The 144,179-nt window shown below is 39.5% G+C and overlaps 2 protein-coding genes and 1 pseudogene across 4 annotated transcripts; all 3 read right to left on the bottom strand.

The window, feature by feature from the left end:
- Nucleotides 1–11,571: 11,571 nt before the first annotated feature.
- LOC121396607 (sialoadhesin-like) lies at nt 11,572–50,128 on the bottom strand. 2 transcript variants are annotated; one of them, XM_041571712.1, is made up of 11 exons: nt 50,044–50,128; nt 40,587–40,663; nt 32,395–32,760; nt 29,226–29,522; nt 24,440–24,715; nt 22,994–23,275; nt 20,719–20,821; nt 20,458–20,512; nt 17,491–17,558; nt 13,230–13,293; nt 11,572–12,323 (listed from the first exon to the last, which is right to left on the bottom strand). In XM_041571712.1, exons 2-11 carry the CDS (start codon nt 40,639–40,641, stop codon nt 12,216–12,218), a joined length of 1,674 nt encoding a protein of 557 aa, XP_041427646.1. In that variant the 5' UTR covers nt 40,642–40,663; nt 50,044–50,128; the 3' UTR covers nt 11,572–12,215. The 2 variants fall into 2 exon arrangements, with proteins under 2 accessions (XP_041427646.1, XP_041427647.1); XM_041571713.1 differs by lacking the exon at nt 50,044–50,128 and adding an exon at nt 45,548–45,723.
- Nucleotides 50,129–70,642: 20,514 nt separating this feature from the next.
- LOC121396606 (sialoadhesin-like) lies at nt 70,643–108,277 on the bottom strand. Of its 2 annotated transcripts, XM_041571710.1 has the most exons (11): nt 107,855–108,277; nt 87,544–87,624; nt 84,859–85,197; nt 82,057–82,353; nt 78,986–79,255; nt 76,505–76,780; nt 75,314–75,416; nt 75,022–75,076; nt 73,479–73,546; nt 71,493–71,556; nt 70,643–71,062 (listed from the first exon to the last, which is right to left on the bottom strand). In XM_041571710.1, the coding sequence occupies exons 2-11, from the start codon at nt 87,596–87,598 to the stop codon at nt 70,955–70,957; spliced, it is 1,635 nt and encodes a 544-aa protein (XP_041427644.1). In that variant the 5' UTR covers nt 87,599–87,624; nt 107,855–108,277; the 3' UTR covers nt 70,643–70,954. The 2 variants fall into 2 exon arrangements, with proteins under 2 accessions (XP_041427644.1, XP_041427645.1); XM_041571711.1 differs by lacking the exon at nt 107,855–108,277 and having other exon boundaries at nt 87,544–87,752.
- Nucleotides 108,278–109,575: 1,298 nt separating this feature from the next.
- On the bottom strand, nt 109,576–135,630 carry LOC121396605 (annotated as a pseudogene).
- Nucleotides 135,631–144,179: the final 8,549 nt, after the last annotated feature.

The raw sequence follows: 144,179 nt of genomic DNA, 5'->3' as shown, positions 1-144,179 counted from the left end.
AAAAATCTGTTTGCTCTTTTGAGAAATGGATTTCAGTGCAGAATTCTGCTGGAGCAGCACTATTAACTATTTCATTTTGAAAAAACATTTTTTTTCCCATGACAGTATCCCTTTAAGTCTACTAGAAAATCATATAAACATTAAATAAACCCAACAGGCTGGTTTTGCTTCAATGAGGATTAATTATATCTCAAGTACAAGCTACTGTTTTATTATTACAGAAAAAAAGGAAATCATTTTTAAATATCAGAAATATTTGCTTCTAATGGGTTCTGCGGCATTCCCATAATTCTGAGCTTTCTGGATAATGTATCCCGTACCCGTACTTAGTTATTAGCCCTTATAAACAGCAGTGAGTTAAAGGAAGTGCCAGTGAATGTGCAGAGGAATTGCATTGCCTTGTCTGAGTGCAACTTTAAACAGGAATTGTCATTATTATATGTACAATACCGGCCAACTCAAAAGAGCATATTTATGAATGAGAAGTCAACATCAACTGTGTAAGTCTGTATGTCTTTTAAATGGGTTTTCAAAAGTCAGTCCATGTAGGCCAAGGGTCCCCAACATTTTTTACCCATGAGCCAAATTCGGGTCTAAAAAGAGTTGAGGAGCAACTCAAGCATGAAAAATATTCCTTGATGGTGCAAAATGTGTGATGGGCCATTTGGTAGCCTCTATATTAACTGGTAGCCTACAGGAGACTGTTTGGCAGTATACCTGGTTTTTGAGCAACCAAAATTTGTCCAGGCCAGAAATTCAAAAATAAGCCCCTGCTTTGAGGCCACTGGGAGCAACATCCAAGGGGCTAGAGAGTAACATGTTACTCATGAGCTACTGGTTGGGGATCACTGATGTAGGCAGTCAATATAAAAGAGCTGTAAAACTGCTGTGGCTTTATTGCAAACAGACTAAAAATTACAATACATGTTTTTGTTCTGTAGATTTTTATGATCTTGTCTTTCTTTTCCGAAGCTGTTGGATGACATTGTACCTACTGCATGACATTTCATAATGTAATTAATCCCAAAGCAGTTAGATGATTACTAGTGGCCAAGTTTGCTCTAACCAAATTAAATAGATTAGGTGGGATAGAACGATTTGTATATAAGATATAGTAAAAGAAACCTATTTATACTTAAATAACTTCATAATACAAGAGTTCTTCAATCACCAAATTTTTAAACAACTTTTCTCACATGCACCTTAGTGACTGGTGTTGCAGATTTACAGCATGAAGCAAACGGGAGGCAGGAATTGTCAGGAATTAAAAAGAATTTCCTGAAAAAGCATTCTTTCACTAATAACTTCCCTTTAGGAAGTATTGCTTTGATCTGTACGATGCTGAGTGGATATGTATGTCCCCTTGTGGCCAATCACCCACACAATAAAAGGAAGTGAAAAGCCTTGTTTTAGACGTGACAATTTCTCTGTTATTTAAGACACAATTTCAATACTCAGATCTTACTTCCTTTATAAAACTGCCATAATATAAGTTCGACAGAAGCAATTCCTTCTACTGAAGATCTGACGTGCTGTTCTGCATTAATGAGCAGTGGCATCAGCTTGGTCTTTCCTGGCCCAGTCCAACAGAACACGGGTTTTACAGAACTCTTTCTCCTCAGTCCAAGTCCTGACAGTAGACATTATACAAAATACAGAGCTGAATTCTGAATATCGCACACACAAATGGGTGGTAGTGATACCCAGTTAAAATCTTTTATTAATCTATTCTGTATACCAGTACAATACAATAGTGATGGGCGAATTTATTCGCCAGGAGCGAATTCGCGGCGTATTTGCACGATTCGCCGCCAGCGAATAAATTTCAAAACGCCCGCAAAAATTCACCCGAAAAATTCGCCGGCATCAAAAAAAAATTTCACCGCGTCGAAAAAAAAACGGACACTGGCGTCAAAAACGGGCGCCAGCGTAAAAAAAACGAGCCGGCCTCATTTCGCGAATATTTTTCCGTTTCGTGAAATTCGCAAATTTTCAAATTCGCCCATCACTACAATACAATGCTAGGTGACATTCTAGCCGCGGCGTTTCAAACTCACCATTATAAGCAGAAGAGCATGTTTAGGCCTTACATCATTTTTTTTACTCAATTTGGTGATATTTAAATCAGAGCCGGACTGGGATGCCGTGCGCCCACCAGAAAACTTTATGCTGAAGCCCCAATTTCATTTTCACTATTATTACTCCTCTACTCCCTTAACCTCTTTATTCTTCTAGTCTTTTCTCTAAATACTATACTGTGTTCTTCTTTTAAGCCTCTTTGTTTCCATAAAGAAATAGACAACGACCATGAAATAGACTAAATTGTGAGAAGCAAGAGGCCCACTGGGAGTTTTACAGGTATCCCGACACTGATTTGAGTATATTTATTGACTAGCTACAAACAGCAGAGGCTGAATAGGCAACATGATGGATAATTTGGCATTTAAATCAGCTTTGCACTAATTCAGATAGAGAGAAGTGCTCACACATCTTTACCCTCCCACAAGGGAGGTGTAGCCTGGTGCTCAATGATGGATCGGCACCCTCAACACAAACCACAAGAATTTCACTGGCCACAAGACAAAACTGCACAGTAAACCCTTGCGAGATTTATTTCAGACTGCAATGTTTCAGGCCACAAATTGACTTGAGAAAGGTGTTGCGCCAAAAAAAGTTGCGCTCTGCAAATAAATCTCCTGCAGTTTTTTTATTGTGTTCCAGAGAAATTCTTGTAGTTGCACTAATCCAGAACACTTTAGGAAACAAACCCTCAGAATTGTTAAGGCTAAGCGCATTATTTCACAAGTAGATTGAAGCTCTCTTAAAACTGTTTATCCTTTCCACTGTGAGGCCATGTTCTTCTGCAACTGCCCTCTTGCCCTCTGCAACCAAGTGCAAAACATGACGAACACATAATTGTGCTGCACCAGATTTCACTCATTCTTATATCTATCACCTAATGTGCTAATATGATGTTCTACACACTCCTTTAAAGGTAAGTGAGACTGAGGTAAAGTTGTTGGGAGGTGCAAAACCCAGCAATGGGGTCTGGTCCATTTGCTTTCACCTATAGCTCCTGCTCTTCCTTTTTAGTTGAGCTCCAGTACTCTGCAGCCTCCAGGACTTAAGCATGGTGTCAGGCATTTTCCTTAGGAACAAGCCTCAAAGTATAGAGAGACCCCATTGTCCCATTGTGGAAAATCTCCATATGACTTTATTTAATGGAGAGAGAGAAAATGTCTTGTATGACTTGACTTGTGCATTAAGGTGGCCATAGACAAAACTAAAGATCTTTCCAAGATAGATTGTTCGTTCAAATACACGTGTAATTGTAAGATATACAGAGAAAAACAATAGAATTCTACCTATATCTGATGATTCAGCTCTAACAATGTCCTATTTTCCGGCCAGCTCCATCGACGAGCTGTCTGATATCCAAGTCTTCTGCCTATAACGGTCAGCTTGTTTTTCACTATACACAAGCACCGAATATCTTACGAAAACATTGTTGGGTTCTGCCCTTTTTCTTTCTCTTGACTATAGAAGTACACAAGGGTTGTTGAGGGGCATTGAACCTTTTTAACCTGAACAGGCTTAAGAATGTCCATGTGTCTTTATAAAAAAGAGAGAGGAGGCAAGTATGAAGTGAATACTAAGGGAAAAGGACAAATGATTGGGGAAGGAAGTGGTCAAATAAATACGGATAACAGGCTCTGGTCAAAGGCAAACAGGCATCAGATATTGTCCAAAGTTGGAAACCAAAATATCCAGAAGAGAGATGAAAAGCACAAAGCAACACTGAATAGAGACCTTCAAATAAACAAGGAGCCAAGAGATAAGCAGTTAGTATGTGCCATAATATACTGTAGCCTTAAAAGCTCACCTGGCATTAAATAAACTTAAATTGTTTATGTTGTAGCCCAATTAGATACAAAGGCACACTCACTTCAAGGCTTGTGCATAAATTCAAAGTGTTTTCTTTTTATTTCTGGTGAGATCTCAGCAAACGTTTCGGGGTCAAGCCCCTTCATCAAGTGCTACTGGAAGGGGTTTGACCAGATCTCACCAGAAATAAAAAGAAAACTCTGAATTTACGCAAACCCTTGAAGTGAGTGTGCTTTTGTTTCTATTTTTGTGGATACTTTATGAAAGCTCTTATTTGCAGCAGAGCTAACTTTGAGCACCTCCTATCGATATATACAAAATACTTTTTGTAAAATTATAGCGGAAAAAAGTTTTGACTTTGTATAGCCCAATTAGTCAGTGTTTCTCCATCCAGTAAACTCCTAGACATGAACCGCTCCACTTGAAACACCTCCACCCTTGAAGATCCATGATTCATAATTCCCTAAGATAAGATATTTGGGAGATATATAGCAAAGCTGTCCGACCTGCACCTCTTGGCTTTGCCAAACCATGAATCCCAACCATGCATTTGGTTACTGCAAAAAACTTATGGTAAAAACAACTAAGGGTAATTAAACATCCTTCTTCTAGATTAGAAAAACAGACCTTTCCACTATGAACATTACTTGCTGATATTGATGGAATTTCTCAGCATCTTTCATCAGCCAAAGGTTCAGAAAACAGCAAGAAACCCAGAAGACAAAGGTCCCAATTCTAGTTTATGTTTCCTTTGATGCAAAATCTATTCACTTCATCCTCTGAAGCCATTCGACATATTGTCTAGTAGTTGGGACTATCAGTTGGGATCTTCAGTCGACAGGCGTTCTCTGGATCGAGACAAAATAACAAGTGACTATAAAATATTTACTGGGAAGGAAGGAAAACAAGGAAGGGGAAATGACTGAAGTTTGCACAAGGAAGCTGTTTGACTTATGATAATATGGTACCAGCCCAAACTGAAATAATTTCATTGGAATTAAGACGACAGCATTAAAAGAACAACTGATTGATTTTGATTTTGGTTTGACAATGTACATGACAATGTACGCTCTCCTCTATGTTCTTTACAATCAAGATGCACATCATTAAGTTAATTGATTCTCATAAAAATACTTCTGGCACGTGAGCCATGTGCAACGGGGACTTGGAATTCTTAGCCATTCACTAAAACAGGGGATGCCTTGATGCAGAAACCCATGGTAAACAATCAGCTGTTAGTTTCAATGGTAGCTATTTTCTAATTGGTCGCTATGGATTACATCAATTTTTATTTAAATGAGTATTTGCTGAAGCTGAAATCTTGTTTTATTGGGTTCTAGGCCTACTGTTCATCTTTTTTCCCCATTAATGTGGCACTGATTTAATGATTGACACCAGTGTTACCAGCCGACTGGCAGCTAAGGACCAGCTGTCAATATGCAGTCAATATTACTGTACATTCTATTTATATGGGTGCAGAATTATGTTGAAATTGTTTGAGGGGACCATGAAAATGTACAGTATATAAGACTCAATAGCAACTCTATTGTGGTATCAAGTAAAGCATACATTATTCAGTGAGTGTAACATAGTAAGTAAGGTTGAAAAAAGACACATGTCCATCGAGTTCAACCTTTTTTTTTTTTTTTTAACTACCTATCTGCCAGTTGATCCAGAGGAAGGCAAAAACCCCATCTGAAGCCTCTCCAATTTGCCTTAGAGGGGAAAAAATTCCTTCCTGACTCCAAAATGGCAATAGGCCTAGTCCCTGGATCAACTTGGATTATGAGCTATCTCCCATATCCTTGTATTCCATTACTTGCTAAAAAGCTATCTAACCCCTTCTTATACCTATCTAATGTATCAGCCTGTACCACTGATTCACTTCCCAGCTCTCCCTGTAACACCCCTTTCCCTCCTCTAATCTCATTGGCTCCCTCCTGTCTGCTGGGAGGAGCTACTGGTGAATAAAGCATCCGACCACTTCTTATACCTGTCTAATGTATCAGCCTGTACCACTGATTCAGGGAGACAATTCCACATCTTCACAGCTCTCACTGTAACAAACCCCTTCCCAATATTTAGGCGGAACCTCTTTTCTTCTAATCGGAATGGGTGACCTTGTGTCAGCTGGAAAGACCTACTGGTAAATAAAGCATTAGAGAGATTATTATATGATCCCCTTATATATTTATACATAGTTATCATATCACCCCTTAAGCGCCTCTTCTCCAGAGTGAACATCCCCAATTTGGCCAGTCTTTCCTCATAGCTAAGATTTTCCCTTTACCAGCTTAGTTGCCCTTCTCTGTCCCCTCTCTAATACAATAATGTCCTGTTTGAGTGATGGAGACAAAACTGTAGGGCATATTCTAGATGGGGCCTTACCAGTGCTCTATACAGTGGGACCCCCTCCTCCCGTGACTCTCTGCCCCATTTAATACAGCTCAAGAGTGTGAGTGTGCTATGTTTAGCATAATAACTTCAGTACATACCAGTCTTAATCTCATGTCCAGCCTTGAACAGTGACAAAGCATTTAACAGTTACTTTATCTACCACACAATGTTCTTTTAAGGGAAGTGGTTTTTCAGAAGTTTCTTCCTTCCTCTCACAAGTGGTTAGTGAATAGAATGCCCTGTATTCTAACATATCTGGATATACAAAACACTTTTTATTATAGATAGTATTTTATTATAGATAATTAAAAATATAAATGCATCTCCATAGGCCCTACACGTATCTCCAAGGTACTTGACCATGATTTAGTACCTTGGAGGTACAAAACGCGTAGGGCCTATGGCGATGCATTCATACTTTTAATTATGACTGATAAAGACTTTTTTTAACTTATACGTTTGGCCCTGTGGATTCCTCTGAGTAGCCCTTACTCTTTTTTGCACATATCTGAGAAATTCTGAATCTGCTCATGTCTGAGAATGAGAGAGAATGGCCTATACCAGCAACTTTTTCATTATTTATTTTATAAAAGATTTTGAATTATTTGCCTTCCTCTTCTGCCTCTTTTCAGATTTCAAACGGGGGTCACTGACCCAGCAACCAAAAACGATTTCTTTGTGAGCTACTGTAAATAACAAAAAAAAACATAAAAAAATAAACAATGGAGATAAATTGGCAATTGTTTTTAGAATATCCATGTCTATATCATATTGTTCTAAGTTAATTAAAAGGTGAACAAACCATTAAATTTAAATTATTTATTTATAAGTAATCTAGAGGAGTTTAACTGGGAAAGCTCTAGGAATATGTGTGCCTGCTTCAAGAATACATGGAGAAATTAACTTCTTATAAGATGTGTATCTATATATATATATATATATATATATATATATATATATATATATATATATATATATATATATATATGTATATTTTCTTATTGGTACTTTGGTGTTTACTGTATTTAATATTATACTCACAGTTTTACTCCAGACTAACTAACTAGCTAACTCTATCATTTTGAAATACATGTAATGGTATCACGTTTTCAACCATTGGGCCAGATTCAATTCAGTGAGAAAACGGTTTCTCATGGTTTATCACGTGAAAACTCACGGACGAGATTCTATTCAAGAAGAAACGTTTCTCCTAATTCGATTCAAGTTTTTTTCCCATAATCTTCAATAGCGTTTAAACGTGAAAAACCATGAGATAAGTTTTTCTGAATTCAATTGCTTTTTAAAATTGAATCCCGTCCATGGGGCAAATTTACGAAAATTCGCCAGCGTGACGTCATTTCGGTACTTCGCCGATTTACTAACGGTCGCTGGTGTAATTTCACTAGTGAAGGAGATAGACTTTAGCGGTACTTTGCTCCCTAATGCCAGGTGAATTTGTGCTCTGGCGAATGGACGTAACTACGCAAATTCACTAAGATGCGGATTTTACTGAACGTTACCTCTTGCGCCAGACCTGCCTTCGCCACTTCAGACCAGGCAAAGTGCAATAGAGTAGATAGGACTGCCTCAAAATTTAGTTGGCGTATTTTCCTTTTTTCAGGGTGATAGGCTGCAAAAGAGCGTAATTTTTTGGGGGGTAACCAACTCCCCCCCTACATTTCCTAACATATGGCACATAAACTATACACTGGGCTCATGTGTAGGGCAATATAACAACTTTATTTTATTTTATTAAGATTCCCTTTCCTTTTGTAGTGTAATGTATTTGCTGCAACATAAACATCCATTCAACTTTAACTTACCGCCATATGCAAATTAGCCAACGCTAATGCAACTTTGCTTTGCTTGGCGCAGTAACGCTAGCGCAAACAGTTACCAGAGACATCTTAATATGAAATACATCCAGTTATATCGTCTTCTTATTTTATGTATGTCATATGCTGCTTTTCTTCCTTAACATGGAACTGACCTCATGGACACTGTCTAAAGGGGAACTAAATATCATCTACTCATTTTCATTGCAAAACTCATTCATGTACAAGTTTTCTAACCCAGTAAGCCTTTGTAAGGATACTTACCTGCCCACTTGATGTTTGTTTCTTCCCCATTTCCGTTCCTCCCTACGTGTGGTTCAGTTCATGCACATGTGGTCTCCAGTACTAAGGGACATCATGTGTATCATGACATGGACTGTTATACTGAGGGTGTTGAGATGTTCCATACATCATGGCACTAGGCATTCACTCCTATTTTGAGGTCCCTGAATTCTTGTTTGGTTATCCGTTTGCTTTCCCTTTTATCCTGATTATCTCCTTTTTGCTTCTACCTTCTTCTGACTTTACTATTTGACGCTCCATCTTGTTGTCTATCTCAACCTCAGCTTGACTACTGACTCTGAACCTGTTCTACTTGCCCGTGGCCTCTCCCTGTCTAACCTCCACTTTTGTCTATTCCCTGGCACCTCATTTAGTCTCATCAGCCTCTTTCCACTCCTCCAGCCTCCTGTTCTTATCCTGGGTATGCTTGTTGATAGTGTGGCCTGTCTATAGGTCACTGTTTATGTCTGATCCACCTTCAATTCTGATTGGTTAATTTCTACAATGCATTATTAACGGTGCTCCTGATGGAATTGGATTGATAGGTTTGACTCCCTGGCTATATGGGTTTGTTAGAGCAACAAGGACAAAACTACATTTTCAATCAAATTTTACATTTAATTTTTTACAAAAAAGGTGAACAGTTGTAATATGTGCAAAAATATATATTGTAAAAAAGGACATACATGACATACATATAGGGGGTTATTTATCAAAATTGGAATTAGTCTCATGTTTTTAATTAAAAAAATCTGACCAAACTAGAACCCACAAATTACCCTTATTTATAATTTAAAAAAAAACAAGATTGAGAATAACATTGACTTTTTCATTTGATGGGCGATAACCAGAAAAAAAACATCGACAAAATCCAAAAACTCCGAACAACTTGTGAGGGTTAAAACAGCTTCACATGCTTCAGTCTCCCATTGACTTTTACATGAACTCTGAAGGTTTCAGATGGAGTATTTTCGGATTCAGGTTGGTCGCAGTTTTGACACTTAGGGGCAGATTTACTAAGGGTCGAATATCGAGGGTTAATTAACCCTCGATATTCGACTAGGAATTAAAATCGTTCGACTTTGAATATCGAAGTCGAACGATTTAGCGCAAATCCTGCGATCGAACGATTCGAAGGATTTTAATACAAGGATCGAAGGAATATCCTTCGATCAAAAAATCACAGGCAAGCCTATGGGGACCTTCCCATAGGCTAACATTGAGTTCGGTAGCTTTTAGCTTCCGAACTAGGGGGTCGAAATTTTTCTTAAAGAGACAGTACTTCGATTATCGAATGGTCGAATAGTCGAACGATTTTTAGTTCGAATCATTCGATTCGTAGTCGAAGTCGTAGTCGAAGGTCGAACTAGCCCATTCGATGGTCGAAGTAGCCCAAAAAACACTTCGAAATTCGAAGTTTTTTTAATTCGAATCCTTCACTCGAGCTTTGTAAATGTGCCCCATAATAAATTGGGAGAAATAGTGTTTTTTCCCAGGTCTTTTGCGGATTTTCTACGTCAAAATTTACTCTGCGAAAAAGTCACAGTTTAATTAATAACCCTTTTTTATAAATTAAAAGGGAAAAAAACCTAGGAAACCTATATGGTTCCTAGTCCTGTTGGCTAAGAGAAGATACAATGTATACACCCGGATCATAACTTTATCCCCCAATGTGGAATTTGGAAAGTTGCATCAGGTAACTGGATACTTCTACCTCTTCCCACAGAAATGCAAGGGGAGTCATTTTTAGCTTTGTGACCCCTGTATGTATATGTACTAGACCAATAATATAATGCCTATATCTACTTGAACATAGCAGAGAAATGATATAACATTTATTGGTCATGGAATTTACAGATGGTTCCCATCAATGCTGTTCAGCCTGCCCCTGCGCATATATTTATAGCTGATAAAACAATTGGGTAGTTGAGTCATGTTTGAACTCAAATATTTGGCAGCTGCTATTGCATTATTCTCGTACCCATGAGGTTATAATGTTGGTCTAACCAATAGGGATGATGGAATGAGAAATAGTTTTCAGGTTATAAGTATAAAAGGAGTGTCTTACCCCTGTAGTCTGTAACTTCCTTATTCATTTGTCTTCCAGGGCTCGACCAGATATCAAAGCATGTGACACCTTTACATAAGGGTTATTTATCAAAGTCCGGATTTATCCCATTGACCTTTTAAAGGGGTAAAACACAATTATTTCCTTGGGAAAAAAAACTAAAATTTTTCAGGATTTATTAAACCTCAAGGGTGTAAAAAGTCTGATTAAAAAAGTACTTCAACTCAGACCTGCCAAGTTCATGTAGAAATCAATAGGAGGAGTCCCGAAGATATCCTGATCTGCACTGGGTTTCATGCAATAATGTGAAGATTTTGTGGTTTTTGGGCATCAAATATGAAAAAGTCAAAGTTTTTGTCGACAATCCGGTTATATATGTATATTTGTTGTGTTCCCTTTACCAACAAAATCCCTTATGAATACCTTGAGCTGCTCAAATTAACCCTTTAAGATTACATTATGTCATAGACAGGGGATTATGGCTGAATGGGGCCTAGTTAATTGTAGGTTTAGTGTGGGGTCCTGGTAGAAATGCCAACAAATTACAAAGAAAAATGACGGGTTAGTTGGGCAAGGCTCTTACACACGGGCATTTTTTCCTGCATTTTTATGCGTTTAACACTCGTTAAAAAGCAGGTTTGAATGTGAAAAAATGCATTCGCTTAACGATTCCATTATATTCTGCCAGTCTGTAGTCATGAGCGTTCTGAGTTGCGTTTTACTCCATTTGCGTTTTAGTGCGTTTGTTTAGACATACGCATATTGCATTCTCTTGTGCTTGATCAATAGAATAGAGGGTTGCCTTTGGAACAGAAAAAAATGCGCCTAGCTGTGTCCAAAAATGCAATATATTCGTTTTTCGCACTCAGGACGCAGGAAAAAACGCCTGTGTGCAAGAGCCCTTAAACACCTTGGTCTACCTACCACACCTGGGCAGTAACCTATAACCCTGGGCAATAACCCATAGCAACCAGTAGTAATGGGAGAATCCGTCCAGTTTTTTTCCCAAAAAACGGCGAAAAAATTTGCAAACTGAGAAAAAATTGTGAAATGCATTGAAGTCAATGGGCGTCAAAATAATTATGAGGCGAGCGACAATTTTTATAGACTATTTCGTCCAAATGCTTTAAAGTCAATGGTCGCCTGAATAATTTTGACGCAAGACAATTCTTTTTGTCGTTGCAAATTTCTCATTGCCAAATTTTCGCTGCACATTTGCGGGTGGTGAAACACTGAAATTCGCAGGGAATCCATGCCTGGTGAATAAATTCGCCCATCACTAGCATCTAGTAAATGATTAGCCTTTTGCCGCCAGCTGCAAGAAGAACAATGGGAACTAAAATGTTGGTTTCCAGGTGCAAATCTGCCCAGTGTTGATAAATGAGGAACAAGACCCTTGTCTTGAATTAGTAAGCGAAAAACCCCTGTGTATTTAGTTAGAGCCAGGCAGGCAGTAGCAATAGAGTGAGTTTGGATGAAAATATATACCCATATCCCTCTCATGATACTCCTACTTCTTCTGCACTTATTCATTACATAGCAACAGACACAGTTTTTTTTATTCCTGATAGTGAAAATAGGGCATTGGTGGAAAACAACTTGCCAATTTGCTTCTTTTTGTAAATGAAAAATGGCAGTATCAATTCCACCTTATGTCAGTGCCATTTGAACAGAATAAAAACCACTGGAATCCATCTGAGATGTTTAGATTTGGTCTTCACACGAGAAGAAGAATTTTCGCTCCCAATTCAGCAGGTCACAAGGGAATACACTGTCTCGTCTGCACAGCTCTGCATTTGAGGGGCTTTGTTGCTTGGAAAATGATCCACCAAAGTGTACTCAACCTCTTCTGGTTTCTTTATTGTGTTTATGGAAAAGAAAACACATTCAATTGTAAGCTTATTTTTACAAATGAATTCTGTCCCAAATGCACTCACCCCCTGAAGTTACTTAATCCAACAGTACTTTCTTCAAAAAGCAACAAAGATAAACAGGAATAGAGTAATTTGTTTTATCTTGGAAGATGGGCAGCAGGAAGTATGTGTGTTGGTCATGGAGACATTTCTATTTGGGGAGGCTACTAACAGAATACTTTTCATTGGAGAACTTATATTCTATATGAAGGCAATAAAGCAGTTGGTGTCTATTTGCAGAACTCAATGCTCTAGAAATCCTCATTAATTTCCACAGTGACTCGTCTTTCATTATCTCATTATCACAGGTCATTGCTGTTTCATGAAACGTTACATATTCCATCCAGTGTAAAAGCCTCCTGAAAACAGAAGATGTTTACATGCCTCACCCATAGCACTACACCCAGAACTGCTGGTATATGGCTCTGAATTATTAGGCTGTATCTGTGCTAGAAAACCAGTGGTTCTGGGTTCATAGTTGGCCAACGGGACATAAAGGAGTGATTTGCATGTCTCCACCCATAATGGCTTATGTGAGAGTTAAATTCTCATTATTGGCATCAAAGCAGTGATATGGCTCGTGGCAAGTAAATACCTAATGTTTTCAGAAGGCCTTATGCTGCATGCTTTGCACATGAACGGCTTTTTGGCTCCTTTTAGCCTGTCTCACCATAACCAGTTGGTTTCTCATATTCAGGGTCGGACTGGGCCGACTGGGCACCAGGGGAAAAAAATGGTGGCCCCGCCTTCATGGGCCTCCACTTCCCGATCAGCTGCCCCACCAAAAAAATGAAATGCGGCCAGGAAACCAGTGGGCCGCCAATGGTCCAGTCTGACTCTGCGACTTACCTTTGCCTTGGTGTAGAGATCTTCTAGCTCCATCTCACTCAACTGGGTTCCTGCTGTGCCATTCCTGTGACATAGACAATATAAGTCTGCTAGCGTGTAAGGGAAGCCAATAACATGTTCAGAAGCTTTATTTCCATCAGATCTGCTACTTCATATCTGATCTGTGTTCTGCTTCTACAGAAACGACTGTTCTAGAAAACTGTTCTGTTCTATGTAGCGATGGTTAAAACTCAGTGGAGGGAAATAAGTCTTGTAAAGTCTTAATAAATAAAGTATTGGAAACTTAAAAAAAAAAACAATAAGTTGCTCAAAACTGATATTTTAAAGGTGATTAAGTATTTGTCATTTGAGATGACTTAACTGCACATCATGGGTTTCATGCAACAGAAGAGTAACATCAATTAAGGGGCACATTTATTAAGGTTCGAATTAAAAATTTTAATTCAAATTTTCTATTTTTTTATGGTCTAAACCTTCAAATTTGACTAGTGGATTACCCAAACTCGATTCGAATGTTTTAAAAAAATTCAAATTAGATTTTCGATCAAACTCTGGCCCATTAGGAATTCGAAAGGGACTATTCGCCACCTAAAACCTGCGAAATGCATGTATAAGTCAATGGGAGAGGTCCAGTGACCAATTTGAAGATGTTACTAGACTTCCTGACATTCGAAAAAAACTCGATTCAATTTTGATTCAAGTTTTTGTGTAAGTAAAATTTGTCAGAGCTTTAGATATATGATTTTTTAATAAATAACCCCCCAATCGAATTTAGAGTAAAATCGAATTTATTAGAGTTAAAAAAAAACTCACATGAATTCGAAATTCAACCCTTTATAAATCTGCCTCTTAGGGGCCAATTCACCAACTTCGAGTGAAGGATTCGAAGTAAAAAAACTTCGAATTTCGAAGTGTTTTTTGGGCTACTTCGACCATCGAATGGGCTACTTCGACCTTCGACTACGACTTCGAATCGAAGGATTCGAACTAAAAATCGTTCGACTATTCGACCATTCGATAATCAAAGTACTGTCTCTTTAAAAAAAACTTTGACCCCCTAGTTCGCCATCTAAAACCTACCAAACTCAATGTTAGCCTATGGGGAAGGTCCCCACAGGCTTTCCTAAGTTTTTTTGATCGAAGGATATTCCTTCGATCGTTGGATTAAAATCCTTCTAATCGAACGATTCGAAGGATTGTATCGTTCAATAGAAGGAATAATCCTGCGATCGTTCGATCGTACTATCTGCGCTAAATCCTTCGACTTCGATATTCGAAGTCGAAGGATTTTAATTCCCAGTCGAATATCGAGGGTTAATTAACGCTCGATATTTGACCCTTGGTGAATCGGCCCCTTAATGTCAGGAATAAAAGCACAACTTAAAAAAGCTTAAACTGAAATCTTTAAATTACTACTGACCTCTGACTTATGACTGGTGATTTGATCACTATTGAATAAGTCAACGGCTGATGGGGACACACACTGATGACAGGTAAATTCTAAGGGGACACCCATAGATGTTTCCTAACAGATAATCCAAGGCAGGTAATTGGGAGCCTTAAAGGTACGGGTATGGGATCCGTTATCCAGAAAATTGTTATCCAGAATGCTCAGAATTACGGAAAGTCTATCTCCCATAGATTTCATTTTATCCAAATATTTTTTAAAAAATTATTTCCCATTTCTGTGCAATAATAAAACAGTCGCTTGTAGTTGATCCCAACTAAGATATAATTAATCCTTATTGGAAGCAAAACCAGCCTATTGGGTTTATTTCATGTTTATATGATTTTCTAGTAGACTTAAGGTATGAAGATCCAAATTATGGAAAAATGCATTATCCAGAAAGTCAGGTCCCAAGCATAATTAAATTAAACAATATAATAATGTTACATATAATAATACAGACACATAAACTATTCTGTGTATAACATGAAGGCATACAGAACAAAAGATGACCAGGCTCAGTTATCCTTATCTCTACTCTAGCAGGCTATGACTTAACACTGACCACATAGAACATTTTGGTTGTATTAGCTTCTTCAACCTATAGGATGCTTATAAGTAACTTTGTGCATCTTAGCCTATTGCCAAATGGGATCTAAACTGTAAAACAAGTAGCCTTTAAAAGCCGTGACTTGCAAAGCCACATTTGAAGCCTTCTCCGATACATTCTGTGTGGCTGAATTCTTCCCAAAACTCTGTATTTCTGACATACAAATAAAAGCATATATGTTTTTATATATACATATACAAATATGTTTATGCTAAAAGCCTTATCAATGAGTCCTGGTGGATGAGATAAGATTCCGATAGCTAAAACTACCGACACAGGCAATTTGGTCATGTATAGGACCACAACAGTGACCCACCATATCAGTGGCTGATCAGGGTGAGATATAAAATATGCAGAAAGGAAAGATTGTGGGAGCAATCCATGGCTAAATAAAAATGTACTAAAATACAATGGAAGTGCTACTGATCTGGCCAAATTAACTACAGACATAGAGAAAAAGAAGAGAAATTGATCAATGCACATTCCCTGGTCCCCTGTCATATCAGTAATCTATGCAGATACATGTATTTACAAAGACAGGGGTTTTTTAGTTACAAAATTATGATCATAAGATTGATAAGCCACATACCACGTCAAGGTAAAACCCATATGGCGGTCCCTAATTATTTACCTCTGGTCATAATTTCAAATGCTAAAGCCTCCCGGCAGAAGAGCCTTACCTGAAATAAAAGGTCTCCCGACCTGGGCATTGGTTTTCATCATAGGGCTTAGTCCTCCCCCGCCATTAGCTTTCAAAGGGGAGAGATAACCTAGACCCCAGCATTGGTTCCATGAGATTAATCCTTCCGGCTTGTGGCTTTTAAGAGAGAGAGAGAAACTTCCCAGACCAACACCCATTTCCAAAGGCATTGTTCCACCATTAAAAGGGACGTGTGTGTGGGGGTGCTACAACCACATGGAAGCCATATTGGTTTTACCTTGACGTGGTATTGTGGCTTATCAATCTTATGATCATAATTTTGTAACTTAAAAAACCCTGTCTTTGTAAATACATGTATCTGCATAGATTACTGATGTGACAGTTGACCAGGGAATGTGCATTGATCAATTTTTCTTCTTTTTCTCTTTGAGATATAAATTAGCAAGACTTGAAAATCCCTTTGGATGAAGACCACATTTTAATATCTGCGTTCCCCTTTTTTCTTTTGTTGCTGAGTTTTCTTGCCACGCCACAACTTTCTTATCCTCCTTACAATGGATTGTAGTGGCATCATAAACGACATAAGAACTGTTAAAATACAGGCCCTCATTATGGAATGCTTTTGGGTTTTTAAAGTTCAGTGGGGGAGGGTTTGGAGTCATTTTCAGACAGCTGGAAAGTGGCCTGTGAGCCTTAAGATGTATTAATTAAAACATACAGAAGTCTTGGCAAGTCATCATAAATTAAAATATTATTCTCCTTCTTCTGGTTAAGGCAGAGGTAGACATCTTATAGGGGTGGTATTATATAATCCATTTCAAACCATACATGCCATGTATATGTATTAAATATTTTCATCCATTTGCAAGATAATCCCTTGCAGATTACATAGCAATTCAAGGTCCAAGCATATGCTCCTCACGTAGGTGGTCACCAACCCCTTCCAACACTTTTCAGGTTGAGCATGCAGAAGTTGGAGTTAGTGCAGTAGGGGTTCATTGCTAGAATGAAGAGTTCTGTACATGCCTGTCTAGTTTGTATGATATTTATAATGAAATATGTAGTTATATCAGTGTGCGCCCAAACATTCTCCTCCCTCTGATGATTTCTTGGAGCTTCTTTGCTACAACCGGACTGAAATTATAATAAAAGTCATTTGATTGTGTTCTCTACAGAAGCATGATCATTTTGACTAGTGTTCTACAAAGATGAACCACCCCCTTTAACCATGTCCGGTTGTTTGTGTGCCCTGTTATAATGAGGCAACATTAAAGGATGCTGGGTAGTGTGTTGAGGGTGCCGGGTATCTACATGCTTTGACTTGTGGAATTAAAAGCCATGTACCTCTATTACAGAACTGCTGGAATCATTTGGACCCATTTGATTAATACCACAGCTTATTGTAGCAATAAAATAACAGCTACTTCAAGTTACTATTCTATTGCAATAAAGTGATATCTATAAAGGATAAAATATAAACAGCCTTATAGACTTTAAAAGCCAAATGCAACGTTCTGCTTCTTCTTCAGATTAGTTGAATTACCTTGAGGAACCTGCAATTGCTGAGACGTTGCAGTAATAGCTCTCTGGTCCATCGTTTGGAAGGAGATCCTGTTGGTTCGTTGCGGGATACAAAATATAATAATCATCAAGGAAAAAGTGTTTGAATTGGAAAAGGAAAATTCACTGGTTATATTGATTTAAATATGACAATTTATTATAACTCTAGGTGAAATAGCAATGCTGCAGTGTCTATAGATGTCTGTATCCATCATTTTGGGCCATACAAATGATATAGGATGATGGGCAAGCAAGTGATTTCACTCCAAGGCAGATATTACAAGTTATTTATGAAGAGACAACATACTCAGCAGCTTTGTAAATACACGCGTGATGTTTTTGTAAGAAAGTTAGCAGTTTTCCATGAAAAACATTTGACAAATATTAAATTCATATCCCAGACTTTGGCCAGTGATCCTGATACCTTGTCTAATATCTGAACCAGAGTCAACTGTCTAGAACCAAAATATTCCTTAGTTTATAGTGATTATGTATCATTCACATCACTCCCCTCTATGGTCCCTACCACAAAACACATTAGTTAGTTGTATCAATTAGCCTAATTGTAGGTTTTTGGAATGGGACAAGGGACAAGAAACAAGAGTAATTGGAGGAAACCGACTAAGGCCTGGAGAAAACATAAAACCTTGCTGCAGATAATGCCTTGGCTGGAACTGAATATATGACCCCAGCAGAGCAGGTCTAATCTTTTTAACTTTGTATTTAAGACTAGTTTGCCTCACCATGCCAAGATTTGTGGAAAGGCCACAGCTTCATCATTTTCTTTTCTATGTTTGGCTTTTAAAGGAACAGTAACACCTACAACTGAAAATGTAATTATAAAATTATAAAAGTAATTATAATATATTGTAGTGTTAACCTGCACTTGTAAAAATTGCGTGCTTGCTTCAGAAACTCTACTCTAGTTTATGTAAACAAGCTGTTGTGTAGCCATGGGGGAAGCCATTCAAGCACAGGATACACAGTAGATAATGGATAAGTACTACTATAGTTTATATAAACAAGCTGCTGTGTAGCCATGGGGGCAGCCATTCAAGCACAGGATACAAGTAGATAACAGATAAGTACTACTATAGTTTATATAAACAAGCTGCTGTGTAGCCATGGGGCAGCCATTCAAGCACAGGATACATAGTAGATAACAGATAAGTACTACTATAGTTTATATAAACAAGCTGCTGTGTAGCCATGGGGGCAGCCATTCAAGCACAGGATACACAGTAGATAACAGGATAAGTACTACTATAGTTTATATAAACAAGCTGCTGTGTAGCCATGGGGGCAGCCATTCAAGCACAGGATACATAGTAGATAACAGATAAGTACTACTATAGTTTATATAAACAAGCTGCTGTGTAGCCATGGGGGCAGCCATTCAAGCACAGGATACACAGTAGATAACAGATAAGTACTACTATAGTTTATATAAACAAGCTGTTGTGTAGCCATGGGGGGAAGCCATTCAAGCACAGGGATACACAGTAGATAACGGATAAGTACTACTATAGTTTATATAAACAAGCTGCTGTGTAGCCATGGGGGCAGCCATTCAAGCACAGGATACACAGAAGATAACAGATAAGTACTACTATAGTTTATGTAAACAAGCTGCTGTGTAGCCATGGGGGCAGCCATTCAAGCACAGGATACACAGTAGATAACAGATAAGTACTCCTATAGTTTATATAAACAAGCTGCTGTGTAGCCATGGGGGCAGCCATTCAAGCACAGGATACACAGTAGATAACAGGTAAGTACTACTATAGTTTATATAAACAAGCTACTGTGTAGCCATGGGGGCAGCCATTCAAGCACAGGATACACAGTAGATAACGGATAAGTACTACTATAGTTTATATAAACAAGCTGCTGTGTAGCCATGGGGGCAGCCATTCAAGCACAGGATACACAGTAGATAACAGATAAGTACTACTATAGTTTATGTAAACAAGCTGCTGTGTAGCCATGGGGGCAGCCATTCAAGCACAGGATACACAGTAGATAACAGATAAGTACTCCTATAGTTTATATAAACAAGCTGCTGTGTAGCCATGGGGGCAGCCATTCAAGCACAGGATACACAGTAGATAACAGGTAAGTACTACTATAGTTTATATAAACAAGCTACTGTGTAGCCATGGGGGCAGCCATTCAAGCACAGGATACACAGTAGATAACAGATAAGTACTACTATAGTTTATATAAACAAGCTGCTGTGTAGCCAGGGGGCAGCCATTCAAGCACAGGATACACAGTAGATAACAGATAAGTACTACTATAGTTTATATAAACAAGCTGCTGTGTAGCCATGGGGGCAGCTATTCAAGCACAGGATACACAGTAGATAACAGATAAGTACTACTATAGTTTATATAAACAAGCTGCTGTGTAGCCATGGGGGCAGCCATTCAAGCACAGGACACACAGTATATAACAGATAAGTACTACTATAGTTTATATAAACAAGCTGCTGTGTAGCCATGGGGGCAGCCATTCAAGCACAAGATAAATAGTAGATAACAGATAAGTACTACTATAGTTTATATAAACATCTTTAATAAATATTTGAATATTTGAATTTGGGGAGATTTATTAAAAACTTGAACGTTCAAAACTCAAATCAGAAATGTAGAGAAAAAAAACTTGAATTGATTAAGTTTAGGGTCCCAATTGGTTGAATTTTTGTCAAGGAAAAGCTCAAAATCACCTGCATACCTTGAACTTTGCCTAGAAAAACCCCCATTGACTTCTACAGGACCTCAATAGCTTTTACCTGATAAATTGTTGCGTTCGAATTTCTTAGTTTTTTGCCCATTATAAATTCCTGATATTCAAGTTTTTTTTTTCTTAAAACTCAAATTTGAAGAGTTAGTTGAAAAAAAAATTTGAATTTTAGAAAAAATTTGAATTCGAATTTTGATGGCCTTACCCGACTGTTGGTCTCCACTTTCCTGCCTCCTGATGCTTCCAGTTTCTTTGACTTTCTGGATGTAGATAGAGGGAAAAGTGTCAGTGTAATATTAAAACAATGAACGCCATAGTAAAAAATAAAAATAATTATTTAAATTTGAACAACATTTCATTTAAGTTACTATCAGATACTAGAAAAGATAAAAACTACTGTTGGCCTGCCACATCCACAAATATATATATATCTTTATTATCCTTACAAAAGAGTCTAATCACATACCTAAGAAATAAATATAGAGCCAGAGCCAATAGTATGACCAATACAACACCAGCTACACCTCCGAGTATAATCCCCATTGGAAGTTCCTCTCCTGTCTGTGCAGCTGCAATAGAAAATAAAAATGTATACAAATGTGCAGCTAATTGTTGGTAAGAAATCTACAAATGTACTAATACACAATGAAAACAAAACAGAGATAACACATTCATTGTTGTGTCCATAGGTAAGTGAAACCTTTTTTTTTTTATTTCCATTGTTCCACCATTGGAGAAGCCAGAAATTAACTCGAGGACAAAAAGCAAATTTGCCCTAAATTTGCCCTAAATTTTCCCTCTATGCCCATGAACCAATTCACAATTCCTTATGAGAGATCATGGATGATCCTCTGTATTTTCTTGCTGAGGTTTTTATTGAGAAAAGCTTTAGAGACAAAAGGCTACATTGAATTCAATGAGAAAAAGGTTTAGCATGGGTAAGGAAAAAAACTTTTCTCCAAACTTAGTTCCAGTTTTTTCAGTAGCGTTTTCACTTTATAAACCATGAGATAAGTTTTTCGGAATTGAATTGAATCTCAAATTGAATCTCATCCATGACTTCCCAATGGACCAGATTCAATTCAGTGAGAAAAAGGTGAAAACTCATGGGGGCAGATTGACTGAAGGACGAAGTGGCCAACGCTAGAGACAATTTGCCAGCGTTGCCACCCGCAGGGACAATTCGCTTATGAAAGAGACATTCGCTAGCATTAGTTTATACTCTATCGCCAGGCAACTGTTCCTTCTGTTACTCCGCAAATTCACTAAAGTGTGGATTTTACAGAACGTTACCTCTTTCACCAGAGTTGACTTCACCACCTCAGACCAAGCGAAGTGCTATAAAGAACCTAGATCTTCCTCAATCTTCTGTCTTCACTTACATCATATCCTGTGTGCCGAAAATGCATTAAAGTTCCAAAAACGCTGGCGACTTTTCCTTTTTAATCTAATTGCCTGCAAAAGTCCTAACAAACTTTTTTTGGGGACCTGGTTTTCTCCAGACATTTCATTACAAATGGAACATTAATGTTACAGTGGGCTCATGTGTAGGGCGTTATATTAACTCTCTTGTCTTTATTAAGGTTCCCTAGACATTTGTAATAAAAAGTGGTAACTTCAAGCATTTGCACCAACATTTATAATAAAGACGTCCATACAACTTTAAATTACCCTCCCTATAAAAATTGACCTAAGCGTAAGATCACTAGCAAATTTTCGATAGGCACAAATGAACGCTAGCTTTGTTATGAAATGCTCACACTGCCGAAGGAATGCTGGCGAAAAGTCAACAGCATTCGGCGCCTAGGGCGCAACTTCGCATATTCGCATATTAGTGAATAAGCATAGTGATAGAAAATTTGCACCTGGCAAAAAAGTGGTGCGAGGCGTGCGAAGCGGTCATTGGTGACAGTTAGTGATGGGCGAATTTGTGCCGTTTCGCTTCGCCGAAAAATTCGCGAATTTCGCGAAACGGCGCCGGCATCTCGTTTTTGACGCCGGCGCCCGTTTTTGACGCCGGCGCCCATTTTTTCAATGCTGGCGCCCGTTTTTGACACCGGCGAAATTTTGCGGGCGTTTTGCAAATTTATTCGCTGGCGGCGAAATGCGCAAATTCGCCGCGAATTTGCGTCTGTCGAATAAATTCGCCCATCACTAGTGACAATTTGCCCTTTAGTGAATCTGCCCTATGGACGAGATTTAATTTGAGATGCAGTTCAGTTCAGGAAAACATATCTCGCTGTTTATCATGTGAAAACTCTATTGAAGTCTATGGGCCAGATTCGATTCAGTAAGAAAAAGTTATTTCGTGGTTTATCAAGTGAAAAGTTATGGACCGGATTCAATTCCAGTAGAAAAAACTTTTCTCCTAATTCAGTTCCAGATTTTTCCATAGTGTTTTCACCTGATAAACAGGCAGATATGTTTTTCTGAATTGAATTTCATCTCAAATTGAATCCCGTCCATGACTTTTCATGGGATAAACTTTTTTCTCACTGAATTGAATCTGGCCCAATGGGAGGAAAAGTGGAAGTGAATTAGGAGAAATGTTTTCTCTCCTCAAATTGAATTTCCTCCATGAGTTTTTTCTTATTGAATTGAATCCGACCCTTTAGCTTTAATTCTAGATACACATATCCTTTTCTTATAATTTTTTATTTTATTATAAGAGATTCATTTTCCTAATTACCTTTATTTAAACCCAGAAGTTGTTAATGTAACACACACACTATAATACTTACATATCACTGCCATCACTGTGACAACAAATAATGGGGAATAGGAATGTCCGGCTCTGTTCTGCACATTGCAGCTGTAGTTGCCAGAACTGGACTTTGTAATGTTATTTATCTGTAATATTCTTCCAGTCTGTCCATTCATACAATTCCCATTTAGATACCAACTGTAGCTGTAGTGGGAGTTAGTTGTTGGTGGGTTATAGTCTAAGAAATGACATTCAAGTTCCAGAATTGCTCCTTCCTTCATTTCTTCTTTTCCTTTAATGGTGACATTTTTGGCTTTATCTGAAGAAACATTGGCAAACGCAATTATATTATATCATAAGCGTCATACTTAGCTCCTTTTAAAGATTGATGGTTTGTGAAGCGCAGCATATTATAATTTCAATATAGATGGGGAGTGAGTTTTAGCATGGTGCTTATTGAATCCAAAGAAGAGACCAATGCAGACAGTGTTTTGAAAGCATCTCTCCATAAAGCAGACCTCTGCTATACGATATTACAATATACCACAACACAAAGTAGTCTGTTGTACATTGTTTTAAGAAAATAACCTCATCGATAGTATCATTTAGGGTTTGTTTGTAGTGATGGGCGAATTTGCGCCGTTTCGCTTCGCCGAAAAATTGGCGAAACGACGCCGGCGTCTCGTTTTTGACGCCGGCGTCCGTTTTTTCTAAAAAAAAAAGAATTTTTGCCGCGAGTTTTTGTGGGCGTTTTGCGAATTTATTCGCTGGCGGTGAATCGCGCAAATTCGCCACAAATTCGCGCCTGGCGAATAAATTCTCCCATCACTATTTGTTTGTTGTGTGGGATTCACTTATATACTGGATTAACAGATCACTACATTATAGTCCTTCTGGCTGGAAGTGAAGTGGATAGAGAATAAAGAGAAGCACCCTCTAACTTTTTGCTTAGTACTGTAGTTCTCTCGTGTAGTTTTTGACAGTTCTGATTATTCACTTTTCATCTATTTGGTTTAGGTGAGACTTTAGAGATGATCTGATGTCTGATGGAAGATCCAATAGTTTGGATTTGCACCCCCCACGGGAATAGAAGTAGGCAGAGAGAAAAGATAACTTGCCTAGTGCCCCCTCCACTATTGCACCCTAGGCTTGTGTCTCTTCTGTCTTCCCCTAGTTCTGACCCTATGAGTGGCACTCCAACTGCAAGGTTATTTTTGGCTGGAAAATTATGTTTTTTTTTTATTAGACTGGCCCTTGCAGGTACAGTATATTTTCTCTGTCAGGCTGCAGCTCTTAGATGCCCTGCTCTTAGCTTTAGCTTAGCTTTTTTCCCCACAAGTGCTCCTTGCGGTAAAGGCTCCTAGTATTTGCCTCAAGACTCCACCATTCTGCAAAAGTACCATGGTTTTGGCAGAATAATGTAAAAAGCAGAATGAAGACAGTTTCATATTTTCAATGAACTTTAAGCAACACTAATACTTACACAAAACCTGCAGCTCGAAGATCTTGGAATCTCCAGTTCCCAGTGAGTTCCTTGCAGTGCAGGAGAATTTCTCTATGTCCCACCCAACAGTCACATTTATTATGTTCTGTCCATGTTCCTCTCTCAGCTCCTCAGTCTCATCTCTCTTATTGTTGTACCAGATAAAGTCATTGGCTGCCGGGTTGGCATCACTGGTACAGACTAAAGTCACATTGTCACCTTCTTTAAGTTCCTTCTTCCCATTAAATATGACAACTGTTACATTTCGAGGAAAATCTGGTAAAAGAGAAATAATATTTATCAGTAGTGATGGGCGAATTTGCGCCGTTTCGCTTCGCCGAAAAATTCGCGAAACGGCGCCGGCGTCTCGTTTTTGACGCCGGCGCCCGTTTTTGACGCCGGCGCCCGTTTTTGATGCCGGCGACTTTTTTCGAAAAAATTTTTTTTTGACGCCGGCGAATTTTCGCGGGCGTTTCGCGAATTTATTCGCTCGGCGCGAATCGCGCAAATTCGCCGCGAATTCGCGCCTGGCGAATAAATTCGCCCATCACTATTTATCAGCAGGGCAGCTATAGAGGCTGGAAGTGGTGAAACAGGGTATAAAGATATAGGACAAGCATAACACGTGTTTGAGGTAGTGATGAGCAATTTTATTTCGCCAGATATGGATCTGCAGCAAAATTCCACACTTAGTCCTCTATGAATTTTTTTCTTGAAACCGTGACAAAACTGTTGCAGATACAAAAAAATTCAGTACAAGAAAAAAAGCCCATCGACTTTAATGCATTTGGAGTGAGAAAAAAAATGTTGCATGCGTAAAAAATTGTCGCATGTAAAAAAAAAATTGTCGCCAATTGAGTTCAATGCATTTTTGGGAATTTTTTAGCAGTTTTTTAGCTGTTTGAATTTTTCGGTGAAGCAAAATGGGACAAATTCACTCATCACTAGTTTGAGGTTAGTCAGAGTATGAGTACTACACAGAGGGTAGTAAATACGTCTAGTAGTCTGCCATTGGTGATGGGGTATAATGAGTTAAATCATATTCAGGTGTTGGGAGAGTCTATAGACTATAGCATATTGCTATAATTGCATTCCTAGAGGGGATACCCACCTTAGCAAAAAAATGTGGATTGTGGATTTCCAAGTTGAAGAGTCTTAGTGGCCTAACAGTTTAAACAGAAATTACAATTTGTTTTATTATTTGTTTTATTATTTGTAGTATGGGTCTATGTTTTCATGCTTATGTATGGACCCTGAGGCGTAAGTTCCCCTTTTCATTTGGAGCCTCATGGTGGATACAGGGTCTCCTAGAGTTTCCAAGCGCAGAGCTCTTGGATTGGTGCAACATGACTGATCCCAAAAGCAGCCACAAGGTGTCGCTGTGCCCTATAAAAGGAGATTGCCATGTGCTCACAGCCATTACTGCTGGAGGATTCCTACTTTCACTTTCATGTAGGAGGTGATCAGAAAAAGAGAGGATCCAGGATGATTTCTGTTTATGACACAGGCTGTTGTTGATGCCTGCCACGAGGGAGCCAGTACCTAACCGGAGGGAAAGGTATTTTGGGCTGCTATTGTTACTTGGGACCTATTGTGCTCTTTGGGGAAAAGGGACTGAAACTCTTTGTCTGCCAAAGGAGTTGCAGGACTTTGCCTGGCATGGAGGGCCAGGAAATGGACTGCCATAGGTTCCCATGGGAGTGGGTTATATTTGATGTGATGTAAATTTGTTTTACTTCCCCTTTAAATTACAATTTCCTTATATAAAGTTAAGGTTTTTATATAATAAAGTGTGTGTTTCATGTTATTCCTAATGGGACTATTGAAGAATTAGGGCACAAATGGTATATTATGTTTTGGGGTTCTGTACCAGCTCATTGTGCCCATAGCTCTTTAGAAGGTGTAAGGGACTCATAAAATAGTTGCCCTTTATTCAGGGAATCCCCAAAAATTTAGACAGTGAGTCTTTAGCATAGGAGATGACTCTTTCCAAGGTTACAGGATAAGTAAAACTTTAAAATAAGTGAATGTCAAATTGATGAGGGGGCTATTCTAAGCACTTGTACATTAATTATTTTATTTTTTTAATCCCAAGATATTAAGGGATACATGTGCTGTTAATTTGAATGAATTTTGTTCCAACAGCGCCACCTGCTGGTCAGTTTCCCACCAGTCTGACCAGCAAGTAGTCAAGGAAGTTGTCAGGAGAAAGAAAGAGGCTGATTCTTCTGCTTAGGAAAGATGTGAGAAAGGTTTCTAATTTTATTCCTAAGCAGAAGAACATCAGCCTCTTTCTTTCTCCTGACAACTTCCTTGACTACTTGGTGGTCAGATTGGTGGGAAACTGAGCAGCAGGTGGCGCTGTTGGAACAAAATTTATTCATATTAACAGTACATGTATCCCTTAATATCTTGGAATAAAAAAATAATTAATGTAAATTACAAAAATGCTTAGAATAGCCCCCTCATCAATTTTTCATCAATCCTTAAAAGTATGTTCCTGGATATTTAAGAGGGTGTCACTGTTCTAAAGTATATAAGCTAAGTTAACTTTTAGTTTGTTATAGAATTGCAAGTTCTTAGCAACTTTTCAATTGGTCTTCATTTTTAATTTTGCATATGTTTTGAATAATTTGCCTTTTTCTTCGGACTCTTTCCAGCTTTCATTGACAGCCATAAAATGTTTGTTATTGTTACTTTTTATGACTTATCTTTCTACTGTCCTCTGCTATTTATAATTCAATGTCTTATTCAAACAACTGCCTGGTTGCTATGGTAATGTAGCCTAGCAACCAAATAGATGCTGGAATTGCACACTGAAGAGTTAAACAAGAAGCTATACAATTCAAAAAACACAAATAATAAAAATAATAAAATCAGAATTTAACTCTCTACATCATACTAAAAGTTAATTTTAAGCTGAACAACTATTTTAATATAGCCGTTATTGCTGATTGAAGCACTGTGACCATTTATTGGTTGAACCTGAAAAGTACAGTTCAGCAACAACCTGCCTCCAACTTAAGTGGAGTTTAAGAGTCACTTGCATGATTTATTGGTAAAACTGAACAATGAGTGCTTCAATTTAACTATAGCTTTACACTGAAGACCTATGCCTCTGAAGATGCCCCAGTAGTTCCCATCTTCTCTTCTGTTGATTCACTGCACATTACAGAATCATGTGTCAGGAGAGTAGTCAGGATAAAAAGGCCGGGGTCAAACCAGGTGGGAACACGGTACAAAGTCAAGATCCAGAAGAGTGGTCAAACAGGCAAGGGTCGGTTCAGGCAGCGATACAGCAAACGTTTAAGGGTAGGGCTACACAATCGTTTTCTGTGTGATCCGACAAGCGGCGGAAAAACGTGTGCTGTGTCTGCATCCAACAGTCGTGTCGGATCAATGTGTTTTTGCGCAGCGCGTCGGATCGCACAGAAAACGCTTGTGTAGTGTACCCTAAAAGGCAAAGGTCAGGACCAGAAAATGAGACACAAATCACGCCCAGGAACTAGACCTACGTTGGACAATGAGTCCAACAGGGGGTTTTATAGCCAGAATAATGGCTTACACTGATCACCTGTGGCCAGATTGGCAACAGGTGAAACTAGCCAGGCTTACTAGCAATTACCAACATAGCCATAAGAGTGAACCAGAGCCTTAGCTTGTAAGGGTATTTAGGGGTTAAACCTGAATTACCTGGACCAGTAAGGGTTAACTCTGGGGTACTTGAGCAGAATTCCCAACTCTTTCCAGGGAAATAGTCCACATCCACGATTTTCATAAAAGAAGTATTTATTAAAGCTCACTTGCAACATCCATCCAGACTTCGTACATTTAAAGGCACACTCACATTTGCACAGCTTGTCACAATTCAGCAACAGTCAGTCCTTTCCCTGCAGAGTTTCAATTTCTCCAATTTGGCAAATCCCCGCTTCCAGTGTTGCAGAACCATCCTTTTCCAGGTTCTTTCACCTCCCGGTCCTAGCAGCCCGATGTATGCGATACGCCCCCCTGCCCTACTCCGGGTAGGAATTCCCTTGCCCCTCCTTCAGGATTTCTGCCCTTACTAACACTGCTGCCCTCACTGGCAAAGCCTTGGCTACTAAGCCTCTATCTCCTTGTCGGGGTTATGGCTACCCATTTTAGCTACTTCCTAGCTAAAGTACCTAGTACTTACATTTGTAGCCCTATCACTATATCCTTCATCCAGACTGTATTCACCATTCAACAACCCATGGGGGTGTTTCCCCTTTAAATACTTTTCAGCTTTAAGTATTACGGTGACATTTCCCTTCCATGTGCTTCTCCTAATTCTGTGCATGTGCCTTCCCTCTGCTCACCTCATGGAACCTCCTCAACCCACAGATTTTTACACATTACAACTTAAACAATCATTTTAATATTTTACATTTGACATCATTCAAACTTTAATTTAACACACACACAACACCCAATCACCCTCTTACAAGCTGTCTGCTCACATAGAGCAACGGCAATGCAGACAGCACAGAAACGCCGGCTCCCTGGTTCAACTCCAAGCAGGTTATTACAGGATGGTAGATAGATGGTAATTTGGCCACTAGAAACCAGATCCAAACTGGAGAGCTGCTGAATAAAAAGCTACATAAGTCCAAAACCACAATTGATTAAAAAATTAATCACTCACTACATCATACTGAAAGTTAATTTAAAGGTGAACAACCCCTTTAATTCTAGACATAATCTAGTGGCATTATAGTTGTCAATATGGAATAATGAATATAAATTTCTTCTAATCGTCAATACTTACATCTTATGTTTAAAGTGGCCAGACATCTATTGGATTTAAGTCCATTTGGATATGTAACATCACATATAAGGTCAGTTCCATGATCCTGGTAGTTGGGGAGATATTCCATAACAGTTGTAACTTTCCATACTCCATCCTTAAGTTTCTCCTGCCTTTCAGTGAGTTTATATCCAGCTTTGTTCCACTGTAGAGTAGGGGGACTGGAGGGGCAGGTGTGTTCTACAGAGCAGGAGATGGAGACACTTTCCCCCTCAGTTAGATCTGTGGGTATCTCTATTGATGGCTCATTAGGATCATCTACAAGAATAATTTAGTTACTACTATGAATATTTATTACATTATTATTTTTAATAATTAATATGAGTTAATATAAGCTACTGTGACCTGACCGTGGCATTTCCAGCCTTCCCACATATTTTCCACTCAATCCCTTTGTCGCTTATCCCTCTAACATCACTTGCGGCTCTTTATAAAATAAAGCAGATCTGTTGAACTTGAGCCCAATAAATGGGGATTCTGTTGAATGTTTCTTTTGCTTATAATTTAAATTTTAATATGCATAAACAACGCACAAAGTGTTTTATTTGCATTTTACCCCCAACCATATTGGAGACATTATTGCTGCAGAAGATATTTATGCAGATTCTAAGTCTATAGGGAAATAGTGAATTTAGAGAAAAGTTTATTCTCCTTGAATTGAATCTGGTCCATGAGTTTTTACATGATAAACCAGGAGATAACTTTTCCTCACTGAATTGAATCCGGCCCAATGAAGCAGAAAACAGTGGGGAAAAGTTATCTCCTGGTTTATCATATGAAAACTCATGGATGAGATTTAGTGATGGGCGAATTTGGGGCGTTGCGGCAAAAAATTTGCAAAACGGCTCCGGCATCTTGTTTTTGATGCTGACGTCCGGTTTTGAAGCCGGCGTCTGTTTTTTGGATGCCGGTGAACATTTCCCGCGAAAATGTGCCAGCGTTCAAAAAAATGTAGGCCGGCGTCCATTTTTTTTGACGCTGGCTATTTTTTGCGGCGGTTTTGCAATTTATTCAATGCAAATTCACCCATCACTAATGAGATTCAATTCGAGGAGAAAAAACTTTTCTCCAAATTCACTTCCAGTTTTTGCAATAGCATGTTCACGTGATAAACACTGAAATATGTTTTTCTGAATTGAATTTAATCTCAAATTGAATTTTATCTATGACTTTTCCCAATAAGCCAGATTCAATTCATTGAGAAAAAGGCTTATCATGTGGACGAGATTCAACTTAAGATGCAATTCAATTCTGAGAAACTTATGTCAATGTTTATCATGCAAAAGCTTCCGTGAAGTCTATGGAAAAAAACAGGAACTGAATTTGGAGAAAAGTTTTCTCTCCTCGATTTGAATCCTCTTAAAAATCAGCTCTCACAATCAGCTACACCTCTACTGTTGCATCTGCACACCCTATAACCACCTTCATGGTTTCTTACATGTATTTCCTTTACTCTTTAAATTTGCATCACCCCATTCGCAAGTTTAACCATGGAAAATACAGCTCTGTGTAAAATATAACTTTCATTGTACACACTAATATAAAGTTAGGTATGACTAGTGATGGCTGGGGGAGAATCAAACCTGTTTCGCTTCATCGGAAATTCGATAAACGGCGACAAATTCGTCAAACGCATTATAGTCAATGGGTGGCAATTTTATTTTTGACACGAGACAAATTGCAAAATTATTTTTTGACGCAGGACAATTTTTTTCACCCATTGCAGTATATGGCCATCATTTTCGTAGTAAAACTCTGCAAAAAATTTTGCTCATCATCAGTGAGAACAGGGATTGCTTTTTTTGCAATTTTTTAGATAATTGAGTAGGAGTATGAAGAGAAGGCAATGGTCAGTAATGCTGATCTGTAGGAAATTTATCTTAGTTGCCAATTTCTATTGCTCCACTATAAATTGATCCCCTTCACAAACAAAAAACATTTAAAAACAACTGTAGCTAAAGTGCTTTACTGTAATAAATTCTAATATACTCAAAATGCTATTGGGAGGTTATTTAAGAAAAAATTTGAACGAATTTGGCCAAACTCAAATCGAGTTTTTTCAGAAAGGCTATTAACATCTTCTAATGGGTCACTGGACCTCTGCCATTGACTTCAACATGAACTCGGCAGGTTTTAGGTGGCAAATAGTCGAATTTGAATTGTTCCAAGGGTCAAGGTTTGATAAATCTAGTTTTTCGAATTTGAATTGAGTTTGAATTATTCCCAATTCAAATTTAAGAGTTTTGACCAAAAAAAATTTGAAAATTCGAATTCTAATTTACTATTCGACCCTTAATTAATCTGTCCCTTAGTGATAAGCAATTTTTTTCACAGGCATGGATTCAAGCCAAAATAATGCACTTCGCCCACCTGCGAATCTTTTTGCGAAACCGCAGCAAAAAATTGCTGTTAAAAATTTGCCGAGACAAAAGTCGCCAAGACAAAATTGACGCAGAGACAAAAAAAGTCACCATAAGAAAAAACGCCAATTGACGTTAATGCATTTTGACCAAAATTTGCAGAGACAGAAAAGTCCCAAAGACAACATTGTTGCAGAGACAAAAAGGTCTCCATAAGAAAAAACTCCCATTGACTACAATGTGTTTGAAGTGAGAAAAAATTGTCTTGTGCATAGAAAATTGTTGCACGTAAAAAAAAAATTAGAATTTTTTGGCAAAGTGAAACGGGACAGATTCGCTTATCACTAGGGATGTAGCGAACTGTTCGCCGGCGAACTAGTTCGCGCGAACTTCGACTGTTCGCGTCCGCCGCAAGTTCGCGAACGTCGCGCGACGTTCGCCAATAGGCGTTCGCGTCAAAATCGGTCGCCCATTCGACCATTCGATCGCTAAAATCGAACGATTTTCGTTCGATTCGAACGAAAATCGTTCGATCGAACGATTAAAATCCTTCGATCGTTCGAATCGAACGATTTTCGGATGATCGAAGTTCGCGAACAGTTCGCGAACAGTTCGCAAATTTTGCCGGTGTTCGCGAACGGCGTTCGCGAACACATCGGCGGCGGTTCGCTACATCCCTACTTATCACTAGTGACAGACTAAGTAGTTTGTCCCTTGAGCCAGCCCTGGTTGTTATTAAAGGAGCCTTATATTTCCAATAGAGACTTTACCTGAGACTTCAACCTTCACTTTCTGACACTCACTGAAGAGAGAGACACGACAGTTTCCATGTATATAGGGATAATAAGTGCCTGTTTCTTGCACATCATTAATCCTCAGGGAGCAGCTGTTTGGTTCATTGCCGACCAGGGAAGTGCGACGTCTGTAATGTTTATTCACATCAGAGGAATCCCGGTGGTTGGATATTTTATTGTCGAGTTGAAGATTGATTTCCTTGTACCAAACCAGATTGAAGTTCTTATAGTTCCTGGGGCGGGTGACAGTGCAGGGAATCTCCACACAGGATCCTCTCAATGCTCTGATGGATTCAGGGAGGGTAATTGCCCAATTCTGACTGTAGGAACCTGGGAACCAGCCTGACAAACAGACACATTAGTGCAACACTAACAGCTTATAGAGAGAAAAAAGTCTTGATCAAATAAAGAACATTTTTTGACTGCAGCTCAATCCCGATAAGTTCACCTTGCAGGACCTTCACATATAAAGTACTTGACAATAAACTCTGTGGGAAAGAAAAAAAACTTCCTGTTTAAGAATTTCCAGACAAGTAAATTATAAAAAGAAATGATAGAGCTGGATTCACAGGGTTAGCAAAAACTTTGCCCCTCACCCACCTTTTCTTGTCTTTAAATAATAAACAAATCGAGAGTTAAAAAAAATCTCCTTAATACAAAGCGATTGCTTTTTTAATATTAAAGTTTAAATTTTAATTTCTTAAGCAACTGATGGGGAGGGAGGGGGTCACTGACTCTGTAACTGATCTAAATTGATCCATTTAGTGGATCCATTTGTTATCTTTGTCCCTGCTGAGCAGAATCCCTGAGTTTCATTAAAGGCGGCTGTTATAGTCCTCAGATACTGCTGAGAAATGGATCAATGTTTCAGTGACAGGAACATTACATTTTAACTTACATTTTGGAGAAAAATCTAAAAAAGTAGAAAGCAACTGGACTGAAAAAAAATGTTTGGAAGGTGAACAACCCTTTTAAGAATAGGGGGAAATACAATCCTATTACAGGTATGGGACCTGTTATCCAGAACTTTTAGAACCTGGCATTTTCTGGTTAACGGATCCTTCTGTAATTTGGATCTTCATACCTTAAGTCTACTAGAAAATCATGTAAACATTAAATAAACCCAATAGGCTGGTTTTGCTTTCAATAAGGATTAATTATATCTTAGTTGGGATCAAGTATAGTTAAGGGACCTGTTATCCAGAACGCTCAGGACCTGGGTTTTCTGGATAACAGATCTTTACGTAAATTTGGATCTTCATACCTTAAGTCTACTAGAAAATCATTTACACATGAAATAAAGCCAATAGGCTGGTTTTGCTTCCAATAAGGATTAATTATATCTTAGTTGGGATCAAGTACAAGCGCCTGTTTTATTATTACACAGAAAAAGGAAATCATTTAAAAAAAATTGGATTATTTGGATAAAATGGAGTCTATGGGAAATGGCCTTTCTGTAATTTTGAGCATTCTGAATAATGGGTTTCTTGATAATAGATCCCATATCTGTACAATAAGAATGATGGATGAATATATTGAAACTACACAAACAGATGGAAGAAATTAGGATTTGTCATATAATATAACTAAGCCAAATTGGGCGTCGTATCCTATTAATGCAAAAAGCCACAGGCTATGAGGCACTAACATGTGGGGAATTATTTTGTTAAGTGTAAGTAGACTATGGATATACAAGGAAAGCATTAAAGGGCGAGTTAAGGTGCCGTATGTCAGCAGTAATTAATTCCTAAAAGGTGATTTAAAAACTTAGGGGGGTATTCCGAATGCCAAAAACTCAAAACATTCTAGTTCTAATTCTAGATCTGAAAAAAAATCATTATTTTTTCAAGTTTTTTCCTGCACTGGAAATTTTAGTAAAAATGTATTGATAAATAAGAGGGAAAATCTTGTGCGGATTTGGTTGGTGTCGTTTTCAGAATATACTCAGATACTTTCGGATTTTGATAAATAATTTATTAAATTAGTCCATATGCAGTTAATCACTGAGTATTGTGAGCAGGATCAGACGAACAGACAGTTCTTGAACAGGGTAAGTCCATTGATTGTTCACATATAAAGACTTTGGGAGCAAAGCAAAATAAAACAAAACAAAATCCTGGCCACACTTGGGCTCTAACTAATACACAGGGTAATTTCCCTGTCTACTAAGGGAATCCCGGTCAAACAAGAAAACAGTACAACTCCCCAGAGTCACAGAACCTTTATAAAGTCCTTTCCCTTTGGGGGAAAATAAACAGCCTCTTTCAATGGCCACACTCAGCTCCCAGCTCTCCTCAGTGTGTGTCTCCATCTTCCTCTCTGAGCCCCAACCCTCTCTAGCAGCAGCTGATCTAGCCTCCTAATTATTCCCCAGGTGAGACTTTCTAGGGGAATTAACCCACTCAGAACTGCTGTACATATGGGAGTAAGACATGAACCTAGGGGAAATATATCTCCCTTCACACTGTGCTCCAGTTACCGGTTCACATATCCCCCCCTCTGCTTCAGCCCGTAGGGCTGAGCATACTGCGCCACCTGGCAATGAACCCTTGAGAGGCATCGGCATTCCCTTGCAGTGCCCCAGATCTATGTTCCACTGTAAACTTAAAGTTTTGCAGGGCCAGGAACCATCTGGTGACTCGAGCATTCTTTTCTTTATTTTCAGACATCCACCTAAGGGGAGCATGATCTGTGACCAATCTAAACTTTTGGCCCAGCAGATAGTATTTGAGGGCCTCTAATGCCCACTTAATGGCTGGGCACTCCCTTTCTACAATAGAGTACCTACTCTCAGCCGGTGTAAGCTTTCTGCTTAAGTACACTACTGGGTGTTCCTCACCATTTACCATTTGGGAGAGGACAGCCCCCAAACCCACATCTGAGGCATCAGTTTGCACAATGAATTCTTTCTGAAAAACTGGTGTTATTAACACTGGTTGCCTATAGAGGGAATTTTTAAGTTCTATGAAAGCTTTTTCAGCCTCAGCCGACCACTTAACCATTACCAAGCTCTTCCCTTTAGTAAGATCTGTAAGGGGAGCTGCAATAGAAGCAAAGTTAGGCACAAACCTACGATAGTAGCCTACTATCCCAAGGAAGGGTGTCTTTGTGACAGGTTGGGGCCACTTTTGTATTGCCTCCACTTTATTTATTTGAGGCTGTACTGCACCTCTCCCAATTACATAACCTAAGTATTTGGCTTCTTCCATTCCAACCGCACACTTTTTAGGATTTGCAGTAAGCCCTGCCTCACGTATAGAGACTAGCACTGTCTGTACCTTTGATAAGTGAGACTCCCAATCAGAGCTGAAGATAACCACATCATCCAAATAGGCTGAGGCATAGGGATAAGTGGTTTAAGAATACGGTCCATTAGTCTTTGAAAAGTAGCTGGGGCCCCATGTAAACCAAAAGGTAGTACATTGTATTGGAAAAGACCCTCAGGAGTAGAAAAGGCTGTCTTTTCCTTAGCCCCTTCTGTTAGTGGTACCTGCCAATACCCTTTTGTGAGATCTAGAGTTGTGCGGTACCTCGCATGGCCTAGCCTTTCGATGAGTTTATCTACCCTAGGCATGGTATAGGCATCAAATTTTGAGACTTCATTCAGTTTTCGGAAGTCATTACAAAACCTTAGAGTCCCATCAGGTTTAGGGATCAAAACAATTGGGCTAGACCAATCACTGTGGGACTCCTCAATTACTCCTAGATCCAACATTTTCCTTACCTCCTCAGAGACCGCCTGTCTCCGTGCCTCAGGTATTCTATATGGCTTAACCTTGACTTTTACCCGAGGTCCCGTAACCACATCATGTTCAATTAGCTTACATCTCCAACTGTCCCAGGCCAAAAGAACCTCTGAAGAATTCTTTCTGTAGTTTTATTGACTCCCAGGTGGCTGCCAAGTACATGTCTATGTGCCATATCTAATACCACCTTTCTATATTGCTGGGGTACCACCAGCTGTTCTATAATTTCACCCCTTATTTTGCTCACATGATATAACAGATCCTGATTCAGGGCCATGTGGGGAAACACTGTTTCTGGCCCTGGACATTGAGGTTCCCCATTTATAACTTTTATATTTTCTCTAGCATGGTTCAGAGTGGGGTCCCTCATTTGGGCAGTTCCAAAGTTCTCTTTGGAGACCTCTAAATCAGGTACCATGTCACCTTCCTCTACCCCCTCTTCAAGGCCTGCCAACGCTTCTATGGGTGAGGGAACATCAGGGGTCACCCCTACTTTATCATCATTCTCAGGGTGTGTAAAGGGTTCTGGGGACAAGCATGTTTCCCTGCCTTGCATGAGGAACCCTTTTCAGAATTACTCTCCCCACCCCACAGTTGCCAGAACAAGGGAAAATCTTTTCCCAATATAACAGCATGCATTAAGGTTTTTACAACCCCCACTTGATACTTTACAGTCCCAGACTGAGTTTCAATCAGAACCAAAGCAGTTGGGTAGTCTTTAGTGTCCCCATGAATGCACACTACCCGACCCGTGGGTGGGTGGAGTCAACGATGTCCACCAAACTAGCGTGAACTAATGTTACCAAACTCCCCGAATCCAGGAGAGCTGTCACCCGGTGTCCTTCTATGACTACTGGGCAAAACTGTTTACCAGTCTCTTCTTGTAGAGAGGCCAGACATGCTGGCAGAGCATAAAGGGATTCTTGTTTCCCCCAACTACAATCCATAGGCTCTGACGTTAGGGGGCAGTTAGCAGTGAAATGGCCAAACTCTCTACACCTCCAGCATTGTAACCCCCTTTTATCTCTGTCAGAGGCCTCTTGACCCTGACTGGTGGCCACCCTATCTTTGGCTCCTGTACTCAGTCCCAAAGTCATATCAGAGGTTTTGTCCCGGTTACCTTGGGAAACCACCCCTTTAACAAATGGAACAGTCTTACCAGGATTTCCTTGCAATCTCTGAGACTTGATAGGGCGCTGGACAGAGGTTCCCTCTCCTAGGTAGCTCTCAGTAGTCATGTACCTCTCCACAAGTTCCACCATCGGGGTTATATCTTGGGGGTCTGCCTGTCCAACCCATCGCTGTATATCCCGGGGAAGACCTTTCCGGTACCGGTCTACAATGATTCTTTCTACCACTTAATCAGCTGTGTTGACATCTGGTTGCAGCCACTTTCTTGTGAGACCAAGGAGGTCATGCATTTGCGCACGTGCAGGCTTGCCTTTGCTGTAAACCCAGTCATTGAACTTTTTGGCGTGAACCGCCGAAGTGATTCCAAGGTGGGCCAGGATTTCTTCTTTTAACTTATTATAGTTATGAGAGTCCTGTTCTTTTAGGTCAAAGTACACCTTTTGGGGTTCCCCTGTTAAGTAAGGCGCTATCACTTCAGCCCAATCCTCTGGGGATAACTTTTCCCGTGTTGCCACTCTTTCAAATACTGCCAGGTATGCTTCGACAATCGTCTGCTGGAGTCATCTTTTGCAGACTTTTTTGTAATGCTTTGCGGATATTTATAGGTACTTGCCCCAGGGCCCCACTACCCTGTAATTTCTCAGCCAGTGCTTGGATCTCCTGCTGCAATTGCATGGTAACACTATGGGGCTGATTCACTAAGCTCGAGTGAAGGATTCGAATGAAAAATACTTCGAATTTCGAAGTATTTTTTGGGTACTTCGACCATCGAATTGGTTAAATTCGTTCGAATTCGAACGAAATCGAACGAATCGAACGGAAAATCGTTCGACTATTCGACCATTCGATAGTCGAAGTACTTCCCCTTAAAAAAAACTTCGACCCCCTACTTCGGCAGCTAAAAGCTACCGAAGTCAATGTTAGCCTATGGGGAAGGTCCCCATAGGCTTGCCTGTGATTTTTTGATCGAAGGATTTTCCTTCGATCGTTGGATTAAAATCCTTCGAATCGTTCGATTCGAAGGATTTAATCGTTCGATCGAACGAAAAATCCTTCGATCGATCGCAGAATTAGCGCTAAATCCTTCGACTTCGATATTCGAAGTCAAAGGATTTCAATCCGAGGGTCGAATTTCGAAGTATTTTTAACTTCGAAATTCGACTCTTAGTGAATCGGCCCCTATGTTGTTGTGCTAAGGTAACTTTACTGGCCACACTTGGGCTCTAACTAATACACAGGGTAATTTCCCTCTCTACTAAGGGATTCCCGGTCAAACAAGAAAACAGTACAACTCCCCAGAGTCACAGAACCTTTATAAAGTCCTTTCCCTTTGGGGGGAAAATAAACAGCCTCATACAATGGCCACACTCAGCTCCCAGCTCTCCTCAGTGTGTGTCTCCATCTTCCTCTCTGAGACCCAACCCTCTCTAGCAGCAGCTGATCCAGCCTCCTAATTATTCCCCAGGTGAGACTTTCTAGGGGAATTAACCCACTCAGAACTGCTGTACATATGGGAGTAAGACATGAACCTAGGGGAAATATATCTCCCTTCACACTGTGCTCCAGTTACCGGTTCACAGTATATTGATACTCATGGCTTAATAAATGAACTAACTTATTTTTTTAAGTTATTCTGAGTTCATGGATAGCAGCCAAATCACCTGATTGGTGCATTATCATTAGTACAATGCTGCTACAATTGACCCTGTTTTAGGCAGATTTATTAACAGTGTTATTTATCAAAATCCGAAAAATAATAATAATAATAATAATACGTTTCTGAAAACTACTCTGACCAAATCTGCATGTGTTTTTTGCCCTTATTTATCAATAAATTTTTTCTGAAAATCTCCTGTGCGGGAAAAAACTCGATTTTTTTTTTTTTCAGATTTTTGCCTAAAAAACCACAAATTCGGATTATTGCACAAAACCCAGCGCAGATCAGGATATTTTCAGGACTTCTCCCATTGACTTCTACATGAACAGAGCAGGTCTGAATTGGAGTACTTTTTTATTCGGACTTTTAAAACACCCCCCCTTCAATTCTGAAAAATTTGATTTTTTTTTTTTCAACTAAAAATTTGGATTTTATAGTAAAAAAAACTTTTTTAAAAAAGTTTTTGGCATTCGGACTTCAATAAATAAGCCCTAAATGTCCTATTGTCACCAGTTTAAACTGTATGCTTAGTTTATAGCTGAGACAATTATTATTGGCAGAAGCATATACAGGTATGGGACCTGTTATCTGAAATGTTGGGGACCTGGGGATATCTGGATATGGGATATTTCCGTGATTTTTATCTCCATACTTTAGGGGGCAGATTTATCAAGGGTCGAATTTTGAAGTGGAAAATACTTCGAAATTCGACCATCGAATTGAATACTACAAAATTCGAAGTCGAATTCGTAGGATTTTTTACATCGTATGATCGTATTCCGATTGTAGTTCGATTGTACAATAGTACTTCGAATTATACGATTTTCCTTTGAATACATAAAACTTAGAAATCTGCTCTGGAAGGTCCCCATAGGCTAACATAGCACTTCGGCAGGTTTAAGATGGCCAAGTATTGAAGTTGAAGTTTTTTTTAAAAAGACAGTACTTCGATTATCGAATGGTCGAATAGTCGAACGATTTTACTTCGAATTGAAGGTCGAGGTCGTAGTAGCCTATTATAATTACACCCAATAAGACAGTTCTGTACAAATAAGCATTAATTATACATTAGTTGGGATCAAGTACAAGGTTTTATTATTACAGGGAAAAATTGTTTATAAAACTTAGAATTGTCTTATTAAAATGTAGTCTATATAGTTCTGGATAACGGGTGTCTACATAATAGATCCCATACCTGTATACATCTAAATAAAGTCAGTTTGGGCCAGATATACTTGGTATTAAAATATAAGTTAATACTTCAGATTTGCACACAATGAGTGACAGTTCTTCTGCCAACAAGAACAGTAGTTTTAGGTTTAAGTTAATAAGTTAACTGTATGACATCAGGAGTCTCGTCACTGCTGACTGATTATCCCCTCAAACTAATTCATTTATCTGCCACTGTCAGTATCTGCCATTATCAGCAGATAAATTATGGAGACGTTTATCACAATGTTTGCTGATTATTTAGTATGTTTTTCTTCAAGATTTTCTGTGCCAACTGAATTATGCCAGTAAAAATGCCCTTCTGCCATCTACTAGTATATCTGTTATAGGAGATATGCAGTTCAATCACATAATGTTTTATAACACTGTATTATCTGTATTTTATGGGTAAGTGTTGGCTTTACCTTGAAGAACAACCATAAGAATAATCCTAAGGAAGTGCTTATAGTACTCCATCATGGACACAGTATTGGCCTTCTTCCTGTATTAGAATACATAAAACAAAAGCATATATTTATTGAAAAAAGCAAATACTGAATTATGCATGAATGTACTGTATGTAGTCTCCATGTATTGGATAGTGTCCCCACAATCAGTCATGCCCAGACATCTGGAAAGGGAGTGTGACTGTGGGATAGCAGGTATAGTAGGGAGAGATGGTGTCTATAGTAACAGTGGGATAATAGTCTCTGGGAAGGGAGTGTGACTGTGGGATAGCAGGTATAGTAGGGAGAGATGGTGTCTATAGTAACAGTGGATAATAGTCTCTGGGAAGGGAGTGTGACTGTGGGATAGCAGGTATAGTAGGGAGAGATGGTGTCTATAGTAACAGTGGATAATAGTCTCTGGGAAGGGAGTGTGACTGTGAGATAGCAGGTATAGTAGGGAGAGATGGTACCTATAGTAACAGTGGATAATAGTCTCTGGGAAGGGAGTGTGACTGTGGGATAGCAGGTATAGTAGGGAGAGATGGTGTCTATAGTAACAGTGGGATAATAGTCTCTGGGAAGGGAGTGTGACTGTGGGATAGCAGGTATAGTAGGGAGAGATGTGTCTATAGTAACAGTGGGATAATAGTCTCTGGGAAGGGAGTGTGACTGTGGGATAGCAGGTATAGTAGGGAGAGATGGTGTCTATAGTAACAGTGGATAATAGTCTCTGGGAAGGGAGTGTGACTGTGGGATAGCAGGTATAGTAGGGAGAGATGGTGCCTATAGTAACAGTGGATAATAGTCTCTGGGAAGGGAGTGTGACTGTGAGATAGCAGGTATAGTAGGGAGAGATGGTACCTATAGTAACAGTGGATAATAGTCTCTGGGAAGGGAGTGTGACTGTGGGATAGCAGGTATAGTAGGGAGAGATGGTGTCTATAGTAACAGTGGGATAATAGTCTCTGGGAAGGGAGTGTGACTGTGGGATAGCAGGTATAGTAGGGAGAGATGTGTCTATAGTAACAGTGGGATAATAGTCTCTGGGAAGGGAGTGTGACTGTGGGATAGCAGGTATAGTAGGGAGAGATGGTGCCTATAGTAACAGTGGATAATAGTCTCTGGGAAGGGAGTGTGACTGTGGGATAACAGGTATAGTAGGGAGAGACGGTGCCTATAGTAACAGTGGCCAACATAGAGTGTGAGATGAAAACACTGCAATTCAATTAATACAATTTAGCACTGGGACACATTCCACACACACTCACACACTATTTAAAATGTACTTATTTCAGTAACATAGCACAAAAGCAGGTATCCTAACACATACATGGTCAATTATTTGTTGACCTAAAATAGCATATGGGTGCACACAAGCCTAATATCACTATTCACAGCGCCACGTTTTGGCAGGAGCAGCATAAATATTACTATTACTTTACTCTTGAGTAGTGGTAACTCATTCTCTGGAGTTATGAAACACACTTATGCATCTGATTTTGGCAGATGAAGGAGAACACTACCTGCATGAATAAATAATGCCAATTTTGGTCTAGTGTCTGGGTCCCATCAAATCTTAACCTGAATACTAGAATACAATAGCATCGCCGTCCTCATTCCCAGTCAGGTCTTATTAATAGATAATTACCGTATATACTCGAGTATAAGCCGACCCGAGTATAAGCCGAGGTACCTAACTTTACCTAGGAAAACTGGGAAAACTTATTGACTCTAGTATAAGCCTAGACACAACTACAGCCCTGTCTCCCAGCAGCGCACATTCCGCCAAAGCGACCCCCCCCGGCGATCAACCAGACTTCTTTGCAAAGTTGATGGTGACAGAGAATTGCCAAACGGATTACTGTGTGCATTGTCCCACTGTCCCACTACCATGTGCAGAGGGAGCTGTGTGATATTGCCATCACTGTTAATCTTTCATATAACCAACAGAGGGCGCTGTGTGATATTGCCATCACTGTTATTCTTTCATATAACCAACAGAGGGCGCTGTGTGATATTGCCATCACTGTTAATCTTTCATATACCCAACAGAGGGCGCTGTGTGATATTGCAGTCACTGTTATTCTTTCATATAACCAACAGAGGGCGCTGTGTGATATTGCAGTCACTGTTAATCCTTCATATAACCAACAGAGGGCGCTGTGTGATATTGCCATCACTGTTAATCCTTCATATAACCAACAGAGGGTGCTGTGTGATATTGCCATCACTGTTAATCCTTCATATAACCAACAGAGGGTGCTGTGTGATATTGCCATCACTGTTAATCCTTCATATAACCAACAGAGGGCGCTGTGTGATATTGCAGTCACTGTTATTCTTTCATATAACCAACAGAGGGCGCTGTGTAATATTGCAGTCTCTCCCCAAGTGAACTGTTGGTATAGGAATGATTAAAAGTGACTGCAATCTCAGCTACTGCCCGCTGACCCGAGTATAAGCCGAGGTAGACTTTTCCAGCACATTTTGGATGCTGAAAAACTTGGTTTATACTCGAGTATATACGGTAAGTGCAATGCAATGATATGTTCCTTTTTAAAGGCAAGTGTTTCCTTAAACATATATTTCTGCTGTAGAAGAGGAAGTTTCATTTCCTGAGAATGCTAAAATTGCTTAATTTATTATAATTGACATATTGTAACAAACACCCTAAAGTGCTGTGTGAAAACTTCATTATTTCATTTCAATTCCCTGACACTTTTATGGGGGCAAGTGAATTTAATGCACTAAGTGGATACTTGCCTGATATTTAATTTCAAAACTGACAAACCTGCCAGTTTTCCCCATTGCTTTGATGTCCCTAAAGAAATGTTGTTGGGGTGCCTAGAAACATTTTCTCTTGTTCCTGCTTCCCTTCTATCCAAACCTTTTATGGCTCTTCATTACCAGTATCAGCTTAGTAGCAATCCAGAAAGGGCATCACGGGCTCACCAATATTAATCTCATCTAATTGTGTAAAGCTTTCCAATAGTAGGAGATGCACATCGTTTGTTCTGCTGTTGAATATATATTTGCAGCACTTTAACTATTTTTTAAGTGCAACATAATGAGACATCAGACTGTGAGTAGGATTGAAACATAAATTGAATAAGAGTTGGTGTGGTTTAGACTGACCATCAAATCTCTGTGCACATGTATAATCATTCAGCAACTCCTCATAGCCTATATTAATTCAGCACTAACAGTCCCCTAATTTTGCCTGTACAGAGAGATCCCATAAAACTATGGCAGCATAGGTATTCCCTGTACTAAGCACAATTCAGCAGGAACAGTCCCTAAGTTTGCTCATAGTCTGTACAGAGAGACCCCATAAAACTATGGCAGCATAGGTATTCCCTGTACTAAGCACAATTCAGCAGGAACAGTCCCTAAGTTTGCTCATAGTCTGTACAGAGAGACCCCATAAAACTATGGCAGCATAGGTTTTCCCTGTACTAAGCACAATTCAGCAGGAACAGTCCCTAAGTTTGCTCATAGTCTGTACAGAGAGATCCCATAAAACTATGACAGCATAGGTATTCCCCTGTACTAAGCACAATTCAGCAGGAACAGTCCCCTAAATTTGCTCATAGTCTGTACAGAGAGATCCCATAAAACTATGGCAGCATAGGTATTCCCTGTACTAAGCACAATTCAGCAGGAACAGTCCCTAAGTTTGCTCATAGTCTGTACAGAGAGACCCCATAAAACTATGGCAGCATAGGTATTCCCTGTACTAAGCACAATTCAGCAGGAACAGTCCCTAAGTTTGCTCATAGTCTGTACAGAGAGACCCCATAAAACTATGGCAGCATAGGTTTTCCCCTGTACTAAGCACAATTCAGCAGGAACAGTCCCTAAGTTTGCTCATAGTCTGTACAGAGAGATCCCATAAAACTATGACAGCATAGGTATTCCCCTGTACTAAGCACAATTCAGCAGGAACAGTCCCCTAAATTTGCTCATAGTCTGTACAGAGAGATCCCATAAAACTAAGGCAGCATAGGTATTCCCTGTACTAAGCACAATTCAGCAGGAACAGTCCCTAAGTTTGCTCATAGTCTGTACAGAGAGACCCCATAAAACTATGGCAGCATAGGTATTCCCTGTACTAAGCACAATTCAGCAGGAACAGTCCCTAAGTTTGCTCATAGTCTGTACAGAGAGATCCCATAAAACTATGACAGCATAGGTATTCCCCTGTACTAAGCACAATTCAGCAGGAACAGTCCCCTAAATTTGCTCATAGTCTGTACAGAGAGATCCCATAAAACTATGGCAGCATAGGTATTCCCTGTACTAAGCACAATTCAGCAGGAACAGTCCCTAAGTTTGCTCATAGTCTGTACAGAGAGACCCCATAAAACTATGGCAGCATAGGTATTCCCTGTACTAAGCACAATTCAGCAGGAACAGTCCCTAAGTTTGCTCATAGTCTGTACAGAGAGACCCCATAAAACTATGGCAGCATAGGTATTCCCTGTACTAAGCACAATTCAGCAGGAACAGTCCCCTAAGTTTGCTCATAGTCTGTACAGAGAGATCCCATAAAACTATGGCAGCATAGGAATTCCCTGTACTAAGCACAATTCAGCAGGAACAGTCCCCTAAATTTGCTCATAGTCTGTACAGAGAGATCCCATAAAACTATGACAGCATAGGTATTCCCCTGTACTAAGCACAATTCAGCAGGAACAGTCCCCTAAATTTGCTCATAGTCTGTACAGAGAGATCCCATAAAACTATGGCAGCATAGACCTGTAGACAAGTGAGGATATAATGATCTTTTAAGGAAAAATAATCTGTTCATTTTATAATCTCTCTGTCACAATAGAAAATACCAGAATTTAAATAAAACCCTTTGTAGTGAGTTCCGGGGTTGGTGTAAAATATGTTTTAAATCTTTCTGGAGTTAGTAAAATAACTACAGTACATACCAGTCTTCATCTCATGTCACTGCAAGATCTGTGACATAGGAAAAAACAGTTAGGGTTTCTTACTTTACTACTTTATCTACCAAATAATGATGTTTTAAGGAAGTGGTTGATTTCACGCTATTTCCTTCTTCTCACCAGGGTTTGCAGTGAATAGAATAAATTGTATTCTCACAAAATTCAGATACATAAACTGGTGATAATAGAGTTATGCTGTCGCTCTTCCTACAGTCAGACAGAGCAAAACTAAAATTGCTGACATAAAGACATTTCCCAATCAAGAGTAAATAACTGACATAAGGCACCTGTGTTTATTACTGTACCTTGTACAGGGGACTGACAGCAGCTCTTAGTTCAAACAAACCCCTAAGGTTGGGCTAGCTAATTGGGCCCTAATCTAAGGGTTAGACAGCAGAATAACTTCCCCTTCCTGAGTTAGACCTTTTTATTTTCATACTTGGCTATGCTACTGTTCTATAGTATATATGCTGGAGAACATGTGTTCTGGGTCCATTTCTGAGGTTGGACTTAGTAAATGTTAGGATAGACTCCGTCATAGATCACTCTAGTTGTGATAGTTAGGGGAAGTGTAGCTAGTAAGCAGCCTGAAACTCCACCAAGGAGATTTAGTAAAGACTAGAATCTTTGGGTGCACTGCTGCCCAGAATAGGGACCACGTGTACAGACCTAGTGACTATAGGAGTTTTCCTAATTTACACTTTAAAGGAATCCTGAAAGTGGGGGTGATACTTCTAATTTTAAACTGAAAAAACCCTCTGCTCATTGATTTACCCTGAGGGGCAAAGTGCTGAATCTTTGAAGTTGTATTTGTGAGTATATGCATAACCATTGTATTTGTTCTCCTGCACAAGTCTTCCTGTGTGGATTTAGTTAATTTTATTCTATAAATTCTATAACACTAATGCAAATTGCCTTAAGATATTTTTTTTCTACAAAATGTGTTGTTTTCAAATACTGCCCCTCATATAATCACTTAATTTGAGAAGGTCAGCAGGGACCTCGATTCTGGGATAGCAGTGGATGTGATTTACTTAGACTTTGCTAAAGCATTTGATACAGTGCCACACAGAAGGTTACTGGTTAAATTAAGGAATGTTGGCCTGGAACATAGTATTTGTACCTGGATAGAGAACTGGCTAAAAGATAGACTACAAAGAGTGGTGGTAAATGGAACATTTTCTAATTGGACCAGTGTTGTTAGTGGAGTACCGCAGGGCTCTGTACTAGGTCCCTTGCTTTTCAACTTGTTTATTAATGACCTGGAGGTGGCCATTGAAAGTACTGTTTCTATTTTTACAGATACTAAATTGTGCAGAACTATAGGTTCCATGCAGGATGCTGCCACTTTGCACAGTGATTTGTCTAAGTTGGGAAACTGGGCAGCAAACTGGAAAATTAGCTGGAGAGAGTGCAGAGACTAAGTGCAATTAAACTGGTTAGAGGGAGGGAAGAGTTAAATTATGAGGGGAGACTGACAAGGTTGGGGTTGTTTTCTCTGGAAAAAAGGCGCTTGTGAGGGGACATGATTAGACTTTACAAGTACATTAGAGGACATTATAGACAAATAGCAGGGGACCTTTTTACCCATAAAGAGAATCACGTACCAGAGGCCTCCCCTTCAGACTAGAGGAAAAGAAGTTTCATTTAAAGGAACAGAGTAGGGGGTTCATCACAGTGAGGACAGTGAGGTTGTGGAATGCACTGCCGGGTGATGTTGTGATGCTGATTCAGTTAATGACTATGGGGTCTGTTTACTAAAGTGCGTTAAAAATATTCGCACAATATATAGACAGAATTTCCGCCAAATATGTTATCGCCAGTTTACTAACCTGCGGTAAATATAAATTTGCGAATTCTCTTGCGCAAGAATAATTGTTCGCCAGTTATCGCTTTCGCTGAAAATAACGCTACGTACACATTAACGCAAGATTTACTAAACAGCGAAATGTGCTAAAGACAAAATTAACGCCAGAATATTTTCAAACTTTTACCGCCACCTATGTAGTGGTGTAAAAGTATTTTTTTTCGCCAGAAAATTCTCAAGGGGCAGGAAATATCCCATAATACTGTTTTTTTACCCATCATTCTTTGCTGACAGGAGACAGATCTGTAGCTATTGCTGATGTTTTGGCTTCTGCTTCAAACTGGTGCAACAGCAGCAGTTTCAGCTCAGAGGCGAATTATTGGCAGCGGCATCACAGTCCAAGGATTCGTCAGCCTCTACGCTTTTTTGGTTTAATTGTGATTGGCTACATTAAACTGTGCATTTCTATGAAGCAAAGAGATTGACTGGTATCATTTCTTGTTCCTATGATTCTATTGGCAGAAGGGTTTATATGATGCAGACATGTTTGATTGGTGTTACTCTGGTGATGTTGTTGGATGGTATAATCATCAGTCAATAAAGTTTATGAGTTTTGAAGGTGCATTTCTGGCCATAAATGTCACAGTAAAAATTGCCATAATAACCGCCATAAAACAAGACTATTTTATAGCATAAATATTCGCAAAAACTTAATTTTTCGCCAGAAAATTCGCAACTCGCTAAAATTACCGCTAACGTAAGCTGGTTCCTTAACGTAGTTACCGCAAGTGATCGCAATGACTTCTGAGCGTATCGCTGTTTAGTAAACTTAGTCGCTGCGAATATTCTGGCGTAAAAATATTCTCATCGATAACATGCGGAAACTTAAAGTCAGATTTACTGCACTTTAGTAAACGGACCCCTATAAGAGGGACTTGGATGATTTCTTGGACAGACATAATACAAAGGCTATTGTGATACTAAACTCTATAGTTAGTATAGATATGGGTATATATCATTTATGTGACAGTAGGGAGGGGTGTGTGTATGGGGCTGGGTTTTCATTTGGAGGGGTTGGACTTGATGGACTTTGTTTTTTCAATCTGATTTAACTATGTAACTATGTAGCTATAGTTGCTTTTTTTTCTTTTTAGATTTTTTATAAAATTATAATTTTAATTTCCCTCTGGGTCTATGCTGGTTTCACTGTTATTTGGAAGAATTAGCAGGGAAGTGTTAATATAACATGCAGTCAGTTCTTCTTCTTTCTGAAAGGCTCACGCATATCTGCATAAGCTGCTGAGCTTCCTTAATATGAAAATATTCTCATGAAGAGGAACTAAACATCTACTCATTTCCACTGCAAAACTATTTCATATACAAGTTCACTAACAAACTAGCCCTTATTCCTGGAATTTGTTATACTGGGTGCTCAGGATGGGGTTGATGGAGCTCATGGATTATCTTATATAAGACAAGTGGGTTTCTTGTGCAGAGAAGAGACAAGGACACAAAATATGCAGAAAAATATGACTTTGCTTTTACTTTAGTCAACTGAAAAACACATCAACAAGTTATTCATCTTTATACGGACACAAAACATGAGAATGTAGCCTTCCTGACTGCCCCAGGACCTCTCCCTCAATCTGGACCACAAAAAGGTTATCAACATGTTACTCCCAGTTCAGACAAAGGAAGATTATTTCATACTTACAGAAATCTTCCTTTCCTAGACGAACTCCATGTCAGTACGTTACGGGATAGCCCCTCCTCCCTGCTCCCATTAGAAGGAACCTCCCCAAGCCTTTAAAAGGCCAACCACACCCACCTACCGGCGTCTTTGTAACAAGCTCTTAAATTACCAGAAAAGAAAGGGCGGGTGTACTGACATGGAGTTCGTCTAGGAAAGGAAGATTTCTGTAAGTATGAAATAATCTTCCTTTTTCCCTAGACGTACTCCATGTCAGTACGTTACGGGACATAGCAAGTTAACATTATCCCATGGGAGGGAATATACTTTAAGAAGAAACTGTAATAAGGAAAGGAGTATCGCTGACTAGATAGTCCACCATCATGCAAATTCTTTACTTTAATATAGAGAGTCCAGGTGAAAACCCCAGAATAAGTTCACCAGGCTAAGAATAGCGCTATAGCATAGCCTATACTATAGAGAGAGATGTTAGCCCACTGAGAGTGAGGAACAACTTAACTCACTAACCACCACTTCACCCTCCAGGTACCCAAGGCCAGTACCATAAATATCTTCATATCAGAATGCATGTTAGTCAGGACTGTTCTAACAGAAAACAGATCCTAAAGATCCGAGACAAGGGTACCTGAGAAAATAATTGGGATTAGAATTCCTTACACTGTGTAAGGTCCAGTGATGAGGCACTCAATTAACTGTAAAGAGCTGAGCAACTACAGTACCTAAGAAAGAGCCCCTGTTGGTTGACCCAACCTAGTACTCTGAGAGGTATAACTGAATACCCCTAAGGTTACAGATCCCAATAACCCCCGTGCAACTAAAGGACTAATCCCAAAATTTATGGAGGCAGATTATACGCCCTGGATAAATGCTTATAGTCACCCAAAACCTGTGTTCTTTCTACCCGTAAGGGACCCATTTATATGTGGAATCAACTATACTACATATTTAATCATTGAGGCTGACCTTAGAACTGGAGGGACCCTATGGATGTTCCAGTAAGTGTCAGAAGGGCTTCTGATCCACTAGAGTCATGCTGGGTCATCAGGAGTGGCACAGGAATGTGAATCCGAGAACAAACCAGGATAATAGGAGTGTTGTATCTGGAAGTTACCTGGACATTGAGCTCTGTGCGAATGTTTCAGACACAATTTTCAGCAGGTGTAAATGTAATACCCCTAGTATAGGGAACAATGTGACAGACATGGTCAAAACAGACAAAAAACACTTCCAAACCTCCCATTTGAAGCTAGACAAACCAGTAGGACAGATACATAAAATATCCTTAATTCATTCTCAATGAAATTAATGACTGGAAGTTGTAAGAGATTACACTCTACTGTAATGACTGCAACCGTCCCACTTAAGGGAAGACTATGATCCTGCTCAGGAGAGCCAAGTACATTCTCGCCCGAAGCAATAGGACAGGTAGCAACTGCAGTATGTAACTGTGGGGAGGAAAGATCCAAAACTGCTGGTGTTCCAAGAGGGCACAGACCGAGAGGGAAAAAAAAATTAACACTCCTAGGATGCCTCCATCTGCTGTCCAATCAGTTACCTATCTGGTGTGGAAGAACAGCCGGCCCTGTATTCTAAAAAACCACTAACTAGGGGATTGAGAAATTGAAGAAAAAAAATAAATGGGCCCAAAATAAGTGCCTTCTGGACACAGAGCAGAAAACGTTGCCTTAAGTCACAAAGCTGCTTTGTTTTGCTGGTAGTATAAGCAGAATATCCCTATCCTGGGCCAGACTTGAACAGAGGTCATCTCTATTGACTAACAAGACACTTTGAGGACTCCTATAGCCTGAAAACCCTTGGTTTGAAATATAGACCTTATGCAAATTCCCAGTGGCCTGATATGCATGTGTACCCTGTCTCTATAGACACCCTGTATAGGCAGATAAAATGTCCCATCTATCCTGACATTAAGAATATCAGTAGAAATAGTATAGGAATAACACTGGGTAGTGGCTCCCCTCTCTAATTTGTAGGAGGCACCAAGGAGTCACCCTAGAAAACGGTAGAGATACATCTAGGGATCCTTCAGCCAAGCATAGAGAACTGTATACCTTGTTCTTCCTTAAACCTATGAATATGGAATTTCCACAGGTTGCACCCCTAGAAACTAGCCAGATGTCCTGGCTGCTATAGTGAAATTTATGGATGAAGAGTTCAAGTACTAATTGTTCCAGGAATCTTCATAAATACTATATGTTGCATAAAAATTAAAGGTTTATTGAGCCAACGTTTCTGGTTCCAAAAAAGAACTCATCCCAAGGACACAAATCATATATAGATATCTGTGCAAACATATATACACATTCATATACATGCCTTAGTATTAAAATATATGCACCTGCCTATGGCCCTCTTATAGATGCAAACATATATGTTGCTTGGTAGACCAGTTGTATTATGGAGTTTATCCATTAATTGAGCATTTGTTCTGAAGGCACTAGAATCCCCCTGCAGGATGTGGGCCATGGTGCGAGCATATATTAAAATGTGTGATAATAATATGTACCTCAGTCAGAGTCCTAAGCTCCTGGTTCTGGTAGAGCACAGTACCCGACCCCAGAGCCTGAGTCGAGTGGGTAATAAACTGCACAATTGACTGGGCAAAGCAATTATCTGGTCCTCCATTCGTTCAGGCAGTGATCAGTGATACAAGGCTGCTGAATCTGGAAAAATTTACATTCCATGGTCCCAAAAGTAGTACATACCTGTGGTTATTGTTAACCCAGCAATCCTTATGACAGACAGGCTTCAGAACTCCTGTAGTGTTTATCAAGACAAAGTTAAGCTTACCTGCCATCGGGAAAAATATTGCCTAGTGCTTAATTTATTAAGCCATATCTTATCCCAGGAGCAATGCCATGGAATAAAAAGACCTTCATATGTAGGTATTCCTATCAGTAGTCATCTGGATTAAACCTGAATGTACCCCAGAAACAATTACAACCCCATGTAATGCATAGTTTAGGTTAGCTGCAGTCAGAGCAAACCTATATCAGACCTTCATAGCCACCCAGTCCAGTGATCTACATCTATTAGAGCTACTGGTTCAAGGTGAGCAATAATTAGAGCATATCATACTGCAGAGAATAGGAGCATACAGATATGATCACAGCAACATGTAATACATAAAATATTAGCTACTGCTTAGGGCAAGCGTATATCTGGTCCTAGCCGTTCCCAGGCCTGTGCTTTACATACCTTAGGGCTACCTATTCCAGGTGAGCCAAAGCCAGGGTATATACTGCAGAAGAAAATATAAGCACAGATACAATCACAGTAACATGAAATACATAGTTTATATTAGCTGCTGCTTAGGGCAAGCATATATCAGGGCCTAGCAACTTAAAGGCCTGTGCTCTACATCCATTAGGGCTACTTGTTCCATGAGAGCAATAGCCAAATCGTATACTGCTGAAAACATGTAATACATAGTTAGGTTAGCTGCTGCTTATAGCAAGCATGTGTCAGGGCCTAGCAGCAGGACAGATCTGTGCTCTACATCTCACAGGGCTACGTGTTCTTTGTGAGCAATAGCCAGAGCATAAGCTGTAGAACAAAATAGTAGCACAGGTACAATCACAGCAACATGAAATACATAGTTAGATTAGCTGCTGCTTCGAGCAAGCATGTCTCAGGGCCTAGCAGCCAGCCAGACCTGTGCTCTACATCCTGTAGGGCCACGTTTTACCTGTGAGCAATAGCCAGAGCTTAAGCTGTAGAACAAAATAGGAGCACAGGTACAATCACGGAAACATGAGGTCCATAGTTTAGATTAGCTGCTGCATAGAGCAAGCTTATATCGGGCCCTAGCATTCAGCCAGACCTTTGCTCGACCTCTATTATGGCTACCTGTTCTATGTGAGCAATAGCCAAAACATAGAATGCAGAACAAAAATAGCGCAATACATATTATGGATTATCTGCTGTTTAGAGCAAGTATATATCAGAGCCTAGCAGCCCCCCCCCCCCAGCCCAGTGATCCATATTCAATAGGGCTACTGGTGTCCTATTTGTAAATGGCCTGAATTCAGCACCCAGCCTGATAGTATACAATACTTGTCAGCATAAGAGAATGTTAACCCAATTATCTATTTGTATAAGGGCTACTGTTTCAGGCAGGCTACTGGTTTCAGGCAGGCTACAAGCATATCCAGGCACAGTGCAGATAAGCATATGAATATATAGCATGCAAGCAGTTAGTTAGACTTTAGTACACTGCAGAACAGCATATGGACACACTCCTTACCTGCTGCTCATTATGCAAGGCTAGAAGCAGACCCCCTTAATGCCACAAATTCCAGGACACTATTGTTAAAGGATAAGTAAACGTTTAAAACAAGTGAATGTAAAATTGATGAGGGGGCTATTCTAAGCACCTTTGTCATTTACATTCATTATTTATTTTGTTTTTATTCCAAGATATTAAAGGATATATGTACTGTTAATATGAATGGATTTTGTTACAACAGCGCCACCTGCTGGTCAGTTTCCCACCAGTCTGACCACCAAGTAGTCAAGGAAGTTGTCAGGAGAAAGAAAGAGGCTGCTCTGATGTTCTTCTGCTTAGGAAAACAATTGGAAACCTTTATCAAATCTTTCCTAAGCAGAAGAACATCAGCCTCTTTCTTTCTTTCTCCTGACAACTTCCTTGACTACTTGGTGGTCAGACTGGTGGGAAACTGACCAGCAGGTGGTGCTGTTGTAACTAAATTCATTCATATTAACAGTACATGTATCCCTTAATATCTTGGAATAAAAACAAAATAAATAATGAATTCAAATGACAAAAGTGCTTAGAACAGCCCCTTCATCAATTTTACATTCACTTATTTTAAACGTTTACTTATCCTTTAACAGGAAAACAGGCCTCACAAGTTTACTGACAACAGCAGGACTTACCTGAGGCTGCAGCTTCCTCCCTTGCTGAGTTAGAGAGTGGGCGGGGCCATCTCCACTTGCTTTAGCTGGACCTGATTATACTCAGCTGGTGTCTGTATAGGCAGGGAACCCAAAGCAACTGCGTAGGTTATACTGAGGCTAATTGGATAATTAGTGTTGGTGCCTCCTGCACAGGCCCAAGTTTGCTATAATATGAAGCCTATAGCGCAACTTTGTTTTTTTTTATTATTATTATTATTATTATTATTATTTTTACTACCTCCACCTTAGGAAAGTCTGTTGAGGAAGGCAGTTGGCCATGACCTGCCCCCATTAAAACAAAAATAAAACAAAGGTAACAGGGGGCAGTAAGGTTCAGGCCCCTAACTAATTAGCCTAAACTATCTGCCACCTCCCTCGCCCATCCATAAAAATGGGGTGTAGGGGCCACATACACCACTGCCGCCGGATGCCCTCTGGGCAGGTCGGGAGGGCACACGAATGGGGGGGACAAGCACCTGCCACCCAATGCTCTTGATAGCAATACAGGAAGGAAACTGAAATACAGGCAGACAAGGAGTAGCAAACATTGCACCTCAGTGCCTTACCTGATTCAGGAGCTGAAGTTCAGAAGACTCCAGGTCTGAGGTAGTGTGCTGGGGGGAAAAAAAGGTCCCATGGACCAAAACCCCTGTCCCTAGGACACCTTTTGGGCAGGCCTAATGCTGTCCTAGGCATAAAAAGAGAAAAACAAAAATTTGCTTCTAATGATTGAGGCATTTGTTCAGAGAACAAAGCCAAGAGCATAAGAGAAGGAAAAAAAAGACGCCGGTAGGTGGGTGTGGTTGGCCTTTTAAAGGCTTGGGGAGGTTCCTTCTAATTGGAGCAGGGAGGAGGGGCTATCCCGTAACGTACTGACATGGAGTTCGTGTAGTGAAATCTCTCTGTCAGCTACACAACCTACTTCCAAGTCAGTTTCACTGCTGCGCTTTTCCAAAAACTGCCCCCTTCCAGGCAGAGTCACAGACCCCTTGGCACTTGCTTTCTCTCTCAATCTCAGGCTCCACAGGCCCATTAGTTTTTCTCTAAAACCTCCTCTCACACACTGGAAACAGCTAGAACAACCCATTCATATACACTGGGAACAGCCTGAAAGATCTGTCTCTTCCCCTTAATGCATTGGCAATCTGCTCTCAGCTGCTACCTAATTATCTTATTTGTAGAGAATAGTAACCCTATCTGCACTAGGTATCCCCTTTCAGCCATTCCCTGTATATTTTAGGCAAGACAGATGTGCTTAACAAACAGGTGAAAGCACCTGTTTATTATTTCTTACAGATATACAGTGCCAAATAGATAATACAATTAAAGTATGGTATAATCGTGTTCTGTGGTAGTTCAGAATAGAACAGGATCACACTCACTTACAGCTGTCACCTGCAGCAACCCCATAGCCCTTGGCCTCTTTGCTTATGAAATATACTGGGATTTACAACACAGTACTTCCACCTAGTGGGCACGAGGAGTACATTCTACTATAAAATAAACAACGTTTTGCAGGAACAAAGATACACATAAGCAAATATTCAAAAATACAAATAGAAATCCTCCACTGTTGCATGTGGGGTCTGTCTAACTCCCAGCACAATCTTTCAGATGCCACAGTCCAACACTCCAAAATGTAATTTCTCTGTTCAGTCCCTGGCAATGTGTCTTTTCCCCGAGAGCTCTTATATCCAAGGTAGCGCTACCTATCCAAGAGTACCTCTCCTTTGGATATGGCAGTCACTCCCATGTAGCAGGTTCAAGGACTGTCCTCACACAGGGGCCCACACACTGAAGGCTTCCAAATACCCTTCCCCTTGATAGATCACATACTGGGGAATCACACAGGCAGCCAAACAGCCCTCCCTGTAGATTGGAAGCAAAAGTGAGGTTCTCCCTGGGCTGAATGATGTCACAGGTAGAACAGGCGGAAAGTTCGCTATTCCCTACATTCCACTAACCTCAATGGAGGGTCCCAGCTTAAGTTTTCAGTTGGAGCATGTATTTTTGTTGCTTTAATATGATGGGACCCAGACAACGAAAGAGAGAGAGAGAGAGAGAGAGAGAGAGAGAGTTACCATACAAACCTCTTTTCTTCTTTTTCTCTATATCTTTTTGCCTTTCCTTCTTCTCAATTTCTGTTCTTCGCCTCCCTACACTTTTCAATAAAACCCCTTTTTAACTATAGATTATTTTCCAGTAATGGATCAGATTCAATCCAATTCATAAACATAAATCCCCTGGTATGGCCAGCTAAGAGCCAGGCCTAATTTAGGAATGGGGGTGTTTCTCTTTCCAGGTTAAAGATTGCAGCTTCACGAAGGGTGGATATTGCTGGGAGCCTGGGACTTAGGCCCCAGTAAAGGAACAGCCCAAAGGGTAGTAAGGCCCTTGGTGAAGTTGGGGATACAGGGAACCAGTGAATGAGGTATTACATAGTGGCAGGTATAGCCCCTGTAGTACACTAGAGGTATCCATTCCAACTGATATTGCCTGTAATATTGGGATCTAAGTCACTTCAGGGTGAAGTGAGATTCCTGCAAAGTCTCCTCAGGGGAGTGTCGATATTACACTCTGCATTTGATGATGCCTATACCACTTGCCTCAGAGAAACTGTACTGTGAGTAAACCCTGGGGAACTCTTTTTGTTTTGTTTGCAAGAACCTCTGGTGCCCTCTCTCTTTTTTTTCTGCAGCAGCATGAGAGGTGTAGTTGCACAACACCATCACCAGACTCTTCCACTTAGCGAAAGCCCATCCTGTGGACAGAGGGTCGAATGTAACCAATGCTCTGCCTGTCAGAGAACGTCTAGTATAGCCTAAATAGGATTACAATTCAATTGCCAATTTCCCCATAGACTTGAGTGGAGTTCTCTCATGATAAACCATGAGATAAGTTTTTCTCATTGTATTAAATCTATCCCAATGTCTGTTGGATTTATATAAACATATAAGCTTTGATCATTTAGAAACATCAATGATTTAAATTGGCCAAGGCCTTGGTAGGCTGTGCTGGCCTTCTGTTAATAACATGAAGAAGACAATCAATGGAGGGTAAAGGTTTCATTATCAGAAATAGTACATAACATGTTGTTTAAGCCTAATAATTAGTAAAATACTAATATATCTAGAGCCCAGATCTTTGTGTTGTGTGTGCGCTCAGCTTGATGGTTAGCCTCCCCTTGTTAAAATCATTTTCATCTGTTCTGCTGATAGATTCAGGGCTGCAAAACAAAAAAGATACAGTAATATATACAATAATGGGCAGTGATGGGCGAACTTGTCCAGTTTCACTTCACTGTAAAATTTGCGAATTTCCCTTGAAATTTGCGAAACAGCAAAAAATTTGCAAAACGGCGGCCTACATTTTCTTGAACGCTGGCGAATTTTTGCCAGCGAATTTTCATGGCTGTTTTGCGAATTACGTTGAAATGTGGGAATTCGCGCCTGGAGAATAAATTTGCCCATCACTAATAATGGGATCTTTTACTTGAATACAAACACTGAGCGGCAAAAGTCATACTTTCAAAATAATTGCCATACAGATATGGGATCAATTATCCAAAATTCTTGGGTCTTGGGTTTTTTTGAACAAGGGTTTTTTTTCCCTGTAATTTGTATCAGCATAACTTGAGTCTGCTAAAACACATTTCAGGGTTAAATAAGCCCAATAGTATTGTTTTGCCACCAATATGAATTCATCCAGCTCAAGTGCAAGGTACAGAGAAACAGGAAATAAGGGGGAAACAATTATTTGCTAAAAATAGAATCATGGTCTTCCTGTAATGCAGATCTTTTTGCATATCAGGTTTATGAATAAGAAGATCTCATACCTGCATAGATATAAATTCAAAACTCTTAATATCAGAGAAACTTGTAGGTTGCTATAAATATCTTTTTTTAGGTTAAAAAATACAATTCTGCTAATCCTGACATCCATATGATTTCACTTTTTCAACCGCACATTGGATTTTGCAAATGTGTTTTAATCAGGTGCCATTTTATGGTTCCTCCCCCCTGCCCACCCCTCTTGAATGCGATACCCAGGCAGCTCTGTATTCAAGGGGGTGGACACAGATATTTGCGCTGCATTTCAGAGTGCAGAAACCTACAGCAAGTCAATAAGCATTCAGAGCAAGGTAAAAAGTGCAAAAATATGTCGGATTGTGCCCCTTTGCACTTTGCAGCTTACCTTTTAAATGCCCAATATATAGTGGTGCACCGAATCCAGGATTCGGTTCGGGATTCGGCCAGGATTCAGCCTTTTTCAGCAGGATTCAGCCGAATACCTCTGCCTGGCCGAACCAAATCCGAATTTGCATATGCAAATTAGGGACAGGGAGAGAAATCGTGTGACTTTTTGTCACAAAATAAGGAAGTAAAAAATGTTTTCCCTTTCTCAGCCCTAATTTACATATGCAAATTAGGATTTGGTTCGGTATTTGGCTGAATCTTTAGAGAAGGATTCGGGGGTTCAGCTGAATCCAAAATAGTGGATTCGGTGCATCCCTACCAATATATTATCCTTACATTCCACATCAGGGGGTACATTCTCTTTATAATTTACAGGAGATACAGTTTAAGTAGGGCTGAGGACATGTTTTTGCCTGATAGAGATTCATAACAAAACTGCAAAAATAGGGCAGTTGCACTCATCACTATTTATAAGGAATTAGTGGCACTCAATCCCAGTCATCTGTTTGATTCAATACACAAATTTACCCCGTTTCACGGCGCAGAGCGAAGGAATCACGGGAGACGATATTGCTCAAATATCATGCGGCTTTATTTGGCACAATTAATTGACACTTAATTATTAGCCTATTTAAAGCCCTGAACACGTGACTCACATTAGACCCTGACGAAGTGCCCGGGAAGAGGGCACGAAACGCGTAGGTTTTTCCACACCAACCCACTGCTAGAATCCCACTCGATGTGCCAAATAAAGCCGCATGATATTTGAGCAATATCGTCTCCCGTGATTCCTTCGCTCTGCGCCGTGAAACGGGGTAAATTTGTGTATTGAAGTTACCTCCTCAACGAGGTGAGGAGGATCCCGCGAGAGCTGCGACTGAAGGTGGAGACGCTGCACAGGAAGGGTGAGCTCCGATTTAATATCTAAACCTGTCTTTTGTTGCTTATCTGTTTGATTCAGCCTATAGACTTGAACCTGAAACCTGTTATCCAGAGTGCTTCGGATCTGGGGTTTTCCAAATAACAGATCTTTCATTAATGTGGATCTTCATACCTTAAGTCTACTAGACCATCATATAAACACTAAATAAATGCAAAAGGCTTGTTTTGCCTCCAATAAGGATTAATTATATTTTAGTTGGGATCAAGTACAAGTTACTGTTTTATTATTATAGTGAAGAAAGGAAATCATTTCAAAAATATTTGGATTATTTTAATAAAATGGAGTCTATGGGAGACAACCATACTGTTATATGGAGCTAAGTATAAAACAAATCGGGCCAAATTCAGTTTAATAAGAAAAACTTATTCTATGGTTTATCACATGAAAATTCATGGAGGAAATTCAAATCGAGGAAAAAATACTTTTCTCCTAATTCAGTTCTAGTTTTTTCCCCATAGACTTCAATAGAGTTTTCGTGTGATAAACAGTTTTTCTCTACGAATTCCATCTGATTCTATGACAAAATCTGGAATAGCATAAGGAGATAAGATTGAATTGAATCTGGCCCAAGATCTGTTATTCATTATACCTGCCCATCATCAGACAGATCTCAATGGTTTGTATCTAATGTATCTCATGTATATTTATATTTCTCTGATTATCAATAACCGACAGCTTCTTACAATCCATTCAGGTGACCAAAAAGGGGAGATCATTTGAGGGGCTCTTTTCGTCAGACCCAGTGCTTCCCACATGTTCCTTATTTAAACTTAAAAAAGATCCAGCTTGTCTTACCTTGATTACATCATATATGGCCGTGTCTCTCGTCTGAAGCTCAACGTAGGGATTCTCAATAGACTATGAACTCTGCAGAAACACATTGACAAACTTTTGGCAAAACTGGATTTGATTATGATTTATTCTTCTTAGTTCCATGATATCAAAAGATAAATGTACTGTTGTTATAAATGAAATGCTGAGGTGTTGAGCACTCTCATTAATTTTACACTCACTTATTTTAAAGGTTTACTTATCCTTTAACAGTGCATCTGGAATAATCTTCATGGGTAATAGTAACTAAATGTGTGCTCTGAGAGGTGGAAACTATGTAGAAATGATTCCAGAAGAAATCACGGGATTCATACCCTGGAAATATAGATATAAAGGAATGAAATCACTAATCTTATTGAGTACCTGAACGTTGGTCTCCATTCTCCTGCCTCCTGGAGTTTCCCTCTTCTGCAACTTTCTGGATGCATTCAGGGGAAAAAAATGTTAACTTAGTCAATTAGCACTAATTATCTAATGCTTTATTTACTATTAGGTCTTTTCAGCTGACACAAGGTCACCCATTCAGATTAGAAGAAAAGAGGTTCCAGCTAAATATTGGGAAGGGGTTTGTTACAGTGAGAGCTGTGAAGATGTGGAATTGTCTCCCTGAATCAGTGGTACAGACCAATACATTAGATAGGTACAAGGAAGGGTCGGATGCTTTATTCACCAGTAGCTCCTCCCAGCAGACAGGAGGGAGCCAATGAGATTAGAGGAGGGAAAGGGGTGTTACAGGGAGAGCTGGGAAGTGAATCAGTGGTACAGGCTGATACATTAGATAGGTATAAGAAGGGGTTGGATGGTGTTTAGCAAGTGAGGGAATACAGGGTTATGGGAGATAGCTCATAGTACAAGTTGATCCAGGGACTGGTCCTATTGCATTTTGGAGTCAGGAAGGAAGGCAAATTGGTCAGGGTTCAGATGGGTTTTTTCGCCTTCCTCTGGAACAACTGGCAGTTAGGCAGTTTGTACAGTATATAGAGTTAAAAGGTTGAACTTGATGGAAGTGTGTCTTTTTTCAACCTAACTTACTATGTTACTATGTACTAAAATAACATTAATAAGAATCACAGTATAATAATAAAATATATTTTGCAAGAATAGTACTCATTTAGTTCCACATTGTTGCTGTTTTGCCCCAGACCCAGGTTAACTTTACATATTACCCTTGTGTATAATCTCCTACACAAAAATGACATACCTAAGAAATATATATAGAGCCAGAACCAATATTATGACCAGTACAGCACCAGCTACACCCCTGAGTATAATCCCCATTGGCAGATCCTCTCCTGTCTGTGCAGCTGAAATAGAAGAAACATGCAAATTATATTTATTGTAGTGGTGAAGGAGGAGTTGCATTACACTGCTGACATGGGGTGGGGAAATGGTTCATCAGAGTATCATGGCTTTTGCTCCGTCTGGGGAATCTGATATGTTAGAGTTCACTATGTGATAAATATGCCTTTAAAAATCCCACTATAAGACATAAAAAGTGTTGTACAACTAATTCCAAAATTATAGTCACCTCTTGATTTTGTTCTTATTGTTATTTCAATGCAAATAATTATAATTAGCATATAAAAATGTTATGAAGTCTCATCTGATTGTAAGTAATATTATATCCAGCTTTGTTCCACTGTAGAGTAGGGGGACTGGAGGGGCAGGTGTGTTCTACAGAGCAGGAGATGGAGACACTTTCCCCTTCAGTTAGAATTGAAGGAATCTGTATTGATGGCTCATTGGGAACATCTAAAAGAAAACATTAATTCAGTTACTATTAACAGATATGATAGGATCTGACTATGGCATTGATGCTCTTTTCTCATATCATCCAATTTATCCTTCATCTCTGTAGCATCAATTGGCCCAAATGCAGCTTTTCTGAAGAGGCAATAGACAGACATGTTCAACTTGGGCTCAATAAATGGACTTTTAATTGTTCTGCATATAATGCCAGTTGAGAAAATAATACGTAGACAATGCCGAAAGTATTTTATTTTATTTATTTGATATTATTTTATTTATTTTAGAATATTTTATATTATTCCATGATACGTATTGTCCCTTCAGTGTATTTAATTAACCCTTATCTATTATTATTATTATTATTATTTATATAGTGCCATCATTTCACACAGTGCTTTGTGCTGGAAATAAGTCATTGTAAGGATATATATAATAATATGTATCCTTCATTTTTTTTAAAAATAAATATCAATAATACAGATTATTATTGCTGCTTGAATAAGGAGGCACAGCAGTATTAACAATTTACCAAACATTTTTATATATATATAGAACATTTAAGTAGAAGTTTTTTAATCCATTATCTTTCTAAAGCACCTTATTCTTTATATCTTCATAGTTCATATTAAATTCTTGAAATCAGTTCCTACTCTACTATGGCAACTCCATGCCCTCCTTTAAGGAGGCTTAGATATGGTACGTCTCTATCAAGGTTGGGGGGTAGTGGGGAGCAAATACCAGGTTCTTTTCTTTGGCAATATGTTGACATTATCTTAGTCTTGCAGGAAGGTACCAATGCCATAAACATTGCAGTAGAATATAAACCTTTTTTAGCAGTGCACTATTATTTTGCACCAAGCCTTTTACCTTTAGTTTCCAACTTTTCGGCACTTTATTTATGGGGAATAACTGGACCTTCCAGCACTATGTATCTATCATCATATCCTTGACCCCCGACATCACTGGATGAGTCTACACAAATACTTTATGTACTCCTTACATAGCATTAGATTTTGTAAAATGGCTGCAAAGGATACTGTGACAGGGCCGTAACTAGGTGTAGGCAGAATAGGCACCTGCCTAGGGTGCAGGGTGTCGGGCAGGTACCTGTTATAGTGTTACCCTTTGTCTGTGTTTGCTCCTCTCTGCTCCTCTCCCCTCTGCCTCACTCTCTCCATCCTCCCCTTCCCTCCCCTCTGCCTCCCTCTCACCATCCTCCCCTGCCCTCCCCTCTGCCGTCCTCTCCCCTCCCTCCTCTGCTCTCAGGAGCTGCCGCTCTATAAATATATACACAAAAGTTTTTCTGCAAGCTTTAATTCCTCATTAAAACCATAGATCATTTAGTGTTCCAATATTCATGTGCTTTTATTTTAATTTAGATTGATACCTGCTACCTTAGAGACTCATAACATCCCCTACCTGAGACTTCAACATGTACATGGATATAGGGATAATAAGTGCCAGTTTCTTGCACATCATAAATACTCAGGGAGCAGCTGCTTGGTTGATTGCCGACCAGGGAAGTGCGACGTCTGTAATGTTCATTCACATCAGAGGAATCCCGGTGGTTGAACATTTTATTGTCGAGTTTAAGAATGATTTCCTTGTACCAAACCAGATTGAAGTTCTTATAGTTCCTGGGGCAGGTGAAGCTGCAGGGAATCTCCACACAGGATCCTCTCAATGCTCTGATGGATTCAGGGAGGGTAATTGCCAAATCCTGACTGTAGGAACCTGGGAACCAGCCTGACAAACAGACACATTAGTGCAACACACACAGTGTAAAGAGACTATAGCACAAACCTGTGACCAACTAGAGTGATACAGTGCACAAGTCATTGAAAACACTGTAATTATTTTAAATGAAAACAAGCAAACAAAAAATCATTGTATACACTCATGGGAAATCAGGGGACATTTCAGGACACCATGGAAAGGGGCCCCTTGAGAAATTAAAATGTAAAAAATTTGTAAGGCACCTATTGTTACCTATAATTACATCTATAGGCCAGAGGAAAGATACATCCTTCCACAACTTTCTATCGTTATCTCTGTTCCTTGCAATCATACTCACTTTACTTGTAATTCATTCTTTCCTTATAACTATGTAGGGACCCATAGAGTTAGATTTGTCTCTGTGGCTTTAATTCCCTATACTTCCTGATCTCCCTTGTTAATGGGCAAAAGCTCATGTATCTAGTTCAGTGCTTGAATTGGGGCGGGATGGGGCGGGATGGCATGCCGTTACTTTTTTTAAATGACCGTTCATCCCGCCAGGCAGGATGGAGCGATTGTTAATACCGGAGCTATCTTTTTTTTTTTTCCTTTGTTATGGCTCTGTTTTTGAAGACTGACAGGTGGATCTGTCCAATTATATGAGACGCGCCAAATCTTTGACACCCTATTGGCTGGGCGGGCCCTAAATGCTAATAAATAGCTGCACACTGCAGGCGCCCCAGACACGCAGCGTGAGGAGGGTGTGGAGTGGTGCTGCTGGAGTGTGAGGGCTGGGCCTGGCTGATCATGTAAGTAAACGGTTTACTATACTATACCTGTCCTGCGCTGCGGTCCACAATCTCCTGCTGAGTCAAGGGTGGGGGGTTTTTGGCCAAATTTTCTATCACGACCTGGCTGGCAAATTTTATAGTGCTAATTGCCGGGCCACGCACCGGGCCCCGCGCTACCCGACTATCCGCATCTGGTCACCAGCCCATTAATTTCTTTTACCCGGCCCTTACTGGCTGGGCCTGGCCGACATGTTTTGCCGCCGGGGCCGCTGCAGGCGCACTACAAATGCGCTACGGATAGTACGGAACAGATTGATGGTGGCCTGGTGCGGAGGGTGAGGCGTTAAGGTGTAACAAGAATCTTTTCACGGTGTGTGGGGATTGTTGCGGGTTATGGGTCCCACGTCCCATGAGCTGCGCTGAGCCAGAGAGTGCCCCTAGCCTGTTCACAACAGGTACATTCAGACAGGGGGGGCAAGTGGGCAACAATGGTGCACAGCACCTCTGTTTCTTACTGCGCAGCAAACCCTTTGCCCTGCTGTTGCCATTCTATTTACCTCCCCTGCCTCCTGCTGATTTTTAGGACATCTTTATTCTGGCATGCAAGCACGTGGCAACTCCTTATTATGCAATTTTGATGCAAAGCAGCAAGGGCATACAAAAATGTCCAGGGACCTAAAAACCATTTCCATTGCGATTTATTATTTTTTTTTTATTTTGTGGATTTTTTATTATTAAATTATTTGCTTTTTTATTCAGCTGTCCAGTTTGCAGTTTCAACAACCTGGTTGCTAGGTTCCAAGTTACCCTAGCAACCATGCATTGATTTGAATTTTAACACAGATGCCTGGCTACAACAATGTTTAAATTGTATTTTTTAATGTGCCAATTCATTTGAAAACCATAAATATGGGAGTTTAATTTTAGTATGATTTAGAGCGATATTCTGAGACAATTGTTTTTAAATTTTTTATTATGTGTTCGTTTCGCGAATTTTACGCTGTTTCGCAAATTTCGCACGAAATTCGCAAATTTTCCGGCGAAGCGAAACGGCGCAAATACGCCCATCACTACTCCCCTTTTGTGTGACAGTCTGTGATGGGGAAAATGATGAGATTTAGAGGTTGATTGGGGCATCTGAGAGCTGCTTCTCCCAGTGCTGCAGTGGGATTTAGTGCTCTGCCAAACACAACTGCTCCTCTCAGTGACACAGCGTAATTTACTAATACTGTTGTTAGTGCCAATGCTTGTCTAGTTACGATTGCAAACCCTCAAGCCCCTTTATCTATCACTATCTCTTTTTCTATCTATCATCTAATAATCCTCTTTCCATCTGTCTCTTTATCTATTATCTATAATCTATCATTCATCTCTATCATCTTTCTATCTATTTATCTGTCTATTATCTATCTATTATTTATCATCTCTTTCTATCTATCTGTCTATTATCTATCTATCTATCTATCAATTTCTATCTATCTAGTATCTATCTATATATCTATCTGTCTGTTATCTATCTGTCTATTTATCACCTCTATCTATCATCTTTTTCTTTCTATCAATTTATCTGTCAATTATCTATCTTATCTATCATATCTATCTATCTATCTATCTATCTATCTATCTATCTATCTATCTATCTATCTATCTATCTATCTATCTATCATCTATCTAGTATCTATCTATTTATCTATCTAGTATCTCTCAACTATTTATCTATCTAGTATGTTTATCATCTATTTCTTTCTATCTTTAGATAGGTATCTAGGATCTATACTAGATATCTATCTATAGATAGAAAGAGATAGATGATAGAGATACTAGATAGATAAATAGTTGAGAGATACTAGAGATACACAGATAGATACTAGATAGATAAATAGATAGATACTAGATAGAAATAGATAGATGATGGATAGATAATAGACAGATAGATAGAAAGAGATGATAGATAAGATAGATAATAGACAGATAGATAGAAAGAAAGAGATAATAGACAGAATCTCTCAATTTATCTATTTTCTATCTATCATTTATCTATCTGTCCTCTATCTATTTATCTTTTTATCAATTGAATTCTATTTATCTATCTAGTAGTATGTATCAGCTATCTATCCAGGATATCTTATTTCTTTCTAGAATCTATCTATTTATCTAGTGTGTGTATATATAATCTTTCTAGTATCTATCTCTATCTATTATCTATAATTATAGAGCACAGTAAAATCCTGATAGGGACGCAGTCCTTATTTCATAGTGTTGTCTGGGATACTTTGTAGGGCATTATATCCACACTGTACAGGTAGGGGGTAGGTTTTTTTATGTTATGGGTTTGTTCTCCTTTAAAAGGTCCATATCACACATTCTCACACACTATGTCTATGGTCAATTTATTGTCAACTAAGTAACCTCCCTGAAAATTTTGTTTTTAATGTGTGGGAGGAGTCCAGAGGAACCCCATGAATGAGCCAATAAGGGAAACTCTGTTGTGCTCTGTGGTCAACTAATGTTTTACTTATCACTTATTTTGTAACCCTCTTTTTCAAAGTCTTCAATCTTGCGGCTGCCTGTAAAGAAGCCACTGTTTTGACTTTTTATCAAGTGGACCAGACATCTGTGCAAGCTACACCTCCTTCTCTGCGCTCTCTGCTGTGGTCTAAAATCATCACTAGTTAGTAGTAAGAATTTTACGACTTCAGGTAAGTCAAATGGTCAGTCCCATGGGCAGCTTTAAACCTAAATGGATCCTCGCCTCTGGGAAGAAATATTTTGTGGTTGATAATTTTTTTTTAACATTTTCTTTTTCCTTACAGTATCATCATCTTTTTCCAACATCTTCAATCTTGCGGCTGCCTGTGAAGAAGCAACGGTTTTGACTTTTCAGCAAATGGACCAGACATCTGGAGAAGCTACAGCTCCTTCCCTGCGCTCTCTGCTAGATTCAAGATACAGTTCATCACCCTGATCACCCACAAAGGTATCATTTTGACATTCATTTTTGTAGATTAGCCATCCCATCTCAAATCCATATAAAATATTTATGGTGATTTTCCACTCTTTTTCACAGCAATGGTGGATAAGTGGATCGCCAAAAAACAAAAACTAGATTCACAAGAACAAGTGACATCAGAATCTATATTATTGATCGATGATGAAGAATATGAAGCTAGCATTGTCCTTCCAACACCGAATGACAAAGACTGTGAAAATTTACACTTAGAAAATTTACCTTCCTACTTGTCAAAAGAACAATGGGATGCAAAACTGAAAACCTATAAATGGCTGGTGATTGGCAAAAATGGCCTAGGCTGTTTAACTTGCAGATCTGTTGGTGGATTAGGTCCCTCTAAAACACAGGGTCTTAAACTTTTTTCTGAATGGGTAGAAGGCTGTGTTCAAGAATATGGCTCAACTGAGGAAAAAAAACAGCAGTCTATCAGAAAAAAAATTTCTTGTCATAGATTATCAAGTGCACATATCAAAGCTTGTGAAGTAGTTTCTTTGTCCATAAAGGACACTTTTCAAAATCTAAATGCAAATGCACATACTCATCTTTACGAGACAACGTGCAGAGTATTCAGAACAGCCTATCAGATTGTAGCTAAATTTTGTGGACTTAGTCTAATGGTTCACTTCAATATTTCTAATACAATTCCTCCCTGAATATTCTAATATCAAGCATTGTGGCTAAAGTTTATGGACTCAGTCTAAAGGTTAATTTTATATTTCTAATACAATTCCTCAGTCTAAAACCTGTATCTTCTAGTATCAAGCATTGTGGCTAACGTTTGTAGACTGTCAATCTAGAGGTAGTTTATTTAAGTGTTCTTCTAGAATTCCTTATGTCTAACTCTAAACCCTGTATCTTCTAATATCAGGCATTGCGGCTAACATTTGTGGACTCTCAGTCTAAAGGTTCATTTTAATTTAAGTTTTCTAATACAGGTTTTAGATGGCAGAATTGTAACCACAATATCCAAACATACAGCATTAGTAACATGTATACGTTTCAAAGTTCCTAATTCTATAGAAACTACTAGTATGTTTTTTGATATTATTCAGTTAGAGAACACTACAGCAGTTTCCATACTGGAAACTTTACTTGGCATTCTTTACAAGCATGGTTTTACCGAAAACTTTTTGATGAGGAACTGGTTATCATTTGCCTGTGATGGCGCCTCTAATGTGCTTGGTAAGCATGCAGGTGTAGCAAAGCTCCTCACTGACAAATTTCCAGATATAATAGTGTGGTACTGTAGTAACCATAGGTTGGAACTAGCTGTACATGATGTTGTTACACAAATGACATCCATATGTCATATGAAATTTTTTTTTGACAAGCTGTATGCAGTTTACAATGCATCTCCAAAAAACAAGACAGAAATTGAAAATATTGCACACCAATTAAGCAGTAGGGTGTATCTTAGGCACACAGTGGATTTCCCCAAGTGCATGTCCTGAGGGCAGTATGAAAAAAAAATGAAGCACTTTACCAGCATTTTAATCCTTATAGAATTCTTTGTCTAAACCATAATATCAGGCATTGTGCATGTTTTTTTACTCTCAGTCTAAAGGTTCATTTTAATTTAAGATTTCTAATACAGGTTTTAGACTGAAGAATTATAACTGAGGGCAGAATGGAACAAATATGAAGCACTTTACGAGCATTTTAATCAAGCATTGAATACAGGTTTTAGACTGAAGAATTGTAACGGAGGGCAGTATGGAACAAATATGAAGCACTTACCAGCATTTGAATCAAGCATCACAGGATGCAAAATGCTCTGGTAATGAAAAAGCACAATACATGGGGCTTAAAAAGAAATTAAGAGAAACTAACTTTGTCGTGAACATAGGACTTATGTTTGATGCCTTAATAGAACTTGAACATCTTTCACTCAAATTGCAGGAGAGAACAGTAACACTTGACTTGACTGAGGAAGCCCACCGTTAAATTTCTTTAAAATTCCTAGGGGGGAATTCACAAAAGTGTCGGTAAAATAAGTCACCCAGAAGTGGCGGTCGACAAATTTGTAAAATGTCGTATGAACGGCAAATTCACAAAAGCAGATGTTACCATCTCTGAATGTCTCGTAAGTCTGACAATTTTCTAAAATGTCGTATATATCTTTTCATCGTACAAACGTCATTTACCAAGACTTTTTAAAAGACAATTTGACTGACATTTTCATTTTGGAGAGCCTAAAGTGTCGGAAAAATTGTCGGTAAAAAAAATGAGTTTACGAGTAATTCATAAAAATGTCGGGAAAAGTGGCGCCGAAAAAGCCACGCCCAATTTTAACGACACTAATTCAAAAGTGTCGTACATGTCGGAAAATTGGCGGAGAAATGCTCTGTGAATTTGTCGGCTGTTGCTACGACACTTTCTACGACATTTTAAAGACATTTTTTCGTTCCCGACACTTTTGTGAATTCCCCCGCATGTGTTCCAATCTATGGCTCATAACAATTCTGGGGAATACTATGCAGAATCAGAAAATGCTGTAAAAAATATGACATTCAAAGGTATTTCTTTAGAAAATGGAAAAATGCCAGTCATTAACAAAAAAGATTTTTTTCTTAATTTGAGTGAAAATGTCAGCAAGCGCATGCTTACAACCAGGGCTTCTCATACTTCTGCAAATGCAAAAAGTTTCCTTATAGAATTCTTTGTCTAAACCCTGTATCTTATAATATCAGGCATAGTGGCTGTTACATTTTTGGACACTCTGTCTAAAGGTTCATTTTAATTTAAGATTTCTAATACAGGTTTTAGACTAGTGTGTTCATTTAGGTTTCCTTATTATAGAACTCCTTATGACTATACCCTGTATCGTCTAATATCAGGCATTGTGGTTAAAGTTTATGGACTCTCAGTCTAATGGTTCATTTTAATTTAAGATTTCAAATACAATTCCTGATGGCGAAAACCTGTATCTTCTAATATCAAACATTGTGGCTAAAGTTTGTAGACTCTAAATTTATCTAAATGTAGCTCATTTAAGGGGGCCACATGGTACATAACTGTTCAGTGAGTTTGCAATTGATCCTCGGCATTCAGCTCAGATTCAAAAGCAACAGTTATGTCCCATGTGGCCCCCCCTCAAGTCTCTGATTGGTTACTGCCTGGTAACCAATCAGTGGAAACCAAGAGCTGGAAAGCAGGAAGAAGTGTTCTGGCTATTAGACATTGAATCACTCCAGCCTTTATACATTACATTTATGACTATTGAAAACATTTTTTTTATTTTACACAACCCAGTTTTAATTTTTACACTGAACTATTCCTTTGTTTGTCTTAATTATCTATGTATATGTAATGATACATATAGAGCTGCAGAAAAATTAATTTTTATTAAAGTAAAACGCAAAAAAATTTCTGTTTCCAGTGTGTTTATTCTAAAAATAAGATTTCTTTACAACTGTAGACAGTTTACAATTAAAAACATCCTTGCAGACTGTAGCTAAAGGGTCATACTTTTGTTTAGTCAAAAAACAGAATAGTGGATTCTATATTTCTTGCAATATGTTTTAAAAATTTTTTTTAATAAACATGGAAATGGCAAAAAACTATTGGTGGGCGAGGCTTACTAAAAGGTGTTGCCAATAATTGTGGGCGTGGCTTAAATTTTTTTTGCCGCGCTGCACGCGCCACATTTACCATCCCTCCACCTTTTACAACCCAATTCAAGCACTGCTGTGCTCCCAAATCAGCAGTTCACAATGGAATATTCTGTCTCTTCTACAGGGTTCTGCTGTTGAGCGGCTCCATTACTTGGCACATGATTCACCAAAATGTACTCAACCTCGTTTGGTTCCTTATTTCCGTTCATGGAAAAGAAAACATATTAAATTGTAAAATTATAATTACAAATGAATTGTGTCTAGAGTTTGCCTTCTACTCTGAAGTCTTCTAACCCAACAAATCAGTACATGTTGGAAACTGGGCTGCAGTAAGATGTGTGTTGACCATGGTAGAATGGTAACATTTCTGTTTGAGGAGGCTACTAATAGAATGGTTTACATTAGACAACTTATAATTAAAATGATACGTGAATACAATAAAACAGATGGTGTCTACTGATAAACCTTCATTATTCTTCACTTATGGTGCTGATTGATTGATAGCAAGGCATGTTGGGTTCAAATGATGCCTGTGAATTGCTTCTCTAATTCTTATATCTATAGCAATTACCACAGGTCATTGCTGTTCCATGACACTTTACATATTCCATCCATAATACTTACCTTTGGCTTGGAATAAAGGTCTTCTAACTCCATCTCACTCAATTGGGTTCCCACTGTGCTGTTCCTGTGGCATAGAGAAAGCTAAAGTGTATTGGGGTAAGACAAGCAGATAACAAGTCCTGATACTTTATTTCCACCAGACTCCATATCTTATCTGTTGGATGATTCTACATAAAATACTGTAAAAGATAGAGATGGTCAAGCTGATTAGATATCTACTTCAACACTAGGTCGAGGGAAATAAGTCTTGTACCTAATTAAAGTACTGGAAACTTAAAGGGGACCTGTTGTCCCAAAAAAATATTCCAAATTCTATTCTATCACATTAAACAATCAAAATAAACTTTAATTACACTGTATAAATTATTTGAATCTTGTTTCCTTCAGTCTGGGAATTCATAATTACAGCAAGCAGGCAGCAGCCATTTTGTGGACACTGTTATTAAGACAAGTCTTGTATCATCTCAGAATCTTGTTTGTGCACCAGAATGGGGGACCTGATGTCCATCCCCATGTCCTGGTTACACAATTAAATGGTGAAGAGAACGGGGGAATGTGGGGAGAGCAGTGACATGTAGGAAGTGCTGAATGGAAAGTGAAAGTTATTGCCTAAGGCATAGAGGAGGGGCAGACAATATTTGATTGACAGCTGAGATTTTAAATGAGTTTACAACAACTATGAATGCTTTAATTAAAAAAAAAGGAATTAATTTGAAAAGGACTTTTTTTATGTCTGGGTGACAGGTCCACTTTATCTTCACTTGTAAGTTGATATATAGGCACAGGACCTGTTATGCAGAATGCTGGGAACCTGGGGTTTTCCAGATTTCTTTCTGAAATTAAATCCCCATACCTTAAGTCTACTATAAAATCATATAAACATTAAATAAACCCAATAGGCTTGTTTTGCTTCCAATAAGGATTTATTATGTCTTAGGTAGAATCAATTAAAAGGTTTTATAATAACAGGAAATACATTTTTTTATTTAAATTTTTGTTTATAATGGGGCTTATGGCAGATGGTCTTCCTGTAATTTGGAACTTTCAGTTTTCCGGATAATAGATCTCATACCTGTACGAAAGACTATAGCACATCAAATATTTGTATCAGGGCTATGATGAGGTCACATACATGTCATGGACACTGTGTAATATTTAAATAAAAATGTGTATGGTAATATATTGGGATCTGTGTAAGAGGCTATGGCTGCTTGGGTATCAGGATCTTACTATATCCAGACCAGAGGGACACAAAAATATTGACATGGGACAGTACTATGGTATCACTTTGGCATTGGTAATATAAAGGGAGTCAAAAAGCCCAATAGGCAGATATATCTCACATACACATCAATCCTTTATTGCATATGGCAATATAATAGCTAGATGGCTGCAAATGCATTTTACCCAATTAATATTGTCCCTTTGGACAGAGTTTGTATTTTGATGTCTGTTTCCAACTTCTTTTTTGTGTTTTCTAGCACCATGTCATCATTGACCTCCTTACCATGGATTCTAGTTGCATCATATTAAGAACTGTTAATACCAGTTTAATACAGGGAGTTTTCAGGCCATTCATATTTAATTCAATGGGAGGCAGCATGGGTCAATAAGGGTATTATTTGACTCCTGATGGAGTTTGTTTTTTGACAACTTGGTTAAATTCATAGCTTAATGGAATATTACAGTTGCTTTTCTACTATGAAGTAAAATCTACAAAGTTTAACATAGTAACCATAGACAAAGCAAAGCTTTTGAAGTATATGGTAGTCAGCGAATAAATACTTTTTCACAGCATTTTGCTTTGAAGTGCTCTCCTTGAACCAATTGTTTAAAGATTAGCCTAAGGGGAAGCGGTGCCCTGAATGAGGATTGATGCACTCTACACTGGAAAACATAGGCAGAGCGTAAGAACATTCACTTAAAGCTTTTGAAGTATATTGTGATTGACTATCAAGTTGAGTTCTAGAGTACTGACATAATTACCTTGAGGGACCTGCAATTGCTGAGAAGTTGCAGTAATAGTTCTCTTGTCCATCATTTGATAGGTGCTCCTGTTGGTTGGTGCAGAACAATAAATAACCATCACTGGAAAAGGGTTTAAATTGGAAGTGCATAATTCATTCTTTAGAAAGTTCTAATTTCAACTAACATGATAATTTGGAATAAGTCTAGGTGAAACAGCCATACTACAGGATCTGTACACCTATTTCAAGATGATTGAGATAAATGGCAACATATTTTGCATATATAGAGATGACATAAAAAAAGATCCTGCTTCTGATCCTAACTGTAAACGGTACTCACCCTGGTGGTCTAGTGGGCCGGCGGGGATGCCCGCCGTACCTCCGGTGGGGACGCCCACCACGTGGTGCTTCCAGTTCGGCTGCTAGTACTGCTCTGGTTTAGGGCGCGTGCGGCGCTCACTTGCAGGTTTTACGTGTGCAACATCGCCGGCGTCATGTCGTCGGTATTTAACTAATTGCTCATCGTTAGGTCTAACTTGTGTTAGTATCTGGGTGTGCTTATTATCTGGTTGATTCCGGTTTTTGATCCTGCCAGTCTGACTATCCTGTAACTCTGTAATCCTGACCCTTGCTTGCCTGACCATTCTGAACTCCCCTGATCCTGACCAAAGCCTGTCTGACAATTCTGATCTCTCCTGGTGTTTGACCCTTACCTGCCTGACTACTCTTTTGAAGCACTGCCTGTGTGACCTTGCTAGAACTCTGCCCCCACCGACCTCGGCCTGCCTGACTATGCTTTGTCTATTCCTTGAACTGGGCCTTCCATCCAACACCTTGTTAACGACCGTTCCCCTTTGCTTGTTCAGAACCTTTGCTTGGCTCCTCTCTTATTAAGACCTGGCAGCATCCAATTAGCTGAGGGCTCCTCCTGAAGTAAAAGGCTAAAAGGCAGAAACAAGAGCTGAGATCAGGGAGCCTAACACTGGTTCTGAATTTAGTGTGCAGATTGTGACACTAACACTTTAGCGTGATCCTGATCCAGAGTCAGTTGTATTTCCTTTAAAGCTTGTGTTAAAGACCAGTGTATCTCATCAGACCTATATTTCGGGACAGGTCAGAGGTAGAGGCAGAAGCAGAGGTTGACCCAACTCTTAAAAGTATTATTGAAGTAAAAATGTTTATGTTCTGACTTGAAGCTAAAAAAAACATGGTGGTGGTGTTAATCAACAATTTCCTTCATTTCAATGACAGGCAGAGTTTTGTGCAATTGGACAACACACCAGTAAAACCAGATCTGTGTCTATGCCAATGACTGGCAAATTCAGGTGTCAGAATTAGACTAAGGTATGAAGATCAGGATCAGAGTCAATCAATATATAATTCATTTTCAGTGTGAACCTGAGGATCATGACTTTTGATGATTTTATAATATTGAAGCTTTATGCTAGACTCTTTCTCTATGCAATACAATAAAGGAAGTAAAAAACATCATGGCTGGTAACTAATCTTTACCCTAATTCTAATGGCGAGGTTACAGACACATGTAACTGTTATGGCCTCACCTGATTGTTGGTCTCCACTCTCCTGCCTTCTGGAGCTTCCAGTTTTTGTGTTTTTCTGGGGACAAAAGTGTTAGTGTAATATTTTTATAATTAGCAACATAGTCGGACTAAGTCAAATAAGTAATACAGTATAATCAATGAATTCAGAATGCACGTTGTAGTTGTTTCATTATTCAACAAGAACTACAAAAAGACTAAAATATGAGAACTTCTGCTTGGTTGCTGTTTTGCCCTGGGTTCATCTTATGCAAAAATATTAACTTGTTTCCAACAATAAAGTCTAAACACATACCTAAGAAATAAATATAGACTCAGAACCAATAGTATGAGCAATGCAGCACCAGCTACACCTCCGAGTATAATCCCCATTGGCAGTTCCTCTCCTGTCTGTGCAGCTGCAAAGAAAAGAGCAATATATATTAGATGCAATACTGAGCCCTTGGATCTCATTGGTTTATAGATTTTAACAGTACATAGGTGCCATACACTTGTACAACTTTTCAAAGTTTTTCTGTTGGAATGAAGTGTAAGAAGGCACCAATACTGTCTATAATGATAGCATTACCTATTGTGTATTCAGCAGTGAGATTATTGGTAGGTGAAGACTTAATAAAAATGAAAAAAAAATTGTATTCCATTATTCCTTTATAGTAGTACATTATTGTGCCATTATTCCTTCAGAGCAGAATTCAGAAATAAATGTGATTACAAAACAGTTTTCTGTGCCGACATCTGCGTCCATGAGTCATACAGTACTAATAAATAAATCCAACTATTCATATGCAAAGAGGTTAAGATTAAATCTGTACTTTGTTTATCCAATTTTGTTTGAGAAAAGCTTTGGTGACAAAGTATGGAGAATCCATTACATGGCATTACCATAAAGGATAAGTAAACCTTTAAAATAAGTTGATGTAAAATTGATGAGGGTGGTATTCTAAGCACTTTTGTAATTTACATTCATTATTTATTTTGGTTTTATTCCAAGATATTAAGGGATACATGTACTGTTAATATGAATGAATTTTGTTACAACAGCGCCACCTGCTGGTCAGTTTCCCACCAGTCTGACCAGCAAGTAGTCAAGGAAGTTGTCAGGAGAAAGAAAGAGGCTGATGTTCTTCTGCTTAGCGAAGATGTGAGAAAGGTTTCTAATTTTTTTCCTAAAGAGAAGGGCAGTATCTTTTTTTCCCCTGACAACTTCTTCCATGACTACTATATGGTCGGAATGGTCAGAAAATAACCAGCAAGGGGCGCTGTTGTAACATTTCATTCATATTAACAGTACATTTATTCTTTGATATCTTGGAATTAGGGAAAAATAAATGAATGTACATTGCAAACGTTCTTAAAATAGCCCCTCATAAATTTTAAATTCACTTATTTTAAAGGTTTACTTATCCTTTAAGTCTATTATGAAGACTACACACCGTCCTGAAACTCAGGAGTTGTTAATGTAACACACACACACAATAATACTTACATATCACTGCCATGACTGTGACAGAAAACAATGGGGAATAGGAATGTCCGGCTCTGTTCTGCACATTGCAGCTGTAGTTGCCAGATTTGGACTTTGTAATGTTAATTATCTGTAATATTCTGCCAGTTTTCCCATTCACAGGATTCCCATTTAGATACCAGTTGTAGCTGTAGTTGTACTTAATTGTGTTATAGTCTGAGAAATGACATTCAAGTTCCAGGATTTCTCCTTCCTTCATTTCTTCTTTTCCTTTTATTGTGACGTTTTTGGCTTTATCTGAAGAAAAAGTGGTAAATACAATTACATCAACTTTCTGTTATTTTTAAGGTCTTATTGATAATAATGTTGAGTAAAAAAACATTTGGGCACAATAATACCATGGCAAACCTTGTATTACCTTGTGTAGTTATAAACCTTTGTAAATGATTCTGGAGGAAGTAAGGGTGATAGTCACTGCTATATTTTACATAACATTATACACCAAAACTTTGCTGCTGGTTTCTGTCCAATTGACCTGAATTATGGCAGCTCTGTGGTTATGTATAAAAATGTCTGTAAGCAGTGCTGTCCAACTTCTGTGGTACTGAGGGCTGGAATTTTTTCGGCCTACATGGTGGAGGGCTGATAACGGAAGCCAGAGTTAGCCATGCCCGGTTTTTAAATCACACCTACTTTAGACGACACCCATGTTACCACAAGACCATGTCCATATTAATGCTGGTAAAATACCAAAAAAAACAAAACAAATGGTTGGTGCTCACTGCAGGGATATCACTCATCACTCATATGTGAAAAGTCATACCCTTAAATATACCATAAATCCATATGCCTCATACTCCCATCCCTGTGGGTAACACAGAACCTCCCAGCACATGATTAAACACCTAAGGGGCCCCTAACAACAATTTCCAAATACTAACAAATCGACAGAACAAACTCTACCAGGTTCGCATTCCACAGGGTACAGAGTAGGGCACACACAGGCAGAGTATGGCACACACATAAGGAGCATAGGGCAGACAGAGTATGGCACACACTGGGGGCATAGGGCAGGCACAGTATGGCACACACATAAGGAGCATAGAGCAAGCAGAGTATGGCACACACTGGGGGCATAGGGGGGCAGGCAGAGTATGTCACACACAGGGAGCATAGGGCAAGCAGAGTATGGCACATACAGGGAGCATAGGGCAGGCAGAGTATGTCACACACTGGGAGCATAGGACAGGCAGAGTATGGCACACACTGGGAGCATATGGACAGGCAGAGTATGGCACAAACTGGGAGCATAGGACAGGCAGAGTATGGCACACACAGGGAGCATAGGGCAAGCAGAGTATGGCACACACTGGGAGCATAGGGCAGGCAGAGTATGGCACACACTGGGAGCATAGGACAGGCAGAGTATGGCACACACTGGGAGCATATGGACAGGCAGAGTATGGCACAAACTGGGAGCATAGGACAGGCAGAGTATGGCACACACTGGGAGCATATGGACAGGCAGAGTATGGCACAAACTGGGAGCATAGGACAGGCAGAGTATGTCACACACAGGGAGCATAGGGCAAGCAGAGTATGGCACACACTGGGAGCATAGGGCAGGCAGAGTATGGCACACAGGGAGCATAGGGCAGGCAGAGTATGGCACACACAGGGAGCATAGGACAGGCAGAGCATGGAACACACAGGGAGCATAGGACAGACAGAGCATGGCACACACAGGGAGGGCAGAGTATGGCACACACAGGGAGCATAGGACAGGCAGAGTATGGCACACACAGATAGCATAGGGCATGCAGAGTATGGCACACACTGGGAGCATAGAGAAGGCAGAGTATGACACACACAGGGAGCATAGGGCAGGCAGAGTATGGCACACACAGGGAGCATAGGGTAAATAGAGTATGGCACACACAGGGACCATAGGGTAAATAGAGTATGGCACACACAGGGAGCATAGGACAGGCAGAGCATGGAACACACAAGGAGCATAGGACAGACAGAGCATGGCACACACAGGGAGCATAGGGCAGGCAGAGTATGACACACACAGGAAGCATAGGGCAGGCAGAATAAGGCACACGCAGAGAGCATAGGGAATGCAGAGTATGGCACACACTGGGAGCATAGTACTGATAGTACTGATACCTTAAAGCTTACACATGGTAAGCAGACACAGTAGTCAGACTTTCATGTCGAGGGCCATACAAGGAGGGGTCTCTGGCTGCATACCACCAGTTGGACAGCCAGTGTATTAGGGTTCTTAAAGAAAAGTGGCTTTTAAATCAGCCGCCCCAGATAGAAAAACAAAGGCAGTTTTATCTTAAACAGATCAGAAGAACAAAATAGCTTTCAGCAGCGATAATAGTTCAATATCAACACAATATCAGCAATCTTACTGGCCTTTAAACAGGCAGCTTTGGGTGTCCAGGCATAACTTCCCCCTGCATTCAATAAAGAAATTCATATAATACTCACATAAAACCTGCAGCTCATAAACACGAGAATTTCCAGTTCCCAGCGGGTTCCTTGCAGTGCAGGAGAATTTCTCTCTGTCCCACCCCAAAGTCACATTTATGTTCTGCCCATGTTCCTCTCTCAGCTCCACAGTCTCATCTCTCATATTGTTGTACCAGATAAAGTCATTGGCTGCCGGGTTGGCTTCACTGGTACAACTTAAACTCACTTCATCCCCTTCTTTCCTTTCCCTCTCCCCACCAAATAAAACTGCAACACGTTTTGGAGCATCTGGTAAAAAAAATAAATGATATTTAGCTGTCATGGGGAGTAGGGATGGTGGTACAGTATAGATCGTACAGCTATAGGAGGGATTAGCTGTTACTGGGAACTCTACATGTTACACTTTTCCCACTGGAAAATATCTTATGGCGGACTATTTGGGAGCAGTTTTACTAAATAAAAAGTGGTTCATATTTTACTTAATGTATTAATAACACATCAGAATTATCTTTATCTTTATTGTTTTCTGTTATTTTGTAACTGTTTTTTTAAATGTATTTTTCCAAGCTATCGTGTTACAGCAACCTCACTTGCTAACTCTCAAAGTCTTACAATTTGGTACTTTTTATTAAGCAGCTTCAGCCCCATTGAGAATGTCCCCTCAAATTCTCTGACAGAGTCACTGATATAAAAAAATTTGGTTCAGAGGTTCCCAAACCAATGGAAAGCAATGGTTGAGGAACCCAAGTCCACAGGTCATTTAAGCTGCGATTTGCTCATAGATATTCACAGAAGTTTAAACACCTTTTTCAGTTCAGTTGTTTTCAGATTGTTCACCATAAAGAAAGACTTTTTTCAATTGATTTTCATCTTTTATTTTTTACTGTTTTCCCAAAATTTCAGTTTAATATTAGTGTCTCTGGTATCTCAGTCTGTCAGTTCAATAATTCAGGTGCAGACTCTAAACTGTTACAACTAGGGATGCACTGAATCTACTATTTTGGATTCGGCCGAACCCCTGAATCCTTCGTGAAAGATTCGATCAAATACCGATCCGAATTCTAATTTGCATATGCAAAATAGAGGTGGGAAGGGGAAAACATTTTTTACTTCCTTGTTTTGTGACAAAAAGTCACACGATTTCCCTCCCCACCCTTTATTTGCATATGCAAATCAGGATTTGGATTCGGTTCAGCCGGGCAGAATCCGAATCCTGCTGAAAAAGACCAAATTCCTAATCCAATCCTGGATTCTGTGCATCCCTAGTTACAACATTTAGTTGATACATTTCTCAGCAGTATCTGTGGAATATTAGCAACCATCTGGTTGTGTAGTTTCAATATATAAATCCTCCATTTTTATTGTACAGTTATGGGATCCATTATCCCGAAACCAGAAATCCCATAGACTCCATTTTATCCATTTAATACAAATTTTTTAAAACAATTTCCTTTTTCTGTGTAATAATAAAACAGTCGCTTGTACTTGATCCCAACTAAGATATAATTAATCCTTATTGGAAGCAAAACCAGCCTATTGGCTTTATTTAATGTTTGTATGATTATCTAGTAGACTTAAGGTATGAAGATCCATGTTACAGAAAGATCCATTATCCAAAAAACCCCAGGTCCTGAGCATTCTGGATAACAGGTCCCATACCTGTAATAGGATTCTATTACATTAAAATGTAATGTTCCTGTCATTGAAACATTGATTTATTTCTCTGCAGCATCTCTGGAATATTAGTAACTATTGTATCAAGTCTAACAGCTGCCTGTAATGAAACCCAGAGATTCTGCTCAGCAGGGACAAAGATAAGAAATGGATCAACTAAATGTATCAATTTAATGTACAACTAGAGTAAAAAAAACAAAAACAAAAAATATATATATAAAATCTGTAGCAAGCGGCTGCACTATGGAAACCAGACATTTTTTGTGGGTTCAGGGTCAAAAAAATGTATATGTAGATTTGTTGTAAAGACCCGCACACCAATGTTCATTTTATCAAAACAGTGATTTTATTCAGTACATCAATCCGATGTTTCGGCCCACATTTGGGCCTTTTTCATATATATATATATGTGCGAGTCGGCCCGATACCCGCGGGACGGTTGGGCAGGTTCAGAGATGTCATTTCTGTCATGACTCACTGAAGCTTGTGTATTACAATAATTAATGTAAAGAATGGTAAAATATGAGAATATTAGAAGTATCCTTGTAGTTCTATAACCTCCAGTCTTGGGCCTCCTATGGTCATGGAACTCCTCACTGTCCTACAATATCATGATATTTTACAATAGGTAGGTACACCTGTAACTATAACTTTATTGACATGGCAAGGCGTTCCAGCACTTGGTCTTTGGCCTTTTACCTCCTTTATATGGTCATGAAACGCCTCAGCGACAATTTTGGGAATTTTTCGCTCATCACTAGTCAGATTAAAATAAACTGAGTAAAACTGATATGAGAAGCAGACAAGGGGAAGATCTCCATTAAATTACTAGTTAGTGTTCTGTACATAAGAGTAAACAACTCTGGTTGGACTTCTACACCATGAAATTTAAATATTAATCTGATCATATAAATTACAGTTATTGTAGTAATGGAGAGGTAAGTTCATTGCTGTAGATTCTGTTACCTCTCTTTCTGTTCTGACTCTCTTACATTCAGTTTTCATCCTGGCTGCTAAATCACTGATGGTTGCTAGGGTCACTGACTATAGAAGCCAAAAGGGAGAATGAAATAACTTGAGGACACAAGTGAATGTAAGTTTTACTATCTGCTGATTTCCCACTAATTAAAGTGATGGAGACATGCTATGAAGGGAAGTATTATTATTATTATTATTATTATTATTATTAATAAATCAATGGATTGCTTTGGCCTTAACCCCATTTATGGGGGATTTTCAATGGAATCGAAGAGTTGCAAGCAATAAAATGTAAACTGAAATATAATGAAGGGGGAATCACATACATGTTATGCTGCAGCTAGACAAGATCAATTCTAGTAATAAATAATATTATAGCTACTGCAGTTTTCATTAAATATTTTATTATAAACTTATTTTCACCTGTCACTACTTACATCTTATATTTAAAGTGACCCATCGAGTTTTGGATTTAAGTCCATTTGGATGTATAGCGTCACATATAAGTTCAGTTCCATGATCCTGGTAGGAGGGGAGATATTCCATAACAGTTGTAGCTTTCCATACTCCATCCTTAAGTCTCATCTGATTGTAAGTAATATTATATCCAGCTTTGTTCCACTGTAGAGTAGGGGGACTGGAGGGGCAGGTGTGTTCTACAGAGCAGGAGATGGAGACACTTCCCCCCTCAGTTAGAATTGAAGGTTTCTGTATTGATGGCTCATTGGGAACATCTAAACAAAATCATTTAGTTACTATTATCAGGAGATAATGAAACCTGTGCCTCACTAAGGCATCGCCTGCAATGTACCCACTAATTCCTTCTCAGCTACCTGTGCCAAAAAATGTTAAATACAGTAAATACTAAATTTGGTGCTTACACACAAAATTCTTTGTATTGACCACAATTTCTTGTGTGTGCTCAACCCAACATTTTCATGCACTTGCACAGCTGAAAGGGAACACTGATTGCCTAACATCTTCCATTAGATGTATTTGTCCCTCATCCTGGTAATATCATTTAAAAAAGTGGCACAATACAAGTTTCTTAAAAAGTAAACCACAGAGAAGCCCAGTTAAAAATGATTCAGTTTAAAGTTAACTTTAAGTTAACTTTTAGTATATAATAGAAAGACCAGTTCTAAGAAACATTTCAATTGGTCTTCATTATTTTTTTATATATATATACTTTTTGAATTATTTGCCTTCTTCTTCTGACTTTCTCCAGCTTTCAATGGGGGTCACTGACCCCATCTAAAAACAAATACTCTGTAAGGCTACACATTTATTATTATTGTTACTGTTTATTACTCATCTTTCTATTCAGGCCTCTCCTTTTCAAATTCCAGTCTCTTATTCAAATCAGTGCATGGTTGCTAGGGGAATTTGGACCCTAGCAACAAGATGACTGAAATTGCAAACTGGAGAACTGCTGAATAAAAAGCTAATTAACTCAAAAACCACAAATAAAAAAAATGAAAACCAATTGCAAATATCACTCTCTACATCATACAACAGATTTTTTAAGCTTTTTATTCAGCAGTTCTCTAGTTTGTGATTTTAGCAATCTGGTTGCTAAGATCCAAATTACCCTAGCAACCATGCACTGATTTGAATAAGAGACTGGAATATGAATAGGAGAGGCCTGAATAGAAAGAAAGAGTAATAAAAAGTTGCAATAACAATACATTTGTAGCCTTACAGAGCATTTGTTTTTAGATGGGATCAGTGACCCCATTTGAAAGTTGGAAAGAGTCAGAAGAAAATGTAACATAATTTAATAAACTATAAAAAATAAACAATGAAGACCAATTGAAAAGTTGCTTAGAATTTGCCATTCTACAATATAGTAAAAGTTGACTTGTAGGTGAACCCCTTTTAAATAAAAATCACATTCTCTAGAAATAAAGTCAGTAGGTAGAAATGTTGTACATGATGTTTTGTGCTTCTGTACCAGCCCAAGGCAACCACAGCCCTTTAGCAGTAAAGATCTGTGTCTCCAAAGATGCCCCAGTAGCTCCGCATCTTCTTTTCTGCTGATTCACTGCACATGCTCTGTGCTGCTGCCACTTACTGAGCTTAGGGACCCACTCACAATATACAGTACATAGAATAGAAATGTCACACTATAAGGCTGATTAGTAATTAATACACATAATTACTACATGGCAGCACAGAAACCAGTGCAATTAGCATCAGAATTGAATAATCAGCAAACCTGTAGCATCAGCTTATATTACAGCCAGGGAAGCTCATTTTCTGCTGGATAATTAGTGACGAGCCCTAAGCTTAGCTTCTCAACAGCCAATCAGAGCCCACTGAGCATGTGAGTGTCATAGACACTTTCCAAGATGGTGACCCCCTGTGACAAGTTTGAAGTCCTGGATCATTGCTGCTATTGACAAGCTCAAACTTTAGCCTCGTGCAATAAGTTCACTATATAAAATATGCCATTTTTAGCCACATTCTTTTTTTGGGTATAGTTCTCCTTTAATGGTACATTATTGTTGAAAAGTGTGGCATTGGTTTGCCGGGAGAATTGTAATAATCCCATTCACATAAAATAATAAGCTGTGGAGTTTTCTGAGATAAAATTTCCATTCCCCTTTGATAAACATACATCAGTGTTAGAATGTAGTGGGACCTTTATTTTAAAAGGATCTTGCACTATTTTTGTTTTGCACAACAAGCTTCTGTTGTTGATTTGTTTTCTTACTCATTGCAAACAGTCATTATTCATGGCTCCATAATTCCTAACACTTTGGGCCAGATCCAATTCAGTGAGAAAAAGTTCCACCTTATTTCCCATAGGTTTCACATGCTAACCCACGAGATTTTTCTGAATTGAATTGCAACTGTCCATGAGTTTTCACGTGATAAACCTTTTTCTCACTGAACTGAATCTGGTCCCTTTTTTTTGGGTATAGGCGCACAGGGTAAGACTTGGCCAGAGGGACACCAGGAAAAAAAGGCGAGCCCCCACTGGCCCAGAACGTCTCCCCCGGCTGACCAGCTGTTTTGCTGCAATGCGCATTCCAGAAGTTTAGAGGGGGCCTCGAGGACTGGCAGGAGGGCCCTTCATTTTGTAGCCCCAGTGGGCCCCCAAGGCTCCAGTCTGACCCTGTAGGCACATGCCCGCCACTGTACAGCCCAACAATAGATACAGTATATTTACTGATTGTAGGGTTTCCAATGTGAGATAGTGTGGGTGTCCTTATATTTCTTATATAGAAATTTACCTGAGACCTGAACATTCACAGTCTGAGACTTTTTGCTATTTATATAGGGATAAAAAGTGCCAGTTTCTTGCACATCATTAATCCTCAGGGAGCAGCTGTTTGGTTCATTGCCGACCAGGGAAGTGCGACCTCTGTAATGTTCATTCACATCAGAGGAATCCCGGTGGTTGAATATTTTATAGTCAAATTGAAGTTCGATTTCCTTGTACCAAACCAGATTGAAGTTCCTATAGTTCCTGGGGCAGCTGAAGGGAATCTCCACACAGGATCCTCTCAATGCTCTGATGGATTTAGGGAGGGTAAATGCCGACTTCTTACTGTAGGAACCTGGGAACCAGCCTGACAAACAGACACATTAGTGCAACACACACAGTATATAGAGACTGTAGCACATTTCTATGACCAGAGAGAGCAAAACTGCACATAAAATCCTTTTTCAGTCAAAATGTGGTCATTTAAAAAAAAAAAAAATAATAAATAAATAAAAGCCGCTTTACAGAGTCACAGGCAACCAAGGGGCGCATCTCAGAAGAACAGGCACAGGAGCATCTTGACCCTCAATAAAGAGAACATATTTCTTGAATCACATTATTCATAGTGATGAGTGACATTTTTGGCAAAATGCATTGAATGGCTATGGCATTTTTTTTGCACAGGTCGGGCAACTTTTTTTCCCTTGAGCCTATGGGACAAGTTGCTCGGCTTGTGCAAAAAAATGGCGTTCAATGCCTTTTGCAAATTTTTAGAGATGCAGAACAGGACAGATTCAATCGTCACTAATTATGAAGCCAGACATTTACTGCAGCTTAAAGGGGAATGTGTAATAAACACTCACCCTGGTGGTCTACGGGGTCGTCAGGGACGCTCTCCGCCTTGTGGTCCTTCCTTGCCGGCTGGGTAGTTCTAGGGCATGTGCGGCGCGCACTTCTGGTTTTTATAGGCGCTTTGGCGCTGGCGTCGGACTGGGGGGCCCAGGGCCCGCAGCCTCAGGGGCCCCCCACACCATCCCCTAAGCCCCCCAGCTGCAAACCACCCATCTCTCCTCCTCTGCGTGCGTGCAGGAGGGGAGATGGACGGGGTCCAGGAGATAAGCAAAAACTGCAGTAAGCCGGCGCCCCCTCCCCCCTGCGCAACCGAGATCCTGGAGCTAAGGCGGAAGTGTAAGCAGCGGGTCTGGGCCGACGGGACCCAAAAGAGCCGGGCCCACCAGGTTTTTTCCCAGTGTCTCGGTGTCCCGCTGGCCCAGTCCGACCCTTTCTGTGATCCTGACCCCTGCCTGGTAACCGACTATTCTACACTCCGAAATCTGTCCTGTGCCTGTTTGACCACTCTTGATTGATCTCCTGGTTTTGACCCTTGCCTGCCTGACTCATTGACTATGTTTTCGTCTATCCCTTGAACTGTGACCTTCTGCCCAAAAGACTTTGCTTAATGATAGTGCCCCTCTGCTCGTCCAGAACTCTCGCTTGGCTCCTCTCTTAATAAGACCTGGCGGGATCCAATTAGCCGAGGGCTCCTCCCAAGGTGAAAGGTGGCTGTTAAAGGTGGAAGCAAGAACCGAGACCAGGGAGCCTAGCTTTGGTTCTCGATTCTGGGTGCCAATTCGTGACAGAATGAAATTCAAAAAAATTAATTGATTAAATTTAATTCTAGCAAAACCCACTTTAGCCTTTATTAGTCTAGTAAAAAAGAAAACAAATTTACTGATAAACAGCAATTTGGCATTTCATGTTAAACCTTACCATTTCATTGGCTGGGTAACCTTAAAATTCATATAGTTATGGGCACTTCATGCAGGACACTCCCTGCCAAATTTAAGTTAGTAAGAATATTCAGGTGCAAGAGTATACAACCATCTCCCCCAGTGATGGAATTATATAACACTTGTAGAGACAGATTTAAGGTTCAAATTGTAAATTCAGTTTTTTCAAGTTGGATTTTTGGTCAAAGCTCACAAATTCGAGTTGGGAATAATCCAAACTCGAAATCAAGATTTATCATACCTGGACCCTGGGAACAACTCAAATTTAACTATTCACCACCTAAAACCTGCCGAGCTCATGTAGAAGTCAATGGCAGAGGTCCAGTGACCCATTTGAAGATGTTACTAGCCTTCCTGACATTCGAGTTTAGTCGAATTTGATTAGAATTTGATTCGACCTGTCGGGTATGTAATATTTGATCAAGTTTTAGACGGTCGAGTTTTTTCTTAAATAAGATACTATTCGAATTTTGAGGTCATTCGAGGTAAAAAAAAACCTCTGGAACAACAACAGAAATTGTGAGTTTTCTCCACAAAATCAACCAAAAAGTGGTTAAAAAATCTAAAACATTTATTTGGACATTACAGTTGAAGGCCTAATGCATTTTGTGCACTTACTCATAAACTGTCACCCATAGACTTCAATGCATTGCGGTGGATTTTCGCCATTTGGTGGATTTTCTGCGAAGTGTAAAATGGGTCTGATTTGCCTAACACTAGTTATGAATACTCACTGTGGGATATGTTTGTTGATATGTTTGATTTGGGGCCATACTGTACCAGCTGAAATATGCCAGTAAAAAAATCAGTCTCTCTGGGACATTGGCAGTACTCTGTGTTACTCAACGGGATGAGACACACAAACCATATATTTTTTTCTAAAACTTAATTATCTGTATTGTATGGGGCAGTGTTGGTTTTACCTTGAAGAACAACCATGAGAATGATCCTATAAACGTGCATGTAGCTCTCCATCATTTAATGCACCCAGAATTGTCCTTTTCCTGCATTAAAAAATAAGCATCTGATTACTAAAAAGAAAGCAAATAAAGATGTTTTTAAGCATATCACAGGTGTTCTTGCACAATGCACCCTACTCAAGACAAATGTAAAAGAAAGACACAACAGGAAAGGAAGTATGGAGAGGTAATTAAAGGAAAACTATACCCCCAAAATGAATACTTAAGCAACAGATACAGTAGTTTATATCAAAATGAATGACATATTTAAGAATCTTACCAAACTGGAATATATATTTACATAAATATTGCCCTTTTACATCTCTTGCCTTGAACCACCATTTCGTGACTCTATCTGCGCTGCCTCAGAGATCACCTGACCAGAAATACTGCAGCTCTAACTGTAACAGGAAGAAGTGAGGAAGCAAAAGGCAGAACTCTGTCTGTTAATTGGCTCATGTGACCTTACATGTGGTTTGTATGTGTGCACAGTGAATCGTACGATCCCAGGGGGCGGCCCTTATATTTTAAAATGGCAATTTTATTTATGATTACCCAATGGCACATACTAATAAAAAGGTATATTATTATGATAATGGTTCATTTACATGAACCAGGGTTTTACACATGAGCTGTTTTACTCAGTATCTTTTAGTAGAGACCTACATTGTTTGGGGGGGTATAGTTTTCCTTTAAGGTAGAGATAACAGCAGTGTCAGACTGGGATGCCAGGGGCCCACCAGAAAACCTTAGGCTGAGGGCCCACTTTCAAAACTACTGTATTATACTTCTTCTCCTCACTAAACCTCTTTATTCTTCTAGTCTTTTTTCTCTACATACTATACTTCCATTATTAAACCTCTTTGTTCCCATAAAGAAATAGGGAATGACCATGAAACAGGCCAAATGATTAGAAGCAAGAGGCCCACTGACACCTGGGCCCACCGGGAGTTTTCCTGTTATCCAGGTGGGCCAGTCCAACTCTGGATAACAGCAGGGTTGCACTTGGGACCTAGACAGATCAGCTGTAACTAGTGACAGGCTACTCACGTTAATAGGTCACTAGGAGTGATAGTTAGAGCTATTTATGCAAGCAGCTGAGGCTCCACCTAGGAGTGTTGAGTGGAATAAGGATTATGGGCACTAATTGCTAAAAAGTAGGGACTAAGGGTTTATTTATCAAAATCCAAAAAGTTCTCACACTTTTCTGAAAAGCACTCTGCACAGAGCCCCCCCCCCTATTTATCAATACATTTTCAGTAAAATTTCTTATGCAGGAAAAAACTCCATAAAATAATAAAAAAATCAGATTCATACTATTTTTTTCCGCAGATTTGTTGCAGAAACCTATGACTTTTTCTGATTTGACTCCTGAAACCACAAAATCTTTGGATTATTGAATGAAACAGTGCAGATCAGGGTATAAACGGGACATCTGCCATTGACTTCAACATGAACTCGGTAGGTCTGAGATGGAGTACTTTTTGATTCGGACTTTTAACACCATTGAGTTTAATAAATCTCGAAAAACTCTTTTTTTTTTTCCTATGAAAAAATGGTGGTTTTTGCCCATAAAAAGTCAGACCAGATAAAATCGGACTTCAATAAATAACCCACTAAGGGGCAGATTTATTAAGGGTCGAATTGAAAATTCGAATTTTCGATTTTTTTTCTGGTCGAAACTCTAAAATTTTAATTGTGAATTATCCAAACTTGATTTGAGTTTGAATTCAAATTCAAATTTTGAGCTTTTGCACACTCTGGCCCTTTAAGAACTCAAATTCGACTATTCGCTACCTAAAACCTGCTGAGTTCATGTTTAAGTCAATGGGAGAGGACCAGGGACCAATTTGGACATTAGTAGCATTCCTGACATTCGAGTTTTTTTTGGAGAAAAAAAACTCAAATCGAGTTTAATCAAATTCGATTCGAGTTTTCAGGTCGGGGTAATTCGCCAGAGTTGTAGATTTTAGATTTTTTTTACAAATAACCCTCCAGTTGAATTTTGAATATATTTGAATTTAATAGAGTTTTAAAAAATTTACATGAATTCAAAATTCGACCTTTAATAAATGAGCCTCAGGGCCCCTGTCAGACTTATCTCCACTTAGGGAAAAGGCTGAAAACTTGGAGTACTCCTGCGTCTGCTTTGTATTCTCTCTTGCACCCTGTGGGGAATTATACTGACCATTGGTGCTGTGAGCACCCGAGAGCCTGTGCCTTGGGCAGCAGGATTTGGGGGGCGGCCCTCGGTTACCTCGAAATTATTTTTTGAAATTAAAAAAAAAAAAAAATCGCCCAGCCTCTTCCATGGATTTCCATTGGAAATCTGGTGAAAGAGCTGGGGTGAGGGGTAAGGGGCCAGACTGGTTTAGGTCCGATGTCTAGAGCAGAAAAAAAGACATTGTCAGGACTGCTGGAAGCCCCCGACGGCGCTGCTTACCTCCCCGGCGGTCACAATGAAAATCCAAGATGGCGGTGCCCATACTGAACACATGGGTGTGGCGTCGCTGTATGATGACGTCATCGCTGGTGCCGGGATTTTGTAATAAAAGGGCGCCCTGGACGCTGAAACTCATGCCCAATTATAGGTCGTCAATCCTGTGAGTACCTGGGTGTATGTCTGTCTGATTCCTGGTTTTGATTCCTGCTGTGATCCTGACTCTGATCCTTATCTGCCTGCCTGTTTGAACCCTTGCCTGGATTTTAACGATTGTGCCTGATGCCTATTTGTACTGCATACTCTGACTTTAACCCTTGTTGGGCTTCCTCCTTGGTCCTGACTACTCCCGCTGGGAGCCGATAAGCCCCCTGTGTAAAAATATCTGGAACGGTCCAATTCCTAAGACGGACGAATGGCTAGTGTCAGAGGGTTGATAGTTGTCACCCCCACCCTCTATGACGCCATAACGCTATATGGCCCAAGGCAGGATGGACTTTAAGGACTAATGGTCTACTGTGGACAATGGTCACTCATATAGCTTATACTAGGCCATACAAACAAAAGATCATCACTCTGTTACTTAAATTCCAGAGTGTTAGCACAACGCCAGTCTGTCTGATGGGGGCCCCTTACTGCTGAAGTGCTGCTCGAATAACTTGAAATACCACAATGGCCTTGGTTAGCCGATAGCTGATTGCGAGGCTGTGGACCGTTGGAGCTAGGCACAGTATGTTACAACATTCCTTTGATAACATGTAAGACTAAGTAAATCATTTAGACATTAATTGTACAAGGAGGAGACAGACTATGTATGGTATTTCCGTGAAACCCTTGTCACACTTATTGTAAAAGCCTTCTGAAAGCTATATAATGCCTGGACCAAGAGGTGTGTCTTTGGTAAGTCCTTGGCTGACATTCTGTGTGTTACTCCAACAGCTTACCCAGACAAAACTGTTATGTTGTATTATGTAAGAATAAATTGCCTGACTATTTCTAAAGGTTTTCCTTTACTGAGTTTTGTCTTACACGAGGTCAAAATGGTACTACAAAAAATACCATCATATGGTGACCCGACGACTGTGATCCGGTTTTTTCCAGTCATTTTTTCAGGCAATGGAGGGCTCCAGGCTGTCTTACTGGAGTGTACCTGAGGACCTTTGTTCTCGGATGTCTGTAGATACCCGTGGATATTTTCTTTTCCAGGATGGTTTCCCCGTAAAGCTTTACTTTAACGGATGATGGATACACGCGCGTAAGTACCCCCCTGGGTGGGGTATATATGTTTTTCTAACTTCTTCTTTTTGCCTATTGTTTTGTTAATTGTTGTGTTAATCAGCTGAAATTATCTGCCATTCATGATAGGAATCCGCAGTTTCCTTCCTGTTTTTTGTATTTTGTACGTCTCTTATTTCTTATCATGAAGTGTAGTCTAAAACATCTTGAAATAGAAATTACACGTGTACTGTATGTTGTTTGATGTATGCAAAAGGATCCATGAATGTTGTATGTTTGCCTAGCTGAGTGTGTGAATAACTTTAGTGTAACTGTCATATGTGTAATGGTGTGTGAGAGAATTTGTGGCTCTATCTCAGAGTCTGCTTGTTGTTTAGGAGTTTTTCTGCGGTTCCTGTTTATGGGGCGACCTAGCAGGCCAGAAATACGGAAAACTAGGTTTTCTGAAGGAAATTCTTTAGAATGTGAAGTGTGAATCACTTTCCGGTCCGTTTGAATTGTCAGATGAAAAACGAGAGTCATACAAACATTTAGGTGTTGTCTGCAACTTCAAACCTATTTGCTCCCTTTCCACTCAATTGTAAGCCTCTTCTAAATTACAGAGAAAAGTATAACATCATTTTCTCCTGCAGGTGACTCCAGTTTATATGTCTGTTTGTTTGCCCTGTTTGTTTTATAAACCAATGTTAATAGCTCGCTGCTAAGCTTTTTTGCATCCTACAGGTCTGTTAGAGCATATTGTGAATGTAATACTTGTGTGTATGTTAGAAAGAAAAGGACTTGACTTGACTTGACTTGACTTGACTTGACGGTTATATGACTTTGATGTGTCTGTAATGAATATGTTTACCTTACTGTTTTTGGTTCCCTTTAATGTTTATAAGTTTTCATAGGTACCTCTTGTAATATAATATTTGTTCTATGTGTCTGTCATTAAAATATTGTCATTTTGTTTTTGACTATCATGTCTCTATTCTTATCTTATCCTAACATTGTCTTCTTTGATATTATTCTCATAGTAACATTAGTTCTCTTGTGTATTTCTGTTTGTGAATGGGTTACTCGTGAATAAGGTTAATTCACTCCACTTGTCTTTCTATTTTAACAGAAATATTAGTGTTGTCTCTTTAAATGTTCTTTGTTGAAGTTTTTTGTCTCAAACAAACCTTATTTCTCTTTTTTGTCTTTATGTGTCAGATTGATAACTCTTTTCTAAGTGTATTATGTTTTACTTGTGATCTGAAAGAAAAAAACATGTTCCATCAGTTTGGAATATCTAACAATCCTCCTAGATATGCTAGTTGAGTGCCCAAAACATTTTAAGTTTCAAAGCCTTTGTTAAGTGTCACAGTGGAGGGGACAAGACTGCGTTTTCCTGGCCAGAAGGCGATAGTTTTCTTCCCTCACAACTTGACATTCTACTGTGACAGATAAAGGATATGTGAAAGAGTAAATATTTTACTATACAAATTGCATGCCATTAGATTTAGCAGGCTTTTGCCAACAATAGAAAGTGATATTTCTCACATATACTTCAGCTGAGACATTACAACCTATTCTCTGCTCCTTGCTCAGCAAACTTAGATCCAGTCCTTTATATGGATACTAAGGAGCAATTAAATGCTATTTTGAATGTGCCTATTGGCAATTTTAGAGTGACACAGGGTTACACAGTCTCAGAACTTTTTGTTTCACAGACGGTGCAGCCCCCAGTAATGAAGATTCTTATTGAGCTAATGGTTCAGAATGTTTTAAGCTTATTAACAGTAGTACTTCCCCTGAATCTTCTGAAGACAAATGTCCTGACGACCAAATAAATCATGGTCAGTTGTTTCACACTGAAGTACTTCATGGTGCATTAGACTTACAGCACCCTTTAAGAGGAAATCTAGTTCATAGTCTAATTAATAACAAGAAGGATTCTATTTGCTGGTACTGTCATAAAAACTACACTTCCCAGAATCCTCCGTTGCACAATATTTCAGATGCTCAACTTCTCTCACTGTTTTGTAACTTCTTTTTTTTGTCAGGCAGCTGGCTCAGGAACTTTTAACCACAGCAAATATTTTTAACTTTACTGTTTCATACTCATCTGTATTTTTTCTGTATCTCCTATGTCTGGATCTTTTTCACCAACATGAAGGTAAACTTGATGCAGTTTGGATCTATACCCGATTCACTCATTGGTACAGGTTAAATTATTTTCATTATTCTCTAGACAGATGTGAATCTATTATTTCATATTATTGTACTGCATTTGCAGTACAACAAGAGAGGAGTATTAATTGTGGGTTATGTTGTTGTTACTATTTATTCTAATTAAATAAGTTTCAGTTAATAAAAATGCAGCTTATGTGCTTGTGCCGCTGCTACAGAAAATTTCTCCCGTAATCTTTGCACTTGTGTATCTTGCATCACAAGTCTGCAAGTGTAAGAAAATGCAGAAGTGACTTAAATTTATTGTTGATTTTATCTGATAATCAGTAATTTCACTACCAAATTTGAAAAAAAAATAAATTATGCTACTAAAATGGGTCTATGTCATTCTCATTTAGGCTAAAAAATATAAATATATATAAATATATAAAGGTACAAGAGAGAACTTGTTAAATGTTTTCCTGGTTATGATTAATCAATATTATTTTGTTATAAGAAGGAAACAGTACAGGTTGTATTTGATAGTTTACATAATTAAATTTTCGATTCTGTTACAAATTGCAAATGACACTGATATTAAGTGGAGTTGTGTCTTTGTACCATCCCACTTCCAACAACACAATTACTGCAGCATTTGGTTGGATTTATTCCCAGCTGTCCCTATCAATTCTCTGCAACAATCCTATCAGGTGTTGTGGACTTTCTTCATATGAATTAACCACAAGAAAACAAAAGTCTTTCACTCATATCATAAATGTACAACCACTTCTCATTACTGACAGTTCATACAGTAGTTTCATTAGAGTTCTTTAGCTAGTACACTAGATAAGTCAGTATTACCAGAACACCAGATATTGTCACATTGTCTCTTTGTTTCCAGGTTGGTGATCTGAGCAAATTCCATCAGTAGCTGTTGAGATTATTCCAATCCATTCCAAATAGAACATCCATCATTGATCCACCACTCATTGAAAGAAACTCTACATACATACAAAGAGTCATTTCAAAGTTTGCCATTCGTATCTGTGATGCCTTTACATTTTGCCTATCCTAATATCGGAATCCATGGACTGATTATGAACTCTTAAGAACTGTACAGAGACTGCTGCATTGAACTGAATACAAGTGACTGTTGAATATTACTTCATATGTCTATCCACAAGCCATGATGTCTCTCTGATTGGACTTTCCTCTATAACTGAACTGATGGACTGATATTGAAATGAGTTAAATTTTAAGTTTTCAACTCATACAGTATTGAATTGGATATAGTTAAATTGTGTACAATTTATAAGAACAATGGAATGTGATAATGTAATATTTTCTTTATATGTTTAATTTTAGATTAGTTATGAAAACAACCAAAGGTAAAATTGTATCTGTTTAAAAAGGTTTTAGAGGAAAGTTTCCTGTAATTACTCATTATTGTATTATTGCCCCAGGTCTCAGCTCTATATGTAGCTGGTTTGTGTGTAAACAGCACTGACATAGAAAAAAATGATAGACCCCATAATAATAGAATTCTGTCATGTGCTAATGTTAGTATTGAGTAGAGTCTAGATTCCAAGACCAGTCCTGCCCATAATGTTAAATCTATAAAAAAAAAAAATAGAGTAGCTGACCAAAATAGTATGATTTAGATTAGCATGTGTTTGATAGGAAAAAGAAGGTTGTACTCATATTGTTCTGAAATGTTTGCTGAATGTCATATAGTCAAAGTTTTAGAGCTGCAACATAAGTGTATGTTTTTATAGAACAGCTCAGTTATTCCAAATGATTAAGTAAATTTTATAGCTGGTTAAAACAACTCCATTGGAAGTTTCATTAAGTCTATCCATGTCATCCTAGCATTAATACTTGGTCTATATTTCTCTGTTAGAATTTGTGCTATAAGTACCTTCCAACTTCTGCTTTCATTTGATTTACATCTATAAGATTAAAACTTTTCTTCAGCCTTATAGGGGAGGTTTGACAAGAAAAAAAAGACAGCTCAGAGATAAGTTCTCTGAAAGTTATAGCTCAGATACAGACGAGCAGGCTGTCCCAGCCCCACAGCTAAGCTCTACCCCGCCGCCCGTACAATACAAAGTAGAGAAAAAGGGGGGCGACGGGGGATGCTGCAGAAGTGCGTCTGACTAAAAACACACAGATTAACTCATAAGGCATACATAGAGCCGTCAGCCTCCCCACTCTATGATGAGTTGTTTTCCCGTCATAGCTAAGAGAAAGAGAGAGGCAGGCAAAAGAGGTAAAAGGTCAAGTATGTGCCCTAGAAAGTCAGGAAAGTGCCTGAGAATCAAAGGAAGCTAGAAGCAAAAGAGAGGAACAAGAAAGTTGATAGTAGAAGGGTTAAGTTAGATAATAGAGAAAAGAAAAAAGTTTGAATTTAGCATTTTTAGCCTCATTTCAGTATTTTCATTTTAGCTTCATTTAAATTTTTCATTTTACTAATCTCATTTTACATTTTATCTTACTCAGGATGATTATTACCATGTCTCATTATCTCTATGCAATGATTTCCTTTTATTATCTCTCTGTATGCTTTATTTTGCTTATTTGAAACCTAACTTCACTATAATCATATATTTGCTTAAATCTTAGGCTACTGTTATATTCAGACAGCTCTTGCTTCATTGTGCGGTTCCAGCGGTTCGTAGTCACGTTAGTTCCTCAAAAACAGGAAATACCTCTAGCCCTCTAGCTTCCTGTTTTCTTTGTTTTCATTCATTTCAGCTTTTCAGCTGCACTTCTGTATTGGTGGCTGCCACGACAGTTGAACTGTAACTCACAGTAGTGCACACCACTGTCCATTATAATAGACCTCCCTTGTTCCTGGGGGTCCTCTCAGCACTCTTACTGTGCCTGTAATTACTAATGTGAAACATATTTTAATGTTTCAAGAGAGGTAATGTAAAAAATATCTGGAACGGTCCAATTCCTAAGACGGACGAATGGCTAGTGTCAGAGGGTTGATAGTTGTCACCCCCACCCTCTATGACACCATAACGCTATATGGCCCAAGGCAGGATGGACTAATGGTCTACTGTGGACAATGGTCACTCATATAGCTTATACTAGGCCATACAAACAAAAGATCATCACTCTGTTACTTAAATTCCAGAGTGTTAGCACAACGCCAGTCTGTCTGATGGGGGCCCCTTACTGGCTGAAGTGCTGCTCGAATAATTTTGAAATACCACAATGGCCTTGGTTAGCCGATAGCTGATTGCGAGGCTGTGGACCGTTGGAGCTAGGCACAGATGTTACAACATCCTTTGATAACATGTAAGACTAAGTAAATCATTTAGACATTAATGTACAAGGAGGAGACAGACTATTTATGGTATTTCCGTTGAAAACCCTTGTCACACTTATTGTAAAAGCCTTCTGAAAGCTATATAATGCCTGGACCAAGAGGTGTGTCTTTGGTAAGTCCTTGGCTGACATTCTGTGTGTTACTCCAACAGCTTACCCAGACAAAACTGTTATGTTGTATTATGTAAGAATAAATTGCCTGACTATTTCTAAAGGTTTTCCTTTACTGAGTTTTGTCTTACACGAGGTCAAAATGGTACTACAAAAAATACCATCACCTGACAGATCTAAATACAGTCCTGGCTTTGAGTATATACATATAAGTGATGAGCGAAATTTTTCACCAAGTTTGGCCACAGAAATGGTGGCCATAGACTCTAATGGGTTGAAAAATTTGTAGCACATCAAATATTTATTCAGTAAATGTAGTTAAAGTGTGCTTCAAAAGTGGATTAGGCTCCTTGCAGCCCCGGGTGCAAGCCGTACCCCCTGCCAGGGCAAAGTATACATGTAGCAAATAAAGCAGCTGCTTTATTTGCTGCATCAAATATTTTTTGCACAATTTGTTACTCATAGACTTTAATGCAAATTTTATGCAAAACGGGTCAGATTCAACCATCACTAATTTGCCTATCCATTGATGTTACATGTTCCTGTTTCTCCTGCTTTTTCTCTAAGTGAACTCCTATGTGGATTGTGTTATTCATCAATAAATAAGTTATATGATTATGTTGCAAGAACCACTGTGCCCAATTATTCTGCATTAAATGCCGTTATAGTTGCCCGACACCCTGTCTCCACACCATTAAGAGGGCTCACTCCCTGAGAAGAAAAGGGTCTCATGGGGAGCATATATTGGGGTGAAGCTTTTCTGTAGAGCAAAGGTGCCACTCATTTTACTATAGCGTTACTCCTGAAATGCAATAGTTTGTAAATTCTGTGTACACATTGATGCACTTTAAACAATACACAAAAGATTCACTGCAAAGATGCTGGCATTATGGCAAAAAAAACAAAAAAGGTTATTTTCCCGCATGCTACACAACTTTGCAAATATTTCAGTTCGCATAGTTAACGTTACCAAGACAGAAGCCCTTGACATAAATCTGCCCAATCACATTGCTAAGCTATTAGAAAACAACTTCCAATTCCACTGGCAGACACATAGCCTAATGTATTTAGGGGTTAATATATATTGTGACTATGGTGCATTTTCAGGAGGTAACTATGATAAAATATCTCAAATGATACTTAAGATGATAACTTCCTGGAGCAAACTTAAACTGTAATGGTTGGGAAGAATTACTGCAATAAAAATGTCAGCCCCACTACATTTATTATAGTTTCTTTTCAGGACTTTCTCAGTCTCTCCACTGACTGGAACACTTGGGTTTTTTCCAATGGTGGATACAAAATGATTTGCATTCTATTTACTCTTCGACCAAGTCAGACTATCTACTGTCATGGCAAAAACTTCAGGAATTGTGATACCACCAAATAAGACATGGGGGGAAATTCACTAAAGGGCGAAGTGACTAAAGTTAGCGAAAATTTGCCAGTTTGACATCATTTAGGGACTTTACTGATTTACTAATAGGCAAAGGCGTACCTTCGTTAGTGAAGGAGATAGACTCTAGCTCCAGTGGCGGAACTACCGGGGGTGCAAAGGGTGTAGCTGAACCAGGGTCCATGCCTCTGCACCCGCAAAGGGGCCTGTGTCCCTGAAGAGAAATTGGTTTGAGTATTCAAGTGCACCTTTCTCCGTGGCACGTTGTGCATGACGTCACCGACGGCGCGCTTGTATGCCTAAACAGTTCAATCCATTTGGCGGCAATTCCTCCTGATCGAGACAGCCAGGGTCAGACTGGCCCGCCGTTTCCACTCTCAAACTCTCTGCTTCTGGACACGCCCCTCCATACTGAAAAGAGCCTGCCTATCCGTATCAGTTCATGCTCTGAAATGTCGGGATTGTAGAACTGCTATTGTGTGCAGGAATGTGGACATCTTCAAATATGTGAGGTACATAAATTAACCCCAGTTCTTCTGGCTGCCTGGGAATGGCATTGTGTAACAGATGCAATCATTGACACGGAACTGAATATATTCTCTCCCTCTCTGCTACTCTGATAACCTATTGGCCTCACAGTATATGCTAGTAATTTATTAGTCTCTAACTGAGCAGTGGCCCACCATCCCCTACAACTCTTTTACATTTCCTGGTTACTGTCTGCATCTGGATTTGTCCAAATGGTTCCATATATTGCCCAAACACATAGAAAGGCTGTGTATTTTAATCTCAAAGCACAGAAAACAGCAGTATATCACCCTAAAAGAAATACCATCAATGGGTTATCTTTTTTTAAAAAATATTTTTTATTTATCTCTTTCTGAGTCTTTCCAGCTTTCAAATTGGGGTCACTGACCCCATCTAAACAACAATGTCTTGTAAGGTTATATGTTTGTTATTGCTATTTTTTTTTATTCAGGCTCTCTGCAATTTATATTCCAGTCTTTCATTCAAATCAATTCATAGTTGCTAGGGTAATTTGGACCCTAGCAACCAGACTGCTGAAATTGCAACCTGGAGAGCTGCTGAATCAAACGCTAAATAATGCAAACGGCAAATTAAAAAAATGTAAAAAACAAAAAACAAAAGTTTCTCAGAATATCCCTCTCTGCACCATAATAAGGTTAATGTAAATGTGAACGATCCCTTCAATGCTCTTGTATTTAACATAGTAAAAATTATATTTCAGACTCTTGTGTTTTAAGTACAGGTATGGGACCTGTTATCCATAATGCTCAGGACCTGGGGTTTCAAGATAACGGATCTTTCCGTAATTTGGATCTATATACCTTAAGTCTACTAGAAAATCATGTAAACATTAAATAAACTCAATAGGCTGGTTTTTCTTCCAATAAAGATTAATTATATCTTAGTTGGGCTCAAGTACAAGCGACTGTTTTATTATTACAGATACAAGGAAATCATTTTTAAAAACTTCGGTTATTTGATTATAATGGAGTCTATGGGAGGCGGCATTTCTGTAATTCGGAGCTTTCTGGATAATGGGTTTCTGTGTGCGTATATAGTGTAGCCAGAACAGGAACATTATTCTGATATATTATAGGCAGGAATATTATCACTGTGCCATCCAAGTGTGCCACTATTTAGTGTCCAAAGCTGCATGAAGTAATTCTCTTAATAAGAGTAATGTTCCTGTGGACTTATGAACATACATGAACTAGTATTCTGAATAGTTATATATGTATGTGATGAGCAACTTATCATATTAATGTTAGCTTTACTGGAACAGTTGAACTGCTCTTATGATATTAGGTCAGTAATGTGGTGTTCCAGCCCAATGCATAAGGGTCGTGTGGGGGTAGGGGGGCCCAGATTTAAATTTCCGTACCAAGGCCCTTAGGGGTCTAGTTACGCCACTGTCTAGCTCTACTTTGCACTCTTACACCAGACAAAGTTTTGCTCTGAAAAAAGAGTGTTACTTCGCAAATTCATTAAGATGTGCCTTTTACTCAAACTTACCTGTTCTGCCAAACTTGCCTAGCCAGCTCAGACCAGGCGAAGTGCAATGGAATGTATAGGGCTTCTTCTATTTTTAGTTGAAAAATGTTCTAAGTCCCAAAAAATCAGTGATGCACCGAATCCAGGATTCGGCCTTTTTTAGCAGGATTCGGATTCAGCCTAATCCTTCTGCCTGGCCGAACCAAATCCTAATTTGCATATGAAATGTGAATTTCTGTGATTCAAATTAGGGATGGGGAGGGAAATCGAGTGACTTTTTGTCAGAAAACAAGGAAGTAAAAAATGTTTTCCCCTTCCCACCACTAATTTGCATATGCAAATTAGGATTCGGTTCGGTATTCTGCCGAATCTTTCGCAAAGGATTCTGGGGTTCAGCCGAATCCAAAATAGTGGATTCGGTGCATCCCTACAAAAAATGCTGGTGTCTTACTTTTTGATAGGCTGCAAAAGTCCGTACATTTTTTTTTACATTTAAGGTTCCCTGGGCTTGTGTAATGTAATGTATTTGCTGCAACATATACGTTCTTCCCGCCGTATGCAAATTAGGCAACCCTGGACGCAACTTAGATTTAATTGGCGCAGTAACGCTAGCGCAACTTCTCCAGAGTTCAGAGCCCTGGACGCAACTTCAGATTTTAGTGAATTAGCATTGTCCTGGCGAATCTACACCTGGCCAAGTGTTGCGAAGTGAGCAAAGCCGGCGCTGGCTAGTGAATTTCCCCTTATATATGTACCTTGTGGAAATGAGAAAAAGTTCCCAAAGCTAATGCTATTTGAATTAATGTACCTACAATTTCCCCCTCCAAAAGCAAGTTATCTCAATATTATATGATTATTAACCCAAAAGATGAGATTAATTCAGCTTTGGGAGAAGGATTTACGCATATGTATGGAGGAAGCCCAAGGTTCCGATATCATTAGAGACATTTACACTTCTCTATTGATGTAGTTATTCAAGAAACATCCCAAAACATCATTGCACTAATGTTACCTAGTACCCACACGACCGGCTCGGTTCGGTTCTGGATCCACATCTAAAAATTCCCCACAAAAGTTACTGGTTTAATGCTAAGGCTACGAGCGCACTGTTGGCTCTGTCTGTTGTCAGTATTTTTGCAGGCCCCTGATCAGTGCCCCTGCTCCATTGATGTGAATCTGATCAGCCTGTATGAGGTCACACATAGTGTGTCTATAATGGTGTCTATAGTAGCAGTAGGATAATAGTTATAGGGAATTTGGGGGAGTGTGACGTGGGGATAGCAGGTATAGTAGGGAGAGATGGGCCTATAGTAACAGTGGATAATAGCTCTGGGAAGGGAGTGTGACTGTGGGATAGCAGGTATAGTAGGGAGAGATGGTGTCTATAGTAACAGTGGGATAATAGTCTCTGGGAAGGGAGTGACTGGTGGGATAGCAGGTATAGTAGGGAGAGATGTGTCTATAGTAATGTGGATAATAGTCTCTGGGAAGGGAGTGTGACTGTGGGATATCAGGTATAGTAGGGAGAGATTGTGCTATAGTAACAGTGGATAATAGTCTCTGGAAGGGAGTGTGACTGTGGGATAACAGGTATAGTAGGGAGAGATGGTGCCTATAGTAACAGTGGGATAATAGTCTCTGGGAAGGGAGTGTGACTGTGGGATAAGCAGGTATAGTAGGGAGAGATGGTGCCTATAGTAACAGTGGATAATAGTCTCTGGGAAGGGAGTGGTGGACTGTGGGATAGCAGGTATAGTAGGGAGAGATGGTGCCTATAGTAACAGTGGATAATAGTCTCTGGGAAGGAGTGTGACTGTGGATAGCAGGTATAGTAGGGAGAGATGGTGTCTATAGTAACAGTGGGATAATAGTCTCTGGGAAGGGAGTGTGACTGTGGGATAGCAGGTATAGTAGGGAGAGATGTGTCTATAGTAATAGTGGATAATAGTCTCTGGGAAGGGAGTGTGACTGTGGGATATCAGGTATAGTAGGGAGAGATTGTGTCTATAGTAACAGTGGATAATAGTCTCTGGGAAGGGAGTGTGACTGTGGGATAACAGGTATAGTAGGGAGAGATGGTGCCTATAGTAACAGTGGGATAATAGTCTCTGGGAAGGGAGTGTGACTGTGGGATAGCAGGTATAGTAGGGAGAGATGGTGTCTATAGTAACAGTGGATAATAGTCTCTGGGAAGGGAGTGTGACTGTGGATAGCAGGTATAGTAGGGAGAGATGTGTCTATAGTAATATGGGATAATAGTCTCTGGGAAGGGAGTGTGACTGTGGCGATATCAGGTATAGTAGGGAGAGATTGTGTCTATAGTAACAGTGGATTAATAGTCTCTGGGAAGGGAGTGTGACTGTGGGATAGCAGGTATAAGTAGGGAGAGATGTACCTATAGTAACAGTGGATAATGTCTCTGGTAAGGGAGTGGACTGTGGGATAGCAGGTATAGTAGGGAGAGATCGTACCTATAGTAACAGTGGATAATAGTCTCTGGGAAGGGAGTGTGACTGTAGGATAGCAGGTATAGTAAAGAGAGATGGTGCCTATAGTAACAGTGGATAATAGTCTCTGGGAAGGGAGTGTGACTGTGGGATAGCAGGTATAGTAGGGAAGATAGTGCCTATAGTAAAGTGGATAATAGTCTCTGGGAAGGGAGTGTGACTGTGGATAGCAGGTATAGTAGGGAGAGATGGTGTCTATAGTAACAGTGGATAATAGTCTCTGGGAAGGGAGTGTGACTGTGGGATAGCAGGTATTGTTAGGGAGAGATGGTGCCTATAGTAACAGTGGATAATAGTCTCTGGGAAGGAGTGTGACTGTGGGATAACAGGTATAGTAGGGAGAGATGGGCCTATAGTAACAGTGGATAATAGTCTCTGGGAAGGGAGTGTGACTGTGGGATAGCAGGTATAGTAGGAGAGATGGTGCCTATAGTAACAGTGGGATAATAGTCTCTGGGAAGGGAGTGTGACTGTGGGATAGCAGGTGTAGTAGGAGAGATGGTGTCTATAGTAACAGTGGCGATAATAGTCTCTGGGAAGGGAGTGTGACTGTGGGATAGCAGGTATAGTAGGGGAGATGTGTCCTATAGTAATAGTGGATAATAGTCTCTGCGAAGGGAGTGTGACTGTGGGATATCAGGGTATAGTAGGGAGAGATTGTGTCTATAGTAACAGTGGATAATAGTCTCTGGAAGGGAGTGTGACTGTGGGATAGCAGGTATAGTAGGGAGAGATGTACCTATAGTAACAGTGGATAATAGTCTCTGGGAAGGGAGTGAGACTGTGGGATAGCAGGTTTAGTAGGGAGAGATCGTACCTATAGTAACAGTGAATAATAGTCTCTGGGAAGGGAGTGTGACTGTAGGATAGCAGGTATAGTAAAGAGAGATGGTGCCTATAGTAACAGTGGATAATAGTCTCTGGGAAGGGAGTGTGACTCTAGGATAGCAGGTTTAGTAAAGAGAGATGGTGCCTATAGTAACAGTGGATAATAGTCTCTGGGAAGGGAGTGTGACTGTGGGATAGCAGGTATAGTAGGGAGAGATGGGTGTCTATAGTAACAGTGGATAATAGTCTCTGGGAAGGGAGTGTGACTGTGGGATAGCAGGCTATAGTAGGGAGAGATGTGCCTATAGTAACAGTGATAATAGTCTCTGGAAGGGAGTGTGACTGTGGGATAGCAGGTTAGTAGGGAGAGTGGTGTCTATAGTAACAGTGGATAATAGTCTCTGGGAAGGGAGTGTGACTGTGAGATAGCAGGTATAGTAGGGAGAGATGGTGCCTATAGTAACAGTGGTAATAGTCTCTGGGAAGGGAGTGTGACTGTGGGGATAGCAGGATAGTAAGGGAGGAGATGGTTGTCTATAGTAACCAGTGGGATAATAGTCTTCTGGGAGGGAGGTGTGACTGTGGGATAGCAGGTATAGTAGGGAGAGACGGTGCCTATTAGTAACAGTGGGCCCAACATAGATTGTGAGATGAAAACACTGCAATTCAATTAATACAATTAGCCACTGGGACACATTCCACACACACTCACACACTATTTAAAATGTACTTATTTCAGTAACATAGCACAAAAGCAGGTATCCCAACACATACATGGTTAATTGTTTGTTGACCTAAAATAGCATATGGGTGCACACAAGCCTAATATCACTATGCAGAGAGCCAAGTATTGGAAGGAGCAGCATAAATATTACTATTACTTTACTCTTGAGCAGTGGTAAGTCATTCTCTGGAGTTATGAAACTCACTTATGCATCTGACAGGCTGATTTTGGCAGATGCAAGGAGAACACTACCTACATGAATAAAAAATGGCAATTTTGGTCTAGTGTCTTGGTCCCATGAAATCTTAACCTGAATACAAGAATACAATAGTATCTGTCACGGCCGGCACCCAATACCAGAACAAATGCCAAGGACCCTGGTCTCGGCTCGGCTTCACCAGTAGTGTGACCACCTTTGGGCTTCGGGAGGAGCCCTCAGCTTAATTGGGTGCCACCTGGACTTAACGAGGGGTACAAGGCGAGGAGTACTGGCTGGCAAAGGGGCACGACCGGATAGCAAGAGTCTTTGGGCAGAAGGTCAAGGACAAGGCGTCAGGTGGAAACAGAACAGACCGGATCAGGACAGTCAGATAACAGAATCGTCAGGCAGGCAAGGGATCAAAACCAGATAATCAGACAGACTGGATAAGGCAGAAGGATGGTCAGACAGGCTGGGTCGAGGTAGGCGGATATCAGAATCATCAGGCAGGCAAGGGTCAAACCGGGTGATCAAGCAAGGGGTTAAGCATGAAGAGTTGTCGTAGGCAGGCGAGGGTCAGGATACAGAATGCAGAGTAGTCAGGAACAGGCTGGGTCAAACACGGATAATCAGTCAGGATAGCAATTCAGAAACAGGTAGCAAAAAGCTCAGGAAACCACAGGATATGATCCTATAACGGGCACTGGCTACAGGTCTGAATGGGCCTTAAATAGGGAACCAATTGGCCGCAAAACGTGCGCAATTTCGCACTGGCGCAATCACGCCAGCGCGACTGCGCCTTTAAGAGGCGCGCGCCCTAGTAATCCAAGATGGCGCCGGCAAAGGCAGGATAGGAGCGGCGCAGCGGGGGCCACGCCAAGGACGCAGCGTGGACCCCGCTCCCCACTAGACCACCAGGGTAAGTTTCTTACATTACCCCCCCCTCTAAGAGGGGCCACTGGACCCTTAACCTTACCAGGAGACCAGGGATGGGACTGTCTCTTAAGATGGTTACCCTTGACATCTGATTTGGCCAGAATCTTAGCCAATACTGGGGAAGGGCAGGATTGCTGAGGGACCTGTATGGCTGGTTTCAAAACAGAAATATGAAATAAATTAGATAACAAAAATAAATCAGGCAATTCAAGACGGACAGAGTTTGGGTCTACAATCTCCACTATGGGGTATGGACCAATACACCTGGGCCCCCGCTTAAAAGATGGTATTTTAAGCTTGATATTCCCCGTGGAAACCCAAACCAAATCCCCAACCCGATATTTAGGTACCTCCCCATGGGACTTAACAGCTGTCTTTTTCAGAGCGACAGGGTTAGTCAAAAGGGAACTATTTACCCCTGAACAGGACTTGGAGCAAAATTCAGCAGAAGGGAGTTTTGTGAGGGAAGCAGCTGCCACCCCAAGTGTGGAAACTAAACAGGAATCTTTACACCCAGAACCCCACTGAATAACCTCCCCAGTTACCCAATCAATGTGGGGGTTATGTGCCTGCAGCCATGGTAACCCTAAAATCAGAGGAGAAGATAGAGAACCCTCGATAGCATGGAAGGATATCTCCTCTGAGTGCAAGTTGTCAATGCACATAGTCGAAGCCACAGATTTCCGGGTTACCAGCCCAGACTTCAAAGGGTTTTTATCAATGGCCAGAATCCTTACAGGAGGAATGAGAGGTGTTAAGGGAATATTAAACTTCTTTGCAAAGTTAGCGCCCTAGTAATCCAAGATGGCGCCGGCAAAGGCAGGATAGTAGCGGCGCAGCGGGCGTCCACGCCAAGGACGCGGCGTGGACCCCGCTGCCTTCTAGACCACCAGGGTAAGTTTCTTACAGTATCGCCTTCCTCATTCCCAGTCAGGTCTTAGTAATAGATAATTACTATAAGTGCAATGCAATGATATGTTCCTTTTTAAAGGCAAGTGTTTCCTTTAACATATATTTCTGCTGTAGAAGAGGAAGTTTCATTTCCTGAGAATGCTAAAATTGTTAAATTTATTATAATTGACATATTGTAACAAACACCCTAAAGTGCTGTGTGAAAACTTCGTTATTTCATTTCAATTCCATGACAGTTTTATGGGGGCAAGTGAATATAATGCACTAAATGAATACTTGCCTGATATTTAATTTCAAAACTGACTGCTTTGATGTCCCTAAAGAAATTTAGTTGGGGTGCCTAGAAACATTTTCTCTTGTTCCTGCTTCCATTCTATCCAAACCTGTTTTATGGCTCTTCATTACCAGTATCAGCTTAGTAGCAATCCATAAAGGGCATCACGGGCTCACCAATATTAATCTCATCTAATTATGTAAAGCTTTCCAATAGTAGGAGATGCACATCGTTTGTTCTGCTGTTGAATATATAGTTGCAGCACTTTAACTATTTTTTAAGTGCAACATAATGAGACATCAGACTGTGAGTAGGATTGAAACCTAAATTGAATGAGTTGGTGTGGTTTAGACTGACCATCAAATCTCTGTGCACATGTATAATCATTCAGCAACTCCTCATAGCCTATATTAATTCAGCACTAACAGTCCCCTAATTTTGCCTGTACAGAGAGATCCCATAAAACTATGGCAGCATAGGTATTCCCCTGTACTAAGCACAATTCAGCAGGAACAGTCCCCTAAGTTTGCTCATAGTCTGTACAGAGAGATTCCATAAAACTATGGCAGCATAGATATTCCCCTGTACTAAGCACAATTCAGCAGGAACAGTCCCTTAAATTTGCTTATAGTCTGTACAGAGAGATCCCATTAAACTATGGCAGCATAGGTATTCCCTGTACTAAGCACAATTCAGCAGGAACAGTCCCTAAGTTTGCTCATAGTCTATACAGAGAGATCCCATAAAACTATGACAGCATAGGTATTCCCCTGTACTAAGCACAATTCAGCAGGAACAGTCCCTAAGTTTGCTCATAGTCTGTACAGAGAGATCCCATAAAACTATGACAGCATAGGTATTCCCTGTACTAAGCACAATTCAGCAGGAACAGTCCCTAAGTTTGCTCATAGTCTATACAGAGAGATCCCATAAAACTATGGCAGCATAGGTATTCCCTGTACTAAGCACAATTCAGCAGGAACAGTCCCTAAGTTTGCTCATAGTCTGTACAGAGAGATCCCATAAAGCTATGACAGCATAGACCTGTAGACAAATGAGCATATAATGAGCTTTTAAGGAAAAATAATGTGTTCATTTTACAATATCTCTGTCACAATAGAAAATGCCAGAGTTTAAATAAAAACCTTTGTGGTGAGTACAGAGTACGTTTAAAATATGTTTTTAATCTTTCTGTGTTAGTTTAATAAATACAGTACATACCAGTCTTCATCGCATGTCCCTACACGATATGTGACAAAGGAAATAACAATAAGAATATGGGTGCCTTGATATTGTATCTAACACATATTTGAGTTTTTAGGGAAGTGGTTGATTTCTTGCCATTTCCTTCTTCTCACCAGGGTTTGCAGTGAATAGAATAAATTGTATTCTCACTAAATTTGTGAGTATATGCATAACCATTGTATTTGTTCTCCTGCACAAGTCTTCCTGTGTGGATTTAGTTAATATAGTCTTTATTCTATAAATTCTATAACACTAGCGCAAATTGCCTTAAGATATTTTTTTTCTACAAAATGTGTTGTTTTCAAATACTGCCCCTCATATAATCACTTAATTTGAGAAGGTCAGCAGGGACCTCGATTCTAGGATGGCAGTGGATGTGATTTATTTACAGTTTGCTTAAGCATTTGATACAGTGCCACACAGAAGGTTACTGGTTAAACTAAGGAACGTTGGCCTGGAACATAGTATTTGTACCTGGATAGAGAACTGGCTAAAAGATAGACTACAAAGAGTGGTGGTAAATGGAACACTTTCGAATTGGACCAGTGTTGTAAGTGGAGTACCGCAGGGCTCTGTACTAGGTCCCTTGCTTTTCAACTTGTTTATTAATAACCTGGAGGTGGCCATTGAAAGTACTGTTTCTATTTTTGCAGATGAGACTAAATTGTGCAGAACTATAGGTTCCATGCAGGATGCTGCCACTTTGCACAGTGATTTGTCTAAACTGGAAAACTGGGCAGCAAACTGGAAAATGATCTGGAGAGAGTGCAGAGACGAAGTGCAATTAAACTGGTTAGAGGGAGGGAAGAGTTAAATTATGAGGGGAGACTGACAAGGTTGGGGTTGTTTTCTCTGGAAAAAAGGCGCTTGTGAGGGGACATGATTAGACTTTACAAGTACATTAGAGGACATTATAGACAAATAGCAGGGGACCTTTTTACCCATAAAGAGAATCACGTACCAGAGGCCTCCCCTTCAGACTAGAGGAAAAGAAGTTTCATTTAAAGGAACAGAGTAGGGGGTTCATCACAGTGAGGACAGTGAGGTTGGGGAATGCACTGCCGGGTGATGATTCAGTTAATGACTATAAGAGGGACTTGGATGATTTCTTGGACAGACATAATACAAAGGCTATTGTGATACTAAACTCTATAGTTAGTATAGATATGGGTATATAGAATTTATGTGACAGTAGGGAGGGGTGTGTGTATGGATGCTGGGTTTTCATTTGGAGGGGTTGAACTTGATGGACTTTGTCTTTTTTCAACCCGATTTAACTATGTAACTATGTAACTATAGTTGCTGTTTTTTTCTTTTTAGATTTTTTATAAAATTATAATTTTAATTTCCCTCTGGGTCTATGCTGGTTTCACTGTTATTAGGAAGAATTAGCAGGGAAGTGTTAATATAACATGCAGTCAGTTCTTCTTCTTTCTGAAAGTCTCACACATATCTGCATAAGCTGCTGAGCTTCCTTAATATGAGAATATTCTCATGAAGAGGAACTAAACATCATCTACTCATTTCCACTTCAAAACTATTTCATATACAAGTTCACTAACAAACTAGCCCTTGTTCCTGGAATTTGTTATTATGAGTGCTCAGGATGGGGTTGATGGGGCTGATGGATTATCTTATATAATGTTAGACAAGTGGGTTTCTTGTGCAGAAAGACAAGGACACAATATTTGCAGGAAAATTTGACTTTGCTTTTACTTTATTCAACTGAAAAACACATCAACAAGTTATTCATCTTTATATGGACACAAAACATGAGAATGTAGCCTTCCTGACTGCCCCAGGGCCTCTCCCTGAATCTGGACAACAACAAGATTATCAACCTGTTACTCCCAGCTCAGACATCTCTCTGTCAGCTACACAGCCTACTACCAAGTCAGTTTCACTGCTGCGCTTTTCCAAAAACTGCCCCTTTCCAGGCAGAGTCACAGACCCCTTGGCACTTGCTTTCTCTCTCAATCTCAGGCTCCACAGGCCCATTGGTTTTTCTCTAAAACCTCCTCTCACACACTGGAAACAGCTAGAACAACCCATTCATATACACTGGGAACAGCCAGAACCATGCCTGAAAGATCTGTCTCTTCCCCTTAATGCAGTGGCAACTCTGCTCTCGGCTGCTACCTAATTATTTTATTTGTAGAGAATAGTAACCCTATCTGCACTAGGTATCCCCTTTCAACCATTCCCTGTATATTTTAGGCAAGACAGATGTGCTTAACAAACAGATGAAAGCACCTGTTTATTAGGCCCTGTTTATTATTTCTTACAGATATACAGTGCCAAATATTCCTGCTTGCTGTGCCTGGGAAACAAGATAAAATGAAAAAATTACAAGATAATACAATTAACGTATGGTATAATTGTGTTCTGTGGTAGTTCAGAATAGAACAGGATCACACTCGCTTACAGCTGTCACCTGCAGCAATCCCGTAGCCCTTGGCCTCTTAGCTTATGAAATATACTGGGATTTACAACACAGTACTTCCACCTAGTGGGCACGAGGAGTACATTCTACTGTAAAATAAACAACGTTTTGCAGGAACAAAGATACACATAAGCAAATATTCAAAAATACAAATAGAAATCCTCCACTGTTGCATGTGGGGTCTGTCTAACTCCCAGCACAATCTTTCAGATGCCACAGTCCAACACTCCAAAATGTAATTGCTCTGTTCAGTCCCTGGCAATGTGTCTTTTCCCTGAGAGCTCTTATATCCACGGTAGCGCTACCTATCCAAGAGTACCTCTCCTTTGGATACGGCAGTCACTCCCAAGTAGCAGGTTCAAGGACTGTCCTCCCACAGGGGCCCACACACTGAAGGCTTCTAAATACCCTTCCCCTTGATAGATCACATACTGGGGAATCACACAGGCAGCCAAACAGCCCTCCATGTAGATTGGAGGCAAAAGTGAGGTTCTCCCTGGGCTGAATGATGTCACAGGCAGAACAGGCGGAAAGTTCGCTATTCCCTACATTCCACTAACCTCAATGGAGGGTCCCACCTTAAGTTTTTAGTTGGAGCATGTATTTTTGTTGCTTTAATATGATGGGACCCAACGAAAGAGAGAGCGAGCGAGAGAGAGAGAAAGTAACCATACAAACCTCTTTTCTTCTTTTTCTCTATATCTTTTTGCCTTTCCTTCTTCTCAATTTCTGTTCTTCGGCTCCCTACACTTTTCAATAAAACCCCTTTTTAACTATAGATTATTTTCCAGTAATGGATCAGATTCAATCCAATTAAAAAACATAAATCCCCTGGTATGGCCAGCTAAGAGCCAGGCCTAATTTATGAATGGGGGTGTTTCTCTTTCCAGGTTAAAGATTGCAGCTTCAGCAAGGAGTGGATATTGCTGGGAGCCTGGGACTTAGGCCCCAGTAAAGGAACAGCCCAAAGTTTGTAAGGCCCTTGGTGAAGTTGGGGATACAGGTAACCCGTGAATGAGGTATTACATAGTGGCAGGTATAGCCCCTGTAGTACACTGGAGGTATCCATTCCAAGTGATATTGCCTGTAATGTTGGGATCCCAGTAGGAAATCTGGATAGGGAATTCCCTGGAGGTGATTTAAGTCACTACAGGGTGAAGTGAGATTCCTGCAAAGTCTCCTCAGTGGAGTGTCGATATTACACTCTGCATTTGATATTGCCTATACCACTTGCCTCAGAGAAACTGTACTGTGAGTAAACCCTGGGGAACTCTTTTTGTTTTGTTTGCAAGAACCTCTGGTGCCCTCTCTCTTTTTTTTCTGCAGCAGCATGAGAGGTGTAGTTGCACAACACCATCACCTGACTCTTCCACTTAGCGAAAGCCCATCCTGTGGACAGAGGGTCGAATGTAACCAATGCTCTGCCTGTCCAGAGAACGTCTGGTTTAGCCTAAATAGGATTACAATTCAATTGCCAATTTCCCCATAGACTTGAGTGGAGTTCTCTCATGATAAACCATGAGATAAGTTTTTCTCATTGTATTAAATCTGTCCCAATGTCTGTTGGATTTATATAAACATATAAGCTTTGATCATGTAGAAACATCAATGATTTAAATTGGCCAAGGCCTTGGTAGGCTGTGCTGGCCTTCTGTTGATCAAATGAAGAAGACAATCAATGGAGGATGAAGGTTTCATTATTCCTTATTCATAATTGTTAAAATCATTTACATCTGTTCTGCTGATAGATTCAGGGCTGCAAAACAAAAAAGATACAGTAATATATACAATTTGTCCAGTTTCACGTCATCGTAAAATTTGCGAATTTCCCTTGAAATTTGCGAAACAGCGAAAAATGTGCAAAACGGCGGCCTACATTTTCTTGAACGCCGGCGAATTTTTGCCAGCGAATTTTCATGGCTGTTTTGCAAATTACGTTGAAACGCGGGAATTCACTGCAAATTCATGCCTGGAGAATACATTTGCCCATCACTAGGGATGTAGCGAACTGCCGTTTATGTGTTCGCGAACACCAGCAAAAAATGCGAACAGTTCGCGAACTTCGAACACCCGCAAAATCGTTCGATTCGAACGATCAAAGGATTTTAATCGTTCGATCGAACGATTTTCATTCGAATCGAACGATCGAAGCCATTCTATCGAATGATTTCATTCAATCGAATGGCTTTGATCGTTCGATTCGAACGAAAATCCTTCGATTTTAGCGGTCAAAAATCGAATGGTTGAATGGTCGAACGTTTTTTGTTCGAATCGAACGCGAACTCATATTGGCGAACGTCGCGCGACGTTCGCGAACATTCGGCGGACGCGAACAGGCGAAGTTCGCGCGAACTAGTTCGCCGGCGAACAGTTCGCTACATCCCTACCCATCACTAATAATGGGATCTTTTACTTGAATACAAACACTGAGGGGCAAAAGTCATACTTTACAAATAATTGCCATACAGATATGGGATCAATTATCCAAAATGCTTGGGTCTTGGGTTTTTTTGAACAAGGGTTTTTTTTCCCTGTAATTTGTATCAGCATAACTTGAGTCTGACAAAACACATTTCAGGGTTAAATAACCCCAATAGTATTGTTTTGCCACCAATATGAATTCATCCAGCTCAAGTGCAAGGTACGGAGAAACAGGAAATAAGGGGGAAACAATTATTTGCTAAAAATAGAATCATGGTCTTTCTGTAATGCAGATCTTTTTGCATATCAGGTTTATGAATAAGAAGATCTCATACCTGCATAGATATCAATTCAAAACTCTAATATCAGAGAAACTTGTTGGTTGCTATAAATATCTTTTTTTAGGTTAAAAAATACAATTCTGCTAATCCTGACATCCATATGACTTCACTTTTTCAACCGCACATTGGATTTTGCAAATGTGTTTTAATCAGGTGCCATTTTATGGTTCCTCCCCCCTGCCCAACCCTCTTGAATGCGATACCCAGGCAGCTCTGTATTCATGGGGGTGGACACAGATATTTGCGCTGCATTTCAGAGTGCAGAAATCTACAGCAAGTCAATAAGCATTCAGAGCAAGGTAAAAAGTGCAAAAATATGGTGGATTGTGTCCCTTTGCACCTTACCTTTTAAATGCCCAATATATAGGGATGCACCGAATCCAGGATTCGGTTTGGGATTCAGCCAGGATTCGGCCTTTTTCAGCAGGATTCAGCCGAATACCTCTGCCTGGCTGAACCGAATTTGCATATGCAAATTAGGGACAAGGAAAGAAATCGTGTGACTTTTTGTCACAAATTAAGGAAGTAAAAAATGTTTTCCCTTTTTTATATATGCAAATTAGGATTCGGTTCGGTATTTGGCTGAATCTTTAGAGAAGGATTCGGGGGTTCAGCCGAATCCAAAATAGTGGATCCGGTGCATCCCTACCAATATATTATTCTTACATTCCACATCAGGGGGTACATTCTCTTTATAATTTACAGGAGATACAGTTTAAGTAGGGGTGAGGACATGTTTTTGCCTGATAGAGATTCATAACAAAACTGCAAAAATAGGGCAGTTGCACTCATCACTATTTATAAGGAATTAGTGGCACTCAATCCCAGTCATCTGTTTGATTCAGCCTATAGACTTGAACCTGAAACCTGTTATCCAGAGTGCTTCGGATCTGGGGTTTCCAAATAACAGATCTTTCAGTAATGTGGATCTTCATACCTTAAGTCTACTAGACCATCATATAAACATTAAATAAACCCAATAGGCTGGTTTTGCTTCCAATAAAGATTAATTATATTTTAGTTGGGATCAAGTACAAGCTACTGTTTTATTATTATAGTGAAGAAAGGAAATAATTTCAAAAATATTTGGATTATTTTGATTAAATGGAGTCTATGGGAGACAACCATACTGTAATATGGAGCATAAGTATAAAACAAATCGGGCCAAATTCAGTTTAATAAGAAAAACTTATTTTATGGTTTATCACATGAAAATTCATGGAGGAGATTCAAATCGAGGAAAAAATACTTTTCTCCTAATTCAGTTCTAGTTTTTTCCCCATAGACTTCAATAGAGTTTTTTTTTTGTGTGATAAACAGTTTTTCTCTGCTAATTCCATCTGACTCTATGACAAAATCTGGAATAGCATAAGGAGATAAGATTGAATTGAATCTGGCCTAAGATCTGTTATTCATTATACCTGCCCATCATCAGACAGATCTCAATGGTTTGGATCTAATGCATCTTATGTGTATTTATATTTCTCTGATTATTAATAACCGACAGCTTCTTACAATCCATTCAGGTGACCAAAAAGGGGAGATTATTTGAGGGGCTCTTTGGTCAGACTCAGTGCTTCCCACATGTTCCTTATTTAAACTTAAAAAGATCCAGCTTGTCTTACCTTGATTACATCATATATGGCCGTGTCTCTCGTCTGAAGCTCAGCGTAGGGATTCTCAATAGACTGCGAACTCTGCAGAAACACATTGACAAACTTTTGGCAAAACTGGATTTGATTATGATTTATTCTTGTTTACTTTCTTAAGGATACATGAATACAGCACTGCCTGTGTTCAAAAGCAATGCTTTAAAGGAGAAGGAAAGGTTAAAACTAAGTAAGCTTTATTGGAAAGGTCTATATAAATACACCAGTAAACCCTCACTGTAATGCTGCTCTGAGTCCTCTGTCAAAAGAAACAGCACATTTCTTTCCTTCTATTGTGTACTCATGGGCTTCTGTATCAGACTTCCTGTTTTCAGCTTAAAGGGATACTGTCGCGGGAAAATTTTTTTTTTACAAAATGTATCAGTTAATAGTGCTACTTCAGCAGAATCTGGCATTGAAATCCGTTTTTCAAAACAAGAAATGGATTTTTTTATATCTAATTTTAAAATTTGCTATGGGGCTAGACATTTTGACATTTCCCCAGCTGCCCTCAGGTCATGTGACTTGTGCTCTGATAAACTTCAGTCACACTTTACTGCTGCACTGCAAGTTGGAGTGATGTCATTACCCCTCCCTCCTACAAGCTGCTGTAATGTAAATAGAGCCTTGTCTGCTGAGCCTGTCAATTGAACAATAGGCAGGAATCAAGATAAGCTCCCACTGACACCACTTCAGAAGTACTGAAATAAGATCCTGTGATCACTGCCCCCACTGACGTTTAAAAAAATAAATATATATATATAAATATATATATATATATATATATATATATATATATATATATATATATATATATATATATATATATTATACACACATACACACACAATTCATTTTGGACACTGGAAAAAATATTTTATATAGATAGTTTATTATATTTGTTTACACAAAAATGAATGGCAGAAACACAGGAGTACACTCCCAGGACTGATGACAGGGAATAGAAAAAAAGGATAAAATAAGGACATACTTGAAAACCAGGAAAATTTAAGAGGAAGTCTAGGAAGGGTTAAAATAGCTCAGGAGAAAGGAGGCAGTAAGTAGTTAATGAAAAAGAAGTATTGCAGGCAGGAAAGAAGCGCAGTGTGTGTGAGGTGGATAGCAGAGGGAACTCACAGCTCCTTTACCTCATCTAGTAACCAGTAAAACTAACTAGGAAGGCAGCAAGGAGAGAAAGTTCCCCTCCTCCAAAGGAAAGCAGAGAACAAACTTACAGAACGGCAGGAGCTTTGATAGTGTCTGTGGGAGGAGGGGCTGCTAGTGCAGCTGTAGAGCAGGACGTAGGAAAGTGAAAGTAATTGGTTCCCTGCAAACCATGTGACCTCTCTCCTCCAAACATCACACGCATGGGCAGAGAGGGGAGGGGGAGTTGTACAGCTAGATTCTCATGTCGTAGTGCGACCTGGCTTTTCATTACAGAGTGGCTGCCTCCAAGCACACAGGTAATGCTGTGCCTGCTGTTAGAGCAGCACAGGATGAATGTGTAATGAGCAGAAATGGAAGCCCCCATGACAAAATACAAACTAAAATAACTTATGCATGGATTTGTAGATTAACATTTTATTTGCCAGACAGTGTTTATGGATGTGTGTTTTTTATAAAAATGCAAAAAAAAAAATTTTTTTTAAATGACGACAGATTCCCTTTAAACATCCAGGGCAGGGCCTTGAGCATGCTCAGTTTGCTCCTCCCCTCCCTGCTGTAATCTGAGCCTGGAGCTATGAGCGAGCAGGGAGAGACTCAGGCAGGAAGTGATGTCACACAAAGCCAATATGGCAGCTGCTATCCTAAACAAACAGAGAACACGTCTAGAGCTTTTTACTCAGGTATGGTTAAGCATTCTGCAGAATAAATATAGTATTATAGCTTGCACTATTGTGGCTAATCTATTGGCATAAACTGCTTCAGTAGCTTTCCTTCTCCTTTAAATTGGGTCAGGTGGGGATTAATGACTAAAGTGTATCCTTTCCCAGTACTTGGCAAGTCTAAGGGCTCTTACAGACTAGCATTTTTACCTGCGCTCCCCTGCGTTCCGTTTTTCTGCGTTCAGCCGCAGGGGAGCGCAGGAATAGCCGCATTACGTTTTTTCCAATGGGGCTGTACTCACACAGGCGCGTGTAGGCGCCGAACGCAAGAAAAATGCAGCATGTTGCGTCTCAACCTGCGTTTGGCGCCTACACGCGTCTGTGTGAGTATTTGAAAGAGTGACCATATAATAAATATACTTCTAAAAATCCCATACATGAAAATAGAGAGTGATTGAATCTACTTCTGGTTAACTGCAGTGAGTTCTAATTCACTTACTGATAAAGATGCCCCTATGTATAAGACACATTAACAATGAAGGGCTTAATCTCGATTGTATCAGCAACAATTCAATAAGTGAATGTAAAATTGATGAGGGTACTATTCTAAGAACTTTTACTATGTACATTCATTATTTATTTCTTCTTAATTCCATGATATCAAAGATAAATGTACTGTTGATATAAATGAAATGTTGAGATGTTGAGCACTCTCATTAATTCTACACTCACTTATTTTAAAGGTTTACTTATCCTTTAACAGTGCATCTGGACTAATCTTCATGGGTAATAGTAACTAAATGTGTGCTCTGAGAGGTGGAAACTATGTAGAAATGATTCCAGAAGAAATCACGGGATTCATACCCTGGAAATATAGAAATAAAGGAATGAAATCACTAATCTTATTGAGTACCTGAACGTTGGTCTCCATTCTCCTGCCTCCTGGAGTTTCCCTCTTCTGCAACTTTCTGGATGCATTCAGGGGAAAAAAATGTTAACTTAGTCAATTACCACTAATTATCTAATGCTTTATTTACTATTAGGTCTTTTCAGCTGACACAAGGTCACCCATTCCGATTAGAAGAAAAGAGGTTCCAGCTAAATATTGGGAAGGGGTTTGTTACAGTGAGAGCTGTGAAGATGTGGAATTGTCTCCCTGAATCAGTGGTACAGACTGATACATTAGATAGGTACAAGGAAGGGTCGGATGCTTTATTCACCAGTAGCTCCTCCCAGCAGACAGGAGGGAGCCAATGAGATTAGAGGAGGGAAAGGGGTGTTACAGGGAGAGCTGGGAAGTGAATCAGTGGTACAGGCTGATACATTAGATAGGTATAAGAAGGGGTTGGATGGTGTTTAGCAAGTGAGGGAATACAGGGATATGGGAGATAGCTCATAGTACAAGTTGATCCAGGGACTGGTCCCATTGCATCTTGGAGTCAGGAAGGAAGGCAAATTGGTCAGGGTTCAGATGGGTTTTTCGCCTTCCTCTGGATCAACTGGCAGTTAGGCAGTTTGTACAGTATATAGAGTTAAAAGGTTGAACTTGATGGAAGTGTGTCTTTTTTCAACCTAACTTACTATGTTACTATGTATTAACATTAATAAGAATCACAGTATAATAATAAAATATATTTTGCAAGAATAGTACTCATTTAGTTCCAATTTGTTGCTGTTTTGCCCCAGACCCATGTTATCCATACATATTACCCTGTGTATAATCTCCTACACAAAAATGACATACCTAAGAAATAAATATAGAGCCAGAGCCAATATTATGACCAGTACAGCACCAGCTACACCCCTGAGTATAATCCCCATTGGCAGAGCCTCTCCTGTCTGTGCAGCTGAAATAGAAAAAAAGTACAATTTATATTTATTATAGTAGTGAAGGAGGAGTTGCATTACACTACTGAAATGGGGTGGAGAAATGGTTCATCAGAGTATCATGGCTTTTGCTCCGTCTGGGGAATCTGATATTTCTGTCTGAAAAAAATACATTTATATTTACTTTTGAAAGTTCAGAAAGTGTTTATGCACCTTTTCTACATAAACCCAAATGAATGAAAAAAGGGGAGACCGTGACAGCAAACAATGAGGAATAGATATCTCCGGCTCTGTTCTGCACCTTGCAGCTGTAGTTGCCAGAACGGGACTTTGTAATGTTATTTATCTGTAATATTCTGCCATTTTTCCCATTCACAGGATTCCCATTTAGATACCAGCTGTAGCTGTAGTGGGAGTTAGTTGTTGGTGGGTTATAGTCTAAGAAATGACATTCAAGTTCCAGGATTGCTCCTTCCTTTCTTTTCCTTCAATGGTGACATGTTTGGCTTTATCTGAAGAACCACAATACAATTACATCAACATTCTGTTATTCAAAAAGTCCAACTTTTCACATTTCACCTGTCACATTTTGAAACAAATTCTGCTCTTGGAAACACTAAGGGGCAGATTTATCAAAGTGTGAAATTCAAGTTCACCAGTTAAAAAGCCACCGCTCACTATTCCTATGGGATTTTTAGAGATGTATTTATCAATGGGTGAAAGTTAGGGGCCGATTCACTAAGGGTCGAATATCGGTATTCGACTAGGAATTAAAATAATTGACTTCGGTAGCTTTTAGATGGTGAACTAGGGGGTCAAAGTTTTTTTTAAAGAGACAGTACTTCAACTATCGAATGGTCGAATAGTCGAATGATTTTTAGTTCGAATCCTTCGATTCGAAGTCGTAGTCGAAGGTCGAAGTAGCCCATTCGATGGTCGAAGCAGCCCCAAAAAAAACTTCGAAATTCGAAGTTTTTTACCTTCGAATCCTTCACTTGAAGTTAGTGAATCGGCCCCTTAGAGTTCACTATTTGATAAATACGCCTCTAAAAATCCCACTATAAGACATAAAAAGTGTTGTACAACTAATTCCAAAATTGTAGTCACCTCTTGATTTTGTTCTTATTGTTATAGAGAAACTATAATTAACACTTACACAAAACCTGCAGCTCGAAGATCTTGGAATTTCTAGTTCCCAATGGGTTCCTTGCAGTGCAGGAGAATTTCTCTCTGTCCCACCCAACAGTCACAGTTATGTTCTGTCCATGTTCCTCTCTCAGCTCCTCAGTCTCATTTCTCTTATTGTTGTACCAGATAAAGTCATTGGCTGCCGGGTTGGCATCACTGGTACAGACTAAAGTCACATTGTCACCTTCTTTAAGTTCCTTCTTTCCATTAAATATGACAACTGTTACATTTTGAGGAGAATCTGGTAAAGAAAAATTATATTTATCAGCAGGGCAGCCATAGGAGTTGGTGGGGGGGTACAGCTGTAGGGCATGGCCATTACAAGCATTACCCTTGTTTGAGGTTTAACTAGAGGAACAGTACTACACAGATGGAAGTGAAAAAGTTTGGCTGTCATTGGTGATTTAGGGGCACATTAACTAAGCTCGAGTGAAGTATTCGAAAGTAAAAAAAATTCGAATTTCGAAGTTTTTTTTGGGTACTTCGACCATCGAATGGGCTACTTCGACCTTCGACTACGACTTCGAGGAGCACTTGGAAAGATACAAAGAGTTTTGGACAAAAAAAAAAAGGATGGCACATTTCCATGCCTGGGATGTATTCAGTGGAAGGCAAGAGTTTTCTCATATGTAATAAGGCACTAAGTTTGCCCAGGGGCATTAACCAATAACAACCAATCAGCATGTAGAATTTACTAGTCACCTGTTTAAATGCAAGTATCTTATCGGTTGTAATGGGTTACATCAGAGTACTTTTTTTTTACTCTAATAAAATCTCAAACTCAAACTAATATTACTGACCCAAGATCTGAAATTGAATTTGAATTGAATTTGACTAAACTTGAATTGAGATTTTTCTACAGGAAGGCTATTAACATCTTCTAATGGGTCACTGGACCTCTGCCATTGACTTCTACATAACTTGGCAGGTTTTAGGTAGCGAATAGTCAAATTTGAATTGTTCCCAGAGTCCAGGTATGATAAATTTAAATTCGACTTCGAATTCGAATCCAAGTTTGGATTATTCCTAACTCGAATTTGTGAGTTTTGACCAATAATTAAACTCGACAATTTGAATTTGAGTTTCTAATTCGAACCTTAATAAAACTGCCCCATATTTGCAACAAAGATCTTCAGTGAAGGGTCAGATGTGACATTGCCTGGTGGCAGGTCATACTCACTTGGGTATTGAGCCTTACTTGAAATTTAAGGTCCTAGAGGGGATACCCACCTCAGTGGAATTGATGGATTTTACACCTTAAAACATGAGATGTGTCATGGATTTTCAAGTTGCAAATAGTGTAGCCTAGTGTACAAGCTCGGGAGCATCATTGGGCAGAGGTTTCTAAGCCTAGTTATTTTGCATGTATTGTAGATACAGACAATGATGGTGATATGATCTAAAGGAATTGGTAAAAAGATAGGTAATTGCATTGGGCTATACTGACTTCGACTGACTATTACGTCTACTAGAAAATCATATAAACACTTAGGGGCAGATTCACTAAGGGTCGAATTTCGAAGTAAAAAATACTTCGAAATTCGACCCTCGAATTGAAATCCTTCGACTTCGAATATCGAAGTCGAAGGATTTAGCGCAAATCCTGCGATCGAACGATCGAAGGATTTTTCGTTCGATCGAACGATTAAATCGTTCGAATCGAACGATTCGAACAATTTTAATCCAACGATCGAAGGAAAATCCTTCGATCAAAAAAAGGTTAGCAAGCCTATGGGGACCTTCCCCATAGGCTAACATTGACTTCGGTAGCTTTTAGCTGCCGAAGTAGGGGGTCGAAGTTTTTTTTAAAGGGAAAGTACTTCGACTATCGAATGGTCGAATAGTCGACCGATTTTTACTTCGAATCGTTCGAATCGTTCGATTTCGATCGAATTCGATCGAATTTAACCAATTCGATGGTCGAAGTACCCAAAAAATACTTCGAAATTCGAAGTATTTTTCATTCGAATCCTTCACTCGAGTTTAGTGAATCGGCCCCTTAGGGGCCGATTCACTAACTTCGAGTGAAGGATTCGAAGGTAAAAAACGTACCTTCTTTTTTTTGGGCTACTTCGACCATCGAATGGGCTACTTCGACCTTCGACTACGACTTTGAATCGAACTATTCGAAGTAAAAATCGTTCGACTATTCGATAGTCGAACTACTGTCTCTTTAAAAAAAACTTCGACCCCCTAGTTCGCCATCTAAAAGCTACTGAAGTCAATGTTAGCCTATGGGGAAGGTCCCCATAGGCTTGGCTGACTTTTTTTGATTGAAGGATATTCCTTCGATCGTTGGATTAAAATCCTTCGAATCGTTCGATTCGAAGGATTTTATCGTTTGATCGAAGGATTATTCCTTCGATCGAACGATCGAACTATCTGCGCTAAATTCTTCGACTTCGATATTCGAAGTCGAAGGATTTTAATTCCTAGTCGAATATCGAGGGTTAATTAACCCTCGATATTTGACCCATAGTGAATCGGCCCCTAAGGGGCACATTTACTTAGGGTCGAATATCGAGGGTTAATTAACCCTCGATATTCGACCGTCAAAGTAAAATCCTTCGTCTTTGAAGATCGAAGTCTAAGGATTTTCCGCATTTTCCTACGATATTCGACCCATAGTGAATCGGCCCCTAAGGGGCACATTTACTTAGGGTCGAATATCGAGGGTTAATTAACCCTCGATATTCGACCGTCAAAGTAAAATCCTTCGTCTTTGAAGATCGAAGTCGAAGGATTTTCCGCATTTCCTACGATCGATCGAAGGAAAAATCGTTTATTCGAACGATTAAATCCTTTGAATCGAATGATTTTCCTTCGATCAGAAAATTGTTAGGAAGCCTATGGGGACCTTCCCCATCGTTGATGTTCGGTAGTTTTTAGGTGACGAAGTACTTGGTCAAGTTTTTTTTAAAAAGACAGTACTTCGACTATTGAAAAGTCGAATAGTCGAACGATTTTTAGTTTGCATCGTTCGATTTGAAGTCGAAGTCGTAGTCGAAGGTCGAAGTAGCCAAATCGATGGTCGAAGTAGCCAAAAAAAACATTCGAAATTCGACGTTTTTTTTCTTCTATTCCTTCACTCAAGCTAAGTAAATGTGCCCCTAAATAAACCCAACAGGCTGGTTTTGCTTCCAATAAGGATTCATTATATCTTAGTTGGGATCAAGTACAAGATACTGTTTTATTATTACACAAAAAAAGGGAATAATTTTTAAAACATTTGGATAATTGGAGAAATTGGAGTCTATGGGAGATGGCCTTTCCGTAATTTGGAGCTTCCTGGATAATGGGTCCCATACCTGTACTTACGTCTTATATTTAAAGTGGTGGAATGTCTTTTGGATTTGAGTACATTAGGGTATGTACAGTAGCTTCACATAAAAATGCAGTTTCATGATACTGGTAGGAGGGGAGATATTCCGTAACACTAGTAGCTTTCCATTACTCATAAAGTTAATTTAAAATTGAACAACCCCTTTAATTCTAGACATAATGTAGTGGCATTATAGTTGTTACCGGAACTTTCATAAAATATGGAATAATGAATATAAATTTCTTCTAATAGTCAGTACTTACATCTTATGTTTAAAGTGTCCAATCGAGTTGTGGATTTGAGACCATTTGGATATGTAACATCACATATAATTTCAGTCCCATGATCCTGGTAGTTGGGGAGATATTTCATAACAGTTGTAGCTTTCCATACTCCATCCTTAAGTCTCGTCTGATTGTAAGTAATATTATATCCAGCTTTGTTCCACTGTAGAGTAGGGGGACTGGAGGGGCAGGTGTGTTCTACAGAGCAGGAGATGGAGACACTTTCCCCCTCAGTTAGAATTGAAGGTTTCTGTATTGATGGCTCGTTGGGAACATCTAAAAGAAATCATTTAGTTACTTCTGTTAACCAGTGATGGGTGAATTTATTCGCCAGGCGCGAATTTGCGGCGAATTTGCGTGATTTGCCGCCAGCGAATAAATTTGCGAAACGCCCGCGAAAATTCGCGGCAAAAATTCGCCGTCGTCAAAAAAAATTTTCAGAAAAAACGCAAAAAACGGGCGCGTTTTTTTTGCCGTTTCGCAAATTCGCCAATCACTACTGTTAACATTAGTTAATGTTAGGGATGCACCGAATCCAGGTTTCGGTTTGGGATTCGGCCTTTTTCAGCAAGATTCGGATTTGGCCGAAATCCTTCTGCCCGGCCGAACCAAATCTGCATGTGCATATGCAAATTAGGGATGGGGAAGGTAATCACATGACTTTTTGTCACAAAACAAGGAAGTAAAAAATGTTTTCCCCTTCCCACCCCTAATTTGCATATTCAAATCAGGATTCGGTTCGGTATTCAGCTGAATCTTTCGCGAGGATTCAGCTGAATACCGCATTGGAGCAAAGTTTTTTGCATGCAGCCCCATCTCATTGGAGCAATTGTGGCTGCAGAAAAGATTTATGCAAATCGTACCACCATCATTTAAACCCCCTGTGTAATGGGTTGCCCCTTCCCTTTTGTGCTTAGAATAAGCCAGTGACATTAGGAATTAAAAGATTTATCTAAAAACAAACAAAAAAAAAGGAATTTGTTCATGTGTTAATAAAATGCAAAAAAACATTTTTTTTTTAAAAAGTCCTACTTATTTGGTTCCTTTTGAATATAGACTTTTATTGCTTCTTAAATAAATGTCTCCTTAAATAAGAAGACACATGATTGTTGTAGGGGATGTAAACCCCAAGTTCTTAGCAATTTCCCAATGCATATTCATTATAAATGACCCCTGGTTTTTATGTCATGTGTAAGGGGCAGATTTATTAAGGGTCAAATTGAAAATTTAAATTAGAATTTTGAGATTTATCACACTCTGGCCTTTTAAAAATTCTAATTGGACTATTTGCCACCTAAGATCTGACGAGTTCATATATAAAGCTGGCCATAGATGTTGAGCTTTTTAAAAGATCAGATCCTGATCGTGAGACCACGATCTTCTCAGAACGATCGTACGAATTTACCATCAACTAAAAAGACCAATTTGCCCAGGAAAACAAAGGGGAGCTGCCTGCTTGGCCCTGCAAACATAGATACATTGCACTGGGACCGACCAAAATCGGTCGTTCGGCAAGAAGAATCGTCGCGTCAATAGGAGAGGTCCAGTGACCAATTTGGACATGTTACTAGCCTTCCTGACATTTAGGGCCGATTCACTAAGGGTCGAATATCGAGGGTTAATTAACCCTCGATATTTGACTAGGAACTAAAATCCTTTAGCGCAGATAGTACGATCGAACGATCGAAGGATTATTCCTATCGAACGATTAAATCCTTCGAATCGATTCGAAGGATTTAAATCCAACGATCGAAGGAATATCCTTCGATCAAAAAAAGTTAGCCAAACCTATGGGGGACCTTCCCCATAGGCTAACATTGACTTCGGCAGCTTTTAGATGCTGAACTAGGGGGTCGAAGTTTTTTTTAAAGAGACAGTACTTCGACTATTGAATGGTCGAATAGTTGAACGATTTTTACTTCGAATCCTTCGATTCGAAGTCGTAGTCAATGGTCGAAGTAGCCCATTCGATGGTCGAAGAAGCCCAAAAAAAACTTCGAAATTCAAACTTTTTTTACTTCGAATCCTTCACTCGAAGTTAGTGAATCAGGCCCTTAAATTTTTTTTTTACAAAAAGCTTGAATCGAGTTTAGTAGAAGTCGAGTTTTCGAATCAGTAAAATTTGTGCAGGTTTTAGAAATTCAATTTTTTTTAATAAATAACCCGCCCAATCGAATTTCGAGTATATTCTAATTCATTAGAGTTAAAAAATACTCACATGAATTAAAAATTTTACCTTTAATAAATGTGTTATTGGGATTGAAAACACTGGGGCTCATTTTAAAGTCTGTGCAGAATGATTGGCACAGTGAATATATTTGCCCTGCGCATGGTTACAGGTATATTTATAAAGCTAGACCAGTATTGTTGTCAAGTTCGTCTGATTCCGGGGACGTAATCAACGTTGCAGCACAGGTGTTTGTCTGGATTCATGAGACAGGTTCGGGTGAGTGGTCGCATGTTGTGCTATTACAATAAAGCACATTTTTATTTGCACTGTGAATCTCCATAAGAGCTTTTAAAATACGGCATACTTGCAAATTGTGAATATTTATGCGAACACTTAGGGGCAGATTTATCAAGGGTCGAATTTTGAGGGTTAAAAAACCCTAGAATTCGACCCTCGAAGTAAAATCCTTCGAATTTGAATATCGAATTTGAAGGATTTTAGCGCAAGAGGTTCGACCGAATAAAAATCGTTAGATCAAGCGATGAAATCGTTCTGATCGAATGTTTCGAAAGATTTTAAGTGATCGATCAAACGATTTTTATTCGATCATAAAAAGTGCCCAAAACCTATCTACAATGTCCCCATAGGCTAACATTCAATTCGGTAGCTTTTATTTGGCGAAGTATTGAGTCGAAGGATTTTTTAAAGAAACAGTACTTCGATTATCGAATGATCGAATGGTCGACCGATTTTTACTTCGAAACGTTCGAATCATTCGATTTGATCGAATTCGATCAAATTTGACCAATTCGATGGTCGAAGTACCCAAAAAATTACTTTGGAATGCGAATATGTTTAGATTCAAACTATTCACTTGAGCTTAGTAAATCTGCCCCTTTGGGTTTCAGTTACGCCACAACTTTGGTGGCGAAGAAGATTTTTCACAAAACAGTTGTCACAAGGAGCGAATTTAATTACTGTCATTGCTATTTTCGTGCACAATGACCGCGCACTCACGCAAACACCTGTCTCATTTGCGAATACTTTTGTGCAATGTGTATTTGCAAAAAATGGAAAGATGGGCGCAGCAGTGCAATATTTTAGTGTAGAGGAAAAAACAAATAGTGATGGGCGAAATTATTTGCCAGGCGCGAATTCGCGCGATTCACCGCCAGCGAATAAATTCGCGAAACGCCAGCGGAAATTCGCCGGCGTCAAAAACTTTTTCGAAAAAAACGGACGCCGACATAAAAAAATGGACGCCGGCGTCAAAAACGGGCGCCGGCGTCAAAAAAGAGACGCCGTTGCTGTTTCGCGAATTTTTTGCGAATTTTTCGGCGAAGCGGCGCAAATTCGCCCATCACTATTACTAAATAGTGATGACGGAATCTGTCCAGTTTCACTTGACCGGAAAAAAAATTTGCATAACACATTGAAGTCAATAGGCGTTTTTACGCACGACAATTTCAATGACAAGTCAATGCCAGTTTTTTTCTTGTGGCGACTTTTTTGTCCAAATGCATTAAAGTCATTGGGCGTTTTTTCTCTGTGAATTTTTCTGTGGCTAATTTTTGCTGCAGTTTCGTTAAAAAAATCTGCACACGGAGATTTCACCATGAACTCATGGCTGGTGAATAAATTTGCTCATCGCTTTTTCTAAAGTCAGAACCACAAGAACAGAGGATAGAAAGGCACATTCAGATACGACTAGTGGATGTATATTAAGAAATTGCTGATAATTATATAGAATATTCAGGTAGTCTGACATTTTTAGCCATATTCATATTTAGGGTTTAGTTCTCCTTTAAATTGGCACCACCCCATTCACAAGTGTAACAATGAAAAATATAGTTCCCTCTAAAATATAACTTGTACACATTAGAATAAAAGGAACGCTGTCCCTATTGTTGGAACCATCAGTTAAAGGGATTGCTTTATTAGGAATTTATAAGGAAATTGCTCAGGTTAGAGGTATTGAGAGAAGGCAATGGTCATTGGTCAGAATGCTGAGGATTATCTGTACAGAATTCAGCAGTTATATTATTACAGAGATACAGAACCTTAGTTAATGGGCTTCCCCAGTCCGTTCAAGACCAGGGTAACCACAAACTCTCGGGGGGGCAGATTTATCAAGGGTCGAATTTCGAAGTACAAAAAACTTCGAAATTCGACCATCGAATTGAAAAACTTCGAATATCGAATTCGAAGTTTTTTCAACAAATTTGGCAATCCTGCGGTTGAAGTAAAATCCGTCCGAACGATTTTAGCGATCGATCGAAGGTTTTTCCTTCGACCTTTAAAGACTCAGAAAATGGTTGTAGAAGGTCCCCATAGGCTAACAACGCACTTCGGCAGGTTTAATTTGGCGAAGTATTGAAGTCAACGTTTTTTTAAAGAGACAGTACTTCCATTATCGAATGATGAAATATTCAAAAGATTTTTACTTCAAAGTCGAAGTAAATTCGAAGTCGTAGTATCCTATTCAATGGTCGACGTATCCAAAAAATTACTTCGAATTTCAAATGTTTTTACTTCGAAAATTAGTAAATCTGCCCCTCGCTCTCTGTATTGTCTAATCAAATCTACTCCTTCGTTAGCAACTCGCATTGCTCCCCTATAAATTGATCCCCTTCAATTTTATGTTAACTTTTAGTACATTATACAGTGGATATTTTAAGCAACTGTTCAACTGGTCTTCATTTTCTTTTTTCATAGTTTTTGAATTATTTACCTTATTCTTCTGATTATTTTCCATCTTTCAGATGGGGAGTCAGTGACCCCATCTAAAACAAATGCTCTGTAAGGCTACACATTTATACTTTTTATTATTCATCTTTCTATTCAGGCCTCTCCTATTCATACTCCAGTCTCTTATTCAAATCAGTGCATGGTTGCTAGGGGAATTTGCACCTTGGCAACCAAATAACAAAAAAAACACAAATAATAAAAAATGAAAACCAATTGCAAATTTTCTCACCATCCATTTCAGGTTTACACTCATTCTACTATTATTGTAAGTTCTGCCTTCTGCACTTCTGCAGGGATGCACTGAATCCACTATTTGGCATTCGACAGAATCCCAGAATCCTTCATGAAAGATCTGGCCGAATACCAAACCGAATCTGTTCACTTTTAAATTAACTGTTCGTATGATGTAGAGAGGGATATTCTGAGACAATTTGCAATTGGTTTTCATTTTTTATTATTTGTGGTTTTTGAGTTATTTCGTTTTTTTATTCAGCAGCTCTGCAATTTCAGCAGTCTGATTGCTAGGGTCCAAATTCCCCTAGCAACCATGCATTGATGTTAATAGGAAACTGGAATATGAATAGGAGAGGCCTGAATAGAAAGAGGAGGAATAAAAAGTAGCAATAAGAATACATTTGTAGCCTTACAGAGCTTTTGTTATTAAATGGGGCCAGTGATCCCCATTTAAAAGCTGGAAAGAGTCAGCAGAAGAAGGCAAATAATTGAAAAAGTATAGAAAATAAATGACCAATAGTGATGGGCGAATTTATTCGCCAGGCGCGAATTCGTGGCGAATTTGCGCGATTCGCCGCCAGCGAAATTCTCGAAACGCCCGCGAATTTTTTTTTCGAAAAAACGGACGCCGGCGTCAAAAACGGGCACTGGCGTCGAAAACGGGCGCCGGCGTCAAAAACGAGACGCCGGCGCCATTTCGCGAATTTTTTGGGCGCAAATTCGCCCATCACTAATGACCAACTGAAAAGTTGCTTAGAATTAGCCACTCTATAACTTACTAAAGGGCATATTTACTAAGCTCGAGTGAATAATTCGAATGAAAAAATATTTGAATTTCAAAGTAATTTTTTTGGGTACTTCGACCATCGAATTGGTCAAATTCAAACGAATTTGATCGAATTGAATGATTCAAACGAATTGAAGTAAAAAACGTTCGACCATTCGATAATCAAAGTACTGTCTCTTTAAAAAAAACTTCGACTTCATACTTCGCCACTTTAAACCTACCGAGGTCCAATGTTAGCCTATGGGGACCTTCCCCAGCAAGTTTTTTTTGGGTCGAATAAAAATCATCCGATCGATCGCTTAAAATCATTCGATCGAAGCTTTTGCGCTGAAATCCTTCAAATTCGATATTCGAAAGATTTTACTTCGAGGATCGAATTTCCCGGGTTTTTTTAACCCTCGAAATTCGACATTTGATAAATCTGCCCCTTCAAGTTTCCTTAAAGATGAACCACCCCTTTAACAAGAGATGTTTAAATCTGTATGTTGAGTATTTTAGGGGTTCAGACCTCAACTGTTTTCACAAAAGGGAGGGGAACTCGCAATCTATGGACATAAAGTGACAGACTAAGTAGCTTTTGCCTTGAGCCAGCCCTGGTTGTTATTAAAGGAGCCTTATATTTCCCATAGAGACTTTACCTGAGACTTCAACCTTCACTTTCTGACACTCACTGAAGAGAGAGACACGACAGTTTCCATGTATATAGGGATAATAAGTGCCAGTTTCTTGCACATCATTAATCCTCAGGGAGCAGCTGTTTGGGTCATTGCCGAAGAGGGAAGTGCGACGTCTGTAATGTTTATTCACATCAGAGGGATCCCGGGGGTTGAACATTTTATTGTCGAGTTGAAGTTCGATTTCCTTGTACCAAACCAAATTGAAGTTCTTATAGTTCCTGGGGCGGGTGAAGGTGCAGGGAATCTCCACACAGGATCCTCTCAATGCTCTGATGGATTTAGGGAGGGTAAATGCCCAATTCTGACTGTAGGAACCTGGGAACCAGCCTGACAAACAGACACATTAGTGCAACACACACAGTGTATAGAGACTGTAGCACAAACCTGTGAGCAGCTGGAATGATACAGTTTACAGTACCTTTACTTAGTGAGAATGTGGTCATTATTTAAAAATCGTATTACAGAGTAATTAGGAACATACAGTATATCAGGAGCTATTATATAATTTAGGAGTGACACAGTGCTGGTGATGTAACCCCTACCTCAGCCAAGAACATACAAAACAGAACAGGCACAGTGGCAATATATGAGGGCTCAATTATAACGACAGGCTTGTGATCTGTTATCCAGAATCTACTAGAAGATCGTGTAAACCTTAAATTATCCCAATAGGTTGGTTTTGCTTCCAATAAGGATTAATTATATCTTAGTTGGGATCAAGTACATGTGACTGTTTTATTATTGCACAGAAAAAGGAAATTATTTTTAAAAATTTGGATTATTTAGATAAAATGGAGTCTATGGGAGATGACCATTTCTGTAATACGGAGCTTTCTAGATGACGAGTTTCTGGATAATGGATCCCATACCTGTATAGCAATGAAAATGAGCTTGGTACGCAGGTTTTAAGAACAGAATGTTTGTGCCTGGGAATTAGAGGAGAAAATGTATATACAATCCTAATACAATAAGAAGGATGGTGGATGTATACAGTATTAAGAAAAAGGAAATATTTTTTTAAGTACGAAAAAAAATCCCATAGACTCTAATGTATAGTTTACAGGGATTCTGTCATGATTTTTATGGCTTAATTTTTATTTCTAAATTACACTGTTTATATTGTAATTCACTCTACTATTCTTGAACAACAAATGTATTTTTTTCATCTGTAATATTGGTGTGGAAGTGCCATCTCAGTGCATTGTGCCTGATTATGAGAAGGAGCCAACACTTCAGGATGGAACTGCTTTGAGACAGCTGTTGAATCTTCCCTTCCCATTGTAGTACAACACTACTTGGGTCGTACTCCCTTGCGCCACCTAGTGGTAGTCATGAGGCTCAGGGTTTTTCTGCTTTGGTGCTATTCACATGTCTACCACTAGATGGGGCTAGGGAGCAATGCATGCAAATCCTTTAGCAGAGGTGTCAAATAACTGTTATCTGGTTAGCTGCCCATTGTTCTGCTAATGGACTGCTGGGGGGGATGATATCACTCCAATTTGCAGTGTAGAGGTAAAGAGTGACTAAAGTTGATCAGAGCACAAGTTACATGACCTGAGGGCTCCTGGAAAACTAACTATATGTCTGGCCCCATGCCAAATTTCAAAATTAAATATAAAAAAATCAGTTTGCTACTATATAAAAGGAATTTCAGTGCAGAATTCTGCTGCAACAGCACTATTAATTGGTGTGTTTTGAAAAAAAAACTGTTTTCCCGCGACAGTATCCCTTTAAAAACTTGCTGCGTGTTTCGATAAATGTTCTACAGTTTGAGAAATTATGTGCAAGAAAACGTTCATTGACTTCAATGCTTTTGCCAAATTTTTTGATTCGACCATCATTAGGAGGCCCATTTACTAAAGATCAAATTGATATTTTTTTCCAAAAATCTCAAAAGAGTTGTGGTTTTCCTATATTTCTAAAAAGCTCTAAACATTAAAACATGTATTAAGTAAAAAACCACTAAAGCCTTTAATACCAAATTTACGAAGTAAAAGTTGTAGAGGTGCTATAGAAGTCAATGGGAGCTGTGCGGATCCTATTAGACCATTTTCATAATTTCATTTTCAGAAATTTAAAGATTTTTGGATTTTTTTTCACATTTATTGCATTACTAAACTATAAACTATAAAAAAAATGTTTTATATATTAAGTTACCTTTAGTTAATGAACAGCAGCAAAACACCCTAATTGGTGCATTATCATTACTGTATGTACAAAGTCTCTGTGCAAAAATAGACTCTGTACTAGGCATTATTATTATTATTATTAATAATAATATTTATAATAATAATACAAATAATAATAATAATTAAAATAAATTGCATATTTAGTTTATAGCACAGACAACAATTATTGGCAGAAACATATATACTTTTAATATACTTAAAATAAAGTCGATGTGGGACAGATATACTTCGTAATAAAAATGCAAGTTAATACTTCAAATTTGCACACGAGTGACAATTCTCCTGCCAGCAAGTATACTTTAAGTCCCTATTGCCTGGTCATGTGCTTTCAGAAAGAGCCAGCACTTTAGGATGGAACTGCTTTCTGGCAGGCTGTTGTTTCTTCTACTCAATGTAACTGAATGTGTCGCAGTGGGACATGGATTTTTACTATTGAGTGCTGTTCTTATATCTACCAGGGAGCTGTTCTTTTATTTACCAGGGAGCTGCTATCTGTTTCCCCATTGTTCTGTTATTAGGCTGCTGGGAGGGGGAGGGTGATATCACTCAAATTTGAGTTCTGAGAAAAAACTCGAATCGAGTTTTTGAAATTCTAATTTGATTCGAGTTTTCAGGTCGATTCCATTCATACCAGTTTAAAAAAAAAATTTTTTTAAATAAATTTAGATTGGTCAGATTTCGAATTTATGGGAGTTTAGGGGAGTTTTTAAAAACTCATGTGAATTCGAAATTCAACCTTTGATAAATGTGCCTCCAGATGTCTGGCACTGTCATTATGGCAGGCAGAGTAACTGCATGTGTTCTCGTCAGCAGATGAATAATGGAGAAGTTTATGTAGGGGATAAGACAAGCCTTTCTCTTGTTTTTCTGTCTGTGACATTGTCCAGCCCGGTTACAGGCTGGAGAGCAATTCGATTGGCTGGGAGTCCCAGTGCATCTCTGAGAGGAGGGGAGGACCCAGGGAGTGTCTTGGACAGGGTTACAGAGAGCTTATAAAGGAGCCCCTGCTGCAGCAGCCAGACAGAGTCAGATCCGGGGAGAGTGAGAGTGCAGCATGGACAGTAAAGGAGTTGCAGTAACAAGTGAGGCTATGTTTGTGCTCAGCTTGGACAAGCTTTAAGCTTTATTATAGAGTGAGAGGTGGCCCTGTATCCAGTTCAGCTGTTTTGGATGCCAGTTTCAAACCTTGCGTGTCCCCGGTGTGAGGACAGGTGTTTCTCGTGAGCCTGCCATGTGGTAACTACAGCCTATATTCTAAAGGAGAGGTACATTGGGGTAGTAAGCACTACCTGGGGTATAAGAGCTCTTGGGGAAGGGACAAATTGACAGGAAGTGAACTGTGTTGTCCACCCGGAGTGGAGTGAGAGACTGTGCTAGTTACTAGATAGATCAGCATTTCCCCAGTGCAGGAATATTATTGTTTCAGATTGCAATGGTCAGCTCCAGAGGCCACAGAGAGAGGGAAAACAAATACCACACCTGGCACAATACGTTGGTTTTTATGGAGAGAAATAAAGTTAGATAGATCTTAGTGTTCCAGCACACAGATAGTTAACTGTACAGAAATGAAAGTGCATATATTGATGTAATAAATCTTTAAAGTTCCAACAGACAAATAGTTAAAAAAAAAAACAAAAAAAACAAAGTGTGTCTTATTAGACCACCAGGGTAGTCAGTATAATACTCCCAATGGAAACTGTATGCAAGGGAATCCAGGTGGAGTCTCCTAATTTTTGGTTGTGCAGCAGAATTGCCTATTTACAGACCCCTGGTAACATTAAAACATATTAGGTCAATCCCGACCAGCAGGTGCCAAAACTTCTCTTCTATAAAAACAATTAAACAGCAGAGGCAGCGCACATAGTGTAATGTGTTTTAGTATTATAAAAAGTAAAACAAAGTATTGCACTTATATATAAAAGGATCTTGAGCTCATTAGATAGTTACTTAGTTGTGCAATTTAGTCCAGGGTGCAGAGGAAAGTTTCTTTGCTCTTAGAGTAATGGAGTTGCCGGCATCCCTGCTCACATCCTTTCCACCTTAAAGCAGAACTAAACCCTAAAAATGAATAAGGCTAAAACACCATATTTATATAGTGAACTTATTGCACCAGCCTAAAGTTTCAGCTTTTCAATAGCAGAAATGATCCAGGACTTCAAACTTGTCACAGGGGGTCACCATCTTGGAAAGTGTCTGTGACACTCACATGCTCAGTGGGCTCTGAGCAGCTGTTGAGAAGCTAAGCTTAGGGCTCGTCACTAATTATCCAGCAGAAAATGAGGTTCCCCTGTAATATAAGCTGATGCTACAGGGTCGATTATTAAATTCTGATGCTAATTGCACTGGTTTCTGTACTGCCATGTAGTAATTATCTGTATTTATTACAAATCAGCCTTATATTGTGCCATTTCTATTCTATGTGTACTGTATATTGTGAGTGGGTCCCTAAGCTCAGTAAGTGACAGCAGCACAGAGCATGTGCAGTGAATCAGCAGAAAAGAAGATGGGGAGCTACTGGGGCATCTTTGAAGACACAGATCTTTAATGCTAAAAGGCTGTGGTTGCCTTGGGCTGGTACAGAAGCACAAAACATAATGTACAACATTTCTACCTAATTATTTAGATAAGCTTTAGTTCTCCTTTAATTTCCACCCACTTGCGTCCGGAAGTGATGTCATGCCTAACGCGTTTCGTTATCCAACCTTCCTCAGAGGAACACACCTCTTTATTTTTCTCTGTGAAATCCAATGTACTGCACTAGGTATGGTATTTGTTTTCCCTCTTTCTGTAGCTTCTGGCTCTTACCATTGCGATCTGAAATTATTTGTGACCCAGCAGAGCAACTGCGCATGGGATCAACAAGAGAGGGTATTAAGGAAAGACTTTTTGCCTAACCCTTTTTTCCTTGTTTGCAGGAATATTATTGTGTTTGCATTGTTCATCCATTGTTATTTTATTATTAAATAAAGTTCCTCTTGGTTTATTACAACTGTGTGTTTTATTTTCCTAGTGGAATCCCCCTAAGGTGTGCTCCTCAGTGGCCACTAGTTGGAGGCAATACGCTGTAAATCCCAGTTCCCAGTATCTTTCTAGCAAAGAGATCTAGGTCTACTTGATTTCCACACAGGTATCAGCACCAAACCATGAGTGTGATCTGATTGTACAGGAAGTGTGGTAAGAAAAGGGTTACATTCATCATTATGTTTACTGATTACTCACTGTGGGATTGGTTTATTTTCAAGCTATTCTGTGCCAACTGGAATTTACCAGTAAAGAAATGACCCATGGCCCAACTCCTGGATGCGCTCCTTTTTATATACTTGCACCAGCATGCTCCACCCCCCTTACGTGATGTCACAGAGGGGCGGGTCAGGTGCAGGTATATAAAGCGGAGCATGCAGTGTGTTAGGGTCGGGTGCAGGTTCTCTAGGCTCGGGCGCAGTTCATGTTTTTCTCGACCTGCACATTATTAGTATGCAGTTCAAATCACATAATATTTTCTAGCACTGGATTATCTTTTCATTAATAGGGTAGTGTTGGCTTTACCTTGAAGAACAACCATGAGAAGGATCATATGAAAGTGCATGTAGCTCTTCATCTTGTAACATTGCACACAGTACTGGCCTTCTTGTTGCATTAGAAAACAATCATCTATTTATAAAAAAAAATAAAGCATTCTGGATGAATGTAGTTTAGTGGCATTAGTGATTTGAATTTCAGACTGAGTATGGATTATTAGTGTGTCCCTTTTGTCTATATATGTTTATATATAAATAAATAATGAATCACATCTGTCCCTGCCCCAATGGAGGTCCTTATGACACACTTAGCCACACACTTATTGTCATTATAGTAACAGTGGAATAATAGTCTCTGGGAAGGGAGTGTGACTGTGGGATAGCAGGTATAGTAGGGCGAGATGGTGCCTATAGTAACAGTGGGATAATAGTCTCTGGGAAGGGAGTGTGACTGTGGGATAGCAGGTATAGTAGGGAGAGATGGTGCCTATAGTAACAGTGGATAATAGTCTCTGGGAAGGGAGTGTGACTGTGGGATAGCAGGTATAGTAGGGCGAGATGGTGCCTATAGTAACAGTGGATAATAGTCTCTGGGAAGGGAGTGTGACTGTGGGATAGCAGGTATAGTTGGGAGAGATGTTGCCTAAAGTAACAGTGGGATAATAGTCTCTGGGAAGGGAGTGTGACTGTAGGATAGCATAGCAGGTATAGTAGGGAGAGATGGTATCTATAGTAACAGTGGATAATAGTCTCTGGGAAGGGAGTGTGACTGTGGGATAGCAGGTATAGTAGGGAGAGATGGTGCCTATAGTAACAGTGGATAATAGTCTCTGGGAAGGGAGTGTGACTGTGGTATAGCAGGTATAGTAGGGAGAGATGGTGCCTAAATTAACAGTGGAATAATAGTCTCTGGGAAGGGAGTGTGACTGTGGGATAGCAGGTATAGTAGGGAGAGATGGTGCCTATAGTAACAGTGGATAATAGTCTCTGGGAAGGGAGTGTGACTATGGGATAGCAAGTATAGTAGGGAGAGATGGTGCCTATAGTAACAGTGGATAATAGTCTCTGGGAAGGGAGTGTGACTGTGGGATAGCAGGTATAGTAGGGAGAGATGGTGCCTATAGTAACAGTGGATAATAGTCTCTGGGAAGGGAGTGTGACTGTGGGATAGCAGGTATAGTAGGGAGAGATGGTGCCTATTGTAACAGTGGGATAATAGTCTCTGGGAAGGGAGTGTGACTGTGGGATAGCAGGTATAGTAGGGAGAGATGTGTCTATAGTAACAGTGGATAATAGTCTCTGGGAAAGGAGTGTGACTGTGGGATAGCAGGTATAGTAGGGAGAGATGGTGTCTATAGTAACAGTGGATAATAGTCTCTGGGAAGGGAGTGTGACTGTGGGATAGCAGGTATAGTAGGGAGAGATGGTGCCTATAGTAACAGTGGATAATAGTCTCTGGGAAGGGAGTGTGACTGTGGGATAGCAGTTATAGTAGGGAGAGATGGTGCCTATAGTAACAGTGGATAATAGTCTCTGGGAAGGGAGTGTGACTGTGGGATAGCAGGTATAGTAGGGAGAGATGGTGTCTATAGTAACAGTGGATAATAGTCTCTGGGAAGGGAGTGTGACTGTGGGATAGCAGTTATAGTAGGGAGAGATGGTGCCTATAGTAACAGTGGATAATAGTCTCTGGGAAGGGAGTGTGACTGTGGGATAGCAGGTATAGTAGGGAGAGATGGTGTCTATAGTAACAGTGTTGCTCAACCTCACTAATGCTCTTCTGATTGAATGGAAGCAAATTTTACCAACATAGTTCCACAAAGCCTTCCCAAGAAACCAGAGGCTGTTAGCAGAAAACAGTAGACCAAATTTCTAATAATGCCATTGGTTTTGGAATGAGATGTTAGAAAGGCAGCTGTAATTAAATGCAATGCAATATTCTGTCCCCTTTCAAAGACAAGTGTTTTCTTAAAGATATATTTCTGCTGTAGAAGGTGCAGTTCTTCATCCTCCCAAGATATTGCATGAAAATGTCATTATGTCCTGCAAATCTGTATTTGGTCTGCCATTGCTTTGGGGTCCAGGAATATAATACACCCCATTAATCATTGCCTCATAATAAGTGTCTGCAATCTGCAACACTCAGTATCCTGAGCCATCATACTGTATTAGCACAAGGCAGCAACAATACATTAAGATTTAATAAGCTTTTATGTACAATCACATGTTCCTTTCAAATTCTCTCTGCTCACACCAATGAATGATGGAACTCTCTTTAATTATAAACCTAAAAAATTAGTTCTAAAGTTATTTTATTCTGTTTTATGTTTCAGATCCTCATTACTTAGTAGAATAACTACAGTACATACCCATCTTCATCTCACGTCCATCTTCAATGTGTGACAAAGGAAATAACAGCTAAGATGCCTTCATACTGTATCTACTAAATGTCTATTTTAGGAAAGTGGTTTATTAGATGCTACTTCCTGCTTTCCACCAGTGGTTGTTGTGAATTTAATGCACTGTATTCTAACATTTATGTAATTAGATATACATAGATACATACATTTAGATACACAGTCAATGTAGAGTAGGCACTCTTGTATATAATAATATTTCTGGGAAGGGAGTGTGACTGTGGGATAGTAGATATAGTAGGGAGAGATGGTGTCTATAATAACAGTGGATAATAGTCTCTGGGAAGGGAGTGTGACTGTGGGATAGCAGGTATAGTAGGGAGAGATGGTGCCTATAGTAACAGTGGGATAATAGTCTCTGGGAAGGGAGTATGACTGTGGGATATCAGGTATAGTAGGGAGAGATGGTGCCTATAGTAACAGTGGGATAATAGTCTCTGGGAAGGGAGTGTGACTGTGGGATAGCAGGTTTAGTAGGGAGAGATGGTGCCTATAGTAACAGTGGGATAATAGTCTCTGGGAAGGGAGTATGACTGTGGGATATCAGGTATAGTAGGGAGAGATGGTGCCTATAGTAACAGTGGGATAATAGTCTCTGGGAAGGGAGTGTGACTGTGGGATAGCAGGTTTAGTAGGGAGAGATGGTGCCTATAGTAACAGTGGGATAATAGTCTCTGGGAAGGGAGTGTGACTGTGGGATAGCAGGTTAGTAGGGAGAGATGGTGCCTATAGTAACAGTGGGATAATAGTCTCTGGGAAGGGAGTGTGACTGTGGGATAGCAGGTTTAGTAGGGAGAGATGGTGCCTATAGTAACAGTGGGATAATAGTCTCTGGGAAGGGAGTGTGACTGTGGGATAGCAGGTATAGTAGGGAGAGATGGTGCCTATAGTAACAGTGGGATAATAGTCTCTGGAAAGGGAGTGTGACTGTGGGATAGCAGGTTTAGTAGGGAGAGATGGTGCCTATAGTAACAGTGGATAATAGTATCTGGGAAGGGAATGTGACTGTGGGATAGCAGGTATAGTAGGAAGAGATGGTGTCTATAGTAACAGTGGATAATAGTCTCTGGGAAGGGAGAGTGACTGTGGGATAGCAGGTATAGTAGGGAGAGATGTGTCTATAGTAACAGTGGATAATAGTCTCTGGGAAGGGAGTGTGACTGTGGGATAGCAGGTATAGTAGGGAGAGATGGTGTCTATAGTAACAGTGGATAATAGTCTCTGGGAAGGGAGTGTGACTGTGGGATAGCAGGTATAGTAGGGAGAGATGGTGCCTATAGTAACAGTGGATAATAGTATCTGGGAAGGGAATGTGACTGTGGGATAGCAGGTATAGTAGGGAGAGATGGTGTCTATAGTAACAGTGGATAATAGTCTCTGGGAAGGGAGTGTGACTGTGGGATAGCAGGTATAGTAGGGAGAGATGGTGCCTATAGTAACAGTGGGATAATAGTCTCTGGGAAGGGAGTGTGACTGTGGGATAGCAGGTATAGTAGGGAGAGATGGTGCCTATAGTAACAGTGGAAAATAGTATCTGGGAAGGGAATGTGACTGTGGGATAGCAGGTATAGTAGGGAGAGATGGTGCCTATAGTAACAGTGATAATAGTATCTGGGAAGGGAGTGTGACTGTGGATAGCAGGTATAGTAGGGAGAGATGGTGCCTATAGTAACAGTGGATAATAGTCTCTGGGAAGGGAGTGTGACTGTGGGATAGCAGGTATAGTAGGGGAGAGATGGTGCCTATAGTAACAGTGGATAATAGTCTCTGGGAAGGGAGTGTGACTGTGGGATAGCAGGTATAGTAGGGAGAGATGGTGCCTATAGTAACAGTGGGATAATAGTCTCTGGGAAGGGAGTGTGACTGTGGATAGCAGGTATAGTAGAGAGATGGTGCTATAGTAACAGTGGATAAATAGTCTCTGGGGGAAGGGAGTGGTGAACTGTGGGATAGCGGTATATGTAGGGAGAGATGGTGTCTATAGTAACCAGTGGGGGATAATAGTCTCTGGGAAGGGAGTGTGACTGTGGATAGCAGGTATAGTAGGGAGAGATGGTGTCTATAGTAACAGTGGGGATAATAGTCTCTGGGAAGGGAGTGACTGTGGGATAGCAGGTATAGTAGGGAGAGATGGTGTCTATAGTAACAGTGGATAATAGTCTCTGGGAAGGGAATGTGACTGTGGGATAGCAGGTATAGTAGGGAGAGATGGTGTCTATAGTAACAGTGGGATAATAGGGAGTTTGGCTGTGGGATATGTTGGTAGATAGCAGGTATAGCTCATTCTCCATGCACCAGCCGACATGTTGAAATGAAATCTTCAACTGACAAACCGACCAGTATGAACACAGAACATAGATAATGGAGTGTGCACCAATATACTGGTACCCACAATTATACAAAAGTATGTTACATGCAATTTTATTGGTGGTAAATAAAGTACTGACATGAAGTAAAATATAACCTACAGAACATTGGATAAGGGATAAAATGTAAACCTTGCGCTTAGTCTGTATGGCAGTGAATACGAAGTCCAGATGAAAAGTGTAGGTCCAACTATAACTTTGTAACATTAATTTTTACCAGTGTTAAAGAAATTTATCAGTTCTTTCTAAAGACATGCAAGGGCAGCTATGAGCTATACCATTATCTAGCAGAATAGAAAAAAACGGGTGGGATCATCAGGAAAGTGTGGGTTTAGTACTTGCTTCATACTGAGAGAATTAGGGGTGACTCTGAGCTGTTTCTGGGTAACTGAATACTGAAAACTCATCCTGTACAGATAACAAATGTATCGCAGATCACAGTTGTGAGATATTTGTCAAAACATAGTGTTGACCAGAGTGTAGAGATGATATATATGTCTGACCACACTCTAGCTGCTGAAAGCCACCCTCCTAAACCAGCACACGGACTGAAACACAGATAAGAGATGTTGTTCTGAAAGGAAAGGGCTAAATCTGACAAAAAGTAGCATTTAGAAGCGTTTCAAATAAAAAAATACCCGACAGTGGCTACATCTGTACACCCCTTTATTATATTGCTTAGAGAGCCAACAGAGCTGGATAAAGAGCCTCATAAACCTGGTGGTGAAAAAGCATTAGGGTCTGTGCTGTAAAAAGGTTTTAAAAACTAAAGTAAAATAACAATAATACCAATGGAGACCATGACCCACCTACATGTGTTGGGAGCCTCCAGTGTCGGACTGGCCCACTAGAATAGCAGGAAAACTCCCCGTGGGTCCAGGTGTCAGTGAGCCTCTTGCTTCTAACCAATTAGCCTATTTCATGATCATTCCCTATTTCTTCATGAGAAATAATGGAAGAATATAGTAAGTAGATATAAACACTAGGAGAAGAAAGAGGTTGAGTGAAGAGAGCAGGAATAATTTTTGAAAGTCCATGGTCTAAGGCAGTGATCCACAACCAGTAGTTTGTGAGCAACATGTTACTCTCCAACCACTTGGATGTTGCTCTCAGTGTCCTCAAAGCAGGTGCTTATATTTGAATTCCAGGCTTGGAGGCAAGTTTTGGTTGTATAAAAACCAGGTGTACTGTCAAACAGAGGCTCAATGTAGGTTGACAATCCACATAGAGGCTGCCAAATAGCCAATCACAGCACTTATTTGGCACCACAAGAAGATTTTTCATGCTTGTGTTGCTCCCCAACTCCTTTTACTTCTGAATGTTGCTCATGGGTTCATAAGGTTGGGGATCCCTGGTCTAAGGTTTTCTGATGGCTCCTGGCATTGCAGTCCAACACTGGTTCCATTCTTCTAACCTGCTACTAATCAGTCAGATGAAATAAACAACAAATGAGACAATGTTCTGGCCGTGACAGCAATCGTACGACAGTGACAGTCACTAATGATCAGCAAATTTATTCGCCAGGCATAGATTTGCGGTGAATTTCCACTCTTCGCCGACTGCGAAAAGGCTTTGTGAAACTGCTGATGAAATTTGCTGTGGAAAAATTGACGTGCATCAAAATTGTCACAATTATTTTGAAACCCTATGACATTTGGACAAAAGAGCCATACGTGTAAAAATTGTCATTTGCGTCAAAATTATTCAGACGCCCATTGACTTTAATGCATTTGGACAAAAGAGTCGCCCGCATAAAAATTGTCGTTTGTGTCAAAATTGCCATGCGTCAAAATTATTTTGACGCCCATTGAGTTTAGTCCGTTTTGCAAATTTTTTGCCATTTTGAGAATTTTTTCAGATTTTTTTGGTGAAGCAAAACGCGACAGATTCACTCACCACTAACAGTCACCCATTGACATGATCAGAGAGGCAATACACGCCGAGAAATTATCATTAGCCAACAGAAATCTTCTAACCCGTCCCATCGACTTAACAACCAGTCGACATGGCACAAAAAATTCGGGAAGATCCACAAACTGAAAATCAGTTGAAACCTCGATTCGTACGACTATATCTTTGCGTCTTTGGCCAGTTTTAGGTGACCTTCTGTAATTTGAAGCTTTCTGAATAATTGGTTTCCAAATATGATCAGCCTAAGGATGGTGGACATTATTTAGTTAAATAGTGGATTTGGATTTTTAAAATATCTATCAAATTCAACCTTTCCAAATGACTACAATATGTATATATACAGTATTCCCATCATATACATATTTATCATTACACACCACCCAGACTGACCCTTTAGGTGCAAGTTTGTGTGACTCCACTGAGTGCTCGTAATTCACCCCTATAGTCATGGTGCTCTAGACCTCCAGTGCCTAGCTGTGTTCCTAAATTAGACACAAAGTGGGGGCAAATTTCGCCAGCGTCCGCTTCACCGCACTTCGCCAGGCGTATTTTCGCCAGCGTTACGCAAATTCACTAAAATCCGAAGTTGCGCTCAGGGGAAGCGTAAGGTTGCGAAGTTTCACTAGCGTTAATTCGCCAAGCAAAGCAAAGTTACGCTAGCGATGGTTAATTTGCATACGGCGCCAAATTGAAGTTACAATGGAGGTATATGTAGCAGCACTACACAAGCCTGGGAAACCTTCAAAACAGCAAATAAAATTTTTATTTTGCCCTACACATGTGCCCACTGTATAGTTAAGGTGCCATGAGTTAGGAAATGTAGGGGGGAAGGAGGGGAGCCCCAAAAAAAAATTCGATCTTTTTCAGCCTATCACCGATAAAAAAGAAAAAATGCCAGCGTTTTTTGGGACTTAGAAAATCTTTTAACTTTTTTTGAAGAAATCCCTATCTACTCTATTGCACTTCGCCTGGTCTGAGGTGGCGAAGGAAGTCTGGCATAAAAGGTAGCGTTCAGAAAAATTTGCGCGTCAGTGAATTTGCGTAGTTACGTCCTTTGCCAGGCGTAAGGGTGCAAAGTAATTTACGCCAGTGTCCGTTAGTGAATCGGCAAATTAACGAAAATGCGATACGCTAGAGAATTAACGCTAGCGTTAGGCACTTCGTCCTTTAGTGAATTTGCCCCAAAAACTCTAGAGCAAACTCATGCATTTTTATCACATGACACAAAAGCACAAGAGGTACGTTACATGCTCCATGTTTCGTGGGCCACTGTCTCTCTTTATTAGGTGGAAAGTGAATGAATCATATAAACTCAGGTTATGAATAAAACTATTTAATGAACTGGGGTGCAAAGTGCAATTTTGATAGAAGCAAACACTTACCACTGGCTTCAGGGCACCTTACTGTGGTGGGCACAACCTCAATTTATTCAGTTCTTGGGGAAGAGCACTGAGCACTTTAATTAACACAAGGAAGACAACTATTGATTTGTAAAATTATTTATTTACAATTATAATTAACAATGAATTTATAACAATTAGGGATGCACCGAATCCAATTCCATATTGGAAGCAAAACTAGGCTATTGGGGTTATTTAATATTTATATGATTTTCTAGTAGATTTAGGGGCAGATTTATTAAGGGTCGAAGTGAATTAGAGGGAATTTTCGAAGTAAAAAAATTCGAAATTCTAAGTAATTTTTTGGAGACTTCGACCATCGAATAGGATACTAAGACTTCGACTTTGAATTTGATTCGAAGTAAAATTGTTCGAATATTCGACCATTCGATAATCGAAGTACTGTCTCTTTAAAAAAACTTCGACTTCAATACTTCGCCAAATTAAACCTGCTGAAGTGCTATGTTAGCCTATGGGGACCTTCTAGAGCAGTTTTCTACGTTTTTTGAAGTCGAAGAAAAATTGTTTGATCGATGAATGAAATTCGAAGGACTGAATGAAATTGGCCGTATTTATCACTTCG

The sequence above is a fragment of the Xenopus laevis genome, chromosome 7S, assembly GCF_017654675.1.
Source record: "Xenopus laevis strain J_2021 chromosome 7S, Xenopus_laevis_v10.1, whole genome shotgun sequence".
Lineage (NCBI taxonomy): Eukaryota > Metazoa > Chordata > Amphibia > Anura > Pipidae > Xenopus > Xenopus laevis.
This window is presented reverse-complemented; position numbering and strand designations above follow the sequence as displayed.

Coding starts and splice junctions, on each gene's coding strand:
- LOC121396607 (XM_041571712.1), bottom strand. CDS start 40,641: ATGATGGAGTACTATAAGCACTTCCTTAGGATTATTCTTATGGTTGTT. Junction 29,523..32,394: donor AGTGAAGGTTGAAGTCTCAG/GTAAAGTCTCTA, acceptor TTATTCTTGTAG/ATGATCCTAATGAGCCATCA. Junction 20,513..20,718: donor GCTCTATATTTATTTCTTAG/GTATGTGATTAG, acceptor ATCTACATCCAG/AAAGTCAAAGAAACTGGAAG.
- LOC121396606 (XM_041571710.1), bottom strand. CDS start 87,598: ATGATGGAGAGCTACATGCACGTTTATAGGATCATTCTCATGGTTGTT. Junction 71,557..73,478: donor GCAATTGCAGGTCCCTCAAG/GTAATTATGTCA, acceptor TCTATGCCACAG/GAACAGCACAGTGGGAACCC. Junction 71,063..71,492: donor ACCTTTATTCCAAGCCAAAG/GTAAGTATTATG, acceptor AACGGAAATAAG/GAACCAAACGAGGTTGAGTA.